At 38.8% G+C, this 144179-nt stretch overlaps 3 protein-coding genes across 3 annotated transcripts; all 3 read right to left on the reverse strand.

Annotated features, from left to right (window-relative positions):
* Positions 1 to 9165: 9165 nt before the first annotated feature.
* Positions 9166 to 11260, reverse strand: LOC110153162 (homeobox protein Hox-D9b-like). Its single transcript, XM_020917034.2, has 2 exons — positions 10585 to 11260; positions 9166 to 9410 (listed from the first exon to the last, which is right to left on the reverse strand). The coding sequence occupies exons 1-2, from the start codon at positions 11258 to 11260 to the stop codon at positions 9166 to 9168; spliced, it is 921 nt and encodes a 306-aa protein (XP_020772693.2).
* Positions 11261 to 37529: 26269 nt separating this feature from the next.
* Positions 37530 to 113936, reverse strand: LOC110153159 (inactive ubiquitin carboxyl-terminal hydrolase 54-like). Its single transcript, XM_055162858.1, has 22 exons — positions 113785 to 113936; positions 72234 to 72818; positions 60790 to 60882; positions 60574 to 60708; positions 60050 to 60163; positions 59453 to 59535; positions 58129 to 58231; positions 57890 to 58036; positions 57096 to 57245; positions 52452 to 52620; positions 51313 to 51486; positions 50278 to 50406; positions 48052 to 48673; positions 47551 to 47669; positions 47036 to 47200; positions 46601 to 46720; positions 45920 to 46085; positions 43759 to 44549; positions 43580 to 43677; positions 43235 to 43345; positions 40379 to 40598; positions 37530 to 39712 (listed from the first exon to the last, which is right to left on the reverse strand). The coding sequence occupies exons 2-22, from the start codon at positions 72432 to 72434 to the stop codon at positions 39141 to 39143; spliced, it is 4482 nt and encodes a 1493-aa protein (XP_055018833.1). The 5' UTR covers positions 72435 to 72818; positions 113785 to 113936; the 3' UTR covers positions 37530 to 39140.
* Positions 113937 to 136016: 22080 nt separating this feature from the next.
* prorsd1 (prolyl-tRNA synthetase domain containing 1) lies at positions 136017 to 141526 on the reverse strand. The gene is made up of 4 exons (XM_020917035.2): positions 141337 to 141526; positions 139514 to 139639; positions 137457 to 137546; positions 136017 to 136794 (listed from the first exon to the last, which is right to left on the reverse strand). The coding sequence occupies exons 1-4, from the start codon at positions 141496 to 141498 to the stop codon at positions 136582 to 136584; spliced, it is 591 nt and encodes a 196-aa protein (XP_020772694.2). The 5' UTR covers positions 141499 to 141526; the 3' UTR covers positions 136017 to 136581.
* Between the last annotated feature and the right edge of the window lie 2653 nt (positions 141527 to 144179).

The raw sequence follows: 144179 nt of genomic DNA on the forward strand, positions 1-144179 counted from the left end.
CTGACCTAAATGCAGCAAAGTTCATTGGCCGGTTTGCATGAGTGTATATTGCAAGTTCAAATGTCACATCTGTATTCTCTTACCTGACGTAGGCAGCCTGCTCGACCCCATCTTCCTCCTCCGCGCCCTAAACAATCCAAGACAACGTCACGTCAATACAAGAATGCATAACGAACACCTGTTTGACATGGATGCTTCGATGAATATGAAACTTTAACCAATAAGAAGAGCAGAAAGCGCATTTCCGGATACTAGAGGAAGTCTTTAACAAACACACTGACGCACCATCTTAAACTGCGCATCATAAATTAGCTGGAGTCTTACACGGTCCGCGCGTAAAAACACATCCACACAGAATGGCGCAGAATAAACGTTGCTTGGCTCTGCTGGGACGTTTCTAACAATAAATGCGAAGAGAATGGAAGAGAAAATATTTTGTAAATGGGATTACCGTTCCTGGAGGCGCGCGGGCATCAAGCAGCATCTCTGGACGCGCGAGGAGAGGCTGTTCGTGAGCCTCTGCCCCGTGCGCGCACACATGACCGTTAGCGGCCAATAGCGGCCATTTTCAGCTCATAAAAGTGGGTTATGGCCTCCGTGTGAGAGTGTGTGAGAGAGAGAGAGAATGTGTTGTGTGTGTGTGTGTGTGTGTGTGTGTGTGTGTGTGTGTGTGTGTGTGTGTGTGTGTGTGTGTGTGTGTGTGTGTGTGTGTGTGTGTGTGTGTGTGTGTGTGTGTGTGTGTGTGTGTGTGTGTGTGTGTGTGTGTGTAGCAGCTGCTGTCGAGAGAAAGCTCTATCTCACGTCAACAAACACTCACTTAGAGCCCTGCGATTTATCCAAGCGCGCCATATTGATACAGGCCTCAATCCGCCGATGCAGAGCTCGGCTACTGTCAGGACTCATGCGTTTTTATTGCAAGGAAACATTTTAACTCAAAACTAAATTATTATTACGCCAACATTAACATTGAGTGACCAAAAACTAAACAAGAACATGTTTTAGTGTGGCGAGGATTTACGCAGCGTGTATTGATTTTCAGCCAGTGTGCCAAGGGAACACTATTGTGCCTTGAAGTATTGCCAAGAGTGCATTGGAAAAAAAAATCAAACTTAATTCACACGTTCATTTAACTGAATAAGTAAAATAATTAGTTAGAATTTTGGAGCGTCCTGGGCAACTTCTGAACCCGTTAAAAAGCCAAAACAATGAGCCTATCATGACCAAAAAGAAAGAATCAGAAACAACAGCGAGAGACAATATTTGCTTTTCTTTTTTTAAAGGTGCAGTCTGGGAAGGTTTTAGTAGTGTGCCGCAAAATCTTTTTAACCAAAATATGTGCTGCGACTCAAAGAGGGTTAGAAAACAGCCTGGAAAAGCCTGGAAACTAGGATATAACACGGAATAGGCCTTTAACGCTGTTACAACTCCTAGTCCTTTTTGACCATTGAATGTTTTTATATATCTATTTTTTCTCTCTTTTCATTAAATGTAAATGTTTTGAATGTCTTTCCAAGTATGGAGATTATATGTTGTGTTTTCTTAAATCTTAAAATGTTCAAAATAAAGTAAGTAAGTCATATATGTTATTTTGGTCTGATATTGTATCATAAACACAAAGAAGAACGAAACTTACTGAGAGTGGTTGTACAAAAATACAGGTCTTTCAATTTTCAATTCAGCCAATTGCAATTTGCTATAAAGCCAAATTATGTGATAATTAAGATAATAATAGCCTGCTATGTGCGTCGAAACGCGACTAAAAGCCCAATACTGATTGTTTAACGCTAAATCCGTTGTGCGTAAAATGCGTCAGGCCTGGATTCGCCTGTGCGTAATGAAGCCTGTGGTTCTAAAATACGACCTGAGATTTACACGCACGTTTTTGCGTACATGGCCTTTCTGGTTTACGCGTATGGGGCCAGAATATGAATGCCAGTTCAATTAGCCTGTGTTTGGATCCATTACAGTGGAAAAGGGGAGGTGCCTTCATTTACGCCACGCCAACAGAAACAACGCAAAGGCTGTAAAAATCACCTTACACTCTGCAGTAACAAATAAACAAATATTTAATCTGCGCAAAATATATTGGCTCTATAGGCAATACGTTTCATCCTCGTCGCTGTAACAGAATATTAAACAAAAAAAGTATAAAAGTGATAGAACAGAAGGACACGGGATTTGGCTCACATTGAAACAATGAAACATTTTGGCCTTGTGTTTGTGTTTTTGCCTTTAACTTAACCTGTGTTTTACGCCATTTTTGCCACAATGCCTTCGATTAAACTTGCACATAGTCTAGGTTTGTGCACACAGACTATAAAAAATAAATATATATAAAAAAATAAGAAACGGCCTCGTAAAGAGTTGCGTATTGTAACCTTTTATATAATTATGTATAAATAAAATGAAAGAGGAAAATAGAAAAATATAGCCTGTTTTTTGTTTGTTTTTTTTCTTTTGTTTGTTTTGTTTGTTTGTTTGTTTTCTGAAGATTACTACCAACAAAACAGAATCTAACACTTTATTTAGCGATATAAAGAGCAAGTAACGTTACGTGATTAGGTAGAAAATTAATTATTAAGTATATATTGCGGAGCCAAATGTATTCTGATATATTTCTGCACAAAACACCCAAAAAAAAAAAAAAAAGCATGAAATACAAAGGCTACAACTTTGAACACTTGAGTGAAAAGCTACACCATAAAGGGACGTGACTTACTTTACGGCAAACACAGTAAACGCCTTTTTCAACTTTACGCAGCACGACTCTGCCATCAAGTGGACACACACCGCACCTGCACCCTCTGAGACTCCAGTGGTTTGTTTATGAATGACTACCTAATCCTGGAGGCCTCCCATTAGCCCAGGGAATAAAAACCACCACAACAGACAAAAGCACGTCTCACGCTTCTCCCGGACCTGCTTTTCCCCGCAGTCCGAACTATTAGTGTAATGCGCACTAACAACGAGCGCATCGTCACCTTGAGGACAATACAAAACCTTTTTATTACACTAAATACAACTGGCTACGCCCTTCCCTCTTGTCTGAAATAGTCTGCAGTAATTGTAACTATGCTGTGGTGAATTTATTTTACAGCAGAAGTTGAACAGGGAACGCCATTTAATCTGAGCGGCCATTACGCACGATGCTTGTTTAATTATACGAGCGAAAATGAAGGCTGTGGCTCTTTGTTAACCCTACTTAAAACTGTGAAAAATACTCTACAATTTACTAGAATATATAGGCGATATAGTAAGGTTTTTTGAATAATTTGTACACATTCTGAAAATAAAACACACCTGAAACAAACCAAAACAAAAAACAAAGGTGTGTTTATTTGTCTATTGGTGCGCCATAGGTTGTTGTTAATATAGAGAATTATACCATATGTGGAAATATGTGAAATAACCGTGTACAAAAATCCTAATACAAAAATCCAAATTAAGGCCTTGCATTGCCAGAGCAGTGCGTGTGTAAACGCCGAGAAAATACGCGCGTAAAACGTTGAATAAAACAAAAAATAAAGAGTGTAGGCAACCATTTATTTTGAAAATAAAATATAAAATATAAAATATAAAATATAAAATATAAAATATAAAATATAAAATAAAATACTATTAGGGGAAAAAATTAGCCGCGCCATTGCCCATCCCAACGGTAACATTTCGGAAATAGCAGAGACTTAACGCCTCTTAGTCCGGTGCGCTTTTGTCTCATGGTCTAATTCGCTGTATAAGGCCATTTCCTGCGTTTTGTGGCGTACAAAAGTGATTGGGGCTGTCTGGTCTCATCTGCAGACAATGACTTTAACACTCTGAAGGACAGTTTTGGCTCCGAGGCAGTAAAGGCTGCACAATAAAACCATATAGTCACGATGAGTGTCTGGGCTAAATGACTTTATGGCAGCCCTCTCTGCGTGTCTCTGTGTCGTGAGTGGGGGAAAGTCACGTTTATTCTACAAATGCATGCTGTTGCTTTATGACCCTGCAGTAGGATGAGCGCTGAACACTTTATATGACGGCCATAAACGAGGGAACCTACGAGACTCCGCACTGACTTTGACAAAACGCCCAGAAACAGATGTCTTTTTTGGAGAAACACTGGTCCACACCTGACGCAAGCACGTTCAGGTAGCGTGGGCTAGTGAGGAGGTGCAGACGACTTTGAGACATGTCTGCTCCAAGGCGAACATTCCTGCGTCTGTGCGTCCCTGAGCGGGGGCTGTATCCTACATGAGCGCGCGAGGATACTATAACACTATCCTCCTAATAACTGGCCCAAAACCCACTGTTTTGTTTCATTTAATACATTTTACGCACAAAACGAATTTGCACATTTGATGAACGCTGACTTTATATAAGATAATGCGTAATGGTGCCAGATGCGTAAAAGCGCAATTATTGATTTGTCTTTTAGCATGGCCATTTGTAGTTTTGGTAGCCTGGTCAGCCCTTCATAGCAATAGCAATAATTTTTGTTTGTTTGTTTGTTTTTACCTTTATAAATTTAATACCACAGACATGTTGAATTGATGTGCCCAAAAACGCGTTTACCCAATCCGCGCATTTGTCCTTTTCTTTATGTTGGAGATAAAATAAAATAAAAATGAAATAGTTAATGAATTAAAGTATATTGGGATACATCATAATCTTTAATCGAGAGTATAAATGAAACCATAAAAAAATAAAATAAAGCCAGGTTTTGTTCACCAACGTCAGCCATGTTTTATTTGATACAAAAATGTACACGAGCAGCATATTGTGTTGAAAATGAGCGGATGAAGGCCGTGGGTGCGCCTCTTGATTCCCGGCACACAGCACAGGCCTGTAGGCTAACATAGCCTGGGAGCTTCTTTTTCCCCAAAGAGAATGTGTGGCTTGTGACTGCCTCAATAGAATGAACAAAAATGGCCACAGTTTGTACAATCATTAACGTGTTCACACTATCCATACAATTCATTTTAATACTAGAAACAAAAAGGACTTGTGCAAGAGTCTGTGGTACAACGGCTGGAGCTAAATGAGAGGTAAACCATAGACTGTATATGTGAAAAGACAACAGGACGTGAGCGTGGGCGCGCTTCTGGCTCCATCAGGTCTGGCTCCAGTTCACTTTACATAAAAAAAAACATCACTCCTCTTTCTGTAATTGCAGTGAGTCTCGTCATTTTGGTCTTAAAATGTTCGTTTAACCCACTTTACATGATCCTGGAGTTTTTATTTTGCTATTCCTTGTCCGTAAATAAACTCCTACTCTTAACTCCAAGCCTTGATGAGCTTCGTTTGACTGGAGCCAGAGGTTATTTGACACCACGCTCCCTTTGTCCACTTCTTTTACACAGTCTAGGAGGTAAACGTGAGGAGAAATGACCATCAGTCTGCTGTCACACTGTAGCTTAGCCATGACTGGTTTGTGTTGTGTTGATATCATGAGACCCACATAGTAACAACAGATATACTGTACATATTAGCAACATTGACTACTACGATAACAACAATTAAACAAAGACGCCCATTTGGCCACATGCACTTTTTATAAAAACAAATAAAGGAAGCCTATTCTGCTTTGAAGAAGGATATGTCAATAACGTTTGTAATAATATTTTAGGGGAGGCTGGGGAGAGTTGTACCACATAAAGACACTCCAGGCAGCAGCATCGTAAAGCACACAAGATATATGGTAATATGGCTCTTGTCTTCTTATCATGTGATTTCTTCAAGAGCTGTGTTGGCCTTTGTTGCAGCAAAATGTATCGACGAAACTACAAGACAGTTCTGGAAGTGTTTCGTGTCCGTGTTAATCAACGTCGCACTTACAAACTGTGAAAATGGGAGCGGTGTGAGTGTGGAAAGCCTGGGCAAAACTAAGTGGAGATAGGAAGTAGGTTGTTTCCTTTGAGATAACTTTATGACTTCTCGTAGGTGCACTGTGGCTATATACAAAACTAAAGTTAAAAACCAAAGAGTTGCTGGTGCCGTTAAGTTATCTTGAAGTATTTACCTCAAAACTACAGTACTGACTTTTAATTCAAGGTAGGGCTGCGTGATTTTGGAATTTCGATACTCGATTTGCGTTTCGAAAGTACGATTCAGTTCAAAGTTTGCGTTTTAAGGACTTCAGGAGCCTTTCATATTTGAGAAAAGACCTGATAAACTAATACAAAAGTCAGAATATGTTTGTATAAAGGTCTGAACTGCAGAATGAGCAGATAAAAGCGGATTTTGGGGGGAGTTTGCAGAAGAAATTGCAGTTTTGGTTTGACTAATTGGGTTAGATTCTCATTGCGATTTTGATCATTTTGGAGTTGCCAAAAAAATCAGCACTAAAATTACTACCAAAACTCAAATTAGAGGTATTGATTTTGGAATTTTCACATCTTCTAAATCGTTTTCAAAAGTAGCAGAACAGATATTAAGGTATAGAAATCATAATATAAAGACTTTACCTTATAGTAGCAAAGTAAAATTTAAAGAACTAGGGAAACTAACTGAACAAATTTCCAAAAATTACAGCCAATCCGTCTCCATCCGGTCTGCCCGTGCTCTTGTTTCAGTTTAACAGACAAATTATTTTTAGTTTAATCATAAAACGTGATTCATGCTTTGGCAGAAAACACAGACAGTTTATGAGAAGTCAAGTATGTGTCAAGTCACTTCACTTTAGATATACAACCATCTCCAAAACACATGGGGCTGGATCAAGACGAGACTTTGATTCTCCTCTTCTGTGACTCTGTTTGCTTCCTGTCCAGCCGCTATCACATCTTTTTGAAGCTACTAATAGATTTATTTGACCTACGCAGAAACGTTTTTTTGTTGCGTTTAGTTTTCGGGCATCGCTTTAGGTACTTTTGGCTTTTTTGAATTGTTAACTGCGACAGCAACGATGCAAATTTGTCTTCACTCTGGAACGCACGGATCGCTTCAGCTCCTAAAGTATTACACGGAGGATATTATAAAGAATTTAGCCACAAATCCCGCACACAGCCCAGTGAATAGTCATGTTTTCAAACCCAAACTCATCCCAAAACTCCACATTTGACTTCTCTGTGTACTTTGTCTCATGGTGTAACTCAGTATAGGTCAGATCCTCTTACCTAAACTATGCAGCTCTATTAAAAACAGATGTGATTGTTTGATAAAAAAGTATTACCTAACTATTTATTCTGTTTTATCTTTTTGAAGTTGTTACGCATGCAAATAAAAATGTTTGTTTTAGGTGGCATTTTGGTGGTAAAAAGTGTTTAGTTAGGGTTAGGATTAGTTAATGACGTAAAATGTTCACTTGCTCTAAAACCCAAGGATAGTTTCAACTCTTAAATAAAGAATATTATAAACAATTCTACAGAAAATCCTTGAACACAACCCGTAGTATTAAAAACTGTTGATGTTTTTGAGGCTACTAACAAATTTTTTACAAAACTTATGCATTGTGTCATTATGGTTTTAGGCGCCATTTTGGGCACTTTTTGACACTTTAATTGATTGATATAGTTTTTTGTTTTGAATTAGTAACTGTGAAAATGGCATCTACGCAAATGTTTCATTTTTTTTAAAGACACTAAGGAATTTTTTGCCCACACAAAACCTATGCATTGTGTCTTTATAGTTCTTGGCGCCATTTTGGGGACTTTTTCGCACTTTAGAGACTGATATAAATTAGTAGTTATAGTTTTGAGCTGCAAACTGCTACGGCAACGATGCAGATTTTCACTTTCTCTAGCTTCAGTTCCTAAATTATTATATAGAAAATATTATAAGGAAGCCACTAATGATTTTTTTTGCCTATCCTATCCTGTGTCACTATAGTTTCAGTCGCCATCTTGGGCACTTTGTGACACTTTAGAGATTGATATAATGTTTCGTTTTGAATTAGTAACTGCTATAATGGCATTTACGCAAAAGATTCACTTCTTTTAAAGCCACTAATGAATTTTCTACCTACGCAAAACCTACGCATTGTGTCATTATAGTTTTAGGCGCCATTTTGGGGACTTTCTGCCATTTGAGGTTGATATAATGTTTTGTTTTGAATTACTAACTGCTATAATGGAATCTATGCAAATGTTTTAGTTTTTTTAAGCCACTAGTGACTATTTTACCTACACAAAATCTATGCATTGTGTCATTAAAGTTGTAGGCGCCATTTTAGGGACTTTTTGCCATTTGAGAGTGATGTTTTGTTTTGAGGCAACGACGCAGATTTTCACTTGCTCTAGTTTCAGTTCCTAAATTATTATATAGATAATATATAGATGTATAGATAAATATTATAAGAAAGCCACTATTGAATTTTTTACCTATGCAAAACCTATCCTGTCCTGTGTTATTATAAATTTAGATGCTATTTTGGGGACTTTTTGACACTTACGGATTGATATAATGTTTTGTTTTGATTTACTAACTGCTATGGCAACTACGCAAAAGTTTCATTTTTTTTTAAAGCCACTAATGACATTTTTAACACACAAAACCTATGCATTATATCATTATAGTGTTAGGCTCCATTTTGGGGACTTTTTGTCACTTTAGAGATTGACATAATGTTTTGTTTTGAGGCAACAATGTAGATTTTCACTTTCTCTAGCTTCAGTTCCTAAATTATTATGTAGAAAATATTATAGGGAAGCCACTAATGATTTTTTTACCTACACAAATCCTATCCTGTCCTGTGTCATTCTAGTTTCAGCCACCATTTTGGGGACTTTTTGCCACTTGAGAGACAGAATCTTTTGTTTTGAATTGTTAACTGCTATGGCAACAACGCAAAATGTTCACTTGCTCTTAAATGATTATATAGAGAATATTATCGCCTAAAGAGCTGCACAAAACTCTTTCATGCGACCACACATCGAATACTCTCACTGGCATGACTAAACTGTGATTGTGTGATAGAAAAGTAATTCTATTCAGCTGTAAATGTTTACCTAAATTTTCTCAACAGTGATGTGGAGTCTGATTGCTGATTCTTCTAAATGACCACAAGCTAAAGCGCGATTAAAACAGCGTTACAACTCTCCCTGGCCTCCCCCGCCGACTTTTCTCATCGCCATCACCACGGCAGCACCTTAACTACTGCAGGTAATGTTAATGACGGTGCACATGTCTGGGGCACTTCAGTTTTTTTAATGTCTCCAGCTTTCCTCTCCCCCAGCGGCGTCGCCATTATTCGTTGATACTCCTCCTCTCACGGATCATCAGCTTTTTCATCTTCATGCGTCTGTTCTGGAACCAGATTTTCACCTGTCGCTCGGTGAGATTTAGGAGTCCGGCTACCTCCAGGCGCCTGTCCCTGGTCAGGTACATGTTGTAGAGGAACTCCTTCTCCAGCTCCAAGGTTTGGTGTTTGGTATATGGACACCTCTTCTTGCGAGTGGACTTGGCGTGGATCCAGCTGGCTGAGGGGTTCTCTGCTGAAGAAGAGACAGACACATTTGAGCGTAACCACACACCAGTACATAGCTCCTCCGCCTCCAGTATCTGCGTGTTTGCAAGCTGCACCACTTCAAACACAGGCATTAAAAGACCAGAATGGCCCCAGGAACAGACTTTATGAGCCTGCAACTTTGGTCTCATTAGGAAACAAAACCATACCCTAAAACACCGCTCGATAAATTAAGATAGTGCTCAGTTCTTCAGACAAGAGTTATGGCTTGAGCTTGTTGATGTCCTTCCTCCATTTTCATAATGTAGCGTAATAAGACATCATGTACAATTATGCTCCAGGATCCTGGTTCTGTACATCTTTAAAGAGGAGTGTTTTTGGAAGGACAGCACGAGTGATAAATAACAAAGTAACTCATGAGACACGTTTGAAAAACAGCCAAACTGAATCTCATTTACAGAACTGTACACTGACGGATATGACATGTTTTAGAGGCCACAGAAATAGTGACGAAGCTTCAAAGTGCAGGGGAATGGTATACACAAGCAACAAGTACCACTGAGGCCCCAGTCATGCACTCACACTCTGCACGGTTCTCAAGTATACACGTATAATAGAAATACATGTAGAATATAGATGTATTCATTCATGCAAAGTATGTATATTCCGTGCCTTAAATTTCAGTCTAAAGGTCTACGACACAGTATCACAACAACACTTCATCTAAGAATTAAATCGACAATAGTAAACAATAATACAGATTTCACTGAGTACTTGTACTGCAGAAAAACATTGTTATTGTCGGAGGAACACTGGCCCTGTCCGTCCCATCTGTGTGTGTACACACTGCTATAGTGCGGCACAACTATGGCTCGCACTTAAACAGATTTTTAAGAAGAAAAAAAAAGCTGAATATGTTTTGTGCATGAGCCTGATGTAAGAAAAGTAGCATTAGTCCAACCTGTGCACTTCCTATCGTGACAAATTGCTAAATAACAATTTAATTATTTTAATGGACAATAAAGTTTTATATTTTGTCGTTTACTAGACATTTATAGGGCAATAAAAGTCACACACACTTCCTTCTTTCCACAGGCCGCACTCCTCAGTCCTGCCTGGCTCTCACACGTACCTGCATTAGCACTTGTAAAGTCTAATAAACATTGGAGAGGACAGTAAACTTGTGGATAGGTCCTTACCGGGCTCAGACTGCTGCGGCTGCGGCGGGGCTTTCCTCTCCTCGCTCTCCTTCTTGGGCTCAGGTTTTCTCCCCAGCTCCTCGGCGGTGCCAAGCCGCTCGAGGACCACTTCGTTCGGACTGGCAAAGCTGGACTCCTCGGGGCTCGGGTTGGACGGCGGAGAGCTCTCGGGTTTGACCGCCTCATAGCTCGTCACGGTGGGACTGGAGAGGTCGTTTTGCGGGGGGAGACACGCGGGGAAAGCCTGCGTTAACGCAGACTCCTGCGCAGGAGTAGCCCCCTCCCAACAGCGGACAAACCGACTCTCGGACGCCGCAGCAGGGGCGAGGTGCTCGGGGTGCGACTGTGGGCCATAATACGCGTGTTGCGGGTGATGGTGGCTCAGGAGGGGATGTGGATGAAAAAGCCCCGGGATAGTAGACTGCAGCTGCGGTGAAGACGACGACGAGGATGTGGATGTATTCGCCCACGGAGAGAAACCGTTTAGACCCGTTTGTTTGTTTGAGAAATGAGAGAAATCCGGAATGTGAGAGCCCGGGCTTTCCTCCTCCTCAACGCCGCGGACTGGCTTGGAGCAGCTGGCCGTCGCGCCCTGCACACCTCCCGGGATGAAGTGTGCTCCGTACGGCTCGTCGCTCTGGAGCCCCATCATAGAATAATAATTCGTTAGCGACATGTTTATTTTATTATTTCAATAAAAAGTCACTTAAGTGCGACTGTAAAACCTTAGATGGGCTGCTATAGTGGCTTACATCCTCCCCTAAAATGGTAGTAATTTTTTTCCTGCCCTTACCCTCTCCTCGGCTGCCTATTGGTTGTGGGCTGGATCACATGGTTGGACTGTATTTACCCAGTATGGGGAATAAATCAAATGATTCTTTTGTGCGCAGAGAAGTGACAGTAGGCCTACTGTCTGCTGCCGGATGAGTCTGGATGTAGGCGAAATATTTTAATACTCCGCTCGTCAAGCAGGATTTTACAAGCGGAATAAAAAGTAGCACCAAGATGTTTACGAGCGTGGGTTAAGTGTGTGCGTGTGCGCCTGTCTGCTGTGTGTATGGGGACATTCCTCGACCATGCATAACCTATAACCCTCACTACTTTATTTTATTACACACAACACGTCTTTACTTTGGCCGGACGCATCACAGTCACTGTCAGATGGGCATGTTTACACTGGGCACACACCGGGCACCACTGCTACTACATAAAACCTATAACCTTGAGATGACCGTCAATAAAATAATTAGGATAAAAAACCGTGCACATCATCAGCGTGCCTTTAGAAAAGCCTACTGCGCAATTACGCACAAATTACGCACGGGCATTTAAGCGCCAAAAGAGCAGTGTGAAGTAAATATTTTATTTGAACACAAATATGTTTTTTAATTTTCTCTAAATATAATCATTTTGTAATCGATAAAACATTAAACAAACATATTAAAGCTACAGTGTGTCACTTTCTGCATGGAGCTACAATGTGTCACTTTGTGCGTGATTCCAAATAGAAAGAAACCAAACTTCGGAGCATTCTCCGTGGAGACAGATACGCTTAATGCCATACGCTGGAATATTATAGCCCAAGGTGCAACACCTCTATGGAAACAAACTGGAAGAGGCCCTCCTCCAGGCCAAATAAGAGTCAGGTTTGTGGAGATGCAAGCCCGCTCACAGTAATTATTACTACTAAAGGACGCGTGTTTGTTTCTACTTTTTTCAGTGGAATAAACACAAGAGAAAAAAAATAAATAAAAAAATAATAAAACCTAAAACAAAACAAAACATGCTTTTCTGCGTCTATTTATTTTATATTATTATTGGGCTAAATTGTGACATACTGTGGTTTAAATACAGCTCATGGCGTTTTCAAACTAATGTTTAAAGTTGATGAAGTAGTTCTGTTGGTCAAGAGAAACAACTGTTCGGATTCGGTTCTCCTTAAAACGCCTTCATCTGCAATAAAAATAAATAAAATATAAATAAAACAATCACCATTAAATCATAAATAGTCTAATGAAACAGTAATTCCATATAAAATGCAGTTGTGTGTTTGGTGTTTGGTCTGGACTCTCGCCTCGTCCTCGCGTCGTATTAAAAATATGCAAATACATTTCATTTAATGGGAGAAAATATTTATAGCCCATAGTTCGCTAACGGCTGAAGAATATAGTGCAGCCTTCTCTACATATTTATACTAAATAATTCTAGTTTAGTTGCTCATCGCTCTAAGCAACAGTCCCTTTGAAAAAGAAAAAAATTAATAATTATATTTTACTACGAAAACGTGATTTAGCCAAAGGCCATTCAAGTCCCTCTCCTCACTTCATTTTCACACACACAGGCTTCTAAGCTTCTGCGTATCACTAAAATGGAAAATCTTGCACATTTAGTTCAAAGCCATGCTCTTCTTTTTTACTCATTCTAAAGCTTTGACTCCAGGAGGAAACGTGGAGTTTTGTTTTAGGCGAATTGACGCAGTGGACAGGCCTACAGGAATAATTCTACAAAAGGAGATTTGATGGTTTTTAATTTCTTTGTCCGATACTAAAATCATACAGACTCCACTGCAGGAGCGCAGCGTGACAGGAGACGAGCTGTAGCTGAATTTCAATGGATCAGTCTCAAAACACTTTCACGTAGACCTTGGTTGTGATTGTTGCCTCTTGTGCATATTTAGCGCCTCCTGCTGGTGTGGGAAGTTCATATTTAATCATCAGATGCCTTCGAGGAAAAATGTAATATTCACAATTCCAGCAGAGGTGGAGGTAGTGCATTTTTAACTATGATAAAAAATAGACCAGGATTTCCAGGGAATCAGTGAAGCTATATGTCTTTGTTTTTTCTAAATGTCATTTTGATCAAATATGATCAACTTGAAATATTCACTTCAGAAAACATGGAGTAAAACTACACAAAGACTAAACTGAAATCAAACAGTGAGGTCACACTGCAGGGCATCTGACGCAGGTCAGGAGGTTTATATGTTACTAAAAAGTGTAGTAAAAACACAGAGTGAATAAGAGGGGAGTGAAGTCTTCATAAAGTTTGACTTTGGCATTAACCTTCAGCTGCAGCGTTCTTCTGTTGAGCACGAGTTTAGCAGGAGCCATTATCACCCTCCACACCAAACACCTGTATCACTGTGAGCTCCACAGGAAGTGATCTGACTCCAGCTCCAGTGTCATTAGAGCCAAAGTCTGCACTGACAGGCCCACAGACGCCCCTCAGCTCTCATACAAAACTATGGCATGTTAATGTCTCCACACAGAGCACTAATGCTCTGGAACTCCTCTAATCCAGCTCCTGTACGCTACAACTCTCACACTAGTCTTGTGTACTACACTCACACTATTCTCATGTACTACACTCACACTATTCTCATGTACTACACTCACACTATTCTCATGTACTACACTCACACTATTCTCATGTACTACACTCACACTATTCTCATGTACTACGGTCATGTACTACGGTCATGTATATCTGTCACACTATTCTCATGTACTACAGTCATTTACTACAGTCACACTATTCTCATATACTGCTCTCATGTACTACAGTCATGTACTACAGTCATGTACTACTGTCACACTATTCTCATGTATAACGGTCATGTACTAGTGTCATGTACTACTGTAAGAGTATTCTTGTGTATAAAAGTCGGAGTACTCTTGTGTCCTTCACACACTGATCTGTGCTAAATGCAGCTGCTGTTGGTTCGATTACAGGATTAGAGCCTCTGCAGAGCTGCTGCTCACACACTCAACACAACACACTGCATCAGAAGAGCAGACTGCAGACACTGAGCCTGGCCTTAGAACCGCACTTACCCACATAGTATATATTTATATATTTATATATTTATATACTGTATATACATACAAGTGCATTACCAAGTAAAATAGTACTCATCTTAATGAAGACTCTCATGTTCTTTTCACTCAGCAATATATCAAATTAAATAATAGTTTAATTTAATAATAAATGATAAACCATTTCTAAATTCCGAACATTTTTATTTTGAACTATATATTTTAAATCATTGTTATCATTGTGACAGTTGGACCTGTTGGACTTGTGTCTCACAATGTGCTTCAAAAGAGTAAAATAATGAAAACAATCAAATGATAACAGATGTAATTTATTGTAGTTTATAGAGAATGTTCCCATTGCTACAATAATATGTAAACATTCATAAACAATGTTTGGATAATTAAAACAAGTCTTATGGTCAAAGACTAACACTGTATTATCAGGACATTAAAACAGAAAATCAATTGGATATTTTCTTGAAAACCAAAAAGCACAAAATAAAACAAATCAATAGGACATCATGTTTTGTTTTGTTTTAAAGAATAAATCAGCTTTACAATTGTTAGCAGTAAAAGCTTGATTTGATTCTGTCATATTTACCTCATATGTGGGGACACAGTTTGGTCATATTTATGGAATTAAAAATCACAGTTCTGTTAAAATCTTGTATTGTTTAAATTGAATACATTTCAGTCATGTTTGCTCGTCTTAGACTTAAAACAGCGTTAACAGAGTCTGTGTTTGAGATCCCAGAAGAGTCAGAGTTGGAGGAATGAGCCTGTGCTTGAGGTATGAGCCGAGCCTGTGCTTGAGTGTGCGTTGGTGCTTTATTGGTGGCCATTACGCTGGCTGCTTTTCTCTGGTCGCAGAAACACAATCTGGTCTTTCATGTGTGCGCAGCTCTTGTGGATCTTTACGCGCTCCACAGATGCAGGAGACAAAGAGCAGAGGCACAGACCATCTCTACAGACTGTCTCTATAGCCCCCATAAAGGCATAAAGCAGAGGAAATGGCACTTGTGACGCTCTGTTGTGGGGGCTCTCCGGTTCAAGGTTCATTTACAGCCTTGGACTCCTCCTGCAGTCTGGTTTGATGTTGTTCAAAGTCTGGGTCGGAACTCCACAATCCAAAAACCAAACCAAAAAATGTCATTCTATCTGAGAAACATGTGAAAAATGTGAAATTTAGAAAGAGTGGTGGAAGAAGGGCACAGTTTTGTAAGTGAAAGTGCACATACTGAAGCAAAAAAATACTCAAGTAAAAGTAAAAGTATGTTTAGCCGTGCTGAAAGACTGAAAGGTTTCTATTCCACATTTTTCTCTGTTCTATTTTATTTAAAATATTGTCCTGATTTTTAATCTTTTGTCTGTATTTCTTTTTCTTTTTCTGTAAAGCACTTTGAATTAGACTTAGACAAACTTTATTGATCCGCAAGGGAAATGATTTGGACACAGGAGCTCACACAACAAAGAGAAATGATAATAATAAATTCTAAATAAGCAGCAGAAAGAGCAAGAGACTGGTGTCAAATAAGGCATAATTATATAAATTTATATGTACAAGTAAAAAAATAGAAATATAGTAAAAATAATATATATATTTCAGCAGTAAACAAAAAATACTGTATGTTACTTTGTGCAAATTTACTATCTAAGTAAATGCATTAAAGTACTCGTTTAAAAATGTACTTAAAGAGTAAAAATTTAAAGTATTTCATGTAGATTTTGAGGACTGATAAGGCTTCAAAAGTAGTGATTTTGATACAGATTTGTGCTGAATTTTGTTCAACAGAAACAATTGAAGAGCTGGAGTTAAAATAGTAGTAATAGTACTCATAAATAGTACTTTTTTGCATCTGTTTTTGTGTATTTTTGGTTGCTCAAACTATGAACGTGTTAGAAATAAAACCCTCAGACTTTTCAGCAGGACTAAAACTAAAATAAAAATACTTTTACTTTTCAGTCCTGTTCAAAAAAAAAAAAAAAAAGAGCAGGTACTTAAAATAGTACAGTAATAAATAAAATGCAGTACTTTATACTTTTACTTCATTATGGTCCACCACTGCAATTTATTAATATTAATTGATGCCATATATATTATGAAACAATTAAATAACGTAAGTCTTTTTTTATGAACTAACTAATCATTTTGCCTTTAGATAAATTCATTCTGTATTTTTTATGGAACTTTGTGTTATATTTTGTGTCGTCTTTCGTTTTCTTCTTGATTTGTGTTGTACAATTTGAATAAACAAAAAATTATAATACTGCAAATGACACAGACGGATACAAAAAACAGGAATCACAAATAATTTTTCTTAAGTGTTTTATTGCATTTAGATAATCATATAAAAACAGATTTACGTAACAGAAACTCTGCAAATCCAAAATGATTGTCTGTGCTTGTCTTTAAGTGCTTCAAGAGACCATTATGTAAACATTAGAAATACAAATTGAAAATGTGTACACGACCAAAAAAGAGACATTATTTGGTTATCTGGATTTGGGAGGTCATCCGTCATCGGTTCATTTTTAATAAAACAGAAAGTGAAAATGTGACCAGATGAAATCACACACACTAGTCCGCTTCAGAACAGAAATCTTCAAATATGTTAAACTAAAATCAAGAGGAAAATTGGATTGTCTGTATCATGGTAAAAGAAACTCACTTGATTGTACTTGACTTCTTTTTTTTCTTTTTTCTTTTAAGATTTGTGCTTTGACAGAGAAATAGTGCCATAATCGGCCGTAAAGCCTTATTTTCCAAGTGCTCAGTGTGTAATCCAGAGGCAGCAGCAGGGGTCGTGTGAGCTCAGGTTTTTACATTTACATCACCGATAGAAGAAGAAACGGTTTGAGAATTCTACACTGCACGCTGAATTACACATTTAAAACAACAAGAAACAGTCTTCAGCGCTCAAAAAGTCAAACAATGATGATATGATAGTTCTGAGTTGAGCGCTGAAGTGTCGGTTCTGGACACAGACGAGCGAGAGAGAGAGACCCTGCTTCTAAAACGGGCACATGTACAAACCCACAGCTCTGATCTTTCTTCATCAGAACAGGTGGTACCCTGTGTAATACTGCAGCCGCTCCCGCTTCAGTTTCTTTTCTTTCATCCTACGATTCTGAAACCAGATCTTCACCTGTCTGCGAAACAATAGACACTCAGATTAATACACACACAGACACAAAATAATATAATGGACGACATAAAACACACATCTAGTCAAGTGAAGATGATTCGAATTTAGGAAGTTTGATCACGATTTGAGTAAATTTCACTTGTAAATAAAATTATTCGCCAGTGGAATAAGACTTCTTGTGCTTAAAATCTGAAAATACATCTTGCTACACTTAAAATAAGAAAAAAAAAAAACTTTTTGCACTTAAAGAAACAAAACAAAAGAAACAAAGAAAGAAACAAAATTGCTTGAATTAAGAAAAACACATTTATACTATTGATAGATAATTTTACTTATCAAGTTGAATCGACTCAAATAAAGTCAAATGTTCTTAATTTAAGTGATTTTAATTTAGCTTTTTTTTTGTTTTGTTTTGTTTGTTTTTTTTCTGAGTGCACAGTAACTAAGAGAACAGTCGGTGTAGAGAAGCATAAGGACACACACTGAAAAAAGCAATATTTAGAGCAGTTAAAATGACTTAAATTAAGAACATTTTATTTTATTTGAGCAGATACAACTTGACAAATCTAATTATTACCAACGGAATAAGTGCGTTTTTCTTAATTCAAACAACTTTCGATTCTGACTTGTTGTTTTTCTTATTTTAAGTGTAGCAAGTTGTATTTTCAGATTTTAAGCCCAAAAAGTCTTGTTCCACTGGCAGATCATTTTACTTCTAAGCGAAATTTCCTCAAATCGTGATCAAACTTTCTTAATTTGAGTCATTTTAACCTAATCTTAGTTAGATTTGAGTATTCGCGGTGCAGTTTGTGTGAAATTCGTGTTGCAGAGTGAAAAAGGCCAGACTCGGTTTGAGTGTAAAAGCTCCGTGGAAGTGCTTTGTGAGTTTGATCAAAGCCTGGACCTGTTTGAACTACGACTAACCTGAAGTCTGTTATCAGCTCATCTGCCCAGGTGTGATCGTACACAACACACACACACACAACACACACACAACACACACAAACGCACAAAAACACGAGGAACTGCCTTTGGTTCAGCTCAGCTCTGCCAAAACTCAAATCTCGGCAAGTTAAAATGATTCGAATTAATAAAGTTTGATCACGATTTGAGTAAATTTCACTTCACAAGTAAAATTATCTGCAAATATTATGAGACTTTTTGTGCTTAAAATATAAAAATACATCTTGCTACACTTAAAATAAGAAAAATAACAACTCTTTGCGCTTAAATAAAACACAAATTGGATCATTTTTTACATAATTTTTCTCGTGAAGCTAAATCGACTCAAATAAAGTGTGGTTTGGTTTCTTTCTTTTACATGTATTTGATTATTTGCGTCAGAGTGATTCAGTTTCTTTCCTTCACGTGTATTTGATTGTGTTTGAGTGAAGACGAGGGCTGACCGGTCTGTGAGGCGAAGGCGTTGGGACAGCTGGACGCGGCGTTCTTTGTTAATGTAGACGTTACAGAGAAACTCGCACTCCAGCTCTCGGATCTGCTGCTTGGAGTAAGGACAGCGCTTTTTCCTCACGCAGGGCTTTGCTGGAAAAACACATGACAGATCCATTAGAACACTTTTCAGCTCAAATGTTCTACTCGGAGTAATAACGAGGCCTGGGAGTGCGTTTTAACTCGGTGCAAAGGGCTCAAGTTCAAAATGGGTTGTTCAAGTTGGGAAGTAACTAAATCCATGTGCCAAAAATACATGCTCAGAATACTTCAGTGATTGTACTCAGATATTTTTGCTCTGTATTTGGGTTCAGAGCTTTACTAAAATCAAAGGAAACATGATGATACTTCATAACACAATCAAGCTTTTAAAAAATACTTTAGAAAATACTCTTCTTATAATGTTATGAAAATATGAGCAAATGTTTATTCTTTAATTTGTGATAAATAAAAACACACAGCAACAAATATGAAGCTCTATTAATCCTATGTACCTGTGTTTACTCCATATTATAATGCATCCTAATGTTCAAAAATGTAATTATTGTATGTTCAGAAAACAGTTATTGGACCATGTAACACAATACATCATAAAATGTATTTTAAAGCAGGATTCAGTATTGTGCAAAACATTTTCAAAGTATTCTTCCCAACACTGAATATGACAGTGCACAGGTGGATTTACAAACATAAATACACACAAAAATCCCTCATTTTACATCTGATTAAACACAGTGTCAGTCCCCACAGACTGAGCCATGATTACAGGGACTGGACACGTTCCCTGGGCGCCTTCAAAGAAAATCCACTTTGGTTTTTATGTTTTTGTTACACAACATTATGAGGCAGGAGCACACACTGTTAGGCCTTCTTTTAAGTTAATTGAATAAACATGGTTGATCCGTGCACTTCTTGTACAGTGTGTTTAATGTAAACAGAGATGACCCCGGCCTGTGTCACACACTCTTACATCTGCGTTAGTCTCGTTTCCTTTCTTAATCCTGTAGGTTACGGTCACATGTATGTGTGTACTTAAAGTCTATCTGTGTAGTGCACGTGCAGAGTACTCACCGGGGCCCTGGTGCTCCTCTTCGTCCTCTTTCACACCGTCTGGAGTCTCTTTCTCCTCGGCGCTCTCGCTGCTCTGACAGCTCGTCCAGTCGCTGCTGCTCTGAGCAGGCGCCTTCTCTGTTTGTTTACTTGTTTCGGTTTTGACACCCCCCTCCTCGGAATAATCAAAGAACGGGTCAAATGCAGACGGTAAAATCTTGTTCTTGCTCGCAGCCTTGAGGTAGAGGGGCGCGTCCGGGCCTGGCGCGCGGTAGCTCCCGGGGAAGCCGTGTGTGTCTCCGGTGAAAAGCTGCGGGTGGAAGGCCGGGGCCGCGTACAGCTGCTCCCGGTGATACACCGCCTCTGCCGAAGAGTTAAAGCAGGGCTGAGGCACCGGGGCACCGCTGTGCTGCGCCTGATACACGCTCCATTTGCCCGGAGAGCCGTGAGGCCAGTAACTCTTGTACTCAGACAATCTTCTGGCGGAAATGTTGCCATGGTCCAGTAAAGTCGAAGCCTGCGCGATCGAGCCGAAGTCAGACTTAGAGGAAAAGTTGTAACAGCTCGGCAAATACATCAGTCAAAATGATATTTACAAAAAAGTTACAGTCAATATCCAGCATGCGCGTGATAACCTACACATGAACGAGTGTGAGCGCGCAGTCCGCACTGTGATGGAGCAGATCTGCGCCAGCGCAAACAGCAACTTGAGAAAAGTCTAAAAAGTGGAGAGTCTCAAAGTGAGTACAGTGTGCAGCGCTGCAGGCTCTGGGCTGCATGTTTTTCAAAACGCACGCCAGACCTGCCCCATGACACACTCACACACACTCACACACACTCACACACACATGTACCGCACTCATACATCAAACTTCAGTCATTTCTGTAGATTTACGCGTCCTCCACACTCATAACATGGGAAGGCTGCCGTTTGTCGGGAAGCTCTAACGAGACAAAGGCGTGTCGCTGCATAAAGCATCAAAAGTTTTCCCCTGTTTTTTAAGAGGAGGGGGATTACAGCCTGGGCTTTTCTTCAGAGCGATATGCGTGTCACAAGACTGTGCTGTAAAATGTATTACATTAAGAAACATGCACATGTCCAACACACAGCCTAATGCGTATAATAGGCTCTCCTTTATGTTAGGCCCACGGTCAAAGCCACTGTAGTCATCCCAGTCCAAGAGAAATGTGCTCATAAAGTTGTTTGCATTCCCTGAATAGTCATGCTTATTTATTCTACTCATTCCGCTGTCATTTTAGAAAATTATTAGCAGCGGCATTTGGGGAAACATGTGGGCCTATTTGTGCACATGCATAGGCCTGTGGGCCTATTTATTCAGACTGAGTTGTGGAAAATAGCCAACATTAAACAGCGCGTGTAAAATTCAACCACTAGTTTGCTTATGATAAAAATGTGACTAGGCCAGTGGCTCTGAGAGTTGATAGGCTTGTGTGATGTGCTTCTCATCTGCAGCAGAGTAAGATTACACGCTCATTTCTTCTAACACGTCTTTTGTAAACATGCCTGGAGGACTCCGGGCTTTTCCTCGCGCTTTAACAGAGCCGTCCTTTTGCGCGGCCCCGGGCGCGTTTCCGCCAGGGACGTGACAGATACTCATGTGTAAAGTTTCCCCTGAGATGTGCTTTATCTCCGCAGAGTATCGCGCTGTAAATCCTCCGCTTTCATCGCACACTCAACACACACAGTGTTATTTTTCCTCTGACGCAGAGGACGTACAGAAAGGCCTCGTAGTTACGTGACACTGTCTTCATTGTGACGGGGCCATTCTGATGGAGCCTGAGGATAAACACTCCAACACGTTGGACCAAATGGAGCTCCAGGAGCGGGTTTGCAGGTTTGTGGTGCTCTTGTGCCGTGAGCAGTGCGCCGTTTGGCGGCTGCAGTTTGCGCAGGTGAAGCTGCGCTCGGGCTCCTGAAGCTCCTGAAGCTCCTGTGGCTCCAGACTGAACATGGCAAACAGGCCGGAATTGGCCATGGCCCCAGCTGCTCGGTCACATATCCGCAGCACTAAAAGCAGCCGAGCTTCTACAAAAACACATCACATGGCTTTGACTCACGCGCTCGTGTTTGGCCTGTTCACTGTGGAGCTCGTCCTGTCGCTGGGCCTGAGGACGGACTAATGAAACAGGCTAAAATAGGCTCTCCAATAGTTTTATTTGCAGGCCCATGTGTGTCTGTGAATATGTGTGTGATGTGTATCACAGAACTGTACATGTGCTACTTTTGTCTTTAAAATGCTTCATTTTTCGCTCGTTAGTTCAGCGCTGACCAAATACAACAGTCGATTACTCAGTAACATAGTCGAATAGGCGAAATAATATTACAAATAACAAATGACGCGATGAAACCAAAGCACGATGATTTAAAACAGTCCAGGCCTGTCCAGGCTTTCTGAAAATCATTTCAAGTGGCTTTAAGCTCATGTTGTGACTCGGCCGCGTCTCCGTGCAGCACACAACACCACTGTGTATAAAACTGACATTTTTGATAAAATAATTATATTTAATCATATTTTATTTGATGGTACAGTGTCAAAATACAACTGTTGAATCAATTTACAACCATTATTTTTATTAAAACCATGTTTTAGTGATATTTTTTAATGTAGAAGCATATTTACTGTGTTGTATTTTTATAATGTCTGTTTCTATATTTCTGTACTTTAAAATGGAATGGTTTATTTCAAAAGGTGGTGTACAGTAGTGCAGGGTACAGTTCCCCAGACTGTGTGAGGCCTAGATCACATATCATATTTAGTGCAGCTTGACTCCCGCCCAAACAATGCCCCAAACACAAGCCCTGCCCTAAACAAAAACCCACATCACATCAGGGTTATGTGACTTTACTTGTCTATTTTTTCCACATTTAATTTGTTATTCTTCATGTGAAAGTTGTGTAAATCTCATTTCTCTCCAATGATCTGTTTTTAATTTAGGTACAATAAGAGAACCATTTTTACTCTGCCTCAGTGTAGAGTCTCCTGCTGCCTCCACTTCACTCTTTGCTTGTGCACCTGGCCTTAACTCAAAGTGCCTGTACGTTTTTGTCTATAATATTTTATTATATTTATTCCCTTTTTTATTCATATTGGAGTGTTATAGGTTCATTCTTATTAATTAGGCGAATTATTATTTTTGTAGCTTTATTGATGTTATAGTCCCAGATGAGGAGAAAGGGATAGATTTTCCACATTAACAAGTTTATTACATGTTATCAATTTATTGCTGACTTTCAGATCACATTTATAGACCTGTTATTTAATACAGATGGGAGCAGCTAAAATGAAAACTGTTGGAGAGCAGATTTTTGTTCTAGTCAGTAATAGAAATGATCCGATTCAGTATTTGTGCTTTTATGTTTTGTAAATATCAGGGCAAAGTACAATGTGATCAAGAGGAAAAACTGTCTCTTGTTTCTGTCTGGGACCAGGACATCATCACATTCTAGAATCTGAAAAGCACCTATAAACTACTTCAGTCTGAATCTGTTAATTACCCTTATATCTTGTAATATTTGTGTATACTGCTCATATGTTTGCATGTATATATGTTTTAAAAATATGTATGTATATATGTAATAAATGTAATGAAAAAATAGACAGTTTTTTCTATTGAACACGTTGTAATTTGCCATGAAATAAATAAAAAAGCACATGCATAAATGTTGAACCTGATCATTTTTATTATTGACTAGACCCAAGAACTGACTGTATTACAACAAAAATCTGCAATCCAACAATATTCACTTTAGCTGCTCCTCATCTGGATTAAATTCTCTCGGCCTATAGAATGTTACGATGTCATGTGAAACCCAGCGATACATCGATCATTCGTTTGCCCAGGTTTTAGAATCTGAAACCCAGCAATTGGTGGTTTTCAGATTCTAGAATGATGATGTCAGACTTGGAGGCAAAAAACAGATTTTCCTGTTAATAACTTTAGTACTTTACCATGAAATATCCAAAATGTTGAACCTGAACATTTCTATCAGTATCTAGACACAAGAACTCACTGTATGGCAACAAAAATCTGCATTTTAACAATATTCATTTTACTTGCCCCCATCTGTATTAAATAACATTGGTCTATAAAATGTTGTGATGTCGTCTGAAACCAACCAATCAACAGTCAGCATCAGAAGTGTAATGTTTGAATGTTTTTACACAAATAACAATGGATAGGCAAGTTAAAATGACTTAAATTAAGAACGCTAAATAAATTCAACTTGATGATTTACAAATGACCTACCAATGGAATAAGTGTGTTTTTTTTTAATTCAAGCAACATTAGTTTGTGTTTCTTATTTAAAGTGCAAAGATGTTTTTTTTTATTAACGTAAGAGTAAGATGTATTTTCATATTTTAAGAACAAAAAGTCTTGTTCAAGTGAAATCATGACAAAACATTCTTAATTCAAGTCATCTTAACTTGACTAGATTTGAGTTTCTGCAGTGTCAAATACATTATCAACCAAATAAAAGTGTAAATATGGTGACTGAAGGATTCTAGATGAAGATAATTCACACAAAAAATAGTGTAATATTGATGGAAAATGAGAAATTATTTTAAACTCATTTGGTTTTAATAGAGCCACTGTTTTTGTTATGTTATCAAAACACGACTATGATAATTTTTTTTACAGTGAATTAATCATAATTAGTCTATTAAACATTATAGATATAATATTGATGACAGAAAACAATTCACTCCAATGACAAAGTTCTGATTTTATATTTGCCGGACATTATGACACAGTGTTGTGGTTAGATTTGGGTCCGGTCAAGCTTTAATGGAGGGAAACACGGGCAGATTTTTGACATTCAAATGTCTCTTATTCAGAAACTAGAGGGACTATTGAAATAAGTAAAGTATCAGAATGTAGGAAAGAGTTACACTCCAACAGGGTCAAGTTAAACCTGTGATATTCTTTCAAGTTGTTGACAAAAAATTTAAAAACTCATGTTGGTAACGGAGGGAATGAAATATGCAGCACTTTTTGGGTAATAAATCCAAACAGTGATAACTCTTGGTTCTCACTTACATATCCTTAACAAACTGGTTTGAATATTTGCTTCATATAGTTTTCTACCATATGGTACAAGATTAGGTTGAAAAACCTCTTACTTTTTGAGTAATGAGATTTTTTATTAAGAAAGATCATGGTAACGGAAATAACGGAGGGAAAATTGTGCAAACAAGTAGAAGGTGCAGGATTTTACATCATTTGTTGCTTTTTTCTTCCAAATACTTTAATATTACTTCAAAATGAAAGGAAACTAGTTCTATAAAATATGTCAGTCCTTCCAAGCAAATTTTTATCACTTTAAATACTTTTTTTTTTTTGAAAATTCATGTACTTTCATCAACAGTTCAAAGATGGAATAACACAAGATATGATGAAATACATCAATTTATTTACATGATTTGCAGGTCTTTGAAATTTGGGAAATAATTTTTGTTCCATGTTTAAAACGTATGGAACTTTAGAACCAAAAATGATACAGAAAAAAGGTCAACAGTTTCATAAACTAGAGTACATATGTATCTGTTGAATACATTTTTATATCAGATGCATTAACTTGAATTTTTGGCCTTGATGTTTACTTCTGCTTGACCGGGCCCTTTTGTCATTTTAGTTTGGAGAGAAAAGTCCAGATTTAGTTGACAGTGGCTTTGTTTACGGACAGACCAACAGGGCCGTGCAGACAGTGGGGGGCAGGGGGACAGGGGAAAAGGGGACAGGGGGCAAACTTTAAAAAAACAAATGCATTTTATCAAGAAGAAAAAAACTGTTAGATTCATACACTGCTCATTTCTCTGATTGGGCCAAGATTTAAAAACTTCTATCAGGTTATTTGTCTTGTTTTCAGATTTATGATCTACTTACTAGTTCTGAATTGGCTGTATAATCTTAAAAAGTGTCACATATTCTTCATCCATGACTCAATTAATCTACAAATCTTAAGTTTAAAGCAATAAATGTTTAAAAGAAGCTATAATCCATTTACCAGAATTTTCCCCTGCAACACTTGTCTTGTTTTTAGTTTCAGTGATACAGATTTGCTTGATACTTATTTCCTGCCCATGAACACTTACCAGACACTGTTTTATTCTAGTCTAGAGGAAGTTTATTTTAAGAGAACTTGTCAAGTAAAATGATCTTGCTGCATGGACAGATCATTTCATTAGTTTTAAGTCATTTTCTGAGAGATTTAAATGTTTATATCTTAAATTTATATCTTAAAGCTTTTTTGCAGTGCACTAACAGAAGTTTTCTCTTGTCTGTTGTATATCCTGTATATTTATTACGCCCATGAGCACATATGAGACTTTAAGATCCAAATCACATCCAAACTGCAACATTTGAGCTCAGTAATCTGATAACACGCAGCGGTTTTGGGCGTGCACGTAACCACAGCCTGTGCACAGCCAGAAACCCTAATTGTTTTTACATTTTCTTCTTTCAGTGTAGGGTTAAGTACCTTTCAGTATTTTTTATGCACTAGAACTTGAACCTGATACCTGATATTCGGTATTCATAGACAGTACATATAATTGGACATAGCTGAGCTGTTAGCCACCTCGTTTCAAACAGGAAGCAGGCATGAGCGCACTTCATCCACTCCAGTTCACTTTGTAATGAAAAAAACATTGCCCGTCTCTCTGTAACTGCTCCAGTGAGCCTCGTCAGTTTGGTCTTAAAATGTTTGTATTAACCCACAGTACATGATCCGGGTGTTTTTTTATTTGGTTATTTTCTGTACAAAAAAATTCCTATTCCTAATATTGAACTTGGCTCCAAATGTGCCTTTATAACTGCCAGGCCTCAATGAGCTTCATTTGACTGGAGTATGAGGGCATGTAGAAGTCAGATCAGACCTTGTTGTTTGCACAGATTACCTATTTTTACCTCCGCCAAGGAGGTTATGTTTTTGCCGGCGTTTGTCTGTTTGTTTGTCTGTTGTTTGTTTGTTTGTTTGTTTGTTTGTTTGTTTGTTTGTCTGTTATCAACATAACTCAAAAAGTTATGGACCAATTTTGATGAAATTTTCAGGATTTGTTGGAAATGTGAAAAGGAAGAACTGATTTCATTTTGGGGGTGATCCGGAAGAAATCCTGGATTCTGGATCACTTTGAAATTTTAGTTAACATTGTGGTAAATGGGGCCAAAAATTTGGTTTCTCAATATCTCGGTTAATTATTGACCAAACCCCATGAAATTTGACTCAGGGATGGACAATGGGATCCTCTTTCATATTCCAAAGGCTGATCTGGATCTGATCCAGAAGACTGATTTTATCGCAATTTATATAAAAAATGGGGGTAGTCCTTGGCGGAGGTCTGCGCTCTCTGAGTGCTTTTCTAGTTACATTTGCATTTAATATTTTTGTGTACCAGTACTTAAACCATATATTTTGGTACCAGTTTTTTTTTTTTTTTACTTTACTTTTTACTTTGTCAAACCTTGTGCCTTCAGTATTTCCTAAGACCCACTACACATAAAAACTCATTAGTACTGCAACCTTTTTTTCCAGTACTATTCTGGGGCCTTTTCATGGTATCGGCAGAAAATGCCCAGTATGAGTCTGTTCAGGGCCGATGGAGATTTTTTTTTTTAATCCAAAGCAAAGAATTGGCGATAAGCTCTGATGATATATTTAGGTCGATATATATGGGGCCGATTTTCATCATTTTCACCAAATTCTGTCATTTAAATTCACCACAAACTCACCCACAGCATTTTTTTTTTTACTACAAACCTTTAAGAGTCAGTAGTCACACTGTATTCACATTTTGACAGTCAGTCATTTCTTGACATTAAAGGGTTAAAATACATAATTTACTTGAGCAGGTTTTGGTTCTTTCAGACCAGCCGATGAAATTATTATTTATTATTAACTAGCTAGTTTAGTATTAAATAGTTTTTTGTTGTAATACAGCAAATTCTTGGGTGTACTCACTAATAATGATCAGGTACAACGTTTTCTAATTTACGTTTTAAACATTTGTCATGGAAGTACAATGTAATAAATACAACAACCTGCTTTCTGTCATCATCACATTTTAGAATTTGAAAACCACCGATACTTACAGTTAGTTTTTATTCAACGCAGTATCGCTGGTTGGGGGGTGTACGTTGTTTGCTGTAGGATTAGATAAAACTGTACACTGCAGTTTACATCAAAACTATGTAGTGTTTGTAGCTTTAAATGTAATTTCATTGCTTTTCTATGACAGTTACAATAAAAATATGCATTACAGCCTGTATGGTGTTACTAAAATGGTATTACAGTGTTGTTATTTATCATGCACACTTGTAATCTGACAAAAAAAAATAGCAATAGATTTGTAAAAAAAAAAAAGAAAAAAGAGAGATAGACTGATATATCGATATAATGGATATTTGCACTTATTAGTGTATCACAGCACAGGCCGATTATTTGTTTTGGTCAATCTGCTGCCTGAAAAGCTCACACAAATATGAACACTTTAATATGAAGAATTGGTATTGGCCATGAAAAAATGCACATTGGTCAAATTCTAATCCACATGAATGACTGTAGACACTAAAGACACTGGGGAGCCGGATGTAGGACATGATGTTTGGCCTTATATATTACTGTACATGTAAATTATTTGAGCATTTAGACCAGTATTTACTTTATAATTTATCAAAGCCAAGAACAAAAGTGTCTGTCTTGAATCTTGAAGCTTATATTTACATGAACATCTATATTATTGTTACACTCATCCTGCACACTTGTAATCGACTAAAACAACTGCAGATGAAGTGTGTATACATTAGAGATAGACTGATATTGGGACAATAGTACAGACCGATAATTAGTTTTTTACCGATCTGCAAGTTCAGAAATAGATACAAAGGTTTATATGAACAGCTTAATAACATTTTACTTAAATGACATAATTTGGGGAAAATGATCAACATTGTCCTAAAAAATATCAGCAGAATTTATCAACCAAATAAAATTGGTTAAAAAAAAATTGGTATTGGCGCATTTATCGATCTCTAATACACATTAATGACAGTGTTTTCTCCTCTTTTTTCTCCTTTTGACCTTTTGTATACAGCTGAGATATATTTGTATTACTCTGTTTCTATCATTTATTTTGACTTGTACATTTACATTTATATAATTATGCCTTATTTTACTCCAGTCTCTTCATATATATATATTTTTTCTCTTTGTTATTATATTATATTGTGATGTGTGAGCTACTGTGTCCAAACAATTTCCCTTGTGGATCAATAAAGTTTAAGTTTAAGTCAAAAAAAAAAATTTAAAAATCTGGAAATCTGGACTGCAGACACTAAGCCTGAAGTAGGACATCATGCTTGGCTTTATATCTTGTGGATAGAAAGCAGCTGTATCCAAACATATCTGAGCCTTACTGCACCTGTAATTTATTTGAGCAGGTTTTGGTTCATTTAGACGAGTATTTACTTACTATATAACCAGTGTTGGGAAGGTTACTTTTAAAATGTATTCCCCTACAGATTACAGATTACATACCCCAAAATGTAGTTTGTAACGGAATCCATTAAATTACTTAAAGTGAGTAACGTAATCTGAATACTTTGGATTACTTGATTTGCTGTAGAGAAGCAAAGACTAGGATATCGTAACATAAGATGTTTTGTCTGCTAAAAGAAAATAAAAAGATGTTAAATCCTGTTTTAGACCTGGTTTAGTCCCGGTTTAGTCCTGGTTTAGACCTGTTTTAGATCTGGTTTAGACCTAGTTTAGACCTGATTTTAGTCCTGGTTTAGACCTGGTTTAGATCTAGTTTAGACCTGATTTTAGTCCTGGTTTAGACCTGGTTTAGATCTAGTTTAGATCTAGTTTAGACCTGGTTTTAGTCCTGGTTTAGACCTGGTTTAGATCTAGTTGAGATCTAGTTTAGACCTGGTTTTAGTCCTGGTTTAGACCTGGTTTAGATCTAGAGATCTAGTTTAGACCTGGTTTTAGTCCTGGTTTAGACCTGGTTTAGATCTAGTTGAGATCTAGTTTAGACCTGGTTTTAGTCCTGGTTTAGATCTAGTTTAGACCTGGTATAGTTTTTGGCTATGAGTGGCCCAAAATGTGAAAACAGGAAAATACCTCTGTGTAATTCATTTATTTAAACAAAGTAACTGTAATCTAATTACCACTCACTGAAACAGTAACTGTAACCGAATACAGTTACTCATAATTTGTACTCTGATTACATAACTCTGGTACATGTAATCTGTTACTCCCCAACACTGTATATAACTGTACTTTCTTGTGATATTAACATGACTACAAAGCTTTCATAAAAGTTTGTAGTAAAAAGGCCTTGGAGGGAGCTTGTTAAGTAAATATAAATGACATAATTTGGGGAAAATTTTCAGAATTGTCCCTACATATCAGCCCAGAAAATACTGAGTTTATGGGTCATTGGCTGCAATCAGTATCGGTATCGGCCATGGGAAAAAGACATATCGGTCTTATTTGGGACGGACGCTTTTGTTTATCGAGCAGGTCAAACATGGAACACAGAGCAGCTCATCTACGAGAACTTTCAACACCGCAGCATTTTCTAAAGCTTTAAATCACTGGTTGTGCAGTGCAGTGGTCAAATATGTCGCCATGTTTAACCAAATAATTTTTTTTTTATATTGATGGGTTGTTTTGTTGAACTCTTTAACTCTTGACAAACTTCAAATGAACAGTTTGAAATCAACTGCATGTACAATGAGTGTGCAGTGAGTGTGTTTATGTAGAATGAGTTTGTTGTGTGTACAGTGTGTGTGCTGGTGTTGTGTACTTTTGTGTGCTTGTTGTTGTACTTTTCCCTGTTCTGTAGAGGATTTCACATCGACCTGCCGAGGGACTGAAGATGGAAATTAGCCACGTCAGTTATAATCTTTCATTAATATGTGCTGTTCCTTTATAAATAAATCAAAATGAGAAAAATGATTTATTTGAGCAGGTTTTGGTTCATTTAGACCAGTATTTGCTTACTTTAAAATCGTTATCGGTCTGGAAAAAAAGACATATCGGTCTGTCTAATGCACATCAATGACTGTAGACACTAAATAGATGGGAAGGTCAGGACATTATGTTTGGCCTTGTATATTGTGGATAAAGCAGTTGTATCCAGATATATCTGAGACATACTGTACATTTTATTTATTTATTTGAGCAGGTTTTGGTTCATTTAGACCAGTATTTACATACTTTAAAACTATATAACTGTATTTACTTGCTATATTATCACATTAATATTAAGAGAAAGCTGCCTCAGTCATGACTACAGTTTTCTTAAAGGTTTGTTGTAAAAAAAAAAAAAAAAAAAAAAAAGGCCTTGGGGGGAGCTGGTTAAGTAAATATAAATTAGGTCATTTGGGGAATCATGGGCCATTGGCTGTTCCCTGTTCTAAACAGTCAGTATCAGTATCGGCCATGGAAAAAAGACATATTGGTCTCTCTCATACACATCAGTGACTGCACACATTAAATCAACTGGAAGATCTGACATAGGACATTATGTTTGGCCTTGTATATTGTGGATAGAGCAGTTGTATCCAGATATATCTGAGACGTACTGTACATTTTATTTATTTATTTGAGCAGGTTTTTGTTCATTTAGACCAGTATTTAAATACTTTAACCCTCTCAGGCTCAAATTAATTTTTAGCATCAGGAAAAATCTGATATTTGGGGAAAATTATCATATGGGGTAGTAATATACAATCCTGACTTTTTTATCCTTTGTGAACAAAAAAAGCATTTTGCACTTCTGGCAGGCCGTTTGCGTGCAGTCATTCTTGCACAGTCTGCATCATCCATGTTTATCAGCATGGATGGGAGAAAAGGCTCCTGAGTAAAAAAAGCTCATAAAATATGGATGTGGAGTAAGTAGGTAATTGGAATTTAGCTGTTGCAAATCTGCAACGCCTGCCTGGAGAGGGTTAAAACTATATAACTGTACTTACTTGCTATATTATCACATTAATATTAAGAGAAAGCAGCTTGAATCATGGCTACAGTTTTCTTAAAGGTTTGTGGTAAAAAAATAAATAAATAAATAAATAAATAAAAAAACGGTCTTGGGGGAGCTTGTTAAGTTAATATAAATTACACAATTTAGGGAAAATTATCAAAATTGTCCCTACATATTGGCCTAAAAATATTGAGTTTATGAGCCATTGGCTGCTCCCTGTTCTAAACAGTCAGTGTTGGTATCGGCCATGGAAAAAAGACATATCGGTCTCTCTAATACACATAACTACAGCTGAGACTTACGATATATATCATTTATTTGAGCAGGTTATGGTTGATTTAGACAAGTATTTACTTACTACTGTATAACTGTATTTACTTGCTATATTTTCACATTAACATGAAGAGACAGCTGCCCAAAATGTAAAAAAGGTCTTGGGGAGGTTGGTAAGTAAATATAAATTACACAATTTGGGGAAAATGGTCAAATTTTCTAAATTGTCCCTACATATTGGCTCAAAAATATTGAGTTTATGGGCCATCGGCTGTATCAGTATAGACCATGGGGAAGAGACATATCGGTCTCTCTAATTCACATCCATGACTGTAGACGCTAAATAGAGGGGAAATCCTGAAGTAGGACATTATGTTTGGCCTTGTATATTGTGGATAAAGCAGTTGTATCCAGACATATCTGAGACATACGCTATATTATCACATTAATGTTAAGATGAACATGATTACACACCTTTCTTAAAGGTATGGGGTAAAAAAAATAAAAATAAAATAAAAGTCTTGGGGGCAGCTTGTTAAGTAAATATAAATTACACAATTTGGGGAAAATTTTCAAAATTGTCCCTACATTTCAGCCCAAAAAATATTGAGTTTATGGGCCACTGGCTGCTCTCTGTTCTAAACATTCAGCACTGGCCATGGAAAAAAAAACACATATCAGTAAACATCCATGACTGCACCTAAGACTAAACAGACTGCGAAGTCTGAAGTAGGACATTATGCTTGGCCTTGTATATTGTGGATAAAGCAGTTGTATTCAGACATATCTGAGAATTAATGTACATTTAATTTATTTATTTGAGCAGGTTTTGGTTCATTTAAACCAGTATTTACTTACTTTAAAACTGTACTGTTCAGTTATATAGTTAGTTATAATTTGGGGAAAATGATCAAAATTGGCCCTGCATAAATACTGGCCCAAAAATATTGAGTTTAGCAGCGATTGGTATCTGTATCAGTCATGGAAAAAAGACTCATCACTCTCTCTAATGCACATCCATGACTGCAGACACTAAATAAAGTGTAAAGCCTGAAGTCGGACATTACACTCAGTCGTGTATACTGTGGATGGAAAGCAGCTAGGTCCAGACATATGTGAGACTTACAGTCCGGCTCCAGCAGGTGTTTTTTTCCTTCACTGCCAAGTACAGTAATCTCAGCCTCTCCTCAAGTGTCCTTCAAGTATGCAGCGGGAAGACAAACGGCTGGCTCCTCTCACAGTGGGTGGCATCCCAGCAGACCCCGCAGACCCTCCACCTGGAAACAAAATCATTTCAGCCTATTCGGTTACTACATTCGAGATGTCTTTTATTGAACGCACAAATCTGAAGACATCGGCGAGGAAGCGGGCTGTAAATAGCCAGGAGAAGGAAAAGTCCCCACTGTTCACTTTATTCACTGTTGAATTTATGGCGGGTTAATGAAACGGAAATAACATCAGCATCAGGAGTGGTCATCACATTTAATATATCGTACATTAACTTAACTGTGTGAGTGAGAGGGGGAAACAGACACACTCGCACACTCTTTTATGGGGCCCATAACTCTTTAACGCCCAGAAGAAGCTGCAAGTATTAAGCTAAAGCTGCAGGCCAAATCTCACCACACAGGAGCCATTTGAAACACTTTAGCTGGGAATTGATACCCTGTGAATGATTCGAAAGTTCTTTATTTTTCGTCCTCCCTTTGGTGATAATTCATAGTTTGATATAAATATTGTAGGTGGTACGCTGCAGGACGCTCGACTTTTCCTCTACAAGTCTGACTGAGCGCGGACCTGTATGAAGTGTACTTTACTTTACCTGCTGTGTTTCTCCGAGCGGGTGGCCCTCTCCTGCACGGGACATGCGGTGTGTCCTGGCCGGGCCCCTCCTGCACTCGCCCCTGCTCTGTGAGATGGAGGAGTACAGCGCCCTCTTGTGTCTCCCGTTCGTACTGACAGTGGTAAAAAGCTTCTCCTGTGGAAATAGGCCTCATATTTACAACAATATACAATATACAATATACAATATACAATAGGGAAACAAACTGTAGGCAATAGTCACTGTTGGGAAGGTGACTTTTAAAATGTATTCCCCTACAGATTACAGATTAAATAACCCAAAATGTAGTTTGTAATCCATTAAATTACTTAAAGTGAGTAACGTAATCTGAATACTTTGGATTACTTGATTTGCTGTAGAGAAGCAAAGATGAGGAAATCTTCTCATAAGATGTTTAGACTTTACTGAACCGTATTAAAAATATTATTGATAGAAGAGGAGACACATCCATGCAGCATGATTTAGTCCTGTTTTAGTCCTGTTTTAGTCCTGTTTTAGTCCTGGTTTAGTCCTGGTTTAGTCCTGGTTTAGTCCTGGTTTTAGACCGATTTTAGACCTGGTTTAGACCTGGTTTAGATCTCATTTAGATCTAGTTTAGACCTGCTTTTAGTCCTTTTTTATTCCTATTTTAGTCCTGTTTTAGTCCTGGTTTAGTTCTGGTTTAGTCCTGGTTTAGTTCTGGTTTAGACCTGGTTTAGACCTGGTTTTAGTCCTGGTTTTAGACCTGGTTTAGACCTGGTTGAGATCTAGTTTAGACCTGGTTTAGTTTCTGGGAATGAGTGGAATTACGTGTAATCCATTTATTTCAACAAAGTAACTGTAATCCAATCACCACTCACTGAAACAGTAACTGTAACCGAATACAGTTACTCATAATTTGTACTCTGATTACGTAACTCCAGTACATGTAATCTGTTACTTCTCAACAGTGGCAATAGTAGAGTGACCAGGCTTCTCTATTTATCCAGAACAGACCCAGTGTTGAAACCTGTGTCCCCTGTCCCAGCAGATTTATCCAAAACCATTATTTTGTCCCAACAAAACAAGAAATGTCCCAATTTGTGACCAACCTGATCCCCACTAACAGTAAAGGGGCCAATATATTATCATTTGTTTAGCTAAAATTCAGAAAACTGTGCTGGAAAATGACTATGAGGCAAAAACAAAAAAAAAGCAAAACAGAAGTCCCTCAGATTACATAGTGACCCACAAATGAGTCGAGAATGGACAATGTTAGGCATGTTTATTAATACCAACCATCCCAACCTGATGTGACCCAGTTTTGAGTTTTGAAAATCTGGTCACCCTAGAGACCAGTGTTTCCCAACCTTTTTTCTGGGGACCCATATTTTAAAAGTCACAAAGTTTCCCGACCCAAGTCAATAGATATTACTTGTAAATCACAAAATAATTTGACCATTATTGAACATTATTGAACATTAATAAGGATATTTTATTGTTGACTGAGTGAACAATTAGTATTCCTCAAGTTTAAACAATGAAAAACAGTCAAAGGATCCATAAGTCGCCTATTTGCACATTAAATGTAGCCCGTTTCTTTTCCTTTTCAACATTCAATTGAAGCAGCAATACTGGAACAAATTAGTCAATAAAATAATTACAAAAAGATTAGAAATGATACAAAACATGTCTTAACATTTCAACATTTCTAATGAAATAGGTGGGCCTGTCTGTGTTTATGTTGCGTGAGCGCAGCAGCAGATCAGACATATAGGCAGAACTGCGTATTGCAGACCAACATGCAATTCGTGACAAGGTGACCCAAAAAAAATCTCTTGTGATCCACCTTAGGGTAGGGACCCAGTCTTTGGGAAACAATGCCCCAGGCAATAGGCTATAGCAACCCTAAACTAGTAGCTAAGGCCAGGCAAGCAATGTATCCCTGCTTCATATGCCAATGAGCTATTCTTGAATTATATACATTATTTTTTTTTAAGTACAACTACAGTTTTCTAGATTATGATGGGTCACTGGTCTTACAGGATCGCCCCTGCCAGTCTACTCCTGCACAATTGAATATTAACCTCATTACCCTGAGTGAATGTTTTACACTTTACTTCAGCTAAACTTAGGGTGACCAAATATCTATTTACCCGGGACAGTACCAGTTTTGAGCTGTGTCCCCTGTCCCAGTAGACTTATCCAAAACCTGTGACTGTCTCAGTTTTATATAAGAAATGTCCCAGGTGTCCATATTTTTAACCAATTTGATCTAAACTAGGATAAAACTAAGTTTAAACCAGGACTATATCAACTAAGGACTAAAACAAAACTATCACAAATTTTTGACTAATCTATCCCTGCAGTAATGACTAACACAAGAATCCACAATGTTACATGCTCTTTTCACAATTGTATTCTTTCCAAACATCCCAACCAGGGTGTGTCCCAGTTTAGAATTTTGAAAATCTGGTCACCCAAATTAAACTAGGCTGTACACCCCTGAGCTTCATCAGCACTAGCCTACTGCCTATGACTACAGAGTTGCTTTGTGGCCATTAGCCTTTAGCCAGTTGGTGCTTTATAAATTAAGAGGAATATTTGGTCTAATAAATGTAGCCTCCTAAAAGCCTAATAAACATGGAAGTTGTAAAGTAAAGCAAAAGGGTGTAGACACAGGGCAGAGTGCAGATGGGATGCAGCCTGCCCACCGCCAGACATGGATCCATAAAAGTTCTATTCATCTAGAGCACCATATATATATGTATATATACAGTCTATAGTAGAGTAGACTTTTATATATACAGTCCATGGTAGAGTAGAGACCCCTGTCCCAGCTCCACTTATAGCCTACATTTATTCACTGATGCCACATATTAAAAGTGTGATTTACATACACGATCATATTCTTCTTTCTTGCAAAGGTGCACGTGTGCGCATGCGTGTGTGCGCATGTGTGTTCCTACTGAAACATAAAAGTAAAATGGTAGAAAGGTCTCCAATAGTCTGGTGAAATTGTCTGTCTAAATGAAATGTCAGATTGCAGGTTGTTGACTTTATTATGGCTGAGTGGCTAACACACACACGTGCCTGATAGTAAGAAAGTTCCAAGTTCAATTCGAGCGTCGCCCAAGCATTTGTATGTTTTTCCTCATGTCCGTCTGAGTGGGTTTCTTGACCAAGCGAAGCCTAGGCCCAGATTTGTATTTCGGTCGCTGAGCGTGACACTGTGGCACCCGCTGCTCCTGACGGGTGCCCCAGTGGCCTTGAAGGATGGGAGCAAAAATGAACTCTTTAACCTTTAACCTTTTTTCTTTCATAACTTAAGAGAACTTAATAAGAGAAACGAGTAGGTCGCATGATGATCAGTACAAAACACATTTTTGTTCTTTGTGTCATTGCTACAACTTTATTGAAAAAATACTTTTCCTTTAATGTGGTCTGCACAGCATGAAAACACTGAATACAAGATGAAACCAATAATTCAGCAGGAAACACAAATGAAGCTCTGCTCCTAAACAGCCCATGGAAACAAACAGGAACTTTTGTCTTTAGTCTTTGGTTTAACTTTAACATAGGCTGTTCATATCCAAACAATAAAATTTAGAAGCAACATGAGGCCATGGCAGAAGCAGTTGTAGCTACTAGAGTGAGTATTTCTACTAAAATAATCTAACCAAACTCTGTTAGGTCTATAAAAATAGCATCAAAATGTCACAAAAATAAAAATAAGAAACTCTAATGAAGCAAAATGAGTTTGACATGATCAAGTGAAAAAATAACTGCTCCACATTTGAATCACTGACACGTTAACAATATAAACTCAAGTCTGCCATAAAACAAAAAGAACCCAGACTTTCCTGGTGCTCTGATGGCGACAGAGGTCCACACAGTCCTTTTATCACAACTCTGTTCTTCACTAAAGTTTGTTCCATGTTGTTCAGAACAGTGGGTCCATCCTGCAGACTCAAGTGGAATAGTAACAGAAAACTCTCCCTAAACAAGAGGAGAAGCTAAGTTTAGTAACTAGCAACAAGCCAAAAGAAAGACTATCTGCAACACTTCTAAAGTGCACTAGAACAGAATACACTGGAGCTGCAGTGGCCTGGCTGCTCTAAAGGGTCTGCATATAGAAATATACTTCTTACAGCACATTTACAAGGCTAAATAACATGCTAAATATTAGCTGTTCAACTTGAGTTATTATCTTGAAAAAGAAAGTGGCCGCACACTATGTACAGAAGAGTAGAGTAGGTAGATAATATAGAATTACACTCAGGTTAGATGTTTAACATATGCACAGTCCAATCTGACAAAGCTACAAAAATAAACGAGTCGATTATTATTGGCCCTCCAAACCCTCTAACAGTGTAAATATGAACGACACTGCTCCATGTGCACTCTTCTCCCATCTCCCTCATATAAAGGTTCGATCATTTGTAGAATTAGAATAAGGCCAATGTAGCTCTATATGGGACCAGATTTAAGGCACACTATTACATTACATTCAGACTCATTGAAGACCAAACCAACTGTACAATGAACTCTCCTCTTCATCGTACACTGATTACATCATTATTCTGTTCTTAGTGGCATATGGCGGGTGCTCAAAGACATTCAAAGAGATTTTCTTTAAAAATATCATTCCTGGTTTCTCAACATTGTGACTTTTGTTACATCAGCTCAACCCAAAGCAATAAATAAACCCACCAAAGAGTTTTAGAGTGTACAAATATACTGTGCTTTTGTCATATCAGTCCAGTCTCAGGTAGGTTTCACACAGAAGGCATGTCTTCATGTTCGGTTCTGTTTATGCTGAAGCTCTGTTGGCACATTGTACAAAGTAAACCAAAGTGTGCTGCAAGCAGCAGGGGTGAGATGGGGGTGTGAGAGAGTGAGAGAGAGTGAGTGAGTGAGAGTGAGAGTGAGAGTGAGAGTGAGAGAGAGAGAGGAGTGAGAGAGAGAGAGGAGGAGGAGGAGGTGAGGAGGTGGTGGGGGGGCGTGATCAGCTGCTGGGGCCAAATCTCCTCATGTAGGCCCCACAGGACGAGCAGTAGGGCCTCATGGGCTCTGCACACATGTGTCTGCACAGAGAGCACAGCTGAGAGCTCCTGTGCACGGGGAGGTCAGTCCTGTGGAGAGGCTGATGGAGGCGAGGGGGCGGGGCATGGCGGGCGTCATGGCGGACATCGCGGCGCCAGTCGTTGTCAGGTGGCACGTCCAGGCGGCGGGGCTGGGGTGCGCCTTCTCTTTGGGAGTAGTGGGGCTGTTGGAGCTGAGCAGTTCCGTTCACTGTACCATTAAACGAGGCTTGTCTGCAGTGAGAGGTGTGTGAGCGTGGAGCATGGCCTAGGGTGGCGTACATTCCCTGTGGAGCCATAGACACAGGCCCAGGGCTGGAGCCAGGGCTGGAACCAGTCCTGGGTCTGCACAGGGACAGAGTGGGGGAGGGAGGAGGTCTCCGCGGGGCCCGGGGCAGTGTGCCGTAGTTCAGCGCGACACTGTGAAGGCTTTCACCTGGGACAGTCTGGTACCGGTCAGACACAGCCAAAAACAACTTCTGCTGCAGAGACGCTCCTGAAGAAAGACAAAATATGTGTTCAAGAAGAACTGCACAATAGCAAATAACAAAGAGTAAATATAGACTCACTACCAGCTACAGATTTGTGCAATATCAGGCATTAATAGAAGGTACCTCCACTATATGTGTGCTGTTTAAATGGTTTCAGGCTCTTGAAACCACAAGAACTTTGATTTACTGTTTACTGATAACTACTGAGGTGGCACATTGATAGGATTTTTTCTTACAAGTTACAGGTTAGATCCGTGGAGACCCTGCCTTGCCATTAATTAAATAAATGAAAAATAGACGTTAGAAATAGATGTTTTATTGCCAAACTGTAGAATATTTCAGGCTAAGCTACAAAGATGCAAACATCATTTCTGAGTCTAATTTCTTATTTCACTCTATATATTTGTATTTAACCCAGTGTTGCTGAGTCATTTGTTTAGTTCCACGCTCCATAAAACACAGAACTACTGGACTCATTACCATCCACTGCAGTAAACCCCAAGTATTAAAAGTTGGCTACAAAAGTGTGATTCGACATCTTTGGCAATGGGATGAGTTTGAGTGTGATTTATAGCAGAGCCACACAACACCATGAATGAAGCAAAAACTGAGCTTATCTTCATCATCTCTGGCGATGATGTTTTTTTTGGAGGAGATGGAGGGTGGGTTACCTGAGGCGGGGTTCCGTGATGGCTGCGTGTGTGGGTGCGGTGGAGGGTACTGGTGCTCTCTGGGCTGGTGATGGTGGTGGAGGTGATGGGGGTGAGGGGGGTGAGGGGGCAGGTGCAGTGAGGGGTTGGTGGTGAAGGGGGTGGAGGAGGCACTGGGGCGACGGGGCAGGGTGGAGGAGGACATGACCTGCCTGGGAGGGGGCCTGGACATTGGAGGGTCCTTTGAGTGGCGGGGAAGAGATACACAAACAAAAGTGATGAATGAAATGCATACAAAGTAAGAAAAAAAACAAAAAATCACAAACATAATAGCACAGAAATGGTTACAGATTTATGAAAAATACTGACTAGTAGTGAACTAGTAGTGAAACTCGAAAATGAGAAGTCGAGACATCTCAAAGGACTTATCCTCCAAATACATTCAAATTCAAATACAAAGATACTCATTTGAGCAGGTATGGGCACTAAAAAAGTCAAATTCACTTGTGATTTTGACTTGATTTCAATTAATCTTGCAGCCTTAAAGGTGCATTGTGTGACTTTTCTGGTGAAGGGTCCATCAAATACTTTTCTTGGTGGAGATGTTATTGCTTTGTCTGGAATTTTTCACGGTATGGCATTAAACCTTTCTATTTTCATACAGACCAAACAAGACTAAGTTACAGGTCAGATCTGAGGAGAGGCGACCCCGCTCACAGTCAGAGTGTCTGTTTTTCTACATATTTTTGAGCTATAAAACCACCTGTAACTGAATAAACATAAGGTAGATCTGTTTAATGTCTGTGGAACATTCCAGGCAGAGCAATGACATATCCATAGAAAAAACAAGCAGGTCAAAGACCCCCAACCAAAAAGTTAAAAATGCACATTTAATACAGAAGTTTTGTAAAGGTGCACTATGTACTAGGGATGTAACGATACCCAAATCTCTCTGTACGATATTTTCACGGTATTCCATCTCACGGTACAATATTTATTGCGATATTTAGTAAGACTAATACAACTGTGAATAATACTTTTTCTTTGTAAAATGCCCTCACAAGCCCTTGGTTCTGTCATAATCCAAATAACTTACACTTAAAAGTACTTATATAACAGTTATTTCTTCATGTAGTCTGCTTTGAAAGAGTAAAGGATCATGGTCTATGTAGTTCTCTCTGCTTTTTAGCTATTGCTGCATCATAATTACTCATTTAAGCAAAGAGATTTATAATATATTCGATATACTGTGATGGCATTCAAATATTATTGTGAGACCTTTCACGATACAATCTCATGATATTTCAGTTATTGTTACATTCCTACTTTGTACTTTTTCTGATAAGAGTCGAGCACCTGGTTGTGTCCATGGAGATATGTTAGGGAGATAACTGCATCACAGTATGGCATTAAACCTGATTATTATTTCATTACAGGTGTTTTTTAAAATAAATAACTAGCTTGAAAAATATGTATTGTACTCTAAGCGGATCCACCTCTCCACAAATCGGGTCTGTAAATTACCTTGGTGCTTCTCTCCATGGAAACAGATTAATATCATACCGTGAAAAATTCCAACCAAAGCAACAGACAGACCCTCCATCCGGAAAGTTACACAGTGCACCTTTAACAGCAGGTTACAGCTCGCTCTGTTTTCATCAATCATGTATTATTTGAACGTTGAAAAATATCGAGCGGAGACTCTGACTTTGCAGTGAATCCACAGGCTGAATTCTTCCCATCGGATGAAAACGCCAATATGAGACTGTTTCTGTCAGTAGCGATGATGCGGCCGGCGCCAGGGTTAAAAGCCTAATGGAGGAGCTAAATCATGTATCAATGTTTAATGTGCAGCCCTGGGGTATATCCTGAGGGCTGAATCCATGATGGCTCCGCTCACAGCTCCACACAGGAGACGGAGAGAAACAGTCTGTCTCTGCACCGGGCCTCATGCTGTTCTGATGATCTGAGCACTGACAGGCTAGGCTCACGAGATCACACAGACACATTTGGAATACACTATACTACTTTGTTTTTTTTTTAACACCTGCATATTTGCTTTAAAGGTGCGCTATGTAACTTTTTGGCTGAGGGTCTGTCACCTGCTTGTTCTGTCATTCTGTCATTGCTCTGCCTGGAATCTTCCACAGTATGACAGCCTTACATTTATCTACCTTACATCTACCTCACATTTATTCAATTACAGGTGGCTTTATAGCTCAAAACTACAGAGAAAAACGTGCATTCTGAATGTGATCAGCAGGGCTGCCTCTGCACAGATATAAGCTGTAACTTGGTCTGGTTCGGTCTCTATGTTGAAAGAAAGGTTTGCTGCCATACTGTGAAACATTCTAGACAAAGCAGTAACATTTGATGGGCTCTCCACCAGAAAAGTTACACAGTGCACCTTTAAGTATAGAGCTTAGTATGGTTATTTGTTATAACTAGTCTACAGCATTGTTATTGTATGGTTGTTTTCACACAACTTTCAACAGCACGGTAGGTTATTTTTAGCCTAAAACCTGCATATGGTCAATAGTTTGCTTATATCTAGTACCGAGTGTTTAAACTGAATATGCTGTGAGGACACATGTTTACATAACAGTAATATTTTCCACAAATCGACATTTGTAAGGGGCAAGGTCAAGTAAAAGATAAAGTACACTGCAGTGTTGATAGCAAACGCAAGGGGGCAGTGTAATGCAAAATTTATGAAGGGACGTTAAAGAGTCTTAATATAGAAAGTCTAATATAGTGGTACGAAAGAAGCACCTATGAAAAGACAGGACCAAGCAGTATCTATACACAGTATCTGTATACAGTATGTGTATAATATATGTGTATACTATGTGTGTACAGAGAGTGAGTGGGACTTACAGAAGGGTGAGACGGGAGTGTTTGGGAGCGTGACCCGATGACCGACCCGCTCAGACTGCGGGCGAGTCTTCTCATGTTGTCTGCGCTGTAGCTTTCATCCTCACCTGACACCTGCAACAACAAAAACATGAGTTTCCAAAGTGTTAGACTGTAGGCTCTGGCAACTGGTCTCACTCTATGGCACATTAACTGAGTAAGAGTACAATTACTTATTGCGTAACTACAGTATTCCTTTATTATCACAAGAATTCAACTGGAAGGATAGTTTAGACATTTTGATCATTTAATTAGAACACCAAAATAACTGGTCTACTTAAAATGTGATATTTCAAAAACACTGTGTACCTTGTGCACAGGAGGAACAGGAGTTCTGTAGGCATATTTTTCAATCTCTGCAGTGGGTGTTTTGGACCGTCCAGACCCTGATGGGATCCGTCTAGCACCTGCAGGAACATGGGGAGCATTGGTCACAGCGTTATTACATAAACGGTGACGGAGGTCAGACTAAAAGCATATAGCAGTACCTGTCCTGTTACTAGGCTGCTGAGGAGCAGCCCCATAGTGGTTCCTGTCCACAGGGGGCGCTCTCAGGCTGGCCTGGTACAGACAGTCCAACTCTGACAGCTCCTCTGCAGCCTCTGCTCCGATCTTCTTCTCTGCTGCACTCATGGCGCCGTAATATCTGTTGACGTTCTCTGCCCAGCGCTCCACTGGCAAAGCTGCTGCTCTGTAGTCATGAGAGGAGGGAGTTGTGAAGGTCTGAGGGGGTCGAGCGGCAGGGGGGGTACAGGGGGGCATGGTACCAGAGGAGGAAGGGACAGAGGAGCTAAGAAGTGAATTTATATGAGAGTCGTCCGCCAGGCACGACCAGTTCCTCGTTGGATTGGTGGTGGGCAGGGCTCCAGTGGAATATGTTTGTGGTGAATGATTGTTGATCTGCTGCTGCATGCCGTTAGCATAGACCGGTGAGGGGGTCCTAGTGCAGGGCGTGGGCACAGGAGCAGGGGGTGTCCGGGCCCAGAGGGGAGGGGCAGTCTCCTCCTCCTCGTCCTGGTCCTTCGGCTCATAATTGTCCACACACAGAGCAGGGAGCGAGCGGCAGTTACTGAGAGGTTTTCCGAAGCGCGTGTATGACCCTGCGAGCTTCTCCTCTTCCTGTGGTACGTCTGGTGAAGGCCGAATAGTGGACACATCTTCAGGAAGAGCCGATTGGTCGAGACGTGGAGAAGGAGGCGGGTCCATCTTATCGTGACTGCTGATTGGCTCGTCTCCCTGTCCGTCTGTCAGAAGTACTTGGAACGGGACAGACTTTTCACTGCAAAAGAAGAGATTAGATAGAAGAAAGATGAGTCTGCATTAGGCTTGTAAGTACAGGAAATGACTAAGATCCTAATCGATACTAAAACTAGCACTAAAACTAGATAATCATTTGAGCAGGTACTAAAAAGTCACATTCACAGGACAGAAATGAACCTTTCCTGAATAGTTTTAGAATGATCTTGACCTATTATGATTTAATGTTGAAATCAAAATTTTAGTACCGTGACTACACAAGTTTAGATTCCTCTTGGTGGTATGAGGGTTGAGATGTTATTGCTTTGTCTGGAATGTTTCACAGTATGGCATTAAACCTTTATCATCATGGAGACCAAACCAGACCAAGTTACAGGTCAGATCTGTGGAGAGGTGACCACACTCTCAGTCAGAATGCCTGTTTTTCTAAGTAGTTTTGAGCTATAAAACAACCTATAATTGTAAAAATGTAAGATAAATGTAGGTCTGTTCAATGTCATATTGTGGAACGTTCTAAGCAAAGCAATGCCATATCCACAGAAACAAGAAGGTGACAGACCACCAGCTAAAAAGTTACACAGTGCACCTTTAAGGGGGTGTTTTCACTAATACTTGTACAGAAATGAGCTGTGTATGGATACTCAGTGTGCAGAGCCTTATGTCAGAGGCAGATGGTTAGATCACATGTGTGTTGTGAGTTCATTTCCTGGGGCGTGCTGACAGCTCCTTCACATGCTTCACACCTACAGTGAGTCAACAGCTCTTTACACCTCTGGGACTGTGCTCTGAGCCTCATGACTCAAACAGAACAAGCTCAAGGATTTGAAAATGAGTTAAACACTTTGTACTATTTTGTATTTGTATTTTGAAGGTAAATGATGCTGACTTTGACATACAATATGACAATTTCAGGTGTTAGATATATTTGGTTTAATAATTCTGCTTAAATGTGCACAGTATAATGTTTTTGGTTGGGGTCCGTCACCTGGATATGTCATTGCTCTGCATGAACTATTCCACAGTATGACATTAAAATAGCTTTACCTCACATTTATTCAATTACGGGTGGTTTAAGAGTTCAAAAATACCTACAAAAACAGACATTCTGACTGTGCGGGGATGCCTCTCTACTGATCTGACCTGTAACTTGGGCTGGTTTGGTCTGCATGATGATAGAAAGGTTTACTATCATGAGTGAAATATTTCAGACAAAGCAATAACATGTCCACTGAGAAAAGCAGATGACGCACCCTCCTCTTGAAAAGTTACACCATGCACCTTTAATGTGTTGTACAGTTTTCTTAAAGGTCAGACGATGATATCATGTGTGCTGGAATGAGGACTGCAGAACACTGGATACCTCTGTGTGCTCTACTGAGACTACAGCAGTACCTGTGCGTCTGGTGCTGAGGCTGGGGCTGCTCAGTACTGCTGCCTGCCTCTAAGTGGCGCTGTTGGAGTGTGATTCGCTGCTGCAGACCCCGGGCTCTCCTTATGCAGCGCTGGAGCCGAGTGTGAGCACTGGCCCCAGACTCAGCTGCTGCTGAGTGCAGTTTGGCTGCAGCCAAGCCACAAATCCACATCAAGAAAAGGTCCAAAACAACCAAACAAAAGAAAAGTATATGAGGAAAAAAACAGGATGAAGACATGCAAAAGTATAAGGTCAAAACAAGTAAAATTAAATGAACATGTATCTATCTATATGTGAGGCTATGACAGCCATTCAGACTAAAATGGAGTCTATGAGATGGTTAAATTAAATAAATGCACTGTAATGTTACAAAGTAAACCAAACACATTGAGAACTCATATTAATGCCATAAATAAAAAAATATTTAAATGGAAAAATAACTGATCAGAATTAAATAATTATGTATATTTAGAAATTATTGTATTGAAAAATAAATAGCACAGATTCGAGCAATGCATTTAAAAAAGTTGCAGCTGCCTGTGAAAAAAGAGTTACAGAGCAGCCTGATGGAGAGAATGTCTAAAAGGGCTTCGCTGAGCTTTACTCTGCTGCATATGTTGTGTAGTTGTTTTTCTCTTTGGGGCCAATGGGAGAATACTTACACACAGCTTCATTTACTGCAGTAAGAGCAGCTGCCACTTCTCCTGCCTGCTCCAGACACACAGACTGGTCCAACAGGAGCTCAGCTTCAGAAACACACCTTTCAAAGCGGTCTCCTTTACCTATTTACAAGTAAAGTATGGTATGGAAAGTTATAAGATACATTTATTACACAATATTACTTTTGAATCAGAATTCATCCTTTGAGAAGCCTTATAAATGTTCTATAAAATGTCTTTACTCAATAAAAATCTAATATCTACATTTCTAAAACTATTTTCCCAAATAGCTGTCTGTGTAATAATTTCTGGTGGTGGTGTTTGTGTGTATGCAGCCGCTCTACTGCAGGGTCAGACTGTCTTTTGTGAGCTTCTCTTTCATTCTGTTTGAATGAGGAACATTCCTGTTGTTCACAGTTTTGCAGTGTGGGCCCATACCCTGAATCTGCAGCTGGTCCAGGTCCAGGTACTTGCTGGGCCTGGGGTTAAAGCCCAGAGCGGCCTCCTTCTCCTTCTCCTGACGCCTCTGCTGCTCCTCCTCTCTGGCTCTTCTCAACACCTCGTCCTGCAGCTCATCCAGCTCACTACGGCCGGAGGAGGGCGCTACAACAGACACACATAAGAACCATGATTTTTTTTATGGCCAATATGATACCAGTTGTTTAAAACAGAAAGCAACTAACAACAGATAAGCACTGCCAATATTCTGGGCCAATATATAAGGGCCAATTTGGATGATTTACCCATCTATAAAAAAGTTGTGTCACATTATCTTTTTGCATGTTTACATAAAGCTATGTGAGTAGTTTTGTAGGCAGTAAACGGGCAAAACAAAATATCATCCCATGCTGGGGATTTAAAGCTAAAAGCTGACGCACTAAAAACTCCAAATATCGGCCCAATATATGAACACCCCACGCATTTAGTTCTATACAAGTCTTCCAGAATTCTACCTGTCCTGTTAGAAGAATTGATATCCTGCAGGAGCGCCCCACTGCTCTTTGACCGAGCGTTCTTCCACGAGGGTCCAGATGAGGAACAGGAGGACGGAGGCTTCTTTGTGCTACTTTCCCTGAAACACACAAAACAGTATGTATGTGCATGAATTGTGTGGTCCTCTATGTTCTTTATTGTTTTATTATTTTTAGTACTGCTTTATCTATTGATTTTATCAGTTTTATTCATTGATTTTATTATATTTTTTATCTATCCTTTTTATTATTTCCTTTTGTTCGGAACATAATTCTGCTGACTTTTTAGAGTTGAATATTTTGCATTGCTATGTGCAGCACTTTGGAAACTTTGGTCTTGTTTATAAAATGTTTTACACAAATAAAGCTGGATTGAATTGTAATTTTTTTTTTAGCATAAACAACTGTCACATTCTCCAACTGTGTTGACATCATTTTCACAAAACAAAACTGCTAGTCTATAGAAAATGTTTAGGCATTTACCTGTCTCCTGGGTTGAGGTCCAGGCTCACGGGACTGTTACTGTTCCTCTCACTGCTCTCATAGCCACTCTCCATGCGCTGGATAAGCCTGGGGGGAGGAGGAGGAGGGGGCAGGTCTGCACTCCCTCCCCTGTGCCCACTGATGTTGGGTAGAGTCCTGGATGAGCCTTGTTCTTGTGCTTGTTCCTCTGATGTAGCAGCTCCAGAGTCTTCGGACACAGAGGGTGCCAGAGGACTGTACCCAGCCTGTCTACGTCGAGTGAAGATGCTGTCTATATTCAGGGCCTCTCTCTTGGGTTTCCACGGGGGCCTGTATCTGCCAGTCCCCCCGGAGCAGCTGGACTTGGACTCACTGCTGGTGCTGTCTGCTTCCCAGTCCTGTCCCGTGGAGGAGGGGGAGGGGGCAGGTTTGCCAGAGGGGAGGTGGCTGTTGGTGGATGTGTGTGTTTCGGTTGAAATGGCGGCAGCAGGTAGAGAAGAAGAAGAGGAGGAGGAGAGAGAGCGGTTATGGATGATGTTGCTCATTGTTTCTTTAAAATCTCTCAGGCGACTGCTGGAGTATGAGAAGGACGAGGTGGGTTTGAGGCGAGGGCGGGGGACTTGCTGCTCCTTCAGAGTCTCTCCTGGAAATCATGAAGATAAGAGCAGTGATGAGGGTAAAGACAAACTGGCACCAAGACAATTAAACCAAACAATGCATGAGATGTACAAGAACACAGGAGACAGATATGAATGATACAAGCAAACTATATTTTATAACATTAACTTAAAGGTGCACTGCATAACATTTCTAGTGTAGGATCCATCACCTGCTTATCTCCATGGAAATGTTACTGTTTTGTCGAGAATGTTCCACAGTATAGATTAAACCTATTTATCACAAGGGAGACAAGCAGGTTACAGCCATAGACTGTATATATAAATGGACAAAGCTATCGTGCCAGCCTCTGTGTTCCAAATAGGAAGTTCGCATGCGGGTTTTTCTCTCTCTACTGACTGACAATGGAATATTGTGGCCCCTGCTGCTGTGAGCCGCATCATTTTGGTCTCAAAATGTTCATACTACCCGCTCTATATGATCCTGGTGTTTTTATTTCACTATTTTGTATGCAAATTAATTCCTATTCCTAATATAGACCTGGCTCCAAATTTGCTCCTATAAGTGCAAGTCTCGGTGAGCTTTATTTGACTGGAGCTGAACGTCATGAGTGCCGTCACACTCCCTCAGTCTACTTTTTTATACAGTCTATGGTTACAGCACCACACTGCATTACAGTTCAGATCTGTGAACAGTCACCCCTTTTAACAGATGGAGATATTGTATTTTTGAGCAATACAAACATCTAATGAATAAATGCTAGATGGATGTTTAAAGTCATAACATGGAACATTCCAGGAAAAGCAATAACATCTCCAAGGAGAAAAGTAGGTAGCAAACTCTCCACCACAAACGTTGAGCAGTGCACCTTTAACAATCAGAGCTTCACAATGTTTATTCATTTTGTTTGACCTTCTATTTCACCAGGAATGTCCCATTGTCTAGCAGCGTTTCAATGGGACTGACTGCAGCTGGCCTCATCACACAAATGAACGGGCTCAAATCCACATGGACACACTATGAATGGAGTTTAGACTAACTTCACACAAACATTGACTCAAATTAAAGAACTGTTCTACATGAGTAAGTTTTTAGCCTCCAAATCATAGACTGTATATATAAATGGACACAGTCATCACGTTCCAAATAGGAAGTGAGCATGGAGGTGCGTCTGGCTCCATTGACTCTGTTTCCAATTGACTTGACATCGAAAGATTGTCGCCCTCTCTCTGTACCTTCTGCTTTCTGGGGAAGGGTCCATCAAATGCTTTTCTAATGTTTCACAGTACGGTATTAATAATTTCAATCTTCATGGAAACCAAACTAGATCATTACAGGGCAGAATGCCTGTTTTTTGGGGTATTTTTGAGCAAAACCATCTGTAATTGAATAAATGTAAGGTAGAGCTGTTTAATGTCATACTGTAGAACATTCCAGGCAGAGCAATGACATCCATAGAAACAAGCCAGTGATGGACCCCCAACCAAAAAGTTGCATAGTGCACCTTTAAAATGTGTTTTTATTTTGCCATTTTGTCTGTAAATAAATTCCTACATCAAACTTCCTTAGTCCACTTCTTTATACAGTCTATGTTCCAAATCTACCCCGAGTGACCCCAGCGCTGCCTACCCTCACTGTGGTAACCGGCCAGAGAAGCTTCGTGGTCAGGTTTAGATCGCCACGGGCGGATAGAGCTCCGCCTCTTTTCGCCGTCTCCCTTCTTCAGAGAGTGCTGCTGCTCGCCGTCCGTCACGTGGCCTTGGCAACGACAAGTCATGGAACACACGTTTACACCGCCATGCAGCACCACACACATGTAATGACATGAGATGATACACTATGATCTGATATAACATTAGAAGACCTCGAATGCCTTAATATGGAAAACTATTTGTTTCATCAGATTTTTTATTTTAAACGCAGTGGAATTTTCCATTTAAAATGTTTTAATTCTGTTTAGCTGCTAAATATACATCAATTTCAAAATAAAAATGCAACAGTCAAAATTCAGAGTGTAAAATTTGCAGCAAAGATCTAATATGGCGTTTTCAGACCAATCACATTAGTCAGCATTTCCTGGTTGTAAGTTCGAATGCTTATGCCTCGCCAAAATTTTGCACTATAAATTTTAAACTCTGAATTTTGATTGTTTAATTTGAGGGCTTGAAAATATGTGCTCAATATTTAAAAGGTGATTTTTTTTAAGCACATTGAAAATGTATAATTAAAGGTGCAATGTGTAACTTTTCGATTATGGGACCGTCACCTGCTTGTTTCTGTATGTCATTGCTCTGCTTAGAATGTTTCACAGTATGACATTAAACAATTCTACCTTACATTTATTCAATTACAGGTGGTTTTATAGCTCAAAAATGCCTAGAATGTCTGAATGTGAGCAGGGTCACCTCTCCACAGATCTGACCTCTAAATAGGTCTGATTTAGTCTCCATGAAGATAGAAAGGTTTAATACCATACTGTGAAACATTCCACAAAAAGCAATAACATCTCCATGAAGAAAAGCATTCATGACAGATGCTCTATCAGCAAAGTTACACAATGCACCTTTAAAATGTCATCAACTGAAATTCAAAATAAAAACAAAAAGTCAAAATCTGATGAAACAAATTCTCTTCCATACTTCACACTCTGAGCTGAGGTCATACCTATGGTGTCCAAACTGCCGAAGGAAGAGCGCTCAGTGCAGATGACTGTTCCCTGGGAGTCTGAGGAGTAGTGACTGGCCAAGGACTCATGGTGCGAGTGGGAGGGCTGTCTGTACGTGTAGCTCTCAGTGGAAGAGTCTGTGCGAGTGTCACTGGAGATGGAAGGCTCTCGGCCTGATCACAAGACAAAACATCACCATCACATAACATTACTTCATTTACTACTTGAATTCACAATAATAAAGTAGGTTCAGGGGTCTGGTTTGATTTGTAAGACTGTTAGTAAGAGTAACTCAATTTCGTCAAAAGATCAAATCAGTATTTCACTTTGTTTTCATGCAGGATTAGTCCATCAATGCATGTCAACATTCCTGCAACTGAGTGAAATATAAGCAAGAAGTTGTTTTTCCTCTTGCACAGAACTACATTGGTGAGTCTTTTTTTCATTTAGACCTCTAGTCACATTTACATAAAGCTATTTTAAAGTCTGAAGCACAATTGCGGACAACATATATTTCACTTGTGTAGCATGCTGGCACAACAACAGCCACAACCACACTACTACATCTAGCAGTGCTGAGTGAAGCCAGGCTTGCCAGTCATAGTACTACCACTACGACTAATTGATACTTTGCAGCTGATGTCGACAACATTTCCTGGGGGTGTGAAGCTAACTGAAAGCACTACTCTGTTTGAAGCTCTGTTACTCAAGTTAGACTTTATTCTGGGCTTTGCTTTAACACATTCTGATCAGAAAGAGCTGACTTCGTTGGAACAACAACAGGTGAGATTTGTGCTGTCTCTCACACATAAAATTACGCTCACACTTTTTCAGTTAGCCACTCTGAGCTTTGTTGTTGAAAGCTGAACACCTAAACAAGACCATGAACACAAGATTCTGAAAACATGTTTAATTCAAATTTTCAATCCAGTTTTCAGACTATTTCACAACATTTTGTCTGCGTTTGCTCATGTGTACATTGCGTCACCATGCTAACTGTAATATTCCACCAATAGACCCCCCAACACCCCCAGCATGATGTCACTGCAAAGTATCAATACAAGCGCTAGTCCCGGTTTAGTTACCTGGAGGCGGGCTGTTGTGCTACTACTACGACTCCTAGCTGTGTTGTAGTTACCAGAGTCTTCGCTGTCGTAGCAGGACTTGGTGAAGGAGTGGAGCTCGTGGCGTGAGGGGACTTCCTGGGCAGATACTGGGGTCCCCCGGGGGTCAGCGTACAGCAGGAGGAGAGGCTGGTAGTGGCCCTTAATGCAACGCGATACAACGTCCTTCCACTTCGGACCAATCTGTAAGAATACAAGATATATTAGTGTGGTCACGATACTGAAATTTCAAAATTGATTTCGATGCTAAGGTAAGGAATAGACTCAATACTGATTCTGATATTACAATGATAATTACAAACTCTTTCTTTAGAAATTAGAAAGTGATATCCAACATTAAATCATAGTACTTTCGAGTCTTAAATCTGTGTAATCCCTCAGTGGTCCAAGTAGGTTCCATAGTCGTCCATGGGTGTTTACTAGTCTATGTGCTCTCATACTTATTCTACAGCTTAAGATCATTCTAAAGCTATTCAGGAGAGGTTCATTTCTGCCCTGTGAATGTGACTTTTTTAGTATTAATACCTGCTCAAATAAGGATCTAGTTTTGATCCTAGTTTTACTATCAATTACTATTAGTATTTTTGATACTTTTGACAACTGTAGTAGGTTAGGAATAACTGAGACCCTGAGAGTTCTAATACAGTTAAACAAAGGATATAAGGCGTATAACACAAAAGGCATTGTGATTTTTGTTTTGGCCTTATGTTGTCATGTTAAAAAACAGATAAAATGACTTTTAATTAGTTAATTGCAATTTGAATTGACATAGTTAGCAAATCATAAATGCAGCAATTTCTGAAGTACCATAATTTCCTCCTCTAACAACAAAATATCCTCTTAATCTGCATAAAAATCATTAACCCTGTAGTTTAGATCTGTACAAACATGTTCTGAAATGTGATTCTTGCATTAGTTTGTCAGTTCAGTTTTCAATACTTGACATGTTTAAAGGTGCACTGCACAACTTCTCTTGTGCACAGTCCACTACCTGCTTGTCTTCATGGAGTTGTTCTTGCTTTCCCTGGAATGTTCTATGGTACGACATTAAACATATCCATTTATTAATTACAGGTGTTTTTATCTCTCAAAAATGCAATCATTCCTTCTGTGAATGCGACTGTCCACAGACCTGGACTGTAATGTAGCGTAGTGCTGTAACCTGCTCGTCTCTCTTGTGATAGATAGATGGATAAATAGATAGGTTTAATCTATGCTATGGAACATTCTAGACAAACTAGTGGCGGATTCTCCACTAGAAATGTTACGCAGTGCACCTTTGAATAGAAACATAAATTGCAAATCTAATCGCAATGCTTGCCAGAAAAATCTCTGTTAGATATTTTCCAAACTCATTCGTTTTACCTTTAATATTAATTTCCTAGACATAAACAAGACAGACATTGAATAACTGCCATTAAAAACCAATATTTACAGTCATATTTCTTCCACCTACGTCATCTCTCAGCTCCAAACCACATGCTTCAACTGACGGATAAGCTGTCAGTTCAAATTAGGCTAATTGCACAGAGCCATTTTGTGGACCGAATAAAAACAAAAATAACATACCACAATCCTTTACCTTACATAACCCCAATGACGTCACACATTAACTGAATATTTCTGAACCAAAAGCCAAAAAAAAATTTCCACGAAATCCAAAAGCAGCTTCGTACTCCTCGTTTTTGTCCTGTCTCACCTCTGTCCCACCAAAAGTTGATATTCCAAAACCTTCTCCTTTTTGTCAATTCCACTTTGAGCTCTAGAAGCAATAGAAAGAAGTGTTCCCATAAGACCACACCACTCCCCACAGCACAGCCCCGTGTGTGTGCGTGCTGATTGAGCCCTGTGTCTAACGCATGTGTCAAAAGGGGAGGACAGAATGAGTGTGCATGAGCAAAAGTGTGCAAGCCCCGCCCACAGTTCCAGCTGATAAACAATGGAGGGATATCCTTGTTTTGACAGTAGCCCCGACCCACCGCTGCACTGATTTCATTGGAGCACAGTTCGGAGATGACAGCACTGAGAGAGAGAAGAATGCACTGAAGAAGAAGAGAGGAGAGGAAGGACAGAGAGGGAGGACTTTATGACACATCTACTCATTTCCTTTAGATGCCTTTAAGCAAAGATATGGGTGAGAAAGGAATGCTGACGTTATATATTTTTGCCTCTTTTAGTGCATTGATTATCAGCCATAAATCTCCAGCAAAGGCCAATATTTTGTTTGGCCCTACCAGTATATTAAACTCTGCAACTTTTCTGCTGAAATGATCCACAGTATGACATTAAGCTCTACCTTTTATTGATTAACTTACAGGTGGTTTTACAGCTCAAAAATATCTAGAAAAACAGACATTCAGAATGAATCTCCACAAATCTGAGCTGTAACTTGGTCTGGTTTGGTCTCCATGAAGATAGAAAGGTTTAATGTCATATTGTGGAACATTCCAGACAAAGTAAATAACATCTCCATGGAGAAAAGCATTTAACGAACCCTCCACCAGAAATGTTACTTTTAAATATGCATTCAAAATATATGCATAAAGCTTTATTTTAACACTTTAGTCCAAAGACGGAAATGCAAAAATGTGACTACACTGCACTCTGAACAGTTTGTAGTAAAAGAAAGTTTGTACAAAATTTCTATACGATAATTTGGGAAAAATTAGTTAAATCGACCCTTCATATCAGCTTAAAAATAGAGGTCATCATTTCCTTTAAACTCTAAATATCAGTATCGGTAATGGAAAACAAAAAATGTGCGTGGGTGTGGTCATTGTTTGGAATTTCATATGACCGCAGATTTCATTGGAGCACAGTTTGGAGATGACAGCGCTGAGAGAGAGAAGAATGCACTAAAGCTAAAGAGTGGGGAGAAAGACACCACTCATTCCAAAATACTATCTTTTACATCATTTATAGCTAGACGGAATATTTGCTTCTCTGGAAATCTGCTGCACTTCCTTTAATATCCCAGTGACTTTGTGATGTCTTAGGATTTCTTAAACTGGAAAGGATAATTTTGAACAAAAATGAGGTTTCTTTATGGAATACTGCAAATCATGAAAAACCCTGCCTTTAAAGTGACCCCACCTCTAGTTTCCTCTTCTCTTCTTTTCCCTTTCTCTCTCTCTCTTTACTTTTTATTAAATTTTATTATTATTATCATTTACTTGCTTGCCTTTATTTCATTTTTGATAATATTTGGATTTGAAGTTTACTATTAAGATGGTGGGTTTGAAAATAAGAAAAATGTAAAAGGAAAAAAGTATGATTTGTAAATCTTATGCAAATATATTGTGGTTCCTCAATAAAATATTTATATATAAAAAATTAAAAAGAGTGGAGAGGAAGGACAGAGAGGGAGGACAGCAGGATACATCTACTCATTTCCTTTATACGCCTTTTAGCCACAATACTAGTGAGAAAGGGCGTTTTTATTATCATGTGGAAAAACTAGAGCTACGTCAATATATCATTTAGTTGATATTTTCCTTTTTTAGTGTATCAGCGATTAGTCTTAAATCTCAAGCTGGGGCCAATATTTTGTTTGAAAAATACATGCATAAAGCTTTGTTTGAACATTTTTGTCTTAAGAGGGTACTGCAAAAATGTGACAACACTGGACTCTACACAATTTGTAGTATAGTGTTGTTTGTATTCAATAATTTGTGAAATCCTCTACATGTCGTCCCCAAAAAAACTTTACATATCAGCTCCCAAAAAATCTTGACATATCAGTCCTAAAAAAACTACATGTCGGCCCAAAAATATCAGCTGAGGTCATCGGTTCCTCTGGATTCTAAATAAAAGCACTGGCAACAGTCATGAAAAAACACAGTCCATCTGAATGAAAACTATTAAAAAGTGTGACCATTACTAGGATATTTTCATAAGACTAACAAATCCAAATAAGTGACTCAGCTCCCTCCCTGTTTCATTGGAAATCTGTAGGGGTTAAATCCTGTAACATCATGATGGCGTAACAGGGGTCAGAAAGTGTCATCAAAGTGCACCAAGTACCAAGACTGGAGTGGAGAGACAAGAGAAATATAAACTAAATCTTAGATGTAAACTTCTTCACTGGTGAAGTGATTCATTTCTTGAATTTTTATATAGTTTAAAGAGCCAACATTATGCCATTTACTGATCTGTGTTCTAATTTTGTTTCCTCAACAAAAACATATCTTGTTTTGTTTCATTCACAGATTTAACACACAAACTATGCATATTTAGGTTCTTCTCTCAAACTGAAAACACTCAGTTCCACCTTCTCATTTTATGTGGTAATACAGGAAGTGCTTCACTGTGTTTTTAAATACACCTTCACTAAAATAATTTGGATAATTTCAACTCTGGAATTGCCAGTCTCTCCTGAACTAAAGGTAAACGGAAGCAGTTAACTTAAAAAGCTTAATGACATCACAAGGTGGAACAGAGCATTTTGAGCTCTGGAGATAGATAGACTGATAATAAAGGCTCACTCAGACATGTGTGAATGAAACAAAACCCAACTCCAGGTATGTTTTTGAAGAGGTAACAAAATTCTAGCATGGCTTAAAGGTCATAAGAGTAAAATTTCCGTAATATGGGAGCTTTAAGAAAACAGCTTTCAGTGTATTTAGGTACAACTGAGATCTATCTATTCACACAAATACCTCTTTAACATGTGCGTCATCAAAGTACATCCATCTCCGAATCTTGGTTTGGAAGAAGAACGTGGAGTAGTGTTTCCCGTAGTAACACACCATGCCCACCAGGTAGAGCTCTGACTGCCGAGCCTTCTCCTCTGTCACTCTGTAAAACAACTGAAAGGCAAACTCCTGTCACAGCAATACTCACAGAGTACACCCCTGCTACATATAGGCTTTAAATCATGGACTGTATATATAAATGGACATAGCTAACCCGCTAGCCACGAAATGAAAATGAGAAACTTTTGGCTTCTCCAATTGACATGATTTCATAAAAAACTGTTGCCCCTCTCTCCATAACTGCTGCTGTCAGGCTCTTCATTTTGGTCTTAAAGAGTTCATATTAACCTGCTCTACATGATCCTTGTGTTTTTGTTTTGCTATTTTAATAATGCATTGATTCATACTAGGCAGTGTGAAGTGTCTTGCCTAAAAACACAACAGCAGTTTTTTTCCAATGGCGCCCCACTGTGGCACCAGATTTTCACAGCAGTCTCTCATCCAAGTACTAACCAGGTTCAGCCCTGCTGAGCTTCTGAAATCTGACGATATCATGTTTTGACAGGCAGGTTTGGCCACATTTAGTCTATAAATAATTTCCTATTCCTAATCTGGAACTTGGCTCCAAAGTTACCCCTATAACTGCAGCCTCATGAGCTTCATTTGACTGAAGCCAAACGCTGTGGGTGACATCACACTCCCTTAGTCCACTCTTTTTACAGCCTAAGCTTTTAATAAAAACTATGGCTGGGCCTTACATCTCCCAGACGTAGACATGTCCCCAGGGTGTGTATGACATCTTCAGCCAGGTCTGAGTGGTCAGAGTCCCACACCAGACCAATGGTGATGATCTCTGGACTGTTGAGGAGGACACGAGCCATACGGAGCTGCTGTCCACACTGACTCTGAGAGGGGAGAGGGCAGTGAGCACACGACACACTCACACAACATAAGGTTAGATCAGAGTTTTTCTAGTGAAGACAAACATGGCTCTTACAGGACAGTTGCGGAGGTCTCCCATGCTGGCATTTCTGAGCAGCTCTCCAAACATACTGGGAGTGGCTTTCTCTCTGGATTCCAACATCTTCACTGCTTGGTTACTATCAACATATAGAGAAACAGTTAAGATTGTATACAGATGAATAATATATTGGTTCTAGTATAAGTCGATAATATTTTATTTATATCTGATATTCTACACAGATGTTTTAGTTTTTTAGAGATGCCCCAGACTGTGTGTGCCAATGTGTCTGTCCCCGATTCTCTTCAGTGCATCAGATTTGTCTTTTTGAACAGACACATGAGTAAAAATGGAAATAGAAGAGACATTAGGCTAAAAATGTGGCAGCATTTTTCATAACATGACACTTATTTTATTACAAAAGTGAAAAGTTAAAAAAAAAAAAAAATCATAAATAAATATTTTTGGGTTGTGAAAGTTCAGATTTTTGGTTGTCAAATAATTTAATTGCTTTACTTGTTTTAAAATGAAATCAAAACTGGCAAATTTCAGTTGAGATGAAGGTAGAAGAAATCACAATAGTCAAAAATATGTGTAGAGACAGGTAAACATTGATAATTTGCAGCTGATCATCAACATTTCCTGGGGGGTTGAAGCTAACTGAAAACACTACTCTGTTGGAAGCTGTTACTCAAGTTAGACTTAATCTGATCTTTTTTTCACACAATCTGAGTACAAAGAGTTGGAACTTGGTTGAAACTACTAACTACTAACTGATGAGCTGATTTGTACTGTCCTTTTCAAATATTACTGCAGTCACAAGCATTAGCCAAAAGTTTTCAAGTTGTATTGATCACTGCTCCTGAAAATGTGTTATTTAAATCCATTTTGTATTTTTTCTTGAGTTTCAGACATCTAAAAACTTTTTGTCTGTGTTTGCTAATGTGTCCGTTGTGTCACCATGGTAACTGCTGAACATTCTGCCAATAGAGATGCATGTAGAACACCCCCAGCATGATGTCAGTGCAACGTATCAACAGTACATCAATAAAACTTGGTTATGAGTTCTATAAATAATTAGTTTTGAATTTTTAGATCTAGAATTAGAAAACACAATATCACTAACACAGGTAGGACAAAAAGTATAAAAAGTTGCAAAACCTATTTCATATTTATCAAGGGCAGCTTCAAGCCTCCTTTCAGTTGAACAGGTACATTGTCAGAGCTTTGATGTAGCTCCAAAATGAATCACCTGTGTCATTGAGTGCATTAAGCGTGTTGCCCCAGGTTACAGGTAGCTAAGCAACAGTGAAGCGGTGATGTGGAGTTGTGCGTTTCCTGGAGCCACCTTAGGACTTACCAGAGGGACGTGGTGGAGATGTAGTGGACCATTTGGATAAAGGGAAGCGGATCTGAGGAGGCTCCACAGTTGCTGCACACACACTGAACACAAACATAAGAAAAAATGATGTCTAAATATATGATACACTGTTATATATGGTGTAGATGTTATTGCACTGCCTGAAATGTTCCACAGCACAGCATTAAACATATCTATTAATGTACAGGCCATTTCAGAAAGTTCAGTAATCAATATGTCAATATATTTTGTCACCCAACTCAGAAAGAAGAATTCAGGATATATTATGTAAAAAAAATGAGATTCTTGCACATGTTTTGGTAAATAAGCTATTTCTAACCTAACGTTCTATGGAGACAAGCAGGTGACAAGCACTAGGACAAATTACTGGTCAGATCTGTGAAAAAGCGACCCAGCTGACAGTAAGAATACATGATTTCAAGGCATTTTTGAGTTGTAGATATATTTAATAGATACATTTAATGCCATACTATGAAACATTCCAAGCAATGCAGTAACATCTCCACGCAGACAAGCAGTATGTGTACCGTCCAATAAGAGTAGTAGAGCACCTTTAATGTTATTCGTTTTACTCACCTGCTCAAACAGTGTCATGGCAAACTTCTGATGAGGGATGCAATGTCTGGCTGTGCAGATGTCCTCCTTACTTTCGTCTGCGATGTGGAAGTGAATTCTCATCAAGATATTTTCCTAAAACCAAAATAAGAGGCATATTTATAAGAAAAACATGAACACATTTTTGGCTAGTATGTTTGTTTGGATGTGGATTCTCTTTGGATTATGGGTCATTTAATGGAGCTCAACAGCCCCACCCACTTTGAAGAGTTTTAAGGCACGACAGAGGCTAACCAAATATGTGATAACTAATATCCATAATAAAGTTGTTTTAAGTTCAAAAAGTACATTTAAAAGTAGAGCTCATTTTCATAACAGATTTCATGCAGATCTGTGAAGTTGATGTTACATAAAATAAAGGTCTTGTGGTCACCACATAGCTGATTAGCGATGAGCAATCTTTGGTTGGTGTCTCTATAGAGATATAATAACAAAACAAAATAATTGTTCCACATATGATGATTCCACATATCAGCAGATCTTACAAAGCATTCTGCAGCGTCGTCCATGATCCCGAGCTGAAACCTCTGCTCATCCTGAAAGGTTTTGGCGAGGGCACTTCGGAGGGCATCTGAAGGGAGAACTTTCTCACTGCTGTACTGAAACTGAGCGAAGATACTCTGGGAGGAAGAAGGGACAAGTGCAGTTAAACAAAGGAGAGAGGTGCAGTGTAATCTCCAGCTTTAGAGATCAGGATTTACCTTCAGAGCGCAGAAGATGCACGAGTCCTCCATGCATTTGTGAGAGGATAACTGGCGAAAGCTGCGGCGGAAAATGTCCAAGTGCCACAAGACCTGAAAACAACAAAGAACAGGCAATTTTGTTTATAAAAGTGGGACTAAATGTTTTTGGCTACTAAGCTGTGTATAGTAGTTTCAATAGTATTGTTTACTACTCCTAATATTTTTTTGTAATTTTTGTGCAAAATAGGTTTCATTTGAGTGTGTGCTGCCTCCAGTGCACACTGTAATTTCAAGTACTATGTGACATCACACAGGACTGTCCTGAATACAGACAGGTGTTTCTGAGTCCATGCACATGCATGCGGTTTTGGCTAGAGATTTAGAATCCCATTTTAAATATTTGTATTATAATTTTTGTATATTACAAATGCACTCTATATCTCTCTCTATCTCTCTATCTCTCTCTCGCTATATATATATATACATATATATATACATATATATATATATATATATATATATATATATATATATATATATATATATATATATATATATATATATGTATATATGTATATATGTATATAGTAGCACACTGTAAAATGAAAAATAATCTTTGACAAAATCTCCTTTATATATATGTATATATTTTTGCCAGCAGGCTTTACAAACAGGGGAGCCATACAATAAAATGGAATGAGAGGGGCCCTAAAGGATTGTATCAATATTTGTTAAAAATTGACTCCACAAACTTGTGATTTATGTGATTATAGCTTGAAGTCCTTTCAACTGACAAGAATCACATATAATAACATCTGGGGTTGAATAATGGCTCCACTTTCTGAAGTTAATGTAAATTGTTTGTAATGACAGAAGACACTGAATGTGACCAGAACCATAAACAAAATTGCATTCTGACAGCAAACTGTACCATAAGATTCTAAACTGCACTCCAGTTCAGTGTCAAAATGTCAGGATTCTGTATTGTTATGTTATCAAGACCATGACATATTCCAGGAGATGGTGTTCCTGTGTGGTGGAGCATGTGTGGAGTGTGTCATAGAGCGTGTGAAGAGGAACAGACAGGTGAAGCATGTGTCACCATCTGAAGGAGACATGACCGAGGCTGTCCACACCATGATAACAGGCAAACAGGGAGGAAAACACATGAGTCAGTATAGGCTGTACTGTGCTGACGTTAGAAGATACAAGAGAGACAATAGTTCCAAAATGAGAAGGGCCGGGGGTGTACTTCAACCACAAATGTCTTGATTTTCTGTTGCATGATCTATGGTTAAAGGTGCATTGTGTAACTATATCATTGCTCTGCCTTTCCACAAATCTGATCTGTAACTTGGTCTGCTTTAAGATAATGTAATCATTCTCTGAGTTTTGTAAAAGTACCCAATGTAGTGGCAGTTGTTTTTTAGTTAGTGTGTCACAACATCAACATCTCACATAAGCCCTGTTTTGATCCCTGTCTATCGAATCATCTCTCCTGCAGCGCCACAAAAATGCATTTACACAGGAATGTCTCCTCCTGTGTTTGTGAGGAGTCTGCAGATCTGAGGGGGAGCGAAGTCAGGATGTAACAATCGTCAAAAGTCTTACAAACATATCGAATTACAAGCTTCTTTGCCTAAATTCATTGGTATGATGCAGCAACCTCTAAAAACAGAGAACATATACCATGACCCTAAACATTTTTACTTTTTATTTCCATTATGACAGAAAAGTAGAATATTCACACTTCAAAATATCACAATAAATATCGTTCTGTGACATTGTTATCGTCAAAATGTCGTACTAAGAGATTTAGATTGTTACATCCCTAAAGAGGAGCTTGCAGATCTCAGAGGGAGAGGAGCTGCAGATCAGAGAGGAAGACGAGCCTGCTTGCCTGACCAAACAGTCTCTTCTACATTCTGTTTGAATCCAGAAGAGACTGGAACCAAACCAAAGAGTGTGAAAAAGCTCCATACAAAATTTCGATGATCCAATTCTCCATTCTCACAACAAAACACATAACTTCTTTTAGATGAAATAAGTAACAGTTTGGTGCTTTGATTGTTGATTCTGTAAAAATCCATGCTGTTTCTCAGTACTTTATGTAGATTTTTCTCCTTGTTTAGTGCTGAATTAAGAAAATATTTTTTTAACAATGCAGAAGTGCCAATATTAAAGATGCACTGTGTGACTTTTCAGGTAGAGGGTCCATCAAATGCTTTATTCCATGGAGATGTCTTTGCCTGGAATGTTTCACAGCATAGTATTAAACCTTTCTATCTTTATGTAGACCGAGTTATAGGTCAGTTCTGTGGAAAGGTGACCCCACTCAGAATATAATAATAATAATCAGAATATATGTTTTTCTGGGTAATTTTGAGCTGTAATTTAATAAATGTGAGATAAATGTGAGATAGCGCTGTTTAATGTCATACAGTGGAACATTCCAGACAGAGAAATTACATATCCATAGAAAAGTGAATGTTTAAGTGCCAACTAATGTAGGAAAAATGACTTGACAACTAAATAACACCTGATTAAGTTCACAGAGGGAGTAGGCTGGAATTTGGAGATAGAGATATTTAGTGTTGTTGATCTTTTTACATATAGACCGCACTGTTTATACTATTGTTGTAATCTATGTTTTGTATGTCTCAGGGACTGTAGATGGGAATGAGGTTCGAGAGTTATAGTCTGGTACAAAGCATCTCCTTGTTGTTGTTCTTCTTTGATTAATGCTCCTATACATGGTCCCTGTAAAATAATCCTCCATTTTTCAGTTGTCAATCAAATGTGAAACCACGAAATGCAGAAGGGAGGCTTCAGGAGCAGATATCAGAGAAAAGAATCAAACTTTATTGGTCTCAGTGAGGAGTTTATGTCTTCTCTCCTTGTTTTGTCTCTTCTGTGGGCAAGACTTCCTCACCCATTTCCTGCAGGAATCGAGGAGAAGGACGCGAGGAAAGAGAAATGAGGAGCAGCCTAAATAAACTAAACTAATCCTTATATATGTATAAGCAGTCATGTTTGTTTTTAATGTGAAAATGAGAGTAATTCTCTCTGATTGGTTAACATGCCTGTCAATCACACCCTCTGAAATCAGGGAGACAGGACGCAGCTCCAAATCCGCTCGTGTTTGTAAAGTTTTGTCAGAGCCTGTGGTTCTGGCTGGTCAGGTAAGGAGCCTGCAGATCTCAGAGGGCCGGAGATGCTGTGGTCAGAATGCGTCTGTGCTGGCCCCCTCCGTGGACAGAATCTGCTCCATCTTTGGACTGTGTGTGTGGAACTGAACCGTCAGCACTTTGGGTGTGTTTGTGCTCTCCATCCTGTCCCTCCCACTGACTCCAATATGTCACAGTCAGGTGAGGAGTCTGAGTACACTGTGTTGTAGATTAAGAACATACAGTGTAGTTCAGTGATGGTATAAGAGACAGAATTGGGGTTTCTATATGAACTATTTGATATTTTGTGAAGAAAAGTTCATTTATGAGTTGAATTCAGAATGTAGTAGAAATGACATTTAAGCAGTAGGTGAAAGTAACAAAGTAAAAAAGGAAAAGTACTGTACTTAAGTTCTACTAAACTAAATTTACTTTAAGGTTCATCGTGTAACTTTTCTGGTGGAGGGTTCGTCGAAACATTTTCTCCATAGAGATGTTTTTGCTTTGTCTGGAATGTTTCACAGTATGGTGTTAAATCTTTCTACCTTCATGGACACCAAACCAGACCAAGTTACAGGCCAGATCTGCAGAGAGGTGACCCCACTCACAGTCAAAATGCCTGTTTTTGTAGGTATTTAAGTAAATACTGTGTAAATACTGTGAACATACTGTGAAACATTCCAGGCTGAGCAGTTACATATCCATGGAAACAAGCAAGTGACAAACTCCCACCCAAAATGTTACAATAGTGCACCTTTAACAGGGTTCCCACTCTTTTTCACTGACAAATTTCAAAACTTTTCCATGACTTTTTTATGACCTAAAGTGAATTTTCCATGACTTTACGGCCCCTACATACATTGAATTGATCAGACTTTTAGGGCTAAATATAAAATGTTAACCCTTTCCACTCACCTTATGGTTTGGGATTATAGTTTTTTAACATTCAAAATACTGTCAGTGCATTTATTATCGTCTCTTTTAAACAAAAGACGCAGACATTTGGAAATAATCATAACAGCCTAATTTTAATTTAACACAATGCTGTAGTTGCATGAAAGAGATACTACAATTCCATGACTTTTCCAGGATTTCCATGATCGTGAGAACCCTGCTTTAAGTACAGATACCTAAAACATTCACCTTTTACTTTTACTTCGCTACATCTGAAAGCAGGTATCTGTACTTTCTACGCCACATTAAACTGGACTGAAGTTAATCTATTTTTCTTATTAAATCCACACACCGTCTCTAGAATCATTTGGATAATTTCAGCTTCTTCACTGAACAAAATCTTCACTGAAAAAAAGGTAAAAGGAGCTGTTAAGTTGAAAACTACCACTTCATGACATCATAATTGAAAACAGAGCATTTTGAGCATTGATGTAGACAGACTAATAATAAAGGATTACTCAAATACGTGTGAATAAAACAAAACACAACTCCAGGTATGTTTTTGATGAGTTGTTTTTTGATGGCTTAAAGCTCAAGAGAGTCGATTTTGCGTAATATGGGACCTTTCAAATCAGATACAAATCTTTTATTCAGTTCATAAGAAGCACTTTTGTATAACTATTCTGCACTTTTCTGATCTCGTAACCAGAACCTGGCCTTGTGTTATTTCATGCTTTGTGTATCTGAGCTGACATTCTATTCCGACCACAATCGCCCATTCCACTTTTCTAAACACTGCAGTAAAAACACAGGAAGCGCAGGTATAGTGAGAGGGTGAATACCTGCGAGAGCCCCTGAAAAGCTCTGGGATCTTTAACAAAAGCAACGCAGCCCTAGAACAACACGAGGGCCTCAGACACTCCAGATGTGAGATTTCTGTAGTAGCTCTAAAGGCGCTGTACCTGATTTTGACTGTCTGAAAACGTGCGAAACAAAACTAGTTCACTTGAAACGGCTTCCAAAGTTATTCCTCGCTTACTAGGGCTGGGAATCACAAGGTCTCTCACGATTCCAAACAATACTTGATACATGGCTCACAATACGACACGTGATAATCTAAATAGTGTTGTTTAAGACCCAAATTTTAGCAACAATATTTATTTGTTAAATCACTATTTGTGCAAAGTTAATATGAAATACATCTGTTTTAATAATCAAAACAGTGCATTTAAAGGGCCCATATTATGCTCTTTTCTGCTCTACTGTATGTTACAAAGTTGTTTCTTCATCACAAACAGACCTGGAGTTGTGTTTTGTTTCATTTACAGTTTAAGTTTAACACACAAACTCTGCATATTTAGGCTGAGTTCTTCTCTCAAACCGAAAACAGTAAGTGCTCCACTGTGTTTTTAAACTCCATACACGTTCACTAGAATCATTTGGAATGTTTTTTTTTTCTGATCTCTACTGAACTGAAATGAAGGTAAAACGTAGCTTTTAACTTGAAAACTACCACTACATGACATCATAAGTTACATCTTTTGAAGCTTTGGAGATGTAGACAGACTAATAATAAAAGATTACTCAAACATCTGCAAGAGAAACAAAACTCGGGGTGTAATAATAACCACAGTATCGTGACATTACATCGTCAGAAGTCTCTAAGTAATATTGTGGGCTATCACAATATATCGAATCACAAGTTTCTTTGCTTAAATTCAGTGTTATGATGCAGCAATAGCTTAAAAAACAGAGGGAACTACATCGACCATGATCCTTTGCTCCTTTTTGGTGCAAACTACTGAAGAAATAACAGTTCTAAGCACTTTTAAATCTTACTTCTAGTTAAGACTTATCAAGGCATTTGACAAGGAAAAAGTAGTATATTCACAATTTTGTTAGCCCCCACAAAATATCGCAATAAATATCATACAGTGAGATGTATATTGTGAAAATATCGTACTGTGACATTTGGATATCGTTACATCCCTAAACAAAACACAACTGAAGGTATGTTTTTGATGAGACAACAGTATTATAACATGATTTAAAGGTGCATTGTGTAACTTTTCTGGTGGATGGTCCTTCACTTTTGTTTCTTTGGATACGTCTCTGCTTGGAATGTTCCACAGTAAGACATTAATCAGCTCTACCTTCAATTACAGGTGGTTTTCTAGCTCAAAAATACCAAGAAAAACAGGCATTCTGACTGTGAGCAGGGTTGCCTCTCCACAAATCTGACCTGTAACTTCTGGTTTGGTCTCCATAAATGTTTCATGCCATTCCAGACAAAGAAAAGTTACACAATGCATCTTTAAAGCTCAGAACAATCCATTTGGTGTAATATAGGACCTTTAAGTGTGATTATCCGGCTGCTTTAGGGTTATCACTATTATCGTTTATTGTTAAATTTTCTGTAGCATTATATCACACTTCAGAATTTGTTATCGTGACAGGTCTAATTTAAAGCACTCTGTATAATTTGAAACACTAGTTTGCTCTAACATAATTGGTCACAAGTGGGTGCTTTTAGCCCAATTGCTAGAAACATATTGCTGTTGCTATAGGCCTTTATTAATTAAGAGAGGGAGCCATGGGAAATTGCCACTATCAATCTGCAACAAAAACCTCTTAAGGAAATGGCATATATAGTAGAAATTATACTGGTTCTTAGCGCTATTCTTTCCAAATATAACTCATGACATAGATCAAGGTTTAAAGACGGGATATTACACTTTAATGTGGTATTAACTGCGGATACATAACATATTTAAATCACCATACAACAACACAACAGTGTATTAAATGATATGTTTAAACACAGTCATCATAAATCCTGCTAATGAAACTACTGCACACCGCATCAGGTTTGTGAAGTTGTAGTGTGTTGCTTTGTATCCACGTCAGGCATGTTTGATGATCCATGGCAGAAAGCTCAGAAAGTTGATTCTATATTACACAAAATGGATTCTTGTGAGCTTTAATCAAAAACATACCAGGAGTTGTGTTTTGTTTCATTCACACATGTTTGAGTAACGCTTTATTATTAATCTGTGTAGATCTCCAAAGCTCAAAATGCTCTGTTCCACCTTGTGATGTCATGAAACTGTAGTTTTTAAGATAACAGTGACCTTTTTCTTTTAGTTCAGTAGAGATTAGCAATAACAGAGCTGAAATTATCCAAATGATTTTAGTAAAGGTGTTTGGAGTTTAAAAACCTGAGTGGCCATGTTTACATGATGTTTTTTTAATTCTGAATTAATTGTTCTGATATAAATAGTTCGGAATTAAAATATTCTCCTTTGAGTTTACATGGAAGTAATAATTACGAATTGAGGTTTACATCGAAAACATGTTAAATCGTCTTTATTTAATTCCATTGAACGTCTGGGGGTGGGGAAGGGTTCTGATTGGACAGGGACATGAACGTATTTACGTCGACCAGAAGAAAACACACACTTCAGCTGCTACTGGCTTTTTTGTCATCTCTGTTTGTTGTTATGCCACAGACACTTACATGATATGAACTTTTTTAGCAGTCGTTCTGATGATAATTAAGCAGCAGCTCGAGGTTCTCTCATCACTCTTTACATCTGTCAGCTGAGCAGGAGAAAGGAAAAGCGTCTACCGCAGCCCACTCCTGCATCCCGCTCGCAAATCTAAAGAGAAGTGGATGAAAGTCTGAAGCGAGAACTGGTGGAGCTGGATCGTCTGGGACACGTCAGAAGTGCGACCCAATGAGCATGCGCTGAAAGACCACAATTATTTTATATAAATAAACCACCCACTTACTTTGGAATTAAGTTTAATTCCGAGTAATCATTTTCATTAGGAATTAAGTATGTAAATGATCGTTTTAAAGCAGAATCAGTTTTTATTCAGAATTAAATTATTTTTATTCAGAATTAGAGCTCTCCTGTAAGCGTGGCAAGTGAAGCACTTCCAGTATTGCCACATGACATCACAAGGTGGGAAAGAGCGTTTTCAGTCTGAGAGAAGAACTCAATATGTAGGATTTGTGAGTTAAACATGTATCAGTGAAACAAAGCACAACTCCAGGAAAGTTTTTGATGAAGAACATTATAACATATAGATCTGAAAATAGTGCAATATAGGATTTGCTTCTCAGTGCTCGTGGGCTCTGTAGCTCCCACACACTCACACAGTTACACAGTCCAGTCTTGCCGAGCAGTTAGCGGTGATGACATGTGTGTACAGACTGGCATTACTGCAGTGTGTGGTTGGAAGGCTCAGTTCCAGTGGAAGCCTTTAATGGGTGTTTGTGTCTTCACCCTCTGTCATTTGTGCCCCTCCCACTCGGAGTTAAGAGCGGGTGAGTCTTAATGAGAGCTCCCACCTCTGTTCCAACAGCGTGCCCGTAGACGCTAACACCAGCCTCTTTAAAAAGCTCCGGTGAGATTATAGGCCACAGTGGCACGAGGTGGAGTCTGGCTGGCTGCTGTCTGGATCGCTGTGGTGGAGCTGAGTGTGGAAAAGGCTCAGAGATAGATACAAACAGATTACTCAATAAACAAGTCCACACACTATGATGGGGCTCATCAATTCATATACTAGAGATGGGAGACACTTTGAAACACATGAGACTGGGTCCATGAGGATGAGATGAGACCAGATTTTGACAGAATTTTAAGAATAAAATGTGTGGTTCAGTTCACAATTTTGGCCTCACTATTTCTTATTTACTCACTTATTGATACACTGTTTGCTGGAACTACAACTTCGCAAGAGGTTTAACTCACCAGACCTTTTAGTCCAATCCAAATGTTTCCAAACACATGAAAAAACAATTTCTACATGCACATATTAGATTCATATTTAGCAAAATCGATTTTTTGAAGCTTTATACCATGTTATGATGTTATTTCCTTATCAAAAACATGCCTGAAGTGGTTTTAGATGTCATCCATGCACGTTTGAGTAATCCAGTGATCTCTCCCAGGCCCTTTTCAAACCCTCCTCAGAGTATGAGCCTTTTCAAGAAACATACGTCACCCATTCTCCCGTACAACAATTTTCCACAACTTCACAAACCTGATGCGATGCGCTGTCATTTCGTTTGCGGGATGCATGCCAATTGTGTTGTGAGTGTGCTCTAAAGGGGGAGTGATTTAGCATGAGGAGCAAAGGGAGAGGGGACACAGAGCGTGAAAAACTGAACTGAACTGAAAGCTCTGTTTTAGCATACCGTATTTTCCGCACTATAGGGCGCTCTGGCTGCTGGTGTTTTTCGCTGCGTGGTCGCTGTCTACTCCGTGTGTGTTTGCGTGCGCTGCGGCTTTGTAGTTTACTGAAGTCGTGCTGGGACACCCGAGTGGATTCGTGTATAGGGCGCTCTGGATTGTGGGGTGCGCAGTCATTTTTTGATGGGTTTGGAGGCTTAAGAGCGAACCCTATGGTGTTGAAAATACGGTACTAATATGTGAACCAAGTATGTCATGTGTTAGCAGTAAAATTTAAATGTAAAATACTCCCTCTTTATGTATTTAAGGAGTTCACTGTGATAAATGGGGAGTTAAGTCAATAACTGCAAGTTTGCTGGTCCAAATATTTTAAAGTCATCCTGAAATCATGTGTCCTTTCAAAAACATGGACTGAAAGACAAAAAATAATGTGTGAAGTCAATGTTAGAATACAGATTATTTTGTTAATGTAACTATTCTTGGCATGGACAATAATTAAGTTTGTAATAAGTTCATTGGCTCCTTGCTTGTATAAGTGAAAATTCCTCTAATTTTAGAGCTGACACAGAAATCTTAGAACAATGTCCCAAACCAGCACTGTTTTCCTGTAAACCAGATGAGCAATCACATACTTATATTGTTATTACCAGACTAGAACTGATAATGTTAGTCATGACTGGAGTTTTATGACACAAACTGAAACAGTAACTCTGTGAAGAAGCAGGCCTCTTGGGTCACACAAGGTTATGGTACGATCTGTTTCCAAACACTGTGATGAAGGCTTAAGCGCAGACTGCATTTGTTTTCTTAGGGGATTATCTGATCATAAGACATAGACAGGGCTCATCCTCTAATCCCTAAATTACCTATTTAAGTGCATATGACAGGTTACAGTACTATTTCACTAAGACAAGGTTAATGCTATTATATTTCACTCAGAGAAATGACCTAGTTAATTCTAGTTTTATATTCTGATGACTTTTATACATTTACTTTCTGGGTGGAAGCGGGAAACAGATTAGTTGTAATATTGACACTAGACTAATAAAAATAGATAACAGCTTTATTTTGTTGAATCAATGTTGAATTTGTCTGGAAAAAATGAGTTTGTTGAACAGAAATGGTCCCTGCATTTTGGATGGAATTTTCTGTTAATGACATAAGTAGAGGGATACTGTTTTATAACTAAGCACTACTTCCTGTATTTTTGTACATTTCTTCTCAACTTATTCCACAAACTGCCACTTAACTGATGTAAAAAATATGACAAATATTTACCACAGATATTATCCAACAAAATCAAGTAATAATTAGAAAAAAATTTGATGCACTTGACAGGGTCCATACTACACTATTTTTCTGATCTCTGTTATAATGTTGTTTCCTCATAAACAGACCTGGAGTTGTCAACAAAATGTAGTCCTTACTGTAAAACATAGAAATGGGCAAGATAAAAACCCGAGGCACACCGACTGAATATGTTAAAAGTTCTTCATTTCATGGAGGGACGCTGACACGTTTCAACCAGTGAGATGGTCTTGGTCAGAGCATAAGTGTGGAACAGGACACACTGGTGTCATTAAATACAGTTCCACTGCAATCATGTGACAACATCATGTATAATATGTTCAGTCGGTGTTCCTCGAGTTTGTGTCGTGTCCATTGCTACATTTTACAGTAAGGGCAACATTCTGTTAAAAATTTAAAAAAAATAAAATAAAAAAATCAACCCTCGTAGAGTACCTGTAGTGTTATTTTTTTAAACTTAAAAAAAAAATTATAACTTTTTAATGAGCCAGTGAAGCACACTGCCTTTTCTCTTCATCTGATACCTGGAGTTTTGGGTCCGTCAAATGCTTGTCTCCATGGAGATGTTATTGCTTTGTATAGAATGTTTCACACTATGATATTAAATATTTCTATCTTCATGCAGACCAAACCAGACCAAGTTACAGGTCAGAACTGTGGAGAGGCGACCCCGCTCAGAGTCACGTTTTTATATATAGGTAGGTATCGGTATTTTAGCTATAAAACCACCTGTACTTTAATAAATGTAAGGTAGATCTGTTTAAAGTCATACTGTGGAACATTCAAGGCAGAGCAATGACATACCAATAGAAACAAGCAGTTAACAGACCCCAATCAAAAAGTGGCATAGTGCAGCTTTATGTAACGTGTGTAATGTTTTCGTGGCGCCCACCTGCAGAGCACTGTTCAGGAAGCAGCTGTTCTGGCCCGGCTCGTTGCTCAGGCCTTTGCTCGGGGCGATGGACGTCATGGTTCTCGGAGTCAAAATTTCCTGCATCCCTCCGCCGGTGCTCAGTCCTGCTCCGACCGCACTGCTCCCTCCTCCTCCTCCGCCGCCACTGCCTGAAGCAAAGTAGTTCCTCTTCCACGACATAGCGCCTTCCTCGTTTTCGTCTTGGGATTAGCTTACTAAAGTCCGTTCGGGTCTGATAAAAGATAGGCCCATTTCCACCAAGCGTAAAGAGGATAGTGAAATATTATAGACTGAAAGACCGAAAAAAAAAAAATCTTCACAAAGCTCTGGAACCAGAAGCAAAATACATTCCAACAAACTTGTCAAATCTCTTCTCGACTACTTAAATCTCCTTGCAGTTATAATCCCGCCGTTGACTTTGTGGGCTAAATATGAGTTGACCTCTGACCTCTGCGGACAAGGTGACACGTGCTAATGAGATGTCTGTGTGTCCAGTTCGCCTTCGTTTCGGGAGCAGCGGCACAGAGGGGCAGAAACAAGGGTTCAAAGGTCACAGCGCCAGATCTGCGGAGGAGAGGGACAGGTGTTAAGATAGGAAGCTGAAATAGATACACTCGATACTGGACTGTCCCCGAAGGGAAATCTGTCCTCTGCATTTGACCCATTTTCAGAGTTGCTGGGGCATATATAAAGATGACTTGGCACATGATCAAATGAAGTTAAGATGAGGTGTTGGTTCTTAAAGTGACACAGAAGCAAATATTACAATTCGGCTATAAACCCATGTGTTTACGTTCATGTTATGTCATCTTTGTCCAATCAAATAAAATAAATAAATAAACAATATATAGCATAGTGTAGTATAGTAAGACTGTTTAGAGTGTATAGAGACAACACTGCAAAAAAGCTTGACCAAATGTTAAGATATAAACACTTAAATCTATCAGAAAATTACTTAAAAGTTGTGAAATTATCCGTCCATGCAGAAAAATCATTTTACTTGACAAGTTATCTTAAAATAAATACTATCTCTTAACTAGAATGAAGCATTTCAGAACTAGTAAGTAGATAATAAATCTGAAACCAAGATGAATGACCTGATATAAGTTTTAAAATCTTGGCCAGGTCAGAGAAATTTGCAATGTAGAATTTACTTAAATAAACAAAATACACAACCTTGGTAAAAAACAAACAAATAGGTGTTAAAAGTCATGAAATAAAATGAGCACATTAGGACAATTCAAGGACAACTCAAGAAAAACTTCTATTAAAAATGTATAATATGTATAATTACAATATATGAAGGTAAGTCTCTTGGTATCTTTTTTGTTACATTCATATTTTTTACTCTTTATTATATGATATTGTGATGTGTGAGTTACTGTGTCCAAGTCAGTTGTTTCTTTGTGGAATAAGGTTTGTCTAAGTCTAATTTTAAGTAAGCCATTCTTAACTGATCAAAATCAACCTTACGTATTTGCTCGACAAAAATGCTTCTCATATGCATTTTTCAACCTTAACTACAACTTACATCATTTTTAGCGTATCATCTATCAGCCATAAATCTAAAGCAGAGGCCAATATTTTGTTTGACCCAACCAGCAGCTTCAATATGCAAGAAAAATATATGGAGAAATCTTTATTTGAACACTTAAATCCAAAGAGCGACCTGCAAAAACATGACTACACTGGACTCTATACAAGATTGTAATAAAAGAAGATTGAGGATGAGTTTGTACTAAATTTTAATTTGATGATTTGGGAAAAAATACCCAAGTTGCTCTACATATCGGCCCAAAAATATCAGCAGAGACCGTGAAAAAAACGCATGTTGGTCAATCTCTAATCTTGAAGCCTGCTTGTATTTTGATTACAATAATTTCAGCTCAAAATTGTTGCCTATAAACACCACTGAATGAACTGCAAACAAAACCGTGACATCATATTTGCTTTGCGCTGACACTCTCCAAGCAGTAATAACAGAGGAAGTGACAGTGAGACGTTCACCTGAGACTGTGTGCTCTGTGTGTGTTTGTGTTTGTATGTAAGTGTGTGTGTGTGAAGGTAAGGCTTGGGTCAGAGCTGAGGAGCTGAGGGGGATTAGCCTGATCACTGTCTGTCTGTGTGGATTAGGCCTTGTGTACGCGCCACGTCTGCGGAGGGAAGCACGTCCTCATTCATCACCGACACACCTTTAAAGCTTCACCAAGAAAAATATATCAAGTTAAAAGGTCCATTACGCTATTTTCTGAGCTGTTCTAATGTAGTTTCCTCATCAAACACACACTAGGAGTTGTGTTTTTTTTCATTCACACATGTTTAGCACAAACCCTGCAGAGTTCTTCTCTCAAACAGAAAACACTCTATTCCACCTTGTGATGTCATGTGGTAATACGGGAAGTGCTCTGCTGTGTTTTAAACTCCATACACCTTCAATAGGTAAAAAGTAGCTGTTAATTTGAAAACTACAGCTTCATGACATCACAAGCTGGAAGACAGACTAACAATAAAGGATTACTCAAACATGTGAGAATGAAACAAAATACAACTGCAGGTCTGTTTTGGGGGATATAACATAAGATTTAAAGCTCACAAGAGACAATTTTGTGTAAAAAGGTAAACAGCTAGATATAAATCCAAAGTTTGTAGGATGAATAAATATTATTGGTGTATAACATTTGTGAGCTTTGCGAAAGACAATTGGCTCCATTTTTCTTTGCAGGCTTAATGGTCTACATTAGGGAGGCACAGTGGGGTTTGCACATTTCCAAGTTACTAAGTAGACTGAGAGCATATTTTATATAAATGAGCTTTTTCTGCAACAGTTATAGAATGTGTAAAGAAGTGGACTAAGTGAGTGTGACGTCACCCACAGCACTTGGCTCCACTCAGATGAATAGATTATTTTTAATGGACAAAATAGTGGGAAAAAGCCAGGATCATGTAGAGCGGGTTAATATGAACATTTTAAGACCAAAATGACGAGGCTCACAGCAGAGGTTACATAGAGAGGAGCCACAATATTCTAATGTAAGACAATGGGAGCGAGGGCCAGAAGGAGATGGAAGAGAAGCATATGAAATTCCTATTTGGAATATATGTAGTCTATGGCAGCGATAATAAGCCATAATCAACAGTAGAGACGCATCATAATATTTGAGGAAACAGTTGGTTTATTTGACCATAATTCTTATTTTATTGTACAGCATAACAAATATTATACAGACATTCAAAACTGGTATTAAATATATTTTTTTAAATGCTAAATGTTTTTTTTTTTTTTTGCCAGATTAGGCTGGACCTTTAATTAGAAGTAATAAGTAAGTCTATTTATGCAGGCTCATTTTGGCCTATAACTAGACTCCGATAAATTGGTCAAATCAAATCAGATCAGAACTGTCAGAAGTGAAAAAGCTGGATCAGTGCAGCCCTAACCGATACACCGATAATGATGATTCACTATAGACATTAACTAATTAACGATAAACACCCATGATGTAATACAAAGAAGTCTAAATACAACATTTAAGATCATTATTTTGCATTGAATGCCTCCATTATTTGCATAATTAAAATCCTGAGGACCTAGATTTTCGGGTTTAGCAGGATGCATGGGAGCACCTTCTGGCAGGACCTGATCTCTGACAGAAATATTCATACGCTGAAATCCAAACTGCACCTGACACATCTGAGAGGCGCAGCCAATCAATCGGCGCGTTCAGCTTTGGAGCTTTCTTTTCCTGGTGATGCTCTCTCAAGTTGTTTTGGTGTAAATTAGATTATATAACAAGCCGGCAGTCTGTCGCAGTGGCCCGTGCACACACACACATATACACAAATGCACGCACACACACACACGGGCACATACACACTCAGAGTTGTAATCACCTCTAATTCTCAGAGCTGGCTGGCTGCCGGCTCCATGCTGGCGCTGTGCTCTGATGGTGCTAAGGGCACGGGTGGGAGCACTGGGAGGAGAGAGATCGTGCCCGGGGGGGTACGGGCACGGAGCGGGGAACGTGTTGTGGCAGCGGGCACACGGAGAGCCTGGCACGAGCTATACCACCGATTTATATATAAACTACACACTGTTTAGAGACTGTAAACAGGATACATCTGCGCTGCGCACTATGAACCTTAATGGAGCTCATGTTTTGGTGCAATTTAGCAAATCATATGTTCCAATACGGCAGGCCCTAACTGACAGTCAAATCATGATGACCAATAGAAGGTGAACAATAGGCTGCACAATAGGCCTTATATCACAATTAAACCAAACTTGTAATGTGAGTTGGCACAATTATCAAAAAGCAGGCTGCAATTATTTAGATAATAGAAAGTCCTCTAGTTAACCTTGTAGAACAAGAAAGATTCCCACGGTATCTGTGAGCTCACAAACTCACGAGAATCCATCTTTCCTCTTGTGGTGGATGCCTCTGCCACAACTCTATGATGTCAGTATTATTTCACTTCATTTGTACTGAGTTGATTATATTACACATGATTTGATTCCTTTGTTTGGACTTGTGTTCTGGTTTGGGTGCACACATTTTGGTTGATATGGTTCTGAGTTGTTTACTTACACTTGTTCTTTTTGGGGTTTTTTGAGTGCCGATGGAGGATGGCGAGACCATGAATGACTCAACACAGGGGGAGGGGGGAGCACTATTTAGTTAGTTTTACTAGGTTTGTTTGTTTAGTTTGCTTTGGGGTCACTTCGTCATCACTTATTGTTTTCTGTATTGTAGTTGTATGCCTTCTTGTTATTTTGATTAAGTTGGTTGTTTGGTTGATTGTTTGGTGTGGTTCCCCTCTCTTGTGTTCAGTTTTGGTTGGTCCTCAGGTATTTGCACACCCCTGTTCCTTTGTTAGTTGGATTGGTTTTGTTCTGTTTGGTTTGATTTGAGTTGCCCCAGTTGGACCGGGCTTTTTTTGTTTATGATTTGCTTAGTTTGAGCCTTTGTTGGATTATCTCCTTTGTTGACTTTATTGGATTTGGACTTCTTTTTGTACCTTGTCTTTGCCTTTCTGTTTGGTCCACTATCCCCCTACTGGTGTGATAGGGCCGACAGGTGGTGGGAAACCAATCACGTCACAGCATTGAGTTTGTGCAGAAGCCAGGATATCTTCTAGTCTGCAATAACAAAATATCTCATGTTTTTATAGGAAATACTGTACCTGTAGTTTAGACCTCGCATGGGATTTTTCTATTAGTTAATCAGTCCATATTTCAGTCTTCTTTCAAATGTCAGTGCTCCTGGAGTTGTTTCCAATGTGGACTCCAAACATAATTTATTTTTGGTCATATTTATCAGAAATCTAATTGTAATACCTGTCAGGAACTGTTTTCCAAAATCGTGCAGTCTATTTTACAAAGCGTGAAAGTACATCTGTAGTCTGGTCTATCTGGTCAAAATATCAGCACGGAGGACGTAGCAATCCAAGAATAACATTGAGTGCATTTTGTTTATCCACATTTTTGGCTCTTCCACTTTCCTCTCTTAAACTCTGCACTCTCGCTGATAGAGAAAAATCCAGTTTCAAAAGCAGCAGCCCGGGCACTAGAACTGAAGCTGCAGGAGTGGCTGACCTCATTGGCAGCCTGACGGGGTAAGATTTGGGCCCTAATCACTAAAAGGAGAGCTCATGAATATACAGTCGCCCTTCACCAAAATAACTCCAGAGAATTTGGTAATGTGGAGCACTTGACTCGGTGGATTGGCGGCGGTGAATAGAGGAATTAGCAGCTCATTGGCTCCCTTCGAGACCCTGAGACCGGCCACGTCTGGAGTCAAGGACGGAGGGAGACGGTAGCAGGTACGTGCACCGTCTGACCTCCAGAACAGCCAAACACCAGAGACGTACTTAAAGAGGAGGTACTATGCAAAATGTACTTTCTGCAGCTTTCTACCACATTGTTTTCTTATTAAAAACATACCTGAAGTGGTTTTAGACATCATCCATGCATGTTTGAGTAATCCAGCGATCTCTCCTGGGCCCTATTTGAACCTACCGTACGGTTAGCACTAAGATTCTGAACAATGCGCCGCCCACAAGCCTACGTCACCCATGCTCCCACTTGACAATTTTTAAGGGTGCACAGGAAAGAAAGACTCATGAGAATCAAAAATCAGGTTGAAATGAATTACACATTTTAATACGTTGTTTTTGCAAAATATAGTGTTTTAATAAAAGGTAACATGGTGATCTAAATGTGTTATGTGTTAGCAATATCCCATAATACCCTCTCTTTAAGTTGTTTAAATAGAAGAGTAAATAAGTCTCCTCATGAGGCTGTATGCATGAATTATACAGTTGAATCATAATTTTCTCTGAGTTAAAAATGCACTGAATCTTGGCAAGTACTAAAGATGATATAACTAGGGCAAACTGAAATCGATGGTCTCTCAGGAAGTATAATATCAACAGAGAATAGATAAAACATATTTTCAAATCTTTGTAGCTCTGAAAGAAAGTGGTTTTGGAACGGTTAAGCGCTAAAATCCATCAGAAAACTCATCACGACGTTTAGAGCTTCCAGATTATTCAAAATTCGAGACACGAATTGTAGTAATGCATTTGATGAAATTTCCAAATAGTTACTGTGTACAACTTCCTAACCCTGTAGTTCAGACATTAGAGGTATTTCTGTAGTAGGGTCGTCAAAAGTATCGAAAATCAAATACGAATCAATACTGAAACTAATATCCGATCATCAAATACGAATCAATACTGAAACTAGTATCAAAACTAGATCACATCCCATTATTACATCTAAAGAAAGAGTGTTTGTATTATCATCGTGGTATCAGAATCAGAAATGAGATCAAAAAAGAAAAGTTAACATTTTTTGTATTATTCTTCAGTTTAGCAGTTCATATTTCTTTTTTTTTCTTTTTCAAATGTTAACACTCCTTACTGGTGTATAGTTTTTATGTTTCAATTGTGCACTGTGGTCTCGAATCCTGATTCTGAAAAGCTTAACTACAAATCTAAAGGCAAGCTCACTACAGTAGTCGCAAAACTCACTTTCTAATCTTTTTCACTAATACTGTGTCAAGGCTACACTCAAACTTTTGTGGAATCTGCAACTCTACACTATGAATCATCCCCAAATCCAATCTGATCCCAACTTTTTAAATACCATTCTTGATTTATGAGTCACCCATTATAGCTGGCTGCACTATATTATTGCTTTGTGCCTCTGTAGCTCTTCCACATTCGATACAGACATTTGAGACAATGCACTGTACCCTGTGTAAAGTGAGATTTGTGTATGTTATCACGGCTATAAAGTTAGACATCGGAGTTGGTGATTAATCTCGCTAAAATGTCTCCTTTGGCTCTTATTGTAAAGGGAGTAGAGAGTGGTTTTGTTCTGTAATTCACGCTCCTTTTGAGAGCTGAGATTTGAAAACACTTGAGGGCGCGTTTCTTATTTTCCATCCGTCATACTTGAGGAGACACTGGCCGCTCATTCAAAAGAGTCTGGAGTGGTCTTGGCTGGCTCCGGCGGTCGCCACGGTGACTCACGGACCACGGTGCCAGGCCAGCTTGTGTTTAGAGGAGAGCCAAACTTGTGCTGCCGTATGTGCTCCATTCAAGTAAACGAATATAAACAACACCTGCTATTATGCGCCATGCTACACAATCTATGAACTGAAGATATGCAGTTCAGGCTTAGGGCTGGGAATCACAAGGTCCCTCACGGTTTGACACTCAATAGTCCAATGAGGTTCATTTGGTCTTCCCATAATTTATGTTATTAGGTTCATAACTTAATATGTTATTAAGATCCCTAGAGACAGAAGACAGAAACGTGTCCACAGGACTATAAACCAGGACGAGGCGGCTTTTTACTCTCACACACCTGCGATACTGTCCTGAGGAAGTCGGACTGCAGATGGCGCTGTTGTTCTGCCTACACCGGTAGGAAGACAGGGCCAAAACCTGTATAAATCAGCTGACTAGACAGGTCACAACAACATCACGTGACCACTCTGAGGAAGACCACGAGTGAGCATTCCAAACTGTCAGGCATGGAAACGAACTTTTGGTCTGAAAAAAAAACTTAACAATTGATTGACATATGGCTTACAATACCATATCAGCAACAATATTTCTTTGTTAAACTACTACTTGAGCTAAATTTATATGAAAAACATCTATGTTAATCATCAAAACAGTGAATATGTCAAGTATGTTGCATATAATACCATTAGGCTTGATCTACTGTGTCCTAAGCAATGTAACTTCCCATTTTCAATAAATTTTCTCAATGTTCAAGTCTAATTGTTTCAAATTTGATTTCAAAACTAAGGAATAGACTCAATACTCAATACCAATTCCAACACCATGAATAACATAAATCTCTTTAAATTCTTAAGACAACAGAACGTGATTTTCAAGATTTAATAGGACGTTCTTTTCTATTCCCATGTGGTCTTAAATCTGTGTAATCCCTCAGTCTTCCAGGAAGTTTCCATAGAGGTCCATGGGCGTATACTAGTCTATGTAGATCATTCTAAAGCTATTCAGGAAAGGTTCATCTGTCCTGTCAAAGTATACAGCAGCGTTCAATAACAACACTGTATCACAAAATTTTGTATTACGATATATTTTTATTTCAGTATTTGTGCAAACCCCTATTCAAAATTAGCTACAGGAATCACGCCATAATAAAGCCCGTCTAGTGTCAATGACCTGAGGATTAAGCTGCCAAGGGTTAATTGAGTAGGTGTGATAGTGGTAAGAGAGTCAACAGGGGACTCTGGAGTGTATGACAGGTTAGAAGACTTTTCTCACACATAATTACAGTCGATTTTACTACAAAAATGTCTAGTTTAGTCAGTTTACTTTTATTCTGGTGAAGTAGCAGATATAGGTCTGATATTTGAACTTTTTGCTGTATAGACTATCATCTTTAAATCTCCAGCATGGATCAATTTTTTTTTTTTTTTTTTTTTTTTTGGGCCAACCAGCTGCATAAAGAATATACACAGCTTTATTTGAACACTTCAATGCTGAAAGAGCAATGCAAAAAATGACTATGCTGTTCTCTTAGGTCTGTGGTAATAAAAAAGGGGGTTTAGGGGGAGTTTGTAGTAAATTTAAATGAAATCATTAGGGGAAAATAATCAAAATCGGCCAAAAAATATCTGTACAATCAGTATCGGCCCTTAAAAAAAACAACACAAAAACACAACACCATAACGTTAACAAGAGTCAAAAGTTGTCAAAACTACACAATACTTATGGAATAGCTAATGACACTTTTGATTAGTCAAATGTTATAGATGTTATTGTTTTGTCTGGAATGTTTCACAGTATTAAACCTTTCTATCTTCATGGAGATCAAACCAGGACAAGTTACAGGTCAGATCTGTGGAGAGACTACTCCGCTCAGTCAGAACACCAGATTTTCTTGGTATTTTTGAGCTACAAAACCACTTGTGATCCATAGAAATCAGCAGGTGTCGGACCCTCATCCAAAAAGTTACATAGTTCACCTTTAAGGACTGGGAAATAACAGGACAGGCAGCCTGGTTTTATCTGTTAGCGTTACATTGTGTTATCAGCGCATCTACGTGAGCATTTTTATGAGACCTCATTATACTGTCAGTTCATGGGCCAAACCAAAGCTGCTGGATGCTTGGGAGTTGGGACTGTTCTATACCAAATGAAATACACGCCAACATCCCATAAACCGCCCAGAGAGATGGTTAAGCTTCCTCGTCAATAACTGCTAAAACTGGCAGCGAAAACAAATGAAATGTCAAAGTGGGATCAATAGAGCATGTGCAGGCTTCAGGGCAACCCAAGCTTCAGTATGTGAAGGTTAGCGCTTGTTAGCATTCTTGCGCTATCACTGCTAATAGTAAACGGCACAGAAGCCACAACACTGGAGTAACAGACATGCAAAACTGTATAGCGAATACCTTTGTTATCCCACTGAAGAAATGTAAAGGCTACACTACACTACACTGACTCTCGTGAGCTTTAAGATGTGTTGTTTTCTGACTGCAACATACATGGAGTTGTTTAGGGTGTCCAGGTTTTCAAAAGAAAAAAACTGGGACATCCCTGGTTTGGGTAGGTTGAAACAAGCGAGCAATTAAGGAGAACTGTTATGCAATCTGCCCTACATGTGAGTCAGTATAGTCACATTTTCTTCGTGTTTTGGTGATTTTTTTAAGCAGCGTTTCTGTATTTTACCTAAACAAATTACTCTTATGCCTCTCTTTACTGTTGGCAGGTGTCAGATTGGTCAAAAATAGGAACACCTGGGACATTTCTTGTAAAAACTGGGTCAAATCACTCATTTTGGATACATAAGCTGGGACAGGGGACATGGGGCTCAAAACTGGGACCGTCCCAGGTAAATAGGGATGTCTGATCACCCTAGTTTTGTTTCACTCACACACGTTTGAGTAATCCCTTATTATTAGTCTGGCTATGTCTCCAAAGCTCAAAATGCTCTTTTCTAACTTGTGATGTCATGCAGTGGTGGCTTTCAAGTTGACAGCTACCTTGTACCTTTATTTCAGTGGAGATCGGCGATTCAAGGGCTGAAATCATCCAAATGATTCTAATGAAGGTGTATGGAGTTTAAAAACACTACGGAGCACTTCCCGTATTCCCACATGACATCACAAGGTGGAACAAAGTGTTTGAGCGAAGGGTTTATATGTTAAACTTGTGTGAACAACATTAGAACATAGATCAGAAAATAGTGTAATATGAGCCTTTAAATCATGACAGACTACAAGAGTTTGACGTTACAAAACTGATTCAAAGACTAGGAGCGATTTGGAAAAAATATTTGAATTTTTGTGACAAACTTTGCGAGTGTGGTTCATATTCTAAACGAGTCCAGATCAGCTGACAAAAAGACTGAAATGTGAACTGACAAACTAATACAAACTCCACAATACAAGAATCACATTTCAGTTTGTGGAGGAAATTACGGTACTTCAGAAATGGCCGTCTTTGGATTTGCTAATTGCGTCCATTCAAATTGTAATTTGGATTCTATTGTGATTAATCTTCTCTAACTTGAGTAACTGAAATGCAAATTCCTTTTTTATCCCTGTGAAGAAACTTGACCGAGACAGACACCAGTTTGTCATTACAACAGTGATTCAAAGGCTAGGAACGATTTGAGAAAAATATTAGAATTTTTCTGACAAGGTTCGTGATTGTGGTTCACATTCTAAACGCGTGCAGAGCAACTGACAAAAAGACTGAAATATGAACTGACAAACTAATACACTATACACGAATCACATTTCAGAACATGTTTGTACAGATATAAACAGCTTTTTTATACAGAATAAGAGAATTTTGTTGTTTGTGGGGGAAATTATGGTACTTCAAAAATTGCCGCCTGTGCGATTTGCTAATTGCATCCATGTAAGTTGTAATTTTGATATGATTGTGGTTAATCCAAACTTGAGTACCTGACATGTAAATGTATTTTTTTATCCATGTGAAGAAACTTGACCATGACAGACTCTAGTGTCATTACAAAAGTTATTCAAAAGATGTAAACTCTACTGTGGGTGTGCAAAAATACTGAAATATCAATGTATCATATAATTTAATGTGATGATACATTATTGATATCGGAGGCTGCTGAGTATATTTTCATATATTTTACTCAGTTACTTTGTTACAGAGCTACAGTTTTGTTGCTTGAAGGAAACTTGTTTAGGCAACATATTTGACATTTTCACTGTTTTGATGAGTAAAATATTTGCGTGTCATGTTCACTTTGCACAAGACATGGTTTAATAAAGACTTAAATTAATTTTGTTGAACTGTATCAAATCGATTTGGAATATATCAAATATATTGAAATATATCATATTGAATCAAAAGTGCACTGTATCGAGATATGTATCACATAGGTAACTTCTTAATGATACCCAACCCTAATCTCTACGACTGCAAAATGATCAGCAGACCACCGACATGCACTGAACAACTATTACAAAAGCCCTAACCAACATCCTTCCAGGTTTTAAGTACAGCATTATCATAAAATCGTCATAGCCCGACAGCTACTTCTGTAATCCAATTTTCTAGATAACTTTTTATGACGGTCAACAGTCATCAACATTCTCTAGGCGTGTGATTGCTAACTGAAGGCTCTGCTGTCTGTGGCTTTATAAAACTTTAATCTGAGCTTTATTTCAACACAGTCTGAACATAAAGAAGTGACTTGGCTGGAATTACAACAGGTGAGCTGATTTGTGCTGTTAAAGAATTTTCAAAGTATCTTAAAACTTTTTGACAGTGCTTGCGAATGTATACACTGTAGTAACCCTGGTCCACTCTGATCACTGGTTTACACAAGAGGAAGGGCATCCAGGGTAAATATCTGCCAAGTGATTCTAGCCTTATTTATTGCTAGACAGTCATCCCTAAAAACTTACCTTGGGTTTTGTGTCACCATATTTTATCCTCTCAAACTTTTCCGACAACAACTTTTTCTAAATTGTAAATGTGTATCTGTTTTGTGGGTTTTCAGAGAATGTAAAAACTTGTTTGAAGTTATGGAATCATGGTAATCCTTCTCCATTCTGATCACAGAGGAAGGGCATCCAGTGTAAAAAATCTGTCAACTTGCCTGTCATTTTCTTGGATTTTGTGTCACCGTCTGGTATCCTCTCAAACTTTTTCGACAGCAACTTTTTCTTCAACTCTAAACGCATTTCATTTCAGGACATTTAGCGTTGCTTCCTGATGGGACGCTTCTGTCAAGACTCCACGGGCTGCTGGCTTCACGTCGTCGGCATCTCTTCATATTATTTCAGTTTCCGTGTTCCCCCTCATTATGTCCCCCGCTGTGGATGCATTGTTCTAATTTTCTCTCTCTCACATTCCTGGGCGGTAGCAGCTTCCATCGGCCCAGTGAATAAACAGTAAATCATCCAGGGTGGGGGGGCGATGGGGCACCTCCTCCTCTTCTTTCAGCGCATTATTTTCCCATGAATACTGACGAATAATCTTCCTTGAATTTAAAGCCCGTGCCAAAAGAGCTTCAAGGGCCCATATTATGCTATTTTCTGAACTATGTTATAAAGTTGTTTTCTCATCATAAATATACTTGAAAATTGTGTTTTGTTTCATTCACATATGTTTAACACACATATCCTGCAGATTTAGGCTGAGTTAGGCTGAGACCCCCCCCAAAAAAAAGACTGTCTTGTGCTATGTACTATTTGCATTACCATTTTTTACTTGATCTCACTTGAACTGCACTAGTGTTTTTAGCTTAAATTGTTTCTCTGTGGTTACTGTAGTGGTTAGAGATGATGTTATTTGTTGTATCTGTGCACATAAATGTTTGTCCTGTCTTGTACTTTAATGTTTGTCCTGTCTTGTCTACGCCTGGGACAGAGAGAAACATCATTTAGATTAATCTGTATGTCTAGTACGTGAACTGACAATAAATCTAACTTTAAACTTTGAGTTCTTCTCTCTAACTGAATCCACCTTGTGATGTCATGTGGTAATACAGGAAGTGCTCCACTGTGTTTTTAAAGTCCACACACCTTGAACTAGAATCATTTGAATAATTTCAGCACTTGAAGTTCCAATCTCTACTAAGCAAATGTTAAACTCACAAGGTGGAACAGAGCAATTTGAGCTGTGGATATAACTGACTAATGTTAAAGGGTTACCCAAATACGGGTGAATGAAAAAAAAAAACACAACTCCAAGTCTGTTTTTGAGGAGGTAACAACATTATAACAAGGTTTAAAGCTCACAAGAGTCCATTTTGTGTGATATAGGTGTAATACATTATGCACCTCCTTAAAAAAATTGAGTTGTAGTAGTTTCATTCACACCTTTCAATAATCCCGCATTATTAGTCTGTCTGCATATCTAAAGTTATAAATGCTTTTCCCCCTTGTGATGTCATTAAGTGGTAGTTTTTAAGTTAATAGCTCATTTTAGCCTAACTGAACTGCTTTACTCTACTATACACCAGAATAGCCCTTAGTTGTTGCTATTTTACATGTTTGTATTACCCTGTTGTTGCCCAGTTGACACAGAAAGTCTCCAGTCTCTCTTTGGACTGAATAATGAACAAGTTTCAGTGATGCTAAAACATAAGCTTCTAAGTTAGGCAATTCCAGGGCTGAAATAATCCAAATGATCCTACTGAAGGTGTATGGAGTTTAAAAACACAGTGGAACGCTTCCTGTATTACCCTTTCATGACATCACAAGGTGGAACAGAGTTTTCGGTTTGAGAGAAGAACTCTAAACATGCATTGTTTGTGTGTTAAACGTGTGAATAAAACAAAACACAACTCCAGGTATGTTTATGATGAGCTGTAAAAATATTGCATAATGTAGGTCCTTTAAAGTATGTCTCACTTTCTGAAAATATCAACAGATTTATTGTTGCAACTTCACTCTCCAGTTCTTCATCAGAAGAGACTCCCGAGAACTTGAGGTTAATTTCTTTGTAATATTATCAGAGGATGTTTTTGCTGAGTGACTTTACCAGAAGCGATGATTCATGTTGGCGATTCAAACCCACAATTATGAGGCAGCAACAGAGACATTGGCTGCACACAAGAATCCATAAGAGACTTATGCGGGAATGAGCTCAAGAAACTGTTGAAACCACCTGAGATGACGTCCAGTGCTGAGGTCAGTTCATACTTTGAGGAGCATGTAATTCCCAAACCAGTGAATCAGCATCTATCTGTGAGTGCTGTGCAGACTCCTCTCTCCCTCTCTCTCAACTTCTGTGAACAAGTGTGCGTGTTCTACCTGTCACCACTGAGACAAACTTCGCACAAACAGAAGCCTTTCCGTTCCACCAGTGGGCTCCCACAGACACGGAGCTCACTCAAGTCCTCTTTGTAGTGAAGCAATAATATCTGACTGATACAAATGTGTCTGATAAGGTAGGACTCAAGAGAAAAACATTGCTGCTTCTTTAAAGAGTCTTTTCATCTGTAAAGCGGGTAATAGGACAGTTCTCCGTGCTTTATAACACATTGTTTGAAGTCTCTGCGCAGCGTCTTTACGCAGCACAGCGCAGTGCTCGCTTTGCTCACTACAAGAGACTGGGCTACATTACATCACTTCCAGCAAACTTAACGGGAGCAATGGAGACAACACGGCGCTATAGGCGAATACTATGCATCATTACAATAAAGTCTCTAGTAAAAACATCAAAATGGAAGACGTGAGGAGATATTTCCCGTTGGTAGAGCTAGCACGTCGTTACTACGAGCACACGGCTGCGCCTGGTGTAGCCGGTGCAGACGTAGTAAGAGCTGACGCCGGTCAATGAGAGAAACGGTCGCTCCGTCTGAACCACGGAAAGACCAGAGGGCAAGGGCGCTCTGAAAACGGACAAATACGAGAGGAGAGGGCTCACCTGTGGTCCGTGGAGCGGGCACAAGCCGCTGTAGTGGCCGTGCTGGTCCGTGCTGGTCCGGGGCTGAGGGGAGGCGGCGGGCATTGTGTGTTTTAAAGCGTGGTTTAAAGCGGCAGAATGAACGAAGCCAATGAAGCCAGAGGAGGGAGGGGGGCAGGAGGAGGGGGGGAGGGGGAGGAGCTACTACCTGCAGCAGAGCGCGCGAGCGGAGAGGGTGTGCGCGCGCGTGTCTGAGTCACGTGCGTTTGTGTGTGCTTCGCGCATATGTCGTCCGTTCACCAAATGTGCGAAAATGCGCCGAGTATGAATCTATTACTAATGTCATTACACCTCGAGTCTTTACTGCGAGCATCAGGATTAACAGAGAGAGACCAGACAGAATAAGAATGAGCTCATAAAACACAATAGACCCACGCCTATGGTCTAGTCAGCCTAATTGTATTGTAGGCTCATGTGTTGTGCTAAGACACATGTAATTAAGGCATTTGTACAACTAGCTTTAACTCCATAACCTTGAACAGCAAGAAGGAATCTCACGATATTTGTGAGTTCACAAACTCAGCACGGTTAAGCGGACAGACTGACCAATCACAAAGCAGCACTGAACCAAAACAAATATGGCAACGCAGACAGATGTACTTCAGCCTGTTTCAGCAAAAATACAGACTTAGATATAAACAAAGTTTATTGATCCACAAGGGAAATTTTTTGGACTATTGTGTTGTGAAAATGTGCAGAGGAAAGTGTTTTGTGCATTTGTGAACAGGGAAGATATCCCTGCTTTTCTCTCAACTGGGGTTTGATTTTTTTCTTGTTCCTCTGTTGTGACACCTCAGCCAATCACATTCAAATAATCACCAGGAAGTTCCTCCCAGTTGTAGAACTCTATCCAGAGCTACACATATCAATAACTCTGTGGCCTGAGGGTTCTTTATCACCAATATCCTACAAAGTGATTTCTAATACAGTTTCTACTATTTCTATATACTGCTGAGTATAGGGCAGAGATGAAGGCTGGGCGCTGACAGTGCACTGAGCATGCCTCGTCCCTCTTCCCCTCTCTTTCTCTCCCCACCTTTCCCTCCATCTCTCTTTCTCCCTTCATCTCCCTCTTTCTCGCTCTCTCCCCCTCTCTGTCCCTCTCCCCTTCTCTCTCCCTCTTCCCTGAGTGATTATCGATCTGCATATGGATCAGATCAGAGACACAGCGGCACATGGCAGAGTCGATAGCTGGCACAGCCCTCCGCACGAGCCCACGCAGAGGCCTTAATCACAGCAATGATCCCAACTACACAATGTAAACTATTTCATTAAAACATTTTACTTTCACTTTACAGCGGTTCAATAAGCAACTGGACAGCTACATGTGCAATGGTGCTCGAATAGGCTCTATGACAAATGATTATTACTACTCTCTTTCTAGCCATACAATTGCACAAGATGGTAAACAAAAGTCTTTAAAGGTGCACTATAGCATTTTTCTGGTGATGAGCCACCACGTGATGGTCTCCATGGAGATATTAAAGCCACTATATCTGATTTTTAAACCGTTTCCATTGGTCTAAAGTTATTCCTCCTCTTACGAGCACTCCAGTTATTTACAGCAATAAGTTTATAAGCACTTTTCACAACTTTCTAAGACCTGTCAGCTAGCATGCTACGGGCACACTTCCTGATACCCACACAATAAAACTTTTTAGAATTAAATACAGATGGTACACAGCTGACTTATTTTGACCTCAACAGTTCCGTCTACAATATACAGGGTGTCCCAAAAAAATTGAGATAATTTTGCAGGCCAATAATTTGGGCAATTCTTGTTGAAATAAGATCAAACTTTCACAGAATGTATAGAAACAGATCAAGATTTTAAATAAATTTTGTTCTGTATTCAGGTTGAGCCGTTCACTCCCAAAGAGAAGTCATTTTGCGTGCTGGAATATGCTCACACGCAGCCACCCACAACCAACTCCTAAACTGTTCAGTTTCACTGAGCTAAACTTAGTAGTTTTCAAGATAACTGCTTTTAAAATTGGGTAAATTTTTTTGGAACACCCAATATATATGTAGTCTGATTCATCAGCCAGTTTCACTTCGTGGAATCCATCTGACCTCGCAGCATTAGGATTCGTTGGCTCGACGGTAGGCAGGTACTTTCTTTATTTAACCTATCGCTGCCATTTAGTGGCTTGCCCTCTCCGGGTGGGTGGAGAGTTCCTGCCTCAAGTGGAGGAGTTCAAGTATCTCGGGGTCTTGTTTACGAGTGAGGGGAGGATGGAGTGTGAGGTTGACAGGCGGATCAGTGCAGCATCGGCAGTGATGCGGTCGCTGTATCGGACCGTTGTGGTGAAGAGGGAGCTGAGTCGAAAGGCGAAGCGCTCAATTTACCGGTCAATCTACGTTCCTACCCTCACCTATGGTCATGAGCTTTGGGTAATGACCGAAAGGACAAGATCGCGGATACAAGTGGTCGAAATGAGTTTCCTTCGCAGGGTGGCTGGGCGCTCCCTTAGAGATAGGGTGAGGAGCTCAGTCACACGGGAGGATCTCGGAGTAGAGCAGCTGCTCCTCCACGTTGAGAGGAGCCAGCTGGGGTGGCTCGGGCATTTGCTCCGGATGCCTCCTGGACGCCTCCCTCAGGGAGGTGTTCTGGGCATATCCCACCGGGAGGAGGCCCCGGGGAAGACCTAGGACACGCTGGAGGGACTACGTCTTTCGGCTGGCCTGGGAACGCCTCGGGATCCCCCCGGAAGAACAGGAGGAAGTGTGTGTGGAGAGGGAAGTCTGGGAGGCCCTTCTCAGACTGCTGCCCCTGTGACCTGACCCCGGATAAGCTTAAGAAAATGGATTGATGCTATTTGGTCATGACATATGAAATGTGCTGGAACGCTCAGTGATGTTCAAGTCATTGGCAGCACAACAGCAAACAAGGCAGAGAGTGAACATGGCTGTCAGCGAACGCTGTTGTTTCGACGAGGTGAACTTGCAAATTAAAGGTGCAATAAAAGCTGCTAAGTTTGTATCGTCTACAACCATCTCAACCACTTTGTTTACTGTTGTGCTGTACCACAAAAGGGACCCCAGACAGACGCTTGAGTTTGACGTCATGGCTTCACAGCTCACAGGTGATTGGCTGGTGCGTGGTCTACAACTTCCAGGGTTCTTGCAAACCATCTAGTAGTGTATTCTGATTCCTGATCTAGTCACTGGAGAGAAATTAAATTGAGCAGTGGCGTTAGGTGGTGCCAGCCTAGCTAGTATATGTGTACTATGTCTCTCTTATGTCTCTCTTATGTCTCTCTTTTTTAATTTTAATCTTCATGATTATTTATGTTTTGATTTGTTTTTATTATGATTTTAATGTATTTCTTATTCTGTAAAGCACTTTGAATTACTTTGTGTACGAATTGTGCTATACAAATAAACTTGCCTTGCCTTGCCTTGCCTTACTAGGGTAAGACAAAATTAACATAAATACATGGAGAAAAATCAGTGTACAGTCTGTCTTAAAACTGTCTCTGAAATAATCCTCAGAAAGGCATTAAATGTGTCTATCTTGTGTTTGTTCAGATGGCGTTTTTACTGCAAAAAAAAAAAAAAGTTTGGCTCTCTTAGGCACTGTGTTCAAAATAGGAAGTGAGCAAGGGTGGCACTTCCGGCTCCATTGACTCTGGATCCAGTTCACTTTGTATTGAAAAAACTGTCGCCCCCCTCTCTGTAACTGCTGCTGTCAGGCTTCTCATTTTGGTCTTAAAATATGTGTATTTGTACATGATCCTGGTGTTTTTATTTTGGCCCCTATAACTTCTAGTCTCGGTGAGCTTCATTTGACTGTTGTTGAACACTATGTGTGACATCACACTCCAATACAGTCCTCTCCATAGATCTGACCTATAACTTGGCCTGCATGTGCAGTCACCTGCACAATACACACACAAAAATGCTCTCAACACATTTGTAGGAAAAACTAGAACTGTCACAAAACGCAATAAACATCATAATAATCATACAATTATCTCGCTTTAAACTACAGCCCTGAGGAACAAGGCAAAGACATAAAACTGCTCATGTGTTTCCCGGCAATTACAAAACAAGGTCAAAAGATAAAACTTATTTGACTGGCTTAATATGAAATCCATACACACCCAAAGGCCACACCACTTTAAATACACTGTTATGATTGGCCACATTGCACTGATCTTTGTGGATGGAAGCTTGGAGGGGATTTCACCCACAACCACTTCATTAAGAAACTTGGTCTGGACTTGTTTAACTTGTATGGAACAGCTTTGATTCTTAGATCACTTCACCCAATGCTAAAACTACATTCAAGAAGAAATATAGAAGTAGAACTAACAGATTTCTAGCATAATATTTATCAGAGGTGGGCTGTGCTTGGCTTCATTTTATAAACTTGAGTAACTTTTTAATAAAATAGTATTTTTCGCAGTAGTTTCCAGACACAGTTTTACTCCTGGTTGAGAAATATACAGTATTTATTCAGTGTAACAGTACTCTTACTTGAGTAAAAGTTATGATGACTCTTCACACTGTGTGTAAGTCTACAAGTGACAAAACCTTTAATTTATGTGGACAATATGAAATGATTTGAACATTTGTGTTTCTTGCTCTGGTCTTTCTGGTATGATTCAGTTTGTCTCATTTTTGTGGTTTATCCTGCAAAAATACCAGATGTTGTGCATTTGTTGATAAGTATAGACGTACGTATAGTTTTATTTTTATACCACATTTAAAACCATTATCCAATGTCATTTCAGCCTTTACACCACGACCTCTGCATTACATCTGTATTCAACTGCTGCTGGAGAATAAACTGGATGTAACTGATGACTAAATTGGGAGAAATGGGGATAAAATCTGATGCAAATTGATGATAAAGGAAATGTGGGAACATAAGGCCTAATTTTGGAAAGAAGAAAAAAAAACTTAGAAATGAGGAAACATAAGGCTGGGGGAACATAGGGCTGTGTCCCACTTGGACAACTACTAGAATAGAGTAACGAAAAACTATAATGGCAGACGGAGCCAAGCACACTGCAACGGTCCAGTTACAAAAAAACACTTCAAGTACAGAGACGATACTGTTACACTGAGAGCGCCCCCTGCAGTTTTAGAGCACTTCCTTTGTCATGACTCTTTACGCACGGTGTTTTTAGTTTGCAGGTGTTTTCATTGTTTTGTGCCTTGCATTGTTTCTCTATTAGTGGTGCATTTGATGACACGTTTGTCTTTGTTTCTTGCAGCATGTTTTTTTTTTTTTTTTTTTTTGTTTTTCATTTGCACCATGTTCTTTGTTAAAACCTCGTTTAAATTCGTGCTTGAGTTTGTGAATTTGCAACGTTTCCGTACATGGGCCGTTGCAGTGCTTTTGGCTCACGTTGGCCACCGTAAAAAACTGATTCTAATTGATACTGAAACTACTTTCAAAACTAGATCTTCATTTGTGCAGGTATTCATACTAAAAAAGTCACATTAACAGGACAGAAATAAACCTTTCCTGAATAGTTTTAGAATGATCTTGAGCTGTAGAACAAATATAAGAGCCCATGGACCACTTTGGAACCTACCTGGACCAATGAGGGATTACACATACTTAACACATACATAAGACCACATGGGAACATAAAAGAACATAAAAAGTACTGTGATTTAATGTTGAAAATCTAATGAATGAGAGTTTTTTATTATAATTGTGGTATCAGAATCAGTAATGAGTTTCAAGTCTGTTCCTTAGCATCGAAATAAAGCCTGAAATTTCAGTATCATGACAACACTACTTATTACTTGAGTAACTGTTTTGAAGTAACTGTACTTTAACTTGAGTACAATTTTAGCTACTCTACCACAACTCATATCACCATATAGAATTTGTTTTCCAATAAGACACATCCCTACCACTTCCAATACCATGAGTGCATATTTGGTACTGCATTACCACATCAAATACTGCTATTAAGTACAGTGTATCTGCGCGGGCCAGGACAGCTTCATAAGAGCAGCTCAGTGTAAACAAGAGTGTAAAATATGTGACACACTGAGCAAACAGAGCAGTGTGGTTGGAAATGAACTGATAATAAAAAAAAACACACGGGGTTACTGAGGCTGCGCTGGTGGGTGTCCTGAAGAGATTTTTGGGTGGAGGAGAGATATGAACCACAGCTAGGCCTTCTAACATTCCTAGCGTGGAAACTCCCAAGAATGACTCCTATTAAACACAAGCAAACCCAGATTTAGACTACTTTAGTTGTCAGTTAAAATGCATTTTCCAGTGGCAGGGATTGACAAAGCTAACCATCTGCAACCATTTTACAGCAGTCCCAAAGCTCAAGGCGAAACTGCTCATACTGGAGTGTTAGATATTCAGTTGTCTAGACTAGTTGCAAATTGAGGAGTTACTTAAAAGCGTCTGTACTGGATTTTAATGTATTCTTGTCAAGATAAATGCTCTTTACGTCATGTACTGTATAGTAAAATCTGCTTAATAAGGGAAAAAATAAGGAGAAAATAAGATTGTAAAATACTGTTGGCATGATACAAAAATTTCAAACTTGATTCAGATAATAAGGAATAGACTCAATACTCAATACTGATTGTGATGGTGATAATAGATGATACAGCTCAGCTCATTCTAAAAACTGTTCAGGAAAGGTGCATTTTTCTTTTTTTTTAGTATCAATACCTGACAAATGTCTAGTTTTAGTATTGACTGACTTTTGAAACTTCTACATTGTAAAATATAATCTATTCATTTTACAAAGCATTTTCTCAGGTAATAACCATAGAAGTATAATAAAATCTGGAAGATGAATCCAAGATGGTGCCGTATTGTGTTCAGTGGTGTGTGATGATGTCTGTGTCTGTGACTGTGGAGCGTTTGGACCAATCAGAGCCAGAGCTGCTAGAGTGGAGCTAGCACAGATTCAGAGTGGGGCTATGCTAACTTTTACAAAGTTGACTTTTAGGCACTTTGAGGATTTAAACATTTAAAAAACTTGATGTTATGAAAATAGAAAAGAATCCCTAGAAATCTGACCTTTGTGAAAGTTGTCAATGCCCTGTGAGCCAGAATATTTTCTGGAACAGCACCGAGGAGCTGCAGTACCGAGGTACCAGTATGGAGTGGCCACTAGTGGGTCTCGAGCCTGGACAGAGGAGGAATGCCTTATCCAGTTTTTATTATAGATCCATGGTAATAACTCAACACAGAAGCTACTGGCAGGATTGCTATTTTTGAGCAACCAGGCACATTGTTACTAAGAAACATATTCCAGACACTTTACTCTCTTCTTTTTCATTGTGCATTTACAAGAGTGACCCTCCTTTAAAATCAGATTCAACAGGGTCTAGCTTGTTTCGAGTCTATGCATTTATTGGGCTTCAGATGATGCAAACACAGCACAGATGAAGGGCTAAATTAAAGGACCTGTACCCGATTTTTAACCATAAATGACCATGTTTCAAAATGAAAAGTTAGTTCAGGCAGCTGTTTGGCATGGTTCTCATCCAACAATGTCTCTGATTGGATAAAAGTGAATCTGTCCATCCATATATGGTGTCAGTCTATGGTTTCAGATGAGCCCCACAATATTTAATACAGATGGGAGACAGCAAGGATGAATATTGCTCAAATGCAGATTTATGCTGTTAATTGAGTTCTAGTTCTAGGGTCTAGTCACTAATATAAAAAAAATCTGGTTAAACATTTGGGATTTTTCCTTTTGAATACTTTGTATAAAAAATAATATTACTATGTAGAAATTATCACATTGGCTCTAGTCCCTCATATTTGAGTATGACATCATCACATTAGAATCTGAAAATGGTAACTGTTTATACACACAAGTAACTCTGAACTTTGAACAGTATTCTCCAACAATAAAAGTCCATTAAGTCTTTATCAAGAACAGAGGAAATGACTGCATGGATCGTTTGGGGCGTTTGGTACAATGGCTGTTGGCTGACGGTCAATAGGAAAATGCCTTGAATACAGGGCACAGAAGATGTTTCCTTTGTCGTGTGACTGACTGGACCAGCCACTGTTGGGCGTGTGATGTGGTCAGATTGTGGTTTTGTAATTTTCTGAGTATTGTTGCTTCATTTACCAAACCAAATACCATGAGCATTTGTCATTTTGTCTTGGACACTTACGACACATGTTTGGCAAATACAGAATGATTTCTTTCCATCTTTATTTCTTTCCATCTTTCATTTATTTATGTACATTTTAATGCACTTTTTTAATGCATTTTTGAGAGTTTAGTTAAAAGTGAATTGTTACGTTTTCTGGTGGAAGGTCCTTCACCTGCTTGTGTCTATGGATATGTCATTGCTCTGCCTCAAATGTTCCACAATATGACAATAAACAGCTCTACATTACATTTACTCAATTACAGGTGGTTATATAGCTCCAAAATACCTAGAAAAACAGGAATTCTGACTGCAAGCGACGTTGCTTCTCCACAGATCTGACCTGTAACTTGGTCTGGATAGAAAGGTTTAATACCGCGCAATGTAATATTCCAGACAAACCAATAGTATTTGACAGACTCTCCACCAGAAAAGTTACACACTGCACCTTTACATGATAACAAAAACGCCAAAATTTACTCGCCTAGCAATGACAAGAAACTTTACTAAACCAAGAGCAAAATGAGGCTAAAGTAGGAAAATCATTGTCTGGAAACACAGAAACTCGTCCATCCCAAGGACAGGATCCCAACACAAAAACAGGCCAATCTAATGCTAATAAGGTATTTAACAAGGCTGGAGGTGAGAGCCAACAGACAATAGGGACATAAGCACCCACAATGAAGTTAGGAAGTAAGCCATAGCAGGTCAGATTCACTCTAAAACTCCTCTCTTTTGGTTGGACTTGGTTAACTCAGAGTAGGGATGCAACAATAACCAAAATATCGTGATACATCATCAAAAGTCTCACAATAATATCACAGGTCATCACAATAATATATCGAATTAGTCTCTTTGCTTAAATTCACAGTTTTGGTGCAGCAGTCGCTAAAAACAGAGGGAACTACATAGACCATTATCCTTTGCTCCATTTCAGTGCAGATTACAAAAAAAATAAAATGTGTAGCACTTTGAAATCTTACTTAATTGGACTATGACAGAATCAAAGTCTTGTCAAGGCATTTAAAAAAGGATAAAAGTGGTCACAAAATATCACAATAACTATCATACCGTGAGAGATATATCGTGAAACTATCCTAGAAAAAAGTTTGGATATCGTTACACCCCTAATTCAGAGTAGTATGAAACCGTAAGTCAGTACCATCAAATAGAAAATGGCTTCTGGGTGGGAGCAGAAATGTCTTGACAGTGTCCAGATGATACTGTTGAAATAGTCAGTGGTCACATTTTTATATAGCGTTTTTCCACCTTCAAGGCTCTCAAAGCACTTTACATCAAGGAACCACTCACCCATTCACACACATTCACACACCCACGTGCGCAGACACTGGGGGTGATGGAGGATAAATGTTTTGCCCAAGCACACAATAAGCTCGTTAAACTGTGGGAGGTGGAATTGCACTGCAAACTGCTCAACTGATGATGTTTATGTCGAGAGCGGGTTTCGAACTGCCAACCTTCAGATCAGTGGACACTTTACCACCTATGTTACTGTCGCTTACGAGGGGCCGTTCAAGACATTATTCATTCTGGCCCTGTCATATGCAGTACATACAATCTCCTTTCACATACCTACGTTCTCCTTGCACATACATACATTCTCCTTGCACATACATACATTCTCCTTGCACATACATACATTTTCCTCTCATGTATGTATGTGAGAGGAGAATGTAAGTATGTGATGTATGTTCAAGTAGAATGTATGTATGTGAAAGGAGAATATATGTATGTGAAAGGAGAATGTATGTATGTGAGAGGAAAATGTATGTATGTAAGTGCAAAAAATGTAAGTATGTAAAAGTAGTATGTATGTGCAAGTAGAATGTATGTATGTGAAAGGAGAATATATGTACGATGTATGTGAAAGGAGAATGTATGTATGTGAGAGGAGAATGTAGTATGTATGTGCAAGTAGAATGTGTGTATGTGAAAGGAGAATATATGTATGTGAAAGGAGAATGTATGTATGTGAGAGGAAAATGTCGGTATGTGAGAGAAAAATGTATGTATGTAAGTGCAAAAAATGTAAGTATGTAAAAGTAGTATGTATGTGAAAGGAGAATGTATGTATGTGAAAGGAGAATATATGTATGTGAAAGGACAATGTATGTATGTGAAAGGAGAATGTATGTATGTAAGTGCAAAAAATGTATGTATGTAAAAGTAGAATGTATGCATGTGAGAGGAGAATGTAGTATGTATGTGCAAGTAAAATGTATGTATGTGAAAGGAGATTGCATGTATGTGAGAGGAAAATGAATGTATGTGAAAGGAGAATGTATGTATGTGCGAGGAGAATGTACAGAATGTATGTGAGTGTAAAAATGTATGTATGTGACAATATGTGTACATGTATGAAAATGTGAGTGTATGTGAGAGGGCCAGAATTAATAATGTCCTCATAATCACTCTCTACATTGTCTGCCAAGTCCAGAACAATATGTCTTTGTATTTGTTCTACAGATTGATATCAGTTTGTTCACCACTTCCTCCATCACACTTTCCTCCATCAGCCTCAACCACCGCCGTCCAATAAGATTTGTTTATTTCAGTGACTCGTGTGAAACAAAGGAGCTCATTGGTCACGTATCATTTTGAATAAACTTTTCAACATTTCTCTCACCTCAGATTACCAGTTTGGTACTTTGCTCACTGATTCGAGAACTGTGACCAGACCTGTGATCTAAGTATTGTTACCTGACCAGCCAGAACCACACACTTTGACCAAACTTTACAAAGAGGATTTGGAGCTGTTCCTGCATTCTATCACCCTTCTGTTTTCGGAGAAAGTTGGCTGGTGACACACGTGACACGCCCCTTTTCTTCGGATGGCGCGACTCGGACCTCGGTGGCGGAAAAAGTAGACCGAGCAAGGATTCCGAGTCAGACTCCAAGGTGGCTGCGCCTACTGTGACGTGTAAATATGAACTGTTTTCATTGTGTTTAGACACTTTGGTGGTTTAAATGACAATTTCAGTCACTCGTATTACTGCAGTACCTCACCGCGTCCCTATGACTGACTGTGGGTACGGTATTCGGTGTTGTGGTGAGGCAAATATTGAAGAAATACTTGATTTAACGGGCATCCGACATGCAAAACAGTAATACGCTTCAACTTGGAAGTGACACCAAATCTGAGGTCCAAGTGGGAAGTCGGAAGAGTTTGCGTCCTGTCTTTTTTATTTCAGAGGGCGTGGCTGACAGGCAGATTAACCAACCAGAGACGCATTCTCCATTTGCATCAAAAAACTAAGGACAAAAAACTACTTAAAGGACTGAATGAATGAATTTTGGAGAGGAGATGTCTACAAATTAATGGCTGAGGTTGGATCGTCTCAAGTTAATTAATTTCACCCTCTTTTGTCCAGTTCCTTCTGGATTCGAAAAGACTGTAAAAGAAGTAAAAAGACTGGCTGTTCATTCAAAAGTATTGGAGAAGTGTGTGTTCTAGATCCAAGGCAAGGGAGGTCATATTGATTTTTGCTATTTTTTGTGATAAACTGTGCAGCCCCAATAAACAGAACCATAAGTAATAAATTGGCCATGGAACTCCACTCAAAAACAAAATTTCATTTACGGCACTAAAAACCACTATTGCCTTCTGGTCCAAATGTACAACAATCACTGAGGCAACGTGGCCAAGAGCAGAAAAATGCTTTGAAAGGTGCAATATGTAACTTTTCGGCTTCTTGTTTCTATGGAAATGTCATTGCTCTGCTTGGAATGTTCCACAGGATAACGTTAAACAGCTTTACCTTACATTTATTGCTCAAAAATACCTAGAAAAACAGGCATTCTGACTGAGCGGGCTTGCCTCTCCACAGATCTTGCCAGGTTTGGTCTCCATGAAGATAGAAATGCTTAATGCCATACTGTGAAACATCTCAGACAAAGCAGTGGCATGTCCATGGAGAAAAACATTTGACGGACCGTCCACCAGAAAAGTTACACAAAGCATCTTTAAACCAAAATAATAACTTTGGAAACTGGCTGATTGAAACATGTGTTGGAAAAGCTGCAGAAATCCAGAGAGAAGGCCCCACCCTGTCCTGTGGTCACCCTAGGGAGTCCTCATGTAAACAGACCTCCAGAGCAGATAGGAATCCATTCTTTTTCCATCAAACACATTGTGGTGAACATGGCTCTATCTGACCATCTCTCTGAGGCCTGGAAACCTCTTTAGATTCTACCACAAGAGCTGTAGTGGTGAGACAGACTGAAACTAAGCAAGAAAACCACACAGATGGAGATGGACGGATAGCTGGAGGTTACCACACAACATTTCTCGCATTTCACAATCAAAAAAGTAGGACTAAGGTATGAAGCAACAAAGAAAGGATTGATAATAAGGAGTATATTTTTAGCTCAACATTTTGACATTATGAACAAAATAACAGAACCACAATTAATTGTTAAGAAGTCAGAGGGTACAAATCTAAAAGTTAAGACAATAAAGGTTAAATGAAAGCAAAAGTAGGATAAAAAGAATGAAAACAAGCAACAAAGTAAAAGCACTTCTTGAGGTCAAAATATGTCCCGTGTGCATCAGTATGGTTAGCATGCTAGTTTCTGGTAGCTGTCTATGTGTGACTGAAACAACACACAACTTTGGCTATGTTTTTGAGGAGGTAACAACATTATAACATGGCTTAAAGCTCACAAAAGTCCATATTGAGTAATATAGGACCTTTAATTGTTTATAAGTCAGAGGGTCCAAATCTGAAAGTCAAGACAAAAAGGTTAAATGAAAGCTAAAGTAGAGTTTGAATATTTGAATATTATAACTATGAATATTTTATCCCAAGTATAAGCACTTCTTGAGGTCAAAATATGTCTCCAGTGTACTTTCTTCATCTAATTATAGAGTTTTTCTTTCTTTTCTTTTTTTTTTTTATAACAGGCAACATTGTGGTTAGCATGCTAGTTGTTGTTAGCTTTACTGCGATGCAATCAAATCAAATCAAACTTTATTTACAGAGCGCTTTTCATACAAAAATGCAACATAAAGCGAGGCAAAATTTGTTAAACTCCATACACCTCCACTAGAATCATTTGGATGATTTCAGATCTGGAACTGCCAATCTGTACTAAACTAAAGGTAAAAGGTAGCTGTTAACTTGAAAACTACCACTTCAAGACATCACAAGGTGGAACACAGAGTTTTGAGCTTTGGAAATGTAGACAGACTAATAATAAAGAATTGCTCAAGCCTGTGAATGATAACAAAAGTCAACTCCAGGTACGTGTTTGAGGAGGTAACAACATTATAACATGGTTTAAAGCGCACAAGAGTCAATTTTGCGTAATAAAGGCCCATTAACAATTCTGTAATATATTATACAGCGTTATACTTTTCAATTAACTTAAATGAACTTTACTCAGACCCAACATTATAGAAGTACCTCATGACCACATTGGAGTAGTCTCTCACGTGTACAGTACAAGCCTGGGGGTACACTCTTGATAAAGACAGACTAATTTATTCAGCCTTATGGTTAAAAAGTGCCCCCATTTTGACGCAACACACACCAACAGGGCTGCAACTGCATTTATGTCGTCAAGATAATTGTACTTCAAATGCTACTTCGAAACTAAGGAATAGACTACCAGTATCAATACCAATACCGATACCACAATAATAAAAAAAACACTTTGATTTTCCATTGTCTATAGTTGGAAGTTGAATTGAGTTACTTAAAGGCTCTGTACAGGATTTTAATGTATTTCATGTATTGTTTGGTAAATGCAAGAAAGAAAACAACAACAACATGAAAAAGACTTTAAAATAGTGTTACTAACTATTTTCTAGGGAATAGACTCAATACTCAATACTGATTGTGATACCACAATGATAATAAAAAAAAAAAACAACACTTTCTTTAGATAACAGAATGTGACTTCCAACATTAAATCAGAACTTTCTTTTCTATTCCCATGCGGCCTTATATCTGTGTAATCCCTCAGTGGTCTGTATTAGTCTATGTGCTCTTATACTTGTTCTTATACAGCTCAGGATCATTCTAAAGCTATTTACGAAAGGTTAATTTCTGTCCAGTCTGTCCATATGACCTTTTTAGTATTGATACCTGCGCAAATGAATAGTATTAGTATCTGATTTTTGATACTTTTGACAACCTACTCTGCACAGATTTAGAAAACAACATAAGCCTGGCGTGTGCGTATTACACAGAAGTTGCTGAGTCCAATGTTTTGCTGTTATATTTTCAAGGCTCCAGCTGTGGTGAGGGGAACGCCTGTTTTTAAAGCTGCACACGCTCCAGAGGGGGCGGGACTTATCAGTGTGAGGCTGTGGATAGACGGCAGAGATGGTATCTAATGTAAACACAAGCAATCAATCGGTGGAAAAAACAACTAGGGGGCGCCATAAAGGTGTGACTCCAGCACGGTTGGACGCTAATATTGGATAATCATAAGAGAATATATGATGACAGTTTTTAAATGCGTTCTGAGACATTGTTTGATGTTATTACTTATCTTTCCATTTTATTTTGACTTGTACATATACATTTGTATAATAATGTCTTTTTTGACACCTGTCTCTTGCTATCTTTGCTACTTATTTATAATTTATTATTACAATTTATATGTTTTGTCTTTGTTATTATATTATATTGTGATGTGTGAGCTACTGTCCAAATAATTTCCCTTGTGGATCAATAAAGTTTGTCTAAGTGTAAATCTATTACATATTTCATAATTGTCTTTCACTTGAAAACCTGAATTGGGAATTAGCAAATAGGAATAAGAAGGAAGGTATTATATTGAGATTTGGGCTAATACATTTAAGACAAATACAAAACCAATCCTAAACTTGCAATAAAAGCAATCACATTATCACCTTACAATGAAGCAACCAATCCATTATTTCTAAACTTTAAAACCCTAGAACATAGAGAAAAATTCCACAACGTCTTACTTTGTGAGTTGTGAGATTTTTTAGGACAAACCATGCAATATTTCGGTACTAGGCCTTCATCAGGCAAACAGAATGAGAGCTGAAACTTTAAATCCCTGAAATTTTACAATTTAATGGACCTGTACCCTTTATATAAGAAAATATGTTTAAAATCCGAAATGGTCAATCGAGCCATGTTCATAAAAAAGAAAATGAGATCAAATATTATGAAATGCTGTATATATGGTTAAAGGGGTAGACCTCTGGAAGAATTGTACAGAAGACCTAAAATTGTGCATCACTCTCTTCCACTTTCAAAATGTCAGTAAGCTTAAGCATCAGCCTACACCATTTCGGTTTTTGTGCATGTTAAATATGATTGTTTCTGGAATAATATCAGAACAATCCTGAAATAAAATAAACTCTGACAATGCAGAAAAAAATGAACATGGTATTAAACATGGTGCTTAAAAGGTACAGTATACAACTATCTGGAGATGGCACGTCACCTGCATGATTCTATGAAAACAGAAAAGAAAGTTAAAGCCATACTTCGGAACATCACTGTGGAGTAAGATACATTTTATGCAATTCTGTGGAAGAACATAGTAAAAAAAAACACATTCCATGAAGATGAGCAGAAGAAGAGCTCTCCTCCAGGCCAAATAAGAAGCAAAAAATAAACAAACACAGGCTTTTATTTTAGTCTATCTTTGGACTAAAAAGTTACACACTGGCTTTAAATTAACAGAGGATAGTTTATAGAGAAATGCTCAGAACAACCGCAGTGTAGTACAGTGTTTCAAAGCTGAATTCATCATTTTAGCAAGTTTAGCTTTAGACAAAACAAAAAGCCAGCGCCGGGGGCAAGTAGCGGTCTTATAAATTATTAGACGGGCTTGTGTTTTGTTGAGTTAAATCTGTCTTTGAAGCTGGAGCAGACGAGGAAGCTGTCACACTCCCCCTAGTGGAATAAAGTGACATCTGATGAACAGGGATGGAAATAAAGTTAATGAGGGGCGGATTAAATATTTATCTGTTTGTTTGTTTGAGAAGCATGCCCCCGTGAGGAAAGTGTCAGAGCTGAAATGAGTTGTCAAACATCAGCAATCTGAAGCAACAAAAAAGTAAATCTATAGCAGCCAACCAGACCACAGTGGGACTACATATTGCTGACATGTTCTTTGTAAAGACACCTTCTCCACCTTTATCTGAACTTGATGTGTGGGTGATTTGGGGACACCACAGGGACCACTGACACAGAACTGCAGCCACATCACTTATTAGTTAGCCCTATGGCAGCCGTGGCGAAAGAAGTATCTTACTACAACAAAAAGGGAGGTTGAAGTAAGTTTAAGGGTGCAAAGTGACTAATGCATTACATACAGGGTGTCCCAAAAATGTTACCTCATTTTCCAGGCCAATATTTTTGGTAATTATTGTTGAAATAACCTCAAATTTTCACAGAATGTATAGAAACAGATCAAGATTTTATATTTAATGTTCTAGTTTTGCTGTGTTTTCAGGTTGAGCCATGCCGTCCCACACCAAGGAAAAGTCATTTTGCGTCTTGAAATATGCTTGCGCAGTCACCCAAGACTGTGCAGCGTGCCTTCAATGAAAAATCTGGCAAACAAATTTGGACTTGGTAATAAAAATTTAAAGAGGAAGGCTGCTTATGCAGGGCTAAAGGATCTGGTAGAGCAACATCAACATCATCACTGAAGCAGATTTAGTAGTTTTCAAGATAATTACTTTTAAAATGATGTTACATTTTTTGGGACACCCTGTATTATACTACATTATAATTTATGAAAGGTACAGTATGTTTTTTTTGGGGTTGGGGATCCATCACCTGCTTGTTTCTGTGGATATGTCATTGCTCTGCTTGAAATGTTCCACAGTAAGACATTAAACAGCTCTACCTTACATTTATTAAATTGTAGGTGATTGTACTGCTGAAGAACACCTAGAAAAACAGGCATTCTGACTGTGAGCGGCATCGCCTCTCCACAGATCTGACCTGTAACTTGGTCTGGTTTGGTCTTCATGAAGATAGAAAGGATTAATACCATCCTGTGAAACATTCCAGACAAAGTAAAATCATCTCCATGGAGAAAAGCATCTGACAGACCCTCCACCAGAAAAGTTACACAATACACTTTTAAAATTTTGGATTTGATTTGTGAATTGTACAAAAGTGCTCATCATAAATGGATTTCTAGATATTGATACTATTTTTTTTTTTTTTTAGCTTTCAACCATGTTATAACACTGTTTCCCTCATCTAAAACGTCCCTGAAGAGGTTTTCAATACCATCCATTCATGGTTGAGTCATTTAGCGATCTCTCCCGGGCCCTATTCAAACTTCCCTCTGGTAAACTGTTAGATCCCGTGCAATGCTCAGCCAAGCTTACGTCACCCATGCTCCTGCACAACAATTCTCCACAAATATACAAAGGCGGGATACACAACAAACTGTTCACAACAGTTCATTAGTGAGATGGACTCTGATTGTGTTGTGATAGAGCTCTGAAGTGGGAGTGACTTAGCACGAGCAACAGAAGTGGAGACTAAGCATGTCAATAACAACAACAATGTTAATAGGTTGGTTTCTGTGAACATAGCACATAGCAATTTCAAAAAAGGTAACACAGTGATATAAATATGTTATGTGTAAGCAGTTAATATCCCATAGCAGTAAAATAATCTTCATGGAGACCAAACCAGACCAAGTTACAGGTCAGATCTGTGGAGAGGTGACCCGGCTCACTGTCAGAATGCCTGTTTTTCTAGGTATTTTTGAGTTATAAAACCACCTGTACCCTCCTGAGTAAACATAAAGTAGAGCTGTTTAACTACACTGTGCAACATTCCAAGCAGAGCAATGACATATACATAGAAACAAGCAGGTGACGGAACCCCATTCAAAAAGTTACACAGCGCACCTTTAAGTATCACAAGCTATCAATGAATATAGAAAAGAAAAGTGGGTGTAGATATCTCCCCCACAAAACAGCTCATAAAACAAACCCAAAACAATTCTAGTATACAGAGCTTCTGTAAGTTTTTGTGTAAATGTATTGCAAATTCATGATATCACTGACTTATAAGTGTAACTTTTTGGTTGTGGATCCGTCACCTGCTGCTGAATATGTCATTGCTCTGCTTGGAATGTTCCACACTGTGACATTAAACAGCTCTACCTTACATATATTCAATTACAGGTGGTTTTATAGCTCAAAAATATCTAGAAAAACAGGCATTCTCTCTACAGATCTGACCTGTAACTTGGGGCCTGTTTACACAAGAACGCTTGTGGGTAAAAACGACAAAATATTTTATCAGAAGTGCCTTTCGTTAAAAATGCAAAAATCTGTAACCACCCTCCGGCGTGGAAAAGTTGAATACACTCTGCCGTAGTGTTTCCGTCTACACTGCCCAAGACACAAAACTCTGGTCAGTTTACGTCACATACGGCCTGGCATGCATACCCAATCGAATTCCACACACTTTTGCGTCACCATATGCATGCAGATTTCCTCCCGAAAATGCTCACCTAAACATGGAATAAAAAGTGAAGACGCGACGCCACTTTTGCGTCTACTGTTCAGACCATCATCATATCAACGTAGCCTTGGTCTGGTCTCCTTGAAGATAGAAAGCTTTAATGCCATACTGTGAAACATTCCAGACAAAGCAATAACATCTCCATGGAGAAAAGAATTTCACGGACCCTCCACCAGAAAAGCTACACAATGCACCTTTAAGAAATACATACATTTGCAATTGATTAATATTTGTGATTGAGATTAAATGTATTGTTTTGAAATGTTTTACGCTTCTTTAAGCTCCTTTTATCATATGTTTGCACACTGTTTTTGTCTTTTAATACTTTATGAATGAAATAAACAAATAAAAAAACATCTCACTATATCCGTCCGGTGTCAGTCTGAGCTTTACTACGTGCTTGTATGTGTGTTGTGTGGTTGCGTAAGGCCATAGTTGTCACATCTCTACACACACTGCTCCCTTTGATGCCACTGTCCCGGCGCATCCTGTTTTGGGGCGACAGACAAAGAGACAAAAGGAGCAGTGGAGTGAGGAGAGGGCCCTGTCTCACTCGGCTCGGACCCTCATTTGAATACAAAGAGTGGTAGGACTCATTAGTGTGGAGCAGTGCGCTGGGTCAGGCGTGTTCAGATGAGGTCATAGCTAAAACAACTGATGCTATTTACGCGCTCAGATGGGAACAGAACGGCAAAGGTTCTGGCAGGACAATAGAGAGTACTGTGGAAGTTGGAGGCGTTTAACTAGGATTTTTTGTGTATTTTGAAAAGTTACAGAGCTTGTTTCGGTATGCGACTAAACCACATAAGCCACACGATTGCTTTAACAATGTCTAAAGAGCTTTTGTTTTGGACACTTTTTGGACTTTCGTTTTGACACAAAATATGTTTCTTTCTGGACCACTGCAGTTCATTTGGTCTTCCGATAATTTATGTTACTAGGTTGTTTTTTTCAGACCAAGAGTTTCTTTCCATACTTGACAGTTTCGCTTGCTCACTAGTGCTCTTCCTTAGAGTAGTCATGTGATGTTTCTGTGAAGTCAGACAGCAGGTGGCGCTGTCATCCTGCCTCCACCGGTAGGAAGACAGCACCAAAACCTGTTTAAATCAGCTGAACGGACACGTCACAGCACATCACGTGACCACTCTGAGGAAGATTGCGAGTGAGCAGTCGAAACTGTCAGGTATGAAAACAAATCCTTGGTCTGAAAAAAATATCAAGGTTCCCACTCTTTTTCACTGACAAAGTTTCAAAACTTTTTCATGACCTAAAGTGAATTTTCCATGACTTTACAGCACCTACACAGTGCACTGATCAGACTTTTAGGGCTAAATATTAAATGTTAACCCTTTCCTCTCATTTTATGGTTTGGGATTATAGTTTTTTTAACATTCAAACTACTGTCAGTGCATTTATTGTTGTCTCCTTTAAACAAAAGGCGCAGACGTTTGGAAATAATCATAACAGCTTCATGAGAACTTAACAGAACGCTGTAGTTGTGTGAAAGAGATACTACAGTTCCATGACTTTTCCAAAACTTTCACCGAATTTACAAAATTACATGACTTTTCCAGTCCAGGAAAATGACATTTTAAATTTCCAAAATTTCCATGACCGTGGGAACTGTGAAATAACCTAATACCATATGTTTCTTTTTGGATGCTTTAAATTGGTCATTCATTTCACACCTGGTTTTGGAGTAGACTGCCAAAAGCTTCCACTCTGCGTCACCAGCTCCTCTAACTACTGATCACACACTGACATGGTGTTTTAATGTCTTGCCCAAGGATACAATATTAATATGTACTGGTCTAAGCCGAGATCAAAATCAAGACTTAAAAGAAAATGGTGGTTGAGTAGCTAGTACTCGGCTCACAGCAAGAAGGTTCTTAATTTGACTCCTGGGTCAGCCAAGTTTTTCTGTTTGAGGTTTGCATGCTTCTCTGTGTGTCTGTGTTTTGCTAAAATCATTAAGCAAAACACAAATCCAAACTCTCCCTTGTTATATAAATCAGGCAAACAAAATCCCTGGTACAGTCCAAACCCCTCTGTCTGAACTCCATGGTGACTCAGAGCTGAGAAAGGCCACTCACATCACTGAGGACTCCACTCACCTGCTCCATAACGCCTTCACAGAGTTACCTTCAGGCAAGCACAAAGTCCCTCTGGCCATAAAACACAAAATATAACACACAAACACAAAATACACAAATTCCATTGCTTCTCTGAACTCCAACAGATGAGCTCAGGCCACTGCTGTTGTCTTTTATTGCGATGTGTTTTTTTAAATGTGTCCCATGCACCTGCTGCAACAAACAATGAAGATGATTTTATCTCTGATCTGATCAAGACTCGCCCCAGATCTGCAGATTCTCCTCACAGGCTACCCCCATGGTACTGAAGGACAGGTCACAAGCCACATGGGCACAATCAGTGTGTACCACTTTAAAACTAGGGCTAAACAGGGCTAAACAGGACTAAACCAGGACTAAACCAGAACAAAACTAGGGCTAAACAAGGACTAAACAAGGACTTAACCAGAACGAAACCCGGGCTAAACCAGGACGAGACTAGGACTAACCAGGGCTAAATCATGACTAAACCATGGCTAAACCAGAGCTAAACCAGGACTAAACTAGCACTAAACCAGGACTAAATGACCCAGATCTAAACCAGGTTTAAACCAGGACCAAACCAGGATGAAACCAGGACCAAACCAAGACTAAATGACCCAAGTCTATACCAGGTTTAAACCAGGATAAAACCAGGACTAAACCAGGTTTAAACCAGGACGAAACCAGGATGAAACCAGGACTAAACCAGGACTAAATGACCCGGGTCTAAACTAAGCTTAAACCAGGTCTAAACCAGGACTAAAACTGGGTTAATCCAAGGCTAAACCAGAGTTAAACCAGGACTAAACTAGCACTAAACCAGGACTAAATGACCCAGGTATAAACCATGATTAAATCAGGTCTAAACCAGGTCTAAACCAGGTTTAAACTAGGTTTAAACCAGGACTAGATCAGGACTAGATCAGACTAGATCAGACTAAACCAGGACTAAACCAGGTCTAAATTTTCAACATCCCATGTTGTGTGTTAGAGACTGAACTACATAAAGAGAAAAAATCCACTATATTCTTTTAGATCTGCAGCACTGCCACAAAACCTCATATGTATTTTGTGCATATCTTTTTCTCATCAGTGCAATACTAGAGAAATACAAGGATATCTGAATAATAAACAAATCATTAAGCACAGCCGCAAACAGACAATGACTAATGTGTCTTTATCAGGAGTCCAAACTAAACAGAATGAGCTGTAGAATAAACAGAGGTCACATGACACCAGCACAGAACATTTACTTCCTGTATGACATCACCGCTGAGTGTGTAATATTTACTGTAGTCATCATGTGGTGCTAGAAACACAGTAACCAAACCCTGCCACTGTTTACTGTCACACCTGTCGCACCTGTTGCACCTGCCCACACAAGGCCAAATGAGAATGCAGTAGAGTTAAAGGTTCTGTAAATTATTTTTTACAGTGTTAAAAATGTGAAAACAGATCTAGCTGTGTAATGTAAACAGTTTGCAGTGGTCCAAACTTATTCCTGACTTTGCATTTCAAACATCCTGCATATGCATTATTCACTACAATGAGTTTATAAGTGCTTTTCACGACTTTCAGTTTCAGACCATAGCGGACTTTTGTTTTGACAGGAACTAACATGCTAATCTCACACTTCCTGATCATTGGACAATAAAAACCTATTCTGACCAACAGCTGCTTATACAATATATCTGTATTGAGGGCAAGAGAAATTTTGCTCAAATACATGGGAAAAAAATTGTGTGCAGTTTTAATGGACGATAAAACAGTGTAAAGACAATGCAACAGGATATGATAAGAATTGATTTTATAGCCTAATAAAGCACTGAGATGCCTGTGTGAATATGAGCCGAATTAAATGAAATTCTAATTAAAATTGCCGAACTAAATAAAATTCTAATAAAAATTGCTGAATGAATAAAATTCTAATTAAAATTGTCGAATGAATTAAATTCTAATTAAAATTGTCGAATGAATTAAATTCTAATTAAAATTGCTATCTGAAACGTTAATGCAACTATCAAATAAAAAGGCAGACAAGATAGAGAGAGATCAGTCTGGTCCCCACTCCACCTCTAAGCCAGGACCAATTATGACTGTCCAATCAAATCCTTTCTTTTTTCCTTATTAAGCAGACGTATTAGTTTTGAAACAGACAGACCACACGTGTCCTTGATTAGCAAATCCACCTGTCAGTCACGCCCATCTGAACTCACATTCATCAGACTCACATCTTCAGAAAGTATTAAAGATGTGCGTATTCTGGATCTCACCTCTCAAGGTCAAAATTCCACTTTGTGATGTCATGTGGTAATACAGGAAGTGCTCCATTGTGTTTTTAAACTCTATTCACCTTCACTAGAATCATTTGGATTTCAGCCCTGGAGTTGCCAGTCTCTGTTGAACAAAGGGGTAAAACATAGCTGTGAACTTAAAAACTACCACTTCATGACATCACAAGGTGTGTTGTAGATGTTTTCAGGTTGTCCAAGAAAGGGTGGAAGTAAAAGACTGGAGACCAACTGGATGTCTTAAGCAGGAGAAGTTTATTTACCATCAATAATACAGGCCCGGGGGGACTTGGAAAGTTAACACAGTATGATTTCAAAAGTCCCCCCGGGCCTGTATTATTGATGGTAAATAAACTTCTGCTTAAGACATCCAGTTGGTCTCCAGCCTTTTACCTCCACTCTTTTTTGGACAAGCTGAAAACGTCTACAACAAGGAGGAAAAGAGCATTTTGATCTTTGAAAATGTAGACAGACTAATAACAAAGGATTACTCAAACACGTGTGAATGAAACAAAACACAGCTCCAGGTATGTTTCTGATGAGGTAACACCATTCTAACATGGCTTAAAGCTCACAAGAGTCAATTTTGCGTAGTAAAGGACCGTTAAAATGAACTAGTCGTGTTTTTTTATGACACTAAAATTCAGTTTACAGAAATATACAAACACAGAAGGTTATATTAACATTTTCACACGGTGCATGTTACAGCTACTACCACTTATCACAACTTCCCAATCCTGCAATCCAAATAAATCAGCCGATAAGAAACAGGTTAACATTTAAAAGTCCTGTATTACACAAAGTTGACTCTTGTGAGCTTTTAGCCATGTTATAATGTTAATACATACCTAATGAAAAACATATCCAGAGTTGTGTTTTGTTTCATTCACACATTTTATTATTTTTTATTATTAGTCGTACATTACGACATACGTTTCCAAGCTCAAAATGCTCCCTTCCACCTTGTGATGTCATGTAGTGGTAATTGTGTGTGTGTGTGTGTTAAACTTGTGTGAATGAAACAAAACTCCAGGTCTGTTTTTGACATATATGTCTGAAAATAGTATAATAAGTGTCCTTTAAAATACCCTTAGACTACAGACTGTGGTACTGTGGTATAAAGTGAGCACAGTATTAAAAACTGCTCTAGGTTTTTGATGGACACTTTTAGAATGCAAATAGCCACTAAGCATTAAAATACAGTTACATAACCACTGTTGTATAAGCAAAATTCACCACTGGCCTTCTGCTGCTCTGTTCAAATTAATGTCTCCTCAGCAGTTGATCGATAAAGTTCCTCCAATATAATATGGGTTATAGGAGTACAAAGAGTTAATAATACAAGAGAAGTTATGACATAATTTGCATAAAGGGGAGTACCTGTTAAGGGTTGTGTCTAATACTTCCTATATATAATAACGGAGAGCACTAGTGAACTGAAAAAAAATGCAAAATAGTGGTTAGAGTGGCCAAAAATTGTTCTTTACTGTAACAGTAAAATAATATTACTCAAGAAGAAGTCCAAAGTAGTGGTCTAAGTAAGAGTAAACAAGTATTTGGCGAAACTCCTCAAGTAAGAGTAACTTAAAGAGTAACTGTAGGAAAATCTGATTTATAATTTGAAGTTAATGTAATTGGAAGGACAAAACATTAAATAATATACAAAATCTGGTATTTTCAAAGGACAGACACAAAAATAAGAAAAAGTAATCAGATTTAAAGGAGTGGTTCAAGAAACACAAAGGTTCAAATTATTTCACATTGTCAACATTGTTTTGTCCCTTGTAGACTTACAAAAACATGTAAATAACATGCCAGGTATGTTATAGGTTAGAAATGAGACAGTGAAAAAAGTTACCAAATAATAGATGGATGCTGAAAAAAACTGTTCCTAAAAGTAAGTGCAATATTTAACTTGCAAATGGAAAGTTTTAAAAAGTGACAGAGGTTATTAGTAAAGCCTAAAACTCTTATTAATATTATGAGACATTTTAACTGCATGGTTTTAAAGGTGCAGTATGTAACTTTCTGGAAGTGGCAGGTCACCATGACTCAATGGGAATAAAAACGAAACATTACTTTGGAACAACATTAGGCCACACTCTGGAATATTATCACCAAATGAACAACACTTCCTTGGAAATGTGGAGGATGAGGCACTCCTGCTGTGAACTTGCTTCTTTCCCTGGAACTTAAACTTACTTGCCTGGAAACCCTTGGCTGGTATCTCCCTGTTTTCTTCTACAGATTTATATCAGTCTGGTCATCACATCCTCTGTTATGTCTGAAGCCCAGGCAAACATGATCATCCAGTCAGATGTTTTTTTTTCAGTGTCACAAGTGAAACGAAGAAGCTCATTAGTCACACATCATTTACAAATAAAATCAAACTTCTCCCATCGCAAATTAAGTTTAGTGTGTCACTCTTTGATTCTACAGAAAACCCTAATGTATGTTTTTCTTTTTGTTTTTCTGATACAGACAGACCAAGTGTGACCTCAATTGGCTAATCCACCTGTCAATCATGCCCACTGAAAACAAGGAGATTCACATTTTTGCAACATATTGGAAAAAGTGTGTATTCTGGAAGCCAGGTAATAAAAGTGCTTATATTTAATGGATTGGTTATTTTTATTGATTGAAAAACCTGGATTCTTCTTGAGCATGACCTCTTCACAGATCTCACCTGTAACTTGGCCTGGTGACATTAACTGCTTGTCTCCATGGAAACGCATACCAATGTTTTAACACCGCACTGTGGAACACTCCAGACAAATCAATGACATCTCCATGGAGGCGAGCATGAGACACTATCAGAAAAGTTACATAGTGCATCTTTAAACAGGTAAAGTCACTTACAATGTTTCTAAATGAACTTTTTGAGACATTTTGACAGCTGTTACATTCAGATCTGTTTTTTTTTTTAATCAGTAACTAACCTACATTTGCTCACCATAAGCTTTCATTGTCACATGGGCTTCAGTTCAACCAAAACGCTACTGTCATTATTTATCCTCTGTCCTCTTCTTTGCTTTAGTACATGTATTGAATCTCTCACCTTGACAGTACAGCAGCTGCGTTCAAATCCTGCGTCTACTCCTCCTCCTCCTCCTCGCAGAATGGAGTGATGAAGGCTCCACGCTGCACCTCTCCTCTTCTCCTCCTCTGTCTCTCCCTCTCTACTTCCTCCAGCTCCGCAGCAGTCTCCCAGGTGACTCGGACTCACAATGACATCATCTCTGTTTGCACGGACACCTGTTTCCTCCGGTAGCTCCTCCCACCGAGCAGACAGGCCCCGCTCACACCCCCCTGCGCTCACTTCCCGGTTGTCTTAAAGGGGAAGCTCCGTCTGTCAGCGCAGGAGCAAAACAGTGGGAGGGAAGTCTGGCTGTAACAAAAGAAGAGGAGAATGTGTGGTTAAGTTGTTGATGTGCAAATTGTTTTTAATAGAATAGGGGGACAAAGACCAAAATAAAGCTAGACAGACAAACAGATTAAAATGACAAGATCACAAATACTTAAATAGCACACAGAAGCATCCAAACAGCAAACAGAAAGCACACAAAAACAGACAATGATGCAAACAATTCAATCAATTATAATAAATAAATTCAGATTCAGATTCAGAAAACTTTACTGATCCCATAAGGCAATTCATTAGCAGCATCTCAGAGCACACCCAAACACAAACAAACACAAAGTGTGTCAGTCCATTGCCGTCCACCAGTGGAACTCAAAATAAAATACAAATTACAGTGTAAAACTTTCATAAAACTGTACCGTTAGAATTTAACAATTTAATAGCACAGGGCACAAAAGGATTAGAAAAGCGGTTGGTTTTCCATATCGGAGTATAAAACCGACACCCTGAAGGCATGAGGATAAAATCAGGAGCCAGGGGATGGAGGGGCTGAGCCAGGAGACCCTTGGCTTTGCTCAGCACCTGCTCCTCCCACACAGAGTGCAGGTCCCTCAGTTTGATCCCTGTGATTTTCGAGTAGGTTAAATAAAAAGAAATTGAATAAAAAGAAATACGGAATAAAATCAAGCTAAATAGTTCCTTTATATGCTCCAAAAGGAAGCCGTGTAGCAAACTGGCTATGTTATGTCGCCCGTCATTGGAGGGAGGTTTAGATATGGCAGATATAAGGAATTACCAACTTAGTGCTCATTTGTGTGTTATAACAGAATGGGTGCAATAGACCAACCTCACTTTGGATGGGCATAGAAAGTTCTAACTCTGGTTGTCCCTTGACAGCGTTATTATTTCTTAAAAAAATGAAGTCTCTAAGGTCTGCCTGCGCTAATCCTGTCACTATTACCACAGCCATGGCATGGTGGTCATTAAGAAAATTAGAGGTGAGGCAAAATATTACTTCTGTTTTCACCCCTGTGTAATAATCCTGTGTTTTTACCTGGGATAATCGACAATAGGTTTCAGATTTGGGTACAATATGATATTCCAACAAGTAATAAAGTGTCGTGAGTATACCACATGCAATTATTAAATGCTGAAATTATATATTTGTTTAAAATGTTGTTAATGAAGTCACGCAATTAATGCTTAACCACTGGAATCTGATATATATGTTTACAGATACTGTTGTGTAAGTTGTGTCTTTAGGTGGTGTCTTTTTAAGGAAATTCTGTACAGAGCAGCTGACAAGGGGACATCCTGGCTGGCACCAAACGGAGAAGCTTCAGGGAGGATTCAAGGAGTGAACCTGATCAACATATCATTTGCATATTCATAACTGATGTTATACATTTTTGTGTGAAGGTGGTTCCTACCACCTGATTATAAGTCCCGTGTAAGCTGCAGGCCATCAGGGACAGTGATTTGTATTAGAAATGTATTGGATAGGGAATAAATTTTTGTGATTTCAATCGATTGATTCCAGTCTTTATTTTTCTGATAGAACACACTAACACAACCAAAACCATCCTGTCAGGATTCAGAAAGGCCAGAATAATTCTAACTGGAAGTGATGCTGAGTCTGACAACAGCTACACAAAAGAGGAAGCAGTGCTCTGTTTACCTCATGGATCTATGGTTTATCTCCGGAGGTTGCGTAGAAGTAACACTGAGGATGAAGAATTCAATGGATTTAGTGATTTGGAGTGAGATGGTGAGTTTGGTAAACTTATGTTATGTTGTTGCTATAATTATCTGAATAACACTTACTATGTTATGTTAACATATTGACGCCTATTCAGTCTGTTGTTCTCTATTCTATTATTGTTACTATAACTTGCCTTTCAATATGAAATATCAGTTCCTGGTCTCTGATTTTATAAAATACATTTCCACCAGTGGTGGGGCGACAAGGCCTTCAAGGCCTTCTCTGCTGGCCTAAAAAATATCTGAATCACAGACTGATGTTAATTATACTATTATTAAATCATTCCAAATGGTCCGTATGCTTCCTTCAAGAGCTTTTCCGATGGTTGTGCTGCTTCCACACATGCATTTTCATATTAAAGCATTTGACCAATCACATTTCAGCCGTCACTTGTTGACAGGCAGAGTCAAGGCCTTCACAATCCGTTCTGCAGGCCCTCGAACACAAAGTAAATTGTGTCCACCCAGGCCCCTCCACCTCCGACCCAGGCACCACCACCTCCACCTCCATATGGCCTGTAACGTGCCATTTCAAATCCAATCAAATGTGTATTTTACTGAAAGTCTTTGTAAACAGTCTCTTTGGAGACTGTTTTGAATGATTGTATCTTGAGATGTGGGTTTGTTCACTAACTCACCATTCAGTGGGACACTCCCTACTTCTCCTTTTTTTTTTTTTTTTTTAATAGTCTTATGTGTTAAAAAATATATAATGAAACATGTACTTCAACATGGAACAGTCAGTGAACGCACTCCCATCTCTGCATCTCAATTCTTGACAGTACAATTTTTTACAGTACTGTTAAGAATTGCAACTGCAGAGATGGGAGTGCATTCACCGACTCGCCAGGGAACAGTCCCTGCTTCTCCTCTCTAGGTTTAGGTGTTTTACTGTAAGTCATTTGACTCTAATAATAATAAACAAACATGAGGTAAGAAATAATTCCATAGTATCTTATTTTGAATGTGCACACGCCTTAACTCTCTTTCTGTTTCTGTTTCTGTTCCCATGGTGACTGGTTTGGAGGGGCCACCTGAGCTCTGTGGTCCTGAGATCTAATGAAGCTGATGAGAAAAAAAACGTGTCTCCAGAAGATGACGAACAGGAGCTGATCAGAAGTGATGTGATGAAGCTGACGAGAAGAACCATGTCTCTATAAGATGAAGGACAACAGCGGATCGGAAGTGATTTGATGAAGCTGACCAGAAGAACTGTATCTCCAGAAGACAGGGGCAGACTGGGACCAAAAAACGGCCCTGGAATTTTCCCCCACAACTCGACCCACAGTGGAAATTGAGGACCAGTCCATGAGCGGACGGCCATTCTGGGCTTTTCCAGAATACACAGATTGCCAGTCCACTGCTGCCAGAAGATGAAGAACATGAGCTGATCAGAAATTATTTGATGAAGCTGATGAGAAGAACCATGTCTCAAGAAGATGAAGGACAAGAGCAGATCTGAAGTGATTTGATGAAGCTGACGAGAAGAACCGTGTTTCCAGAAGATGAAGGACAAGAGCTGATCAGAAGTGACGTGATGAAACTGACGAGAAGAAGCAAGTGTCCAGAAAATGAAGGACAAGAGCACATCTGAAGTGATTTGATGAAGATGACCAGAAGAACTGTGTCTCCAGAAGACAGGGGCAGATTGGGACTAAAAAAAGGCCCTGGAATTTTCCCCTACAAATCGACCCACAGTGAAAATTGAGGACCGGTCCATGAGCGGACGGCTGTTCTGGGCATTCTCAGAATAATTGCCAGTCCGCTGCTGCCAGAAGATGAAGAACATGAGCTGATCAGAAATTATTTGATGAAGCTGACAAGAAGAATCATGTCTTTCAGAAGATGACGAACCAGAGATGGAGCTGATCAGAAGACCACCCTGAAAGAATGTACGGAAATTAGTCAATAAACAGAAGGTTGATTTGGAATTCTTATTTTTTTGTACTTTAAAAATATATATTTTTTAAATAAGAACATGTACATTGTATTGTTTATTACAATTTACTTAAAGAGGCATTAACTTTTCTGATTGGAGTCCGCTACTTGCTTGTCTCCATGGAGATGCTATTCTTTTAACTGGAAAGTTATACAGTATATCACTACATTTATCTTTGTAACCTATTATAAGTTATAGCTGTTTTAAGTGTATGCATAACATTATTAATGTGAGGAAGGAAGGAAAGGGCTTTTACCAATATCTACAGGTGAGGGATTTTGTTAGGAAAGACACTGCACATCTAGTGTTTAGAGAGATATCGGACACGGAAAGACAGATCTTCCTCCCAAAATCAACTGCTTCCATTAAAATATTTTACAAAATCCTTAAGGGGTATTCTACTATAGACACGTCTCACCTGAATGGACTCTGGCAGAGTGGACTTAACTGTACATTTACTGATGATGAGTGGGAAAATGTTTGGAGTAATGCGAAAACACTCAGCTTATGATTCTCCGCAGAGTTCAAATCTCCCCTTATCAATGTAATATATTTAAACCTAGCTCTTCACCTTTGTGTTTGAAGTGCAAGAGCGAGACTGGTACCCTTACACACTGTTTCTGGTCTTGTCCAAAAGTGCAACAATTGTGGCAAATGAGTGGACAAGAAATCCAAAACATTCTGTCTGTAAATTTGACTAATAATCCTTTATTTCTATTGCTTGGTGTAAGTGATCCCATTGTGAAGGACAAGTATAATACAAAATTGTACTTTTTGTGCTAGAAAAAGTCTACTAGTGAACTGGGTATATGACCAGACCCCCTTTAAAACTCAATGGCAGAAGATGTTTCTTGGTTTTGTTTCTGTCAATTACCTGACATGCCGGCTTCATCATAAGGACAATATTTTTAAGAAACCTTTTTTGATGTATACTGGACTTGAGATTTCAGCTATTATGAATAGGGTATTTACATTCTGAAATGGGTGTATCTGTTTCTAATATATGAATGGGAAAATATTTGTTTTGTTTTGTTTGTATTGAGTATTTAGTTTAAGCTAAAATCAATAAATATATATGCAAAAAAAAAATCAAGCTAAAACCAGCTAAAGCGAGGCCAACTGATAAAAATGCGTTTTATGAAGTGATGTAAAAGCTAATACTGTTGGTGCAAGCTTTGTCTCTTCAGACAGGTCATGTGAAGGGAAGTAAAACAGGGTCATGTGTTGATGTCTGTTAAACTCAGTGAGGAGCCGAGCTGCTGAGTTCTGAACCAGTTGGAGGCGGGAGATGGATTTGGAATCAAGGCCGGAGAGGAGGGAGTTGCAATAGTCTAGAGTAGACGGAAGATGAGATGAGATGAGCGCGTGACTTTTTCAAGATTAGGACGGGAGACGATAGTTTTGATTTCGATAATTGTGCGGAGGTGGAGAAAACAGGATTGAGTGACTTTTTTGATATGAAGGTGGAAGTTGATGTGAGAGTAATATGGGAGGTGGATTGGGGGGACTGATTATAATGATGGATACCAAATGCAAGCTACAGTACTACAAATTTGAACTCAATTAGGCTTAATACTAAAAACAGCAAAATTATCCAATACCAGTATCAGTAAATCCCTGTGCATCCCTTCTAATGGGGAAAAAACGGTTGTGTCCTTAGGCAGATTGGTCAAAAAGCGCTATCTAAATCTGATCTAGTCTGATCTTCTAGTAAGTGTGACGGTGACTACAACACACAACAGCACAGAGATATTCTGAAACTATTTTTATAAACTGGGCTGCAAGTCTAGCAAATCAAAATGAAACTACAAAGACAGAAATGATTTAGGTAATAAATGTTGTTTAAAAATGTAACCTGTAAACTGAATCTTGGCAGCAAACTCAACATCTTTTGGGCCCATATTACACTATTTTCTGATCTCTGTTCTAATGTTGTTTCCTCATTAAAAACAGACCTGGAGTTGTGTTTTGTTTCATTTTTGTTTCACTCCACTGTGTTTTTACACTCCATACATGTTCATTGGAATGATCTGGATAATTTCAGCCCTGGAATTGCCAATATCTACTGAATAAAACTTAAAATACAGCTGTTCACTTGAAAACTAACTCTTTCATGATGGAACAGAGTATTTTGAGCTTTCGAGGTGTAGACAGACTAATAATAAAGGATTACTCAAACATGTGTGAATGAACCAAAACACAACTCCATTTATGTTTTTGATGAGGTAACAACATTATAACACGTCTTAAAGCTCATAAGAGTCACTTTTGTGTAATATGGAACCTTTAAACTCTCTCAAAGACTAAAAACAGTCTTTGTAATTACTGACACTGAACATGCATTTTGCCCGGGCATTTCGACCTGTGGCTTCTCTATTGTGGTTGTCTAATCCGAACCTTCCACCCAACACAACAAGCCAATTAAGGCCCCAGCAGACTGCCGCATTAGGCCCATCAGAAGCCGCTCCACAGGGGACTTCCACTTGAGTTAGCCCAGCTCGAAGCCTCTCGTGTGGGTGTGTGCGGAGGCCAGCGTCAGGCCCGATCTGTGCACTGGATAAATGACGGTTGGGGCAGCAGATGCGCCTCAGCGGGAGATACAGGAGATTCAATATTCCGTGCTAGTTTCGATGCTATGTGCTAAGGGAAAGGGTATGGTGCATTGGACTGCCATCAGGTCTGATCACAGTGGGGAGCAGTGCAGGCCTGTGTCAGATTACAGCAGAGTGGACAGATTAAAGGAGATCATGATTGGCTGGAAAAAGTTTGGACTACGACTGAGAAGGGGAGAAAAAATGTTATGAAATCTGATCTGAGAAGTGGTAACTACTAGCGTGAGGACCATGGACTGTATATATAAATGGACAAAGCTAGCCCTCTAGTCACTGCGTTAAAAGTTAGAAAGGTGAGGACGGGGGTGCTTCTGGCTCCATCGACTCCAGCTCCAGTTGACTTTACATCTTGAACCAACTGATATGTTCACGCTGAAAATCAGAGTGTTCGGGAACCCATGTGAACTAAATACAACTTCATTTTTTCTAAGCAAACTGTGACGACAAAGTAGACATCAGCAAATTTATTTGGGTCACACGTGGTAAAATAATCAAAGAAAACGTGTGCGTGTTTGGAATATTGTGGAGAACTCAAGACAGGACAAGAAGATTGTGCAGTGGTCAGTGGAGGAGACCAAATATTTGCTATATCAGTGCTCGTCTGGTAAGGTTACATCTTTGGATTGGGCATCACTGCCACCTTCTTTACAACAGATGTTTCTCCACAGCAGATGTTGCAGCAGAGCTTGGCGCAGATAAATAATGATTTGTAGAAGTACAAATGCTCACTGGTGTCGATGAACGATCCATAATTGTTATTTTCCTCGCTGTTACATCCGCATATGAATGGCCTTGTTTTTATTTGGTGGCAAATTCACACCCTGTTTCGATTTGTGATCATTTACATGGTACAAACGTGGGTCGTTCAGTGGTAAGCACTTTGGTTCCCAGTGTAAGTGGTGCGGGAACCGGCACCGACACCGTTCTCACCGGCCTGAAAACAACTATTGAAAAACTGTCACCCCTGTCCATGTAACTGCTGCAGTGAGCCTCCCCATTTTGTGTTTAAATGATCGTATAAACCTGCTCTACATGATCCTGGTGTTTTTATTTCACTTTTTTGTTCATAAATCAATTCCTATTCCTAATATGAAACTCAGCTCCAAGTTTGCCTTATAACTGTTAGCCTCTGTGAGCTTCATTTGACTGGAGTCGGACACTGTGGTGACGTCACACTTTCTTAGTCCAGTTTTTTATACAATCTATGGTCAGATTACATCAAGATGGCACCAAATGGGGGGGTCGTGATTAGTTGGAAAAGTTGGGTTAGGATTAAGAAGGGGAGAAAAACGTTACGTAACCTGATCTGAAAAGTGGGAACTACTAGTTTGAGTTCATGTTCTGAAGATTCAAATAGTACCACCACTTAATTAAACTTAAAGGCGCTGAATCCTAATTTTATTGTCTTAAAAACGTGAAAAACAGTTTCCACATTTATTCCTCACTTATGCATTCAGGGCATCCTAATTAGTGACTGTGATGAGTTTACAAACACTTTTCACAACTTTCAGAGAGCATGTAAACAGCAAACTTCCTTATTATCAGACAATAATCCACTTTCTAATTAGATGCAGACAGCACACATTGGACTTATTCTGACCTCAAGATTCTTGTACAATATGTCTGCACTGGGGTAAATTTTCCTCAAATACAAAGGGGAAAAATCTGGTAATCACCGTGAATGTGGTGATGTCATCTGAAAACAAGCAATAAGATTAAAGTGGAATATTTATTCGCAAAAAACATATGTGCCAATCCTATTAGAGTCCAATTATTTAGTTCTGGTTAGCGTCATAGCGTAATTGTCCAAGTTATTTTTCAAGATTTTGGGGGGAAAAAAAAAAGATGACTTGGCAGTTTGTGTTTTTTGGCTGTAAAAATCTCTCTGATTGCCCAGTGACACACACAGGTGCAGCAGGGTCCAGAGAGTGGAACAGAGACATTTAGCAAAAAAAAGTTATATAATTCTCTACAGAACAAAAGGTAAAACATAGCTGTAAACCTAAAAACTACCTCTACATGACATCACAAGTTGGAACAGAGCATTTTGAGCTTTGGAGATATAGACCAACTAATACTAAAGGATGTGTGAATGAAACAAAACACAGCTCTAAGAATGTTGTTATCTCAACAGAAACATACCATCATGGCTTAAAGTCCACAAGAGTCAATTCTGCGTAATATAGGACCTTTAAGTAATAGTAAGAATAAAACTGCAGTATTTTGTTCTGAGAAAGTCTGTATTTGTTCTCCATCCATCCATTTTATTCCACTTATCTGGGGACAGGTCGTGGAGGCATCAGTCTAAGCTGCCACTCCCAGACTTCCTTCACCCCACACACTTCCTCCAGCTCCTCTAGGGGGCCCCCAAGGCATTCCCAGGCCAGCCGATAGACACAGTCCCTCCAGCGTGTCCTGGGTCTTTTTCCTTCCGGTGGGACATGCCCAGAACACTTCCCAAGGAAGGCGCCCAGGAGGCATCCGGAACAGATGCCTGAGCCACCTCAGCTGGCTCCTCTTGACGTGGAGGAGCAGCGGTTCTACACTGTGCTCCTCCCGTGTGACTGAACTCCTCACCATGTCTCTAAGAGAGCACCCAGCCCCCGTGCGGAGGAAACTCATTTCGGTCGCTTGTATCCATGATCTCGTCCTTTCGGTCATTACCCAGAGCTCATGACCATAGGTGAGGGGAGGAACTTAGATTGAGCGGTAAATCAAGAGCTTTGCCTTTCAGTGACCGCATCACTGCCGACACTGCACTGATCGTCCTGTCAATCTCACGCTCTGTCCTCCCCTCACTCGTGAACACGACCCCGAGATACTTGAACTCCTCCACCTGAGGCAGGGACTCTCCACCCACCCACCTAAATGACCTATAGTCATTTGTGGTTGTGCCTTATTGAACTCCCTCAGGTGTCTGTCTGTTACTCGCCCTTTAGAGCAGAACAAACAGGTATGTCTGAAAAATATGAATATCATGAAAAAGTTCATTCAGGAAGTCAAATCTGTATATTATATAGACTCATAACATGTATAGTGTAGCATCCAAGCCTTTATTTATTTACTTATTTATGAATATGGCTTAAAGAGAATGACATTCCCAAATTCAGTGTTATATCTTACGTAATACTCAAATTTTCTGAGACACTTAATTTTGGGATTCCATTATCAGTAAGCCATAATCATCAAAATTTCAAGAAATAAAGGCTTGAAAGCTTCACTCCCTGTGTCTTCATAAATCTATACAATATACAGGTTTGACTTTTATTTGACATGATATTTCTCTTTTTTTTTTTTTTTCTTTTTTTTTAGACATACCTATATTTGTTTTGCTTTAAAGGGCGAGCAACGCACCTAAGGGAGTTCAATATGGCACAACCACAAATAACTATACCAGTGTGAAGGAGAATACAGACTTTTTCAGAACAAAATACTGCAGTTTTATTTTTAGTACTACTTAAATGTCTGAGTAATTCTGCATAATTAACATAAATAACATTCTGTGTACATCTCCAAAGCTCAAAACTCTCTGCTCTGATTTGACTATCTGAAAAGAGTGACCATAAACGTTGAACTTTTTCATGATATTCTATTTTTTGCGATGTTGAGATAATACCTGAACATGGACACATATGTTACACTGTATTTGCTGTAGCACTGCGTTGTAACTCCGCATTTCTCCTATATACCATTCTATTCTATACAGCGCCCCTCTCCTGCTCTCAAGTGCCCTCCTCTCCGAACACAATCTCCTCTGGAAATGAGCCAACGTAATTAACTGGTATACACAGTGGCTTCAGCACCAGCGCACATGTGGCCTCTGTGTGTTAGAGACTACACACAGTTGGGAAGTAATTGAATACATGTACAAAGAATAAGTACTCAGAATCATACCAAACAGTGAGAGATACAGGACCACAGTCATACTATACTACATACTACAACTCATGCTTATGTAACAGATAATACTCCCTACAACTGTACAACAACTCACCGTTATGTAACAGACAATACTCCCTACAACTGTACAACAACTCACCCTTATGTAACAGATAATACTCCCTACAACTGTACAACTCACCCTTATGGAACAGATAATACTCCTTACAACTGTGCAACAACTCACTGTTATGTAACAGATAATATTCCCTACAACTATACAACAACTCACACTTACGTAACAGATAATACTCCCTACAACTGTACAACTCACCCTTATGGAACAGACAATACTCCCTACAACTGTACAACAACACACCCTTATGGAACAGATAATACTCCCTACAACTGTACAACAACACACCCTTATGGAACAGATAATACTCCCAACAACTGCACAACAATGCACCTTTATGTAATAGATAATACTCCCTACAACTGTACAACAACTCACCCTTATGTAACAGATAATACTCCCTACAACTGTACAACAACTCACCCTTAAGATACTTAGATATACAAAAACAAAATACATAGTTATAAGTTTCACTTTTTATAATTGTATTATGCAATTTAGAATTCAAAGTCCACAGAATCAGAATTAAGAGAAATCACTGATCTTGTGGTCAGTATATGTAATTTTTCCTTCTCCAATTTGTGACAAGAAATGCTAAATGATCCTATATTGCAGGTTTTTGCTCTTGGTCTGGCATGGTCTACCTGAAGATAAAAGGTTTAATACCATACTGAAAAACATTCCAGACAAAACAGGAACCTCTCCATGGAGAAAAGCATTTAATGGACCCTCCACCAGAAAAGTTACACAATGCACCTTAAATGCAACTGAATACAGTACTCTGATTGGACCATGTGTCGGAATAAGTTACAAAATACATTTTAATTCAGGTATTCAGTATTCTGTAACTTAAATTAAACTGACTAAATACATTTCAAAGTATTCTTCCCATCACTGATTAAAGGCCAAGAGCTGCTGTTATCCAGAAGAATAATGGAGGAGGAGGAGAGGAAAACTCAATAACACTGGCTCTCTGTATTTGCATATTTGCAGTTGGTAGAAAGTGCTGGTGTGGTGCCCAGCGGGGATTGCGTGTTCTGATACAGTGTTAGCTAGCATGTTAGTCTAGCATTGATAGCTCCACATCTGCCCTCAGGATGTGCTTATTAGATTGGAGCTGCACCACAATAAAAGTGCGGGAGAGGCTCAGAGGCTCAGGAGAGGGGAGAGGACGGCAGTTTGGGATACGAACATGCAATAAGATTATGTTGTGCTGTGGTGGCGCCTTTACCTGTGTCCAGACAGTCTTTCTTCTTGTTTGAAATACACTGATGTTACATAGCAATGATTTATTCATGATTTTGATCCAATTCTTGACCTGCCTGTGATGCTTTTCTTAGAGGGACGGCTGCATGAGTAATCGCAATTGAAAACAAAATTTGAATGGTCACAATTAGTAAATCACAAAGACTTCCCAGAGAGTGACCAGGTTTTCAGAATCAAAAACTGGGACACTCCTGGTTTTGAGTGGTTAGTAATTAAATAGTGAAAGGAGTGTGTAATTAAGGAAAATTGTCATGCACTCGGCCCATGTGAGTCAGCATAGTCACATTTTCTTTGTGTTTTGGTCATTTTTAACCAGCTTTCCTGTATTTTACCTAAACAAATGACAATTTACGTCTCTTTACTATTAGCAAGTATCAGATTTTTCATAAACAGGGACATCTGGGACATTTCTTTTATAAAACTGGGACATATCAGTGGTTTTGGATACATCTGCTGGGACAAGGGACACAGGACTCAAAACTGAGATTGTCTTGGGTAAATAGGAACATCTGGTCATCCTCTGCAGTTATTTAAGTCCTTTGCAAACAACACAATATCCTGTCTTATGATCTAAAAACAATGCCAAGCCTATAGCTTACTAACATGATCTGAAATAAATGTGTTCAAGTATTAAATTCAGTTCATAAAAATCTGTTCATACGAGATCCTATATCATACTAAATTTACTCTTAAGTCTTACTTTTAAGTCATGTCCTAATGCTGATACCTCATCAAAAATGAAAATGTATAGTGACATATTATTGATATTATTTATTTGTTTATTTAAAGAGAGGGACATTATGCAAAATCAACTTTTGAAGCTTTCTACCATGTTATAATGTTGTTCCCTCATTAAAACATCCCTGAAGAGCTTATATATATCAGTTATGTTTGAGTAATCTTGCAATCTGTCCCAGGCCCTACTCAAATCCTCCTTACAAGTCTGTACAAGGCTCCGCCCACATGCCTAGCTCCTGCAGGACCATTTTCAAAAATATACAAAAGCAATATGGTGATACAAAAAGCAGTACAAACACTGCATTACAACCGTCACCAACCTGACGCGTAGTTTCATTAGTGGGAGGCAAACTGATTGTGCTGGGATAGCGCTCTGAAGGGGAGTGATTTAGCACAGAGAGCAAGTGGAGGATGTATTGTGTAAATGTAAATAAATGCATTGTGATGGTCTAATGACAATTGTCTTCATAGTAATGAGGATTTTGATGACAATGAATTTATGGAAATTAGACTGAATAAATTTTGAGTTGTTTTAAAGGTTTTATGATGAATTGGATTGTGGTTATTTTAAGGAGACACTGTTACTGAAGAAATCTTGTTACAGTTGGTTTAATGTAAAAAGTCTCTAACGTATTTTGTACCCGCCCAAGGACAGCAGATAGAAAGTATTTTGTAGCTAAATCTGGCACAGAGCATCTTTTCTCTCTTAGATTAATGTTTTCTGTGCACTGTCCTTGTTTTAAATGAATAATACCAAGAGGGTTAAAGTTCACATTTTAATATGTTGTTGTGAGGGAACAATAAAATACAACACTTGATCTAAATGTATTATGTGTTACGTGTATTTGTTGCAATGAATACCCCATAAATGTGTACTATCCATTTCAAATATAATGCATCTTAATGGATATACATGAGAAACTGTATGTAAATATAGAAATGTAGCTATAATTCCTCACATTCACTTTGACAAACACACTCTTATTCATGCACCAGTGCACATCCACACTCTGAGCTGGGTTTAAACTGCTAACCTTCTGGTTCGTGGGCAAGCGCTCTAACCACTGAGCCACTGTTGCACTGTCTTTTGAGTGTGCGGTACAATGGAAATACAATGCTTCCACATGTTTATTCCAGGCCAAACGCTCCCACATACCACCACACTGCAGTCCAGCTCCAGCTCTCAGCTCAGTGCAGTCTAGACACAGCCTCACACGCTCCATGATTATACAGAGGGAGGCGCGCACACTCACACATGTCTAATGACAGCTTATTTCTGGCCGTCTCCCATGACGACCAGACGGCACTCGGTCGTCAAGGCGATAGAGCTGCACCTCCAAAACCACAGCTGATGGCAGCAGGCAGAGGAGGGGACCGGAGCAAAGACATGTGATATTTATGAACCCAGTGAACGTGAGGTCAGACTTAGTTATGACATTACAGTAGAACAAGATTATTAAAGGTGCACTGTGGAACTTCTGTGGATATGTCATTGCTCTGCCTGGAATGTTTGAGAGTATTAAATTAAACAGCTCTACCTTACATTTATTCAATTACAGGTGGTTTTATAGCTCAAAAACACCTAGGAAGAGAGACAGTCTGTGAGCAAAGTTGCCTCTTCACAGATCTGACTTGTAACTTGGTCTAGTTTGGGCTCCATGAAGCATTTGATGGTAGCCAGGCTGGTGCTACCTAGTGCCTCCACTCAATTTCATTTCTCTCCAGCGACTAGGTCAGGAATCAGAATACACTAGACGGTTTGCAAGTACCCCAGAAGTTGTAGACCGCGCACCAGCCAATCAGTGAAGAGCTGAACCAACCCAAGTTGCGGTAGCAGACTGCATACGCTGTCCTCCTTTGGACTTCCTTTGACAAACTTTGCATTTTTTATTGCACCTTTAATTCACAAGTCTCGAAGAAACGACACTGATCATTGACAGACATGTTCACTCTCTGCTTTGTTTGCTGTTGTGCTGATAATTACTTGGACACCACTGAGCGTTTTGGCGCATTACATTACATTACATTACATACATACATTACATCCTGACCAAATAGCTGCAATTGGTTAAATAAAAAAAGTACCTGCCTACCATCGAGCAAAAGAATCCTAATGCTGTGAGGTCAGATGGTTACACTTTGGGGAAAATGTCTGCCCTCGCAGCATTAGGATGAATCTAATTTGATGGACCCGCCACCCAAAACGTTACACAATGAACCTTTAATCACAACTGAAACCAATTTTCAAGCACAATGATTTCCTCCAACAACAACCTATACGGTTTTATTCTACACAAAATGTACTCTTGTGAGCTTTAAGCCACGTTATAATGTTGTTATCTCCTCAAAAACATACTTGGAGTGTTTTGTTTCATTCACACATTTTTCAGTAACCCTCCAAACCTCAAAATGCTCTGTTCCACCCCTGATATCATGTAGTGATAGTTTTCAAGTTACCAGCTACCTTTTACCTTTAGTTCAGTACAGACTGGCATTTACACGGTTGAAATCATCCAAATAATTGTAGTGTAGGTAAATGGACTTTAAAATCATCAACATCAAAAGGTGGAACAAAGTGTTTTCTGTTTGAGAGAAAAACTCTCAAGAGAAAAACAAAGTATGCCGGATGTGTGTGTTAAACATGCGAATGAAACAACAAAAGCCCGTATGTTTGTGATGAAAAAAACAACATTAAACCACACAGTACCGGTACATACGTTCAGCCCTAGTTTCAACAACCAAAGTGAGTATTAAAAAATGTATTCAGGATTCATACACAGCAACGTCAGTAACAGCTGGGTCCCTAATGAGAAATACCATACATTTATCACACTATTGTCACAAAACTGTCAAGTGAACGTTAACTCGGGATGCTGGCATCTTAAAAAGCTGCACTGGTTTATTCATAGACTTACTGAGAATTTGTTAGAAGGAAACAGGAATGTCCATCAATCACTTGAAAACTACCGCTTCATGACATCACAAGCTGGATTTTGATGTAGAGAAACCGTAGACATGCCATAGTTAATGCCTAGCTGTCTTGTAAAAATATGCAGTCTAAAAACTACTCAAAGAGGTACAGTTTCTTCAAGAAGTTACTCCTACCTCTGGTAATTATAGTAGAGGAAAAAAGAATAATTTAGTTTTTTTTTTTTTTAACTATGGGATTTATATAGCACCTTTCAAGACAAAGCGTTTTGCAGAGCATTATTCATTCACTCCACACTCTGTGATGGTAAACTACTATTGTAGCCACAGCTGCCCTGGTGCAGACTGACAGAAATGAGGCTGCTGATCTGCGCCATCGGCCCCTCTGGCACTTGATTTTCCCAGCGGTGTCCCATCCAAGTACTAACCAGGCCCAATGTGGTATAGGATTTTGACCCCGCGGTGAGGTGATCCCGGGGTCAACATACCATATAGTATTTTGACCCCAGGGTCAGAATCCTGTTATGGTATGTTCACCCCCTATAGAATATTGACCCCCCCCTATGAAAATCTATATTTTATTAATAAAGAACTTGAATTCTACAGAAAAGCTTTTAATATTAATACTATATCTGCAAATGAAAACATATTGACATATTTAAAATTGTTTTTGAACAACTCAGATAAATTTTTTTAAATAACTTTTTATAACTTTTGAATATAAAAAATTACTTACTTGTTTAAACACATATTTTACTGAAAATGAGATAAGTAGTTGTTAAATAGTTAGGTAATCAAAGTGATATATAATGATTTGGAATCGTGTTAAAATAGACAGGGCTGATCAATTGAGTAGTTAAATAGGGGATACCTATGACTATAGTAATGTGACCCCACAATATGTTTATTATAACACAACATGACTAAATTCAAGGTCATTATTCTTACAAACCATTGCCTAAATTGACATTATGATTAAGGATTATCTGAACATAGCAAACTAAAAACCATAACAATGTAAAATACAATATAAAAAGTGACAAGATTGCTATGTATATGCAATTTTAACAATACGTTATATTTACACAAAATACCAAGTCGTTCTCCATCAAAACATTCCTTAAAATACCTTTAAAAATTGTGAATATGTAGCAATATATAATAAAAGTAAATTACATGAAAAATAATGATCATATAAGTAACTACTAAAGAAAAAAGTAAGGGGAGTCAAAATCCTATGGGGGGGTCACTTTACTATAGCGGTATGTTCTCCCCGGGGTCAATATACTATGGGGGTCAAAATACTGTCTCACACAGCCCTGCTTAGCTTCTGAGATGTGATGAGATCAGACTTTCACAAGGAGGTTTGGCCACCAATAAATAAATAAATAAGCAACTTCTGGTAAATCTCAGTCAGGACCACACCCACTGGCTCTTGGTGTAATTTGTCAATACAACACAGGACATGAAATGGACAAAGTATAATAACAATGGTCGAGTCTGTAAGTCTGAAGTCATTAGTGAGTCATGTGTCAGAGCTGGATCAGAAGTACAATATTGTGGAGCTCTTGTGACAATGTTGTGGGTTTAAACAGAAAAGTGCTTTTGTTCTACAGGAAACCATCACAAAGAGAGCTCTGTCCACGTCTCCAAACCGCCCACTGTCTCTGACCCAGGACCACATCTGACATCAGGCTCTCTGCAAGACTCCAGCCAGGCCACACTCTGCTTGTGCTATAGCATCAACGTGGACTGGATACTCATGTGAACAGGTACTGATTGATACTGGAAAAAATCCCCACACTGGACAGAATTAGACCTTTCCTGAGAAGTTTTAGAATTGTCTTGATCTAATCTACTTTATGAAGTCAAGTGGTAATACAGGAAGTGTTCTACTGTGTGTTTAAACTCCATCCATATACCTTCAGTAGAATTTGGATCATTTCAGTCCTGGATTTGTCAAACTTTTAAGTTACAGCCATTGTTATAGCCTCATTGAAACTTTTATCCTCAGTGTACCAGCAGATATCAGAGGCTTTCTCGTGACAATCTCAACTGTACAAAAGGGCAAATTAAATAGTCAAAAATAAAAGGTACAGAAAAACTTAAAGGTACATTGTGTAGCTTTTCTGGTGGAGGGTCCATCAAATGCTTTTCTCTGTGAAGATATTATTGCTTTGTCTGTAATGTTTCATAGTATGGCATTTCTGTCTTCATGAAGACCAAACCAGACCAAGTTGCAGGTCAGATCTGTGGAGAGGCAAGCCCGCTCACAGTCAGAATTCCTGTTTTTCTAAATATATCCAAGCTACAAAACCACCTGTATTTGAATGAAAGTAATTTAGAGCTGTTTAATGTCATACTGTGGAACATTCTAAACAGAACTATGACATATCCATAGAAACAAACAGTGACAACCAAACCAACCAAAAACATAGTGCACCTTTAAGGTTATTCCAGTACTGACAATTTAATCAGTTCAGCTGTGGCTAAAATAGCTGTTATGATCACCAGGAAATGACAGAATTAAGCATCTTGATCTTTGGAGATGTAGATAGCCTTATAAACCAGGATTGCTCAAACATGTGTGAATGAAACGACACAAATCAGGAAGCAAAGACTGGCTTGAAACCTATTCACTCAAAACATTTACAAACAGTATCAACAAACCTGGCAGTGGAGCTCAGCAGTGACCGCCCACACCTCAGTCCAGAAGTACATTTCTCATTCATTTTCCCCATAGAAAATAGAAAAATACTAAAAGTTTGAAAGTTTGAGGCTAATCAGCTCTGTGGTAACGACGATCACAAGACTGTAATAGTATTTCTGTTTCTGAGAGTTTATAAAGGGACAAATGATTAAATCATTTCACCAAATCTTGCGGTTTAAATGTGCTCTCTTAAAACAACCAAGTTATGGATATTAGTTGCACGCAGTTGCTTAGCCTCCGCGATGTCTTTGAACTGAAAAAAAGTGGGAAAAATTAATGGAAAAAGACCATAGTGGAACATCAGTGTTGAGCTCCATGGACAGACTCTATTCACGCTTAGGTCAAAAAGCAGGAAGAAGTTTATAAAGAAATGACAACTTCCAGTGGGCTCTGTTTCTGGTAGCAAGTCTGACAAAATCTAGGAAAAATGAGTAAATGTCCCAGTTTTCTTCATTTACATGACATTGTAAATGACAGACAGAGGGCGCTCTAGTCTTGTGTGTCAGTATCTGCTGCTCCTATTACTCCTGTACCACTGTCATTTGGCTCTACTGCGCATGTCTCCTGCAGAAAGAGCATCTGTCCTGCTGCAAGTAGCAGCTGAAAACGGTACTTGAGCAGCAGAAAGAAAGTTTGGAGTGAGCGAGAAACTTGTGACAACCAGAAAGGTGCGCCATACAACTTTCCTGGAAGTCATTGGATGGATCGATAAAGTCTGGACTTGAGTGAAAACCGAAACCATCCTGTTGGGATTCAGAAAGGCCGGAATAATTCTAACTGGAACTGCTGATGAGTCTGACGACAGCTACACAGAAGAGGAAGCCGCGCTCCACTTACATCATAGATCTATGGTTTATCTAAGGAGGTCGCGCAGAAGTGAAACTGAGGATGAAGAATTCAATGGATTTAGTGATTTAGAGTGAGATGGAGAGTTTGGTAAACTTGTTCTGTTTTGTTGTTTTTGTTATAGTATCTGAAGAACTGTTCATATGTGACGTTAACAGTCTGTTGTTCACTCTTCTATTGTTATTACTATAATTTGCCTTTGAAGCAAATTATAGTAATATAGTCTGATTTTATAAAATAAATTTCCCCCCAAAAGTGCAAATTATAGTCTGGTGCGAGTTATATATGTTTTGTTCTTCTTCATTATGCATGTTTGGGCTGGTGTGACTTATAGTCTGAAAAATACGATACTTTAATTTCTGATCTATGTTCTAATGTTGTTTCCTCATCACAAACAGACCTGGAGTTGTGTTTTTTTTTTCCTTAACACATTTAACACACAACCCCTGCATATTTAGGCTGAATTCTTCTCTCAAACAGAAAACAAGCTGTTCCACCTTGTGATGTCATGTGGATGTGTCATACAGGAAGTGCTCCATTGTGTTTTTAAACTCCATACACCTTCAATAGATTAATTTGGATCATTTCAGCATTGAAATCACCAATTTTACTAAACAAAATGCAAAAAGATAGCTGTTAACTAGACATCATAAGGTGGAGTGAAAATGACTTAAAAGCAGTGAAATTATCTGTCCATTCAGCAAGATCATTTTACTTGACAAGTTATCTTAAAATAAACTACCTCTAGACTAGAATTAAGCATCTCAGAACTAGTAAGTAGATAATAAATCTGAAAACAAGATGAATAACCTGATTTAAGTTTTAAAATCTTGGCCAGACCAGAGAAATTTGCAGTTCAGGTTTGTTTTTGAGGAAGTAACTGCATTCTAACATGGCTTAAAGCTCACAAGAATCAATCAGGACTTTTCAAACAACTCACTCCACCCCCTGTTGTTACGAATGTCAAAAAATGTCACTGATATTAACACATATCCTATTTTCATATCACACGTGTGAACAGCATACGCCTCCCACTCCCTCCCTCACAGCCTTGACCATCACAGAGTCTGCTGACCTTTGACCCCGACCCCTCCACACACACGCGCACCCGTCTCAAATGTCCCCACCGCGATGGAGAAGCACGTAGATCTGTGCACGCAGCCGTACAAAGCCCTAGGAGCGTGTGAACACAGCCCTGGGAACCGCCATGTCACTATGTAGCATTTATTCAGTTGCTAATTTTACGCAACAATGCCACAATACGCACGGGCTCATTAGGCATGCAGAGGACACACGTGGGGGAGGGGGGGACACGGGAGCGGCCAATCAGGAGCAAGAATGAAGACGTACACAAACTTCATTTCAGCGCCACGTTTGTTTGTCCAAAGTTGAAGCCAGAGGTGGGTACAACAGCCAAAAATTTTACTAAAGAGTACTGTTACTTGAAAATAAGTTTGATTTTTATCATTTAAAGGTCCTAAATTTTGGTCATGGGCACATTTTTATGTAGCACTTTTCCACCTTCAAGGCACTCAAAGCACTTTAAAACAAGGAAACACCCACCCATTCACACACTCCCAACCTTCAGATCAGTGGATAAACTCTTGTGAGTTTAAGCCATGTTATAATGTTCTTATCTTCATCCAAAACAGACCTGGAGTTGTTTCATTCGCACATGTTTCAGTAACACTTTATTATTAGTCTGTCTACATCTCCAAAGCTGAAAGTGCTCTGTTCCACCTTGTGATATCATGGTTAACAACTTCCTTTTACCTTTAGTTCAGTAGAAATTGGCAATTCCAGGGCTGAAATCACCCAAATGATTCTAGTGCAGGTGCATGGCGTTTAAAAATGAAGGTAATTTTTAAAGACATGTGTAAATGTTTTACTAATGAAACGAAAGGAGATTTTTAGAGACTGATGTAAATGTTTGTTTTATGTTTTAATGAATGATGTTGAGTGTCTAATTGTTTTAACTCCCCTTCCCTTAGCTGCTCTGGCATGCCCAGGCCAACATTGTAAATAAGAATTTGTTCTTAATGTTTTGCCTGGTAAAATAAAGGTAAAATAAATAAATAAATACAGCAGAGAACTTCCTGTATTACCACATGACATCACAAGGTGGAAGTGAATTTTTGAAAGAGTTTTTTTGTTTGTTTGAGAGAAGAACTAAATATCCAGGTTTGTATGTTAAGCTTACATATTACAGAACTCAGAAAATACCATAATATGAGCCCTTTAATTCATATTGTTACATAAAGCTTTTGGCACTTATAGACTTACTCACAGTGGAAAGAGAAACCAAAACATTTACTCAAGTAAGAGTACTGCTACTTCTATTATAATATTTTTAAGTAAGCAATTTACATGACTTTCATAATGATGAAACAAAACAAAACTATCCTATTATTTAAATTGGTTATAAGTCCTCAAAATGTCGCCCATAACAGGAAGCTGAAATCCATGAAAAATGGGCAATAGACGCAAGACAAAAGTTTTTCCTTCAGAAATAGTCCTGTCAGATTAAGACCCCTTCATGTTTTCAGAGTACATCTTAATGTCACACTACAGCATACTAAACTGGCGACAGAAATGACAGCTACTATTGACCTGAGGCCTACTTCTCCCAAACAGCCGCTAGTGACCATTAATGACGCGTGTGGATTCAGAAACGCACATTTTTCCCAGACCTAAGTGCGCACTATCTGAGAGCGCATGCAGAACTCGGCTCAGGAGCAGCAGAGCCTGAGGAGATGCGCCATGGTCCCTCACACATACATGCACGCACACGCACACATCCACACGTGCACACACGCACAGAAGGGGACAGTGCGTCACGAGTCAGACAGCTGCTTACCTTCAGCGCTGGACACATCCATGAGCGTCACCCATGGACCTATTCAAATATCGGCATCACTGGAGCGAGGTCAGGTCAGGCTGCCGTGTGTCAGGCACGAGGCTTCCGGTGCACGCCTACAAAATAAAACCATGCAAGGAAGTGACAAAAAGACCACTTATGCGATGATAATATTAATGTTTTATTTTGGAAATAGCAGTTTATTCGGCCTTTTTAAGAGTCCTTAGTAAAGCCTTATAATGAAGACTATTGGGCTAGAGAGTCAAATTATAACTAAAAAGCATTTCACTATGCCCCGTGTTCCCGGCAGACAGCGTACAGCCGCTTACAGTGGTCATTATTGTCGTTCTACTCCGCCATCTAGTGGCTCTTTGGGCTTAGTGCAACAGTCCTCTGAAAGGAGAACCGGTTTTAGCTTTGCAATTTATAATGAGAAAGAACAAGATAAAGTTTTTGTTCAGAATAACGTGTCATTGCCTTTTCCAATTGGAATCATAAAACAGCTTTAATTAAAAAATTAAAAACCCACACAAATGATATCAGAATGTTTATGTGCAAAGCCTTACATTTCAAAATATGTTAAAATAAGGGATGACTTATTGATCTTGATGTATTTATTTAGTGTAGTAAAAACATAAATAAGATAAAAAAAAATATTTTTAGCTTGTAAATAAATGCTTAAGTGGCCAAATAGCCAAACAGTTTTCACTGAAGTTTGTGTGTATTTCAGAGCTGCAGATTGTCCTTCATCTCCAGCTGTGGTCAGATGAGAGTGTCCTTTTTACACCGTGTGGTTGTTTAGTTTCCCGTGAGAGTCTGTTCCTACTCGAATTTGTGCAGGATGGGCTCGTGTCCAGTCTCCTTGAGGAAGAGGAGCAGGTCGTCTGGCTTCAGGCCCATGCTGGCAGCATTGGTCATAGGGTGGAAGTAGACCATGTCGTGCCCCCCCTCGACCAGGTCACTGTCCAGGACAAACTTCACACTCTGGTCTTTGTCAAACAGGAGAGAAAGAGCTGTGGCACAGCCCTGACCCACCTGGCACAGAAGAAATCAGAGGGGAAACATTTTTACAGACACACCAAACCACGTCATAATAAAACACACAAACACTAAAGTTGATCAGATTTAATTGTCTTGTCCTTATGTAAATTCATCATTAAATGTGTAAAAAGTGCTAAATGTATGGAAATCTGTGCTGTTGAATGTGATTTTTAACATTAAATTGTAGTATTTTCTTGTTTATTCCCATGTGGCCTTCTATCTGTGTAATCCAGCCATCCAGGTTCCATAGTGGTCTGTGGGTGTAAACTAGTCTATGTGCTCTTATACTTGTTCTGATACAACTCAAGAGCATTCTAAAGCTATTCAGGAAAGCTTAGTTCTGTCCTGTGAATGTGACTTTTTTTTGTAACAATAAGTGCTCAAATGAATAATTAGTTTCTATACTAGTTTTAGTATCAGTGTGTCTGATTTTCAATACTTTCAACAACCCTAAGGGCAACTGAACCACCTCATACTTTTTTCTAGTTTTTCAGCAAAATAATACTAGAAATATATGAAGCAGCACAAATCAACCTCTTCTTTACCAGAAAGAACCAGCAATGACACAAAGAACATGACATAAAAAAAAATCATACAACACTGGCAGTATTTTCAGTGTTTCATTTGTTTTTTCTGTGTTCTGATCTTGCTCTCACCTTGAGTTTTTCCACCATGACTGCTTCGTCTGCAAAGCGCAAATTCCCACTGCCTACTCCCAGCTTCTTCGCAAGGTCATTGAGGTTCACCTGAGGAAAAGAGAACGCCACCACTGGACTTTAACAAACTCAAATTGAAAGCAGTAGACCTTGACTTTTCACTACTTAAAAAGGGCCCATATTACGCTAGTTCTGTTCTATGTTATAATGTCGTTTCTTCATCAAAAACAGACCTGGGGTTGTGTTTTGTTTCATTCACACATGTTTAACACACAAACCCTGCAGATTTTGTTCTTTGCCAATTGCCAATCTCTACAAGACTACAGATGTTAACTTGAAAACTACCACTACATGACAACACAAGGTGGAAGAGAGCATTTTAAGTTTTGAAAATGCAGACAGACAAATAATAAAGGATTACTCAGACATGTGAATGAAACAAAACACAACTACAGGTATGTGTTTGAGGAGGTAACAATATGGCTTAAAACTCACAAGTGTCCATTTGCGTCATATAGGACCTTTAATGACCTGATGTAAAATAACTTTACAATGTCAAGGTCAAAGTTAAATATTCCTTTCCTTTCTAATCTAACTCGTTTGCACAGTGGGTCCTCCCTCCCCCCTGGGGCTTTGTGATTGCAGATGAACTCTCTTGTCTGTGACTGATGAGCTGTATGCAGTGTTTTCAGTCTACAGCATGAACTCAATTCACTTCTGAGGTGTTTAATCATTGAAGTTTATAAGAAGTGCAAACACATACAGTGATAACATTATGTAACAAATGATTTTAAAGGTTTAGTTTTAAGCACATCATTTTACTTCAATTTCAAGTCAACATTTGGTATTTCTTCTAATATATTGTCGGGATAAATAACTAGGCTTAGCTATTTTGTATAATCACTTCCGTAATTCATTATTGTACTGAGGTCATTTGAAGATAAGGGCTCTGATCACAGCTGTGAGACTCATAGATATATGTCAAGACAAATGCAGGATATTCCAAGCTATCTAATAGCAAACTAACTAAACAGGACAAGAAATACTGATAGGGATGATGACTTTTTAGCCAGATAACACCCTGGATGGAGTCTGATTGGACTGTCCAACGTGCCAAGAGGCCTGACTGGCCCGTGCACCAACAAAAAGGCGCCAAATCTAAACCATGGTCGCCTCCCACTATAGTTTTCATATAAAAATCATTGTACAGGTGTAAACATTGAGTCTCTGCACGGGAATGTCGGCACAGACTCCTTGTACAAGTATGACTTTCTAATAGTGGAATAAGGAAATGATCTGGACTTTATTTCTGTTTCAAGTGTATTTTTTATCTAAGCAGAAACTAACAAATACAAGACGAAAAGGTTGTTTTCCTCAACAATATTCATGTTTTTTTTTGTTGTTTTTGTTTTGCTTTTTAAAAAAAGGTGCACTTTGTAATTTTTCTGGTGGACAGTCTGTGAGTCTGTGACCTGCTTGTTTCCATGGAGACGTTAGATGCGAGCCAGCTCCATGCTCACTTCATATTAGATATGTTCATTTAAATACGGTTTACTGGGTGAAACGTTCTTTGCTTCCCAGATCAGATATGGATTAGAATTAATGCATGTCCTCCTTAAACACTTTTAAAAATTCTTGGGGACCAGGATTTCCAATTTTCTCATATATGCCTCAACTTTTAAAGGTGCACTGCGCAACTCTTCTGATGGAGTCCCCGCCATCTGATTGTCTCCACGGAAATGTTATTGCTTTGTTTAGAATGTTCAACAGCATAGATTAAACCTATTTTACAAGGGAGACAAGCAGGTTACAGCACGACACTGCATTACAGGTCAGATCTGTGGAGAGTCGCCCCTATTCACAAAAGGAATTATTGTGTTCATGAACAATAGAAACACCTGTAATGAAAAAAAGTGCATCTTTAAATAGAACAGGCCTTACTGTGTTGTTTTCTTTTTATCATGACCTATTTGCTCAGCGAACTGAATAACTGAATAATATTATTAAGAACTCCAAGTCATTTCTTTGGCTCCTGTATAAACAAAGAGCATAAGTACCTGGCGATCGTGCCTCGCAGACACCAGCCACAGACTTTTCTTCTTCTTGTCCTTCAGGAAGAGGTTCTTGGACACGGCCCCAGTCACTCCCTGAAGGTGAGGCATCATCTCCTCCACAGTGAACACCTGCAAGGGCCAAGGAGGAGGAGGACATGACAAGAGGTTGTACAGACACAGATACAAAACATAAGCAGAAGCAGAACATCTGGTCATGTTCTGTGGCTTACTGCACCATTTTCCTTTGACCACTCATTAAAAGGTTAGGTAATGCAACAAAGCAGGTACTATTCTCGAGTAAATAGTTAACATGATCAGTTTGGAAGAGTAGGTGAGGATTTTAGCCTGTGTCAATTTTTTTTATTCATTCACTTTTCAATTAGCAACTCTCACCTTTTTGTTGAAAATCAAACACCTAAACAGGGCCGTGACTGTTCGTATTGATCACAGGCTCCTGAAAATGTGCTGTTTAAATCAATTTATTCCACTATATTTTTCCTTGAGTTTTCAGATGATCTTAAAAATTGACAGAGTTTGCTAATGTGTACATGCATTGTGTAACCATGGCAACTATTGAACATTCCACCATAGAAGACCATGTAGAAAACTCCCGCATGATGTCAGAGCAAGTTTTTTTTTAAATTATTATTATTGTGTAATGTTGCATGAATGTTATAACTATTTTAAATAAAATAAAATAAAATAAAATGCAGGGTGTCCCAAAAACTGACATCATTTTGCAGGCCAATAATTCAGTTAATTTTTTTTCAAATAACCTCAACTTTCACAGAATGTATAGAAACAGATCAAGATTTTAGATTTAAAGTTTTATTTTGTTCTGTATTCAAGTCATTTTGCATCTTGAAATATGCTCCCACACAGTCACCCAAGTCACTCTGCAGTGTGCCAGTGCAAAATTTGGAAAAACACCAACTGGCAATCAAATTTAAACTTGGTACCAAAAATGTAAAGAGGAAAACTGCTTAGGCAGGGCTAAAGGTTCTGGTAGACCAACGTCAACACCAGAAGAGAAGGTCAAGCAAGTTTGTGAAAAACTCTTGCGAAGCCCCAAGAAGTTTGGAAACCCAGATTCTTCAAAAGACGGTTTGGCGTACTAGATCCGTTAGCCCTGCATAAACAGCCTTCCGCTTAAAATTTTTGGTACCAGGTCCAGATTTGTTTGCCAGTTGAAGTTTTTCCAAATTTTGCATTGAAGGCTGCACAGTCTTGTGTTCGAGCAGATTCCAAGATGCAAAATGACTTCTCTTTGGGAGTGATCAGCTCAACCTGAAAACAGAACATTAAACATTAAATATAAAATCTTGATCCGTTTCTACACATTTTGTGAAAATTTGCAGTTATTTCAACAAGAGTTGTCAAAATTATTGGCCTGTGAAATGATGTCAAAATGTTTGGGACACCTTGTATTTGTATTCTATTTAAAGGTGGCCTGTGTAACTTTTTGGTTGGGGATCCGGCACCTGCTTGTTTGTATGGATATGTCATTGCTCTGCCTGAAATGTTCCACAGTATGACATTAAACAACTCTACCTTTCATTTATTTAATTACAGATAGTTTTATAACTCAAACATATTTGTAAAAACAGGCATTCTGACCTGTAACACGGCCTGGTTTGGTCTCCATTACAGACAAAACAATAACATTTCCATGAAGAAAAGCCTTTGACGGACCCTCCACCAGAAAAGTTACACAATGCAGCTTTAAAAAGAGGCGAGCAGCTGTAGTGACACGTTGGTTCATTCATTACTGTAAGTGTTCAGGGAAAGCTCTTGGGCACGTTACTGTTTTGGAAATGGGAGTTTACCGGCGGGTGCTCCACACAGTTGGTCTGGATGTTCAGACTCTGCAGATACTTCTCCAGCTCGGCTCGCAGTTCCTCTGACATTCTTGAATCTTTCTGATAAAACCGCTGGAAACTACAGAAAGAGAGTTGGAGCCGAAAGCGAGACGTCCTGAGCAGCTGCATGCGCACGCACCACGACGCACGCTGAACACGATCCTTTTCCGTTTTGGGCGTGTACTGTTGTGGTGCAACACTGCCATCTACTGGAGAAAAGTTTAAAAGTTTGAATATAATACTTTTTTTTTCCTTTTAATTGACATGATACACATTTAATACAGTTAAATAACTTACAAACAAAGCAAGATAATACAATATAATAAAAAAAACAACAACATTGGCATAGGTATAAACTTAAATTGAGGTAGATAATCATACATACGAGTGCAGGAATCATACAGAGAAATCAATACAAGAAAACTGAGGATGTGGTTAAAGAGAGAATCCTTATTTTTTGTAATATTGAGTAATTTGGTAGATTTATTATTACAAATACTTATTAGAAAATCATTCTTAATGTCTAGGATATTGATTTTAAATAGCAGTCTGGAATTTAACAATTGGATTTATGAATGTGAAATTTTCCCAGCAGAATGAACAAGTTTACAGTATATTCAATTTTTATAAAATGATAGAAGTGGGTCATTATGTTTGAACAGTCCAAATAAATTCTTTTTGCAGAATAAGTATACCTATTTTTGGAAATATAAACGCTATCTATGTTATGCATTCTGTTTTGCAAGCAGTCAGAACATGCATTTGGTTCATATTTGCAATTTTCCTGATGTTTTGAGGTGTACAAATCATTAAAAAATATATTTATATAGTCACAAACACTCAGTCGAGGCAGAAATGATTAAGATATAACAAAAATATGAAGATTTATTGTGGAACATATAACCATTGAAACGAAGCGTCAACCCAATCAACCCGGGATTGACCACCAGTCTATGGCCCTCCATGTGGTCTACAGCCGCATCTCATTACTCTTTCCTCGCTTCTCCCTCCTTGATTAATCTCCTTGATTCTGCAGTAAATAGTTGAGGAAGTCCCACCCACAGAGGAGACAAAACAAGGAGAGAGGATGTAAACTCCTCACTGAGACCAATAAAGTTAGATTCTTTTATCTGATGTCCTCCTGAAGCCTCCCTCAGGTTTATTCCTTCCTTCTGTGTTTTTTTTTAGGATGCCAATTAATATGACACATCTGATTGACAGCTGAAAATCACAGAATCAAGGAGACGAATCAAGGAGAAGGAAGCGAGGAATGAGAAATTAGACGCCGCCCATGTTTCAATATGCAGTCATACATGAAAAAAGTTTGGACACACCTGCTATACAGCTACATTTCATATATGGGTAAAAAGTGCATTCGTTGACATATTATTTTCACACATATACTCTGATGTGGTTGACAGTTCTTACATTTTACACCTGGTACATACAGTGACAGTGCTGAAGGTCGTGCTGTCATAGACCTATATTAACACAAAGCTCTGACGCGTTATGAAACAGGCGTCTATAATGGAAGTGTCCTAATCACACTGACCCAGAACATCAGGCTGTGTATAGGACACAGGCCGATCAAGGCCAGAGGGCAGTAAGGCTTTAGGTCAGCAGACAGACACACACAGACACACACAGAGGCACGCACACATCCTGTACTTTCACATATTGGGTTAATTTGACCTACAATGTCTTCTGGTGAAAGAAATGTTGTCCATGAGTTTAATGTCTCTGTCTTTTTTTTTTTTTAATTGACGTGATACACATTTAATACAGTTAAATAACTTAAAAACAAACAAAGACAATAATAAAAACACTAACAGAATTGGCATACGTGTAAACTTAAACTGATAATCACACATACAAGTGCAGTGATACAGAGATATCAATACAAGAAAACTGACAGTGGTTAAAGAAAGAATCCTAATTTTTCTGTAATGTTCTGTAATTTGGCAGATTTATTATTAGAAATACTGGTTAGAGTTTGAAAATAATTCTTAATGTCTAGAATATTGATATAGGCCTGGAATTTGAGAATTTGGATTCATGAATGTGAAATTTTCACAGCAGAATGAACAAATTTACAAAATATTAAATTTTATATTATTATAAAATGATGGAAGTGGGTTATTATGTTTGAACAGTCCAAATAAATTCTGACAGATGCTTTTTGCAGAATAAGTTTACCTTTTTTGGAAAGATAAATGCTCTTTCAATCAGGCATTCTGTTTTGCATGCAGTCAGAACATGCATTTGGTTCATAGTTGCACTTTTCCTGATGTTTTGGGGTAAATATAAAATTCTATATTGCTTATGATTGAAGTGCGCTATTATGTTTGAACAGTCCAAATAAATTCTGATGGATGTTTTTTGCAGAATAAATATGCCTATTTTTGGAAAGATAAACGCTCTTTACATCCAGGTCAGCAGACAGACGCACACAGACGCACACATACACGCACACATCCTATACTTTCACACATTAGGTTCATTTGACCTACAATGTCTGAGCGCACAGGAGCTATACGTTAGGATTAAACTATGTGACCGCAAATCAGTTGTGTAGAAGTTAAGAAGTTAAAACAATACTGCGGAATATTCTCCATGGACACATATGGAAAGGAGGAGGACATGACAGGAGATTGCGCAGACACCAATTACTTTAGTTTATTTATTTAATGAGTCAGGGACAGTGCACAATATACATTAGCCTTAACAGGAGAGTATAAATTATAATGTCCAGAGCATCATAACAATTCTGTATCATCATTCACTCCCAGTTCTCTCAGCATCTTAAAAAC

Source organism: Boleophthalmus pectinirostris, unplaced genomic scaffold (genome assembly GCF_026225935.1).
Source record: "Boleophthalmus pectinirostris isolate CB_2022bp ecotype Guang Dong unplaced genomic scaffold, ASM2622593v1 HiC_scaffold_5, whole genome shotgun sequence".
In the NCBI taxonomy this organism is placed as follows: Eukaryota; Metazoa; Chordata; class Actinopteri; order Gobiiformes; family Gobiidae; genus Boleophthalmus; species Boleophthalmus pectinirostris.

Coding starts and splice junctions, on each gene's coding strand:
- LOC110153159 (XM_055162858.1), bottom strand. CDS start 72,434: ATGTCGTGGAAGAGGAACTACTTTGCTTCAGGCAGTGGCGGCGGAGGA. Junction 52,621..57,095: donor ATGACGCACATGTTAAAGAG/GTATTTGTGTGA, acceptor GTATTCTTACAG/ATTGGTCCGAAGTGGAAGGA. Junction 48,674..50,277: donor GGCCGGTTACCACAGTGAGG/GTAGGCAGCGCT, acceptor CATGATTTCCAG/GAGAGACTCTGAAGGAGCAG.
- LOC110153162 (XM_020917034.2), bottom strand. CDS start 11,260: ATGTCGCTAACGAATTATTATTCTATGATGGGGCTCCAGAGCGACGAG. Junction 9,411..10,584: donor GCCGCAGCAGTCTGAGCCCG/GTAAGGACCTAT, acceptor CTTCTTCAGCAG/AGAACCCCTCAGCCAGCTGG.
- prorsd1 (XM_020917035.2), bottom strand. CDS start 141,498: ATGCAGCTGCTCAGGACGTCTCGCTTTCGGCTCCAACTCTCTTTCTGT. Junction 139,640..141,336: donor ACTGTGTGGAGCACCCGCCG/GTAAACTCCCAT, acceptor TGGCCCTTGCAG/GTGTTCACTGTGGAGGAGAT. Junction 137,547..139,513: donor CTGCGAGGCACGATCGCCAG/GTACTTATGCTC, acceptor TCTTTTCCTCAG/GTGAACCTCAATGACCTTGC.